At 37.6% G+C, this 107,749-nt stretch overlaps 1 protein-coding gene across 1 annotated transcript; it reads right to left on the bottom strand.

Annotated features, from left to right (window-relative positions):
* Positions 1-20,989: 20,989 nt before the first annotated feature.
* Positions 20,990-91,163, bottom strand: TMC1 (transmembrane channel like 1). The gene is made up of 20 exons (XM_074812586.1): positions 91,124-91,163; positions 83,512-83,577; positions 83,015-83,387; positions 77,499-77,639; positions 61,481-61,571; positions 60,127-60,208; positions 53,553-53,659; positions 52,178-52,276; positions 47,777-47,919; positions 44,906-45,050; positions 42,680-42,874; positions 35,459-35,638; positions 35,089-35,241; positions 33,556-33,684; positions 30,015-30,082; positions 26,923-27,162; positions 24,175-24,300; positions 22,441-22,519; positions 22,209-22,344; positions 20,990-21,258 (listed from the first exon to the last, which is right to left on the bottom strand). Exons 1-20 carry the CDS (start codon positions 91,161-91,163, stop codon positions 20,990-20,992), a joined length of 2,862 nt encoding a protein of 953 aa, XP_074668687.1.
* Between the last annotated feature and the right edge of the window lie 16,586 nt (positions 91,164-107,749).

The raw sequence follows: 107,749 nt of genomic DNA, 5'->3' as shown, positions 1-107,749 counted from the left end.
AATCTTTGCCAGTGCAGCTATCAGCACCCTTGAACAGCTGCTCACCATCATCAGCCACCAGATAAGCTCTGGGACAGTGATCTACAGACACCAAGTACAGTAATTACATAGCCTGCTACTGACAGGGTCATATTTTCTCTGGACTGAATCCAGACCCACAATTCATCTCTTGTTAGAGAGGGTCAGCCTTACATGCAACCTTACGTACAAACTCCACCCATCAGTACATAGCACACCACAAATTTTTAAGCAACAAATACAGAGAGTTTGCACAGTATTAAAAGGAAAGAGTTTTGCTCATTTGGATATGCTTGTCAAATTTTTTAATTTTTTTTTATAAGATGGTTACAACAAAACCTGGATCATAATTTTACCCTATGACTTTTCTCTGGATGCCTTTTTTTCATGAAGTTAAGAACTGGATGTAAGATGTATGGCACAAGTATAGCTCTCCACAGACCTCTACACAATCTGTTCTTGAAAGGTGTCAGTTCCAAATCCCATACCTATGACTCTGAAATCATTTCATTAGCCATAGTTGTCAAATAAACCCAATTCTGGCCCCACATCAAGAAACAAGTAACAAAATAATAGAATAAGGAAAAGAAGGAAGAGTAAATCAAAAGTAAAAATGTACTGTGGCAATAGCTAGCAGAGATTGTTCAGCAGAGGAAAGTGTACAAAAGAAAACATAGAAATTAAATTAAATGCCAAATTAAGGGAAAAGAAAAAAAAAACAAAAAACAAACAAACAAAAAAAAACAAACCAAGTTGCAGAGAAGGAAAGAATGGCAAAACACTTCAAAAGACTTTTAAAAGTGGTAATGAACATAGTATCAGAGAAAACCTGGATACAGTGAAAGATTAAATATTTAAAAAGAGATGAAAAGTGCTATGTAGAGCCAGTATGGGTCTTCATAAATCTCTACTGTCAAAATTCTGGTTTTGCTGAAGTCAATTGTAGAAGTGTTATAAGCCAAATGACAGCAAGTCTACATTTGCATTTTGGTTTGGAACAGGATTGCACTTCTGAAATTATATTCCTGATCATCCCCATTTACCTCCTTTGGTTCACGTGGAAGAGTGATACAGGGGAGAAAAACTGGGTGCCTTTTCAATGACACTAAGCCAGAAGACACAAACTCGGCCTGTGTCTGGTATGACCCAACCACTAATAACCATTCAGCTCTTAGAAGCAGACTGAGACTAGTCTGAAGCAACTCTCCTCTGAACGTGTACTATGTTGGTAGTTGGTTCTCATCTCTTCACAGTGTCCTTTGGCAACACAGGACTGCAAATCCATTCTTACCAGACTATGCTGCCTGCAACTACAAGCACAATAATTACTTTGAAATATAACCCAAGGAAAGGTAAAACTCAACATAAATAGAAGGGTATAGGAGAAAGATCAACTTGAACTTTGCACATGTATATGTATTCTTCTTTACAATGCCTAAAATATTTCAGTCCATTTAAATGTTTCACTGTGATCAAAATGTAGCATCCAGTAGAGACTTCAAGTTCTCATTTTTTTCAAAAACTTTGAGTGAGAGAAGTGTTTCCATGTGTATATTAGGCATGAGACAGAATGAGAGAGAGAGGCAGAAGAGCAAAAGAAGTCAAAGACTATCATTCAGCCAAGGTGAAACACCCAACTTTTTCATCAGAGCCAAGCATAGCTTTGGTTAATCTGATGACACACAGAAGTTGTTCCCAAGACATGCCAATGTAAAGAGATACACCTTTTGGCATCTACTAAGTTACGGAACTCAATATGTGTGTGTTTGCCTAAAGCACTTGAGATGTGTTTGAAGGAGGCAAAAAAGGGCTCAATAAATTGCATAGTATGGTTTACCTTGTAAGAATACATTAGTTCACAATGCACGGCAAAATGTCCAACCCAGAATAATCTTGGAATATGGTCCCATTTGTTCCTCAACTGCCCAGTTACTAACTCAGAGTCAAGGTCAGGAGTGGATTTCTCTCCACACTACACACACTATTAGTACTAATTCAATCTCTCTGTACAAGAAATATCCTTTCACAATTAAGAGTGTTTGTAACTGTGCACCTAATATTAAAGATTCCATCTGACAGTAAAATATCTTGGTCTTCGGATTATTTCTGCACATGGGTACAGTGGCTTGTGATCACCCAGTCTGGGCAGGAATAAAGGAGGACTTAAACTCTGCAAATATTACACAGGTAATTAAGAAGGCCCTTTCTTTCTGGGCTTGAATCACTATCGTGTTACTCCTCTTACATGCTAGAGCAACACCATTGAAATTTACTAGGATGAAACATGAGAAGAGAAATAGTTGACCTCTATGTAAGTATTATTTATAATGTTAGTGAAGTTGTAGTCAGCATTTCACAGAGAGTAAAAATTAACGAGAGAAGTGAACTTGCTGCACTTACTTTAAAAACCCCTGAAAACTGACTGCTATAGTCAGCAGAAATTATTAAACTTATATTTATGTTTGAATTGAAATGGTGGTATTTTTTATATAGTTCTCCAAAGTAGTGGGTGCCTGAGTAAATAATGTACAGCAAAGTCCACACAGATTTGAATGGGACTATTTCTTTTTTGAGAGAACTACCTTTCTATCCCCTTAACACTGTTGAATGCATACCTTTAACTGTCATGAAAGTATGACCAGGTCTATGCCTTTGCAGTCATCTTGGAAAGTTATCTGTTTCAGACGATTTTATACCATATAGGAAAACAAGTTCTAAAAACTTGAGGTCCTTAAAACCATTGTCTTGCCATCCCCTAGGCCGTTCCTGCACCCTCCCCTGTCCCTGACACACTACTTTTTTAAGAGGGGGAAAGCTGCTGAATGGCAACAGCAGGATAGAGGGACCCTCAGGCTATTTCAGTCAAAATAGTGAAGTTGTAAGGAATTCTCATCTGTCTCAAGAAAGAAAATTACTGATAATCCTTGACTGCCAGATATCCAGGTCTTAAGACAGACAAGAGAAGATATGGAAAAAATATTCAGAGCAAGAAAGGCATCTGGCTTGGATAAGGAGTGAAAATTCCCTGATGAAGTCGGTTTTAGGGAGGAATTTGAAAGATGTGAGATCTTGGCAGGCAAAAAAACTTGTGGGCTATTCCATGTGGGACACAAAAGATAAGTGCAGAAAAGACAAGTGCAAGAAAAAGTAGGAGAAAGGAAGGGGGCAATAGCAGAAATATAAGGAGTCTGATGAGGAATGAAAGCAAAGCTAAGGATCACCTTGAGATTCTGAAAGATCTCACTGTAAGATCTCATTATAATTCTGTAAGAGTTAACATGAAGGGCTTTAATAGATGAAGTGTCCTTCCCCAGTCCCTCCATCATCATATCTGCTGTCAGATTGTATTTGTCCTGACTGATCCTTCTGCTCTCCCTCTTCTCATTCAAGTCATGCTCCAGTTCTCTTGATGTTAATGTTGTCTTGCATCTATTCCCCTACTGAAAAGTGAGATTTAAACAAATCCTTACTAGGAAAAGTCCATTTTAAAATAAAGTAGCAAAAAAAGAGTCTCTGAAAATTTGAAAATAATAGTTCCCTGTGAATTTAGTGGCTGGCCCTAAGGACCTTTGCTATGCTGAGAGAAAAACAGTGGTTTGATGAATATACTGCTCTGGAAACAGAAGTTAAAGATCTGGAAGCACAACGTAAACTAACTCAGTCAAGTAAAATGATGCATAGTCCTGTAGGAAGGTCATAAATCACTTGTTGCATGAAAAATTGGACAGGCATAAAGATCCAATAAACAGAACTGATTATTGGGTGGTTTGACAGTTGAAAACCCAACTTGTGAAATAGTACTCAAAGGGCAGCCACAAAGAGGATTCATACACAGTATAATAAACTGGCCATGCAAGAGGAAGAGACCACAGCTGCTTTTACACATTACTATCAGGCATTGCAGAGAGCTCTGGGAGAAGTATTAACCAAAATACAGTACGGTTGGCCTCAATGGGATCAGAGTAGAAGTAGCTAATGTTTCCAAGAAAAATTATAAGTACTGAGGGTTATTCGGAATCAGGCAAGCTAGAAGAGGCAGCTTCAAGGAGAGGGTTTGTTTTATTATTTTAGTTTATGTCCTCATATTGCTTATAATTCTACATGGAGTATAAGATTTTGGCTAAATAATAACTTGACAATTACAAATGCTCAATACACCCCAATCCAAGACGGGTCTGGACATAAAGAGCAATTTGACAATCTGACAAGCATTTTAGGTTATTAAACAAACCACTGCAATTGGGTACCATCCTCTCACTCAGTACAGAAAAATCCCTTAGCCACCAGTACTTCTTTCATAGACTGTTAAGAAACTTTGAAAATATAGCATGAGCTATACAGCACAAATCCAGCTGTGGCAAACAATAATGCCTTTGTATCATCATACCTTGCCAAATGGTACAAGCTGTCAAAGCCTTACCTATAGGCTCCTTGCAGGTAGGTGACCCCATTAATATGGATTCTACATTCATTTTGAATATAGCTCCTTATTACACATAGTGACCATGCTTAGGACTGGGAACCACACAGTGTAGTGACACCAAGAATGACACTGGCAAAATTTGAGCAAGATTAGAGATTTACTGCCCTTGACAAAGAATGTCTGGTAGACATATAAGTGAACCAAGTGAGAACAAGCAACACTGTCCACAATTAACTTATTCAAGAATCAAGTAAAACTTTTTATGAGTGTGAAAGAACTGTGTCATGTGAACATTGTGGACTATAAATATGTCCCATGACCATCAACACATGTTTTAGAAGTCTTATTATGGACGAAGAATATGTATTGCTAAGTACAGTGCCTATCAGAGAGCTGAATCTTACTTAAGGAATCATTGACCCTGTTTACCCACTGTGTTGATGGCAAACTTTAAAATACTTAAGATTCTGTGGTCTTCTTCATTTCCAGAAATCCTCAAGGGAAAAAATCCATGCAAGTTATCAGTAATCAACAGAGCACTTATTTTCAGCCCAGTGCATGGGCCCTCATACAGCACATTGGTCAAGCTCAAACTACAGGGAAAAATGCCAATATGTACATTTAAACAATGAATGAACACAAGGAAATCATAATCTGACTACAGATATTTATCCAGTAGAGGAGTGTGACGAATATATACAGTTAACACTCATTGCAAATTACTTATTATAAATATAGTAATAAATTATTCAATATTCTTAACCTATTGTTTTCTCCTAATAGGGAATTTCCATTGAAAAACCAGTCTCCTTCTGTGTGTACTAAGTCGAAATTCTCTAAAATAAAATAAGTCTAAGTACTTATTTTTTAACATTCTGAACAATAAAGGGGTTCTGTTTGTTGAATATGGGAGACCTTGGGCACAGGTTAACTAAAGCTAGCAGAAAAAATCTGAAGCCACAGCTCCACATGTGTGAGGGAGGGAGATTCACTCTGAAGGAGGAAGGAAATACAAGTACTCACAATTAATGTTGTTGTGGCTATAGGAGTCTAAAGGCAAAACAACATGATTAGAAAGAGGTGAAAACTTTTACAAGACCAAGTTAAACAGCAGAACAACTAAGCTCTTGGGTGCAAAATGCCTTCTCCATGCCACCTGCTGGCTGCCTGTTCTCAGGTTTGATCACAAATGAGGGGGAACCGTCACAGCCAAATTAACAGTAAGTGTGGGTGTACATGCTGCTTTACTGAACTTTCTGCCCACACTGACAATGGAAAAGTACAACCAACACTTCAGTCAGAAGATTAACGATGTCTGAAAACAAGAAATAGTTACAAGAAAACCAGAAGAAAAGAATGTGCTCGTTAAGGAAGAAACTGATAAAGAAGGGACCTTTTGGAATTGCAAAATCAGGAACTTATCTACTGGCTGTGTGCGGGTAGCAGTGTTTGTGGAAAGTACCGAGGGGAGCTATTTTTAGAAATAAACGTGCACAACAGTGTATAAGGGCTTGCTGCTATTTTTAGAAGGCACAAGAGTATATAAGGGCTTGCTTGCTAATAAAGTTTGAGCTTGACTTCCAATCATATTGATTGTCTGTGGTCTTGTCTCCTGTGGCCTGAGCGGGAATCCGTCCCCACAAGTAAGGAGCTAGCTCCCATCTAACATATCCAAATTCTATCTCAGAAAAAAGAAACCAATATTGCTTCTTTGTTAGTCTCCCCTTATGGCATCTAATATGCAACGGGAAAAGCAGTAAGGTGTCTACTACTTCAGCCTCCTTCTCTTGATGCACATACTCCCTTATGCTCGGTGGCTACCTCTCTGTTAACACCTATATAAAGGAGTTGTTTAATATGAAATTAGCTTCCCATGTTGAATGCCATAATAAATAATTTCAATATGATTGAGAAAGACAATTGTGGAGTTATTTACATGGACAATTAATCATAGTATTGCAGAAATGGGTAAAAATCCCAGTCTTCTCTATAGACATAAAGAAAGTTCACAGCCTAATACAGAGCATGTTTTATACCTTTCATTTTGCCAATTTATTCATGGAAAGGTTAGGTTTCATTATGTTTCTCCCTAGACTTCAGCAAACAAAGAGAAACAAAATGGTGCCATTAACACTAAAGAGAGGTCACTCTCCATGAGAAAGTATCCTAGGAACCTAAACCTCAGCAAAGAAAGGTGCATGCTTCATTCACAAGGTGTTTCCTCAACCTGCATTGTGTCACTGTACTCTGCTTCAGAGAGGTCTTAATTAAAATTAACAAAAGGAAAAATATCCATGTATTACATTATTCACCAATACAAGACAGATCTTGTCTGACTACTGGTATGTCTGTCGCTATCTCAGGAATCACCTACTACTGTTTTCTCTTCCGTATGTGATATACTAACCACCACTAAACTAAGGTAGCCCTTGCAAAGCCTTCAGCACTTTATCCGTCACTTTTCCCTGCCTCCATGAATATGTAGGCTGAATAGTTAACCTTCACTGGCTTATTCATTGCTAGAAATTGGATCACTTAATTATGTGGCCTTATGGACACTGGAAGACACTTTTTAAACTTTATTTAGCCAGATGACTAATTTTTAATGAGATGTATTTGTTCTACATGTTTACTGCCTATTTGCTTCATTCTTATGTTTCTCTGTAAGTTCTTTGCTTACAAAAAGCTACAATTAACTACAACTACTAATTCTGTGCAACCAACATACAAATATGAGCTTATATGTAAGTTATTGTATTATGGAGTGTATTTATAAGAATAGAACATGGCAGAATTTTATTTCATTTTATTTCATTTTATTTCATTAAATACTTTGACATACTGGAAATGTAGGAGGAAAAATACTTATGCCTTCTCCTTTTCACATGAAACATACCTGTCCAGATCAAGGTCATAGCAGTTTCACTGTCTCTTTCTATGCCTACTTCCCTAGCACACAAGCAGCTGCCTGGGAGAAGAGTGGAGTGAGCTTGACTCAGATTTTTGTGTGGTTTTATGTCACTGTTGCAGCTGGAAAGAAGAGATTCACAGCTCGTTAGGCGTTCCTTCATATAGTATGAAGAGCTATATAGGAGAAGATGTGTATTAAAGTGATCGATTCCTAACAGACTGAAACTTTCCATAACCACCAAATCTAGCAGAGTCTGACATAATTTTTGACTGTTAAATCAAGCAATTAGCTCTGTCCACACTGGCACTGACTTATTGATAACAGAGGTCAGCCTGAACGCCCTATAGCCTATACAGAAATTTCAGTCTCATCCATGAGGAGAACTTTATAAACTGAAGATTTCTAGGGGTATCAGCTGTCACTAGCATTAATTTTGACAGCTCCAGATATCCATGTGATTCAGGTAAACATCTCCTGTGAGCATTGTTATGCTCTGAATAGAAGAACCACTTATTCATCGTGGTCTGGTGCTTCACTGCCTCAGGGTTGCTTGCGTGACGTTACTGCTTTAACTTCCAAAAGCATGTTTTATCTGAAAGATGCACTTTATTTCTTTAATTTTTAAACAAATGAAATGGATATCTTTAAAACTAGTGTTTCTCTTGAATGCTGCATAGAATAAATTATTTCGAAGGTGAGACTTCTAAAAACAACATTCAACCAGGGAAATGTATAACAAATGTGAGGACAGAAAGAAGAGCACACCAGCTGAGACAATCCAGAGACAAGTTAAATATTTAAAACTAAAATTTTCATTGTATAAATAAGACATTACATGATTAAACAGAAAATATCTGTTTACTTTTTAGTCGTTGTGCTCCTTGTGAGAAACCTTGCTGCTCTAAATTACTGATGTACAAATCTGTGAGTGTGCATGACAGTGGACTACAACCACCTAGCAAAATCCATAATGCCAAGGTTGAATCTTGTTCATAATAACCAGATGAAGGCAGAGGGACTCCAGTGAATAAGGTAGACAAGATTTTATCTCCCCATATGTTTATGGGCTTAAAAAATAAAGCTCGAAAAAAAAATCAGGAGCAAAGTTGTAAAGTAAATTAAGTATCCTTACTGAGAAGGGAGAAAATATATATGCCCACAGAAAGGATATGCTAGCAGAAAAGTCAACAAGCATTTGACGCAGAAGAACACACTGAACATTTTGCAGAGACAGAAAGAAAATATTTCATGTTATGAAATAACCTGGAAAATTTAAGGCAATTATGATATTTTAGCATTTGTAAGAATTAACTTTTGGTTACAACATTCGAAATTAAACATTCCACCTCATGACATTTTTGTATCATCTTCTAAAAAGTCCAACTCTTAAGCTTTATAGCTATTCTTTATATATTTCCTGAAGGAATACATATCCCAGAAGGCTAGAGATCAGCGTATATATGAAGAATTTGGAATTGAGGAAAAAAAACCACATAGAACAAGTTCAGCATAATGGACAGTTTCAGAGAATTCGTAGTTAAAATTAGCCTTAAAACAAATGTAAATGTATAAGGCAGAAAAGCTGTAACGTGGCGCACAGACATCAGTAATATTTACAGTGACACTGTAGTTAGCAAAGGAGAAGAAGGCATTTGAGAACCTATGTAGACAGGTTAGAGGAACTAAGTTATTTAATATAATTTATGTTTCAGCTTTTTATATTTTCTCTCATTAATATTTAAGACATAGCTGTATGAAAGAACAGAATCATCCTCAGATAACCTACTAATGCATAGGATGCCATTCAGCACAATCTTTGATGTAGTTATTAATGTGGATCTCAAGAACACTTTGAACAATGGCTTATATGTGAAATCTGATTCTACTGCTGTGACATTTGTGACAGATGGGTCTTGTTTTCACAGTAAATACATTTTTCCTTTGCCATAATGCAATACAAACACTTCCTCGACAAAAAAAATATATATATATGAAGAAAAATCATCTGTCAAAAGAATATGTGCAAAAGGATTTGTATAAAGAAATGTTCCTAGTTTCAAGGACGTGATGGTACAACATTACTTTAACTTGCCTCATCTGTCAATGAAATAAGAAACACATGAAAGAACAATGATATAGTTACTTCAGAACCAGGAAATATCCTATTTTAACCTAGAATTGAAATGGAGAAAATCATACTGTTTATGCCACAATCCCATATAAATTATGTGGAGAGCTACAGTAAAATTGAGTTTAAACATTTTAAAAAAAAAAAAAAATTTTTTTTTTTAAATTCCTGAAATCCCTAGAACACACCTGTGAACTACGAGGAGGTTGACAAAATAGCATAAAAGTTACACTGCTGGAAATAAGATCTTTCCCACATCTTAATACTGGCTTTGTGTTAGGGAACAGAAAGGTGTAGTCTGAGGTATTCTTGATGCTGTTCACACATGATGTGGAAAAGAAGGGATAGGTACCTGTAACCTCCTGTGACAGATGTCTCAGCTTTTGAAGCTGTGTTGTACTTACCTACATGGGCAGTTTGTGAGAGGCAGGACCATTTCTCCCTTTGCACAATTCTGTTATAGCTTATAAAGGCTGTGGCTTTCTCTTTAATCATATCCCTGCATGTGATCTCTCATTATTGAGGTGTTTGGGCTGTTACAGATGCTCCACAATATGGACTACTGCTGGATTCTTTTCAGAGCTGTTTGTTATCTGCACTGAGGGAATAACAATTTACATTTCGTCCAAACATCTTTGCATTGCAAAAACATTTCTCAAATTATTCTGGATAAGGCTATTCTGTCTGAATATTACCACATACCTGTGCATTTATCCAGCAAAACAAAAATCATTACTCAGTTAAACAAGACACATTAAGACAGAGAGTATTATTTTTCCTTCCCAAATAGACGCTCCTGAAATGAAAACTCACTTTGATGAGTTTGCAGTTTGCCTTTTCTATGTACTTATAAATAATGTTTACAGATGGCTTTTTAAACAAGCATTACATGTTGTCATGCTTGAAATGAGAGAATAGATGGACTATTCTGACCTGCAAAATACTTATGGGTCAGACTATATGATTCAGCAATGTTGCTTTCAAAAACAGAAACGAACAGACTTATTCCCAAGAAGCTGTACTGCCAACTATTATGTCTGAAAAACACAAAAATGTTGGAAAGATTTTTTGTCACTGAATTTTCCCATGCACTATTTCACATAGCCTATTAAATTTTTTGTTCCTTTTAGATAACCACAGCACAGCAACGTCACATCAGAAGACTTCTGGTGTTCTCACAAATTCCCAGCTGATCTGAAACTCTACTAGCAGCCTTAATTCTGTCAACTTTTATGGGATCAAATAGTAAAGATTTATCCTTTCCCAGTGCAGTTCCTCACATGGCTGCAGGGCAATATCTTATGTTGTTGTGACCTCTGCTGGAGAAAAGGCCGAGGCACACGTAATTATTTTTTTTTTAGGCAACTGGAAAGGAAAAAGGCACTTTTTACTTCACTGCAAGTTCTATGCATTAACGTAATAGATTAATTCATATTTGGTGACATATATCAATGTGAAAATCATGGTTAAGTACTCACACACCTAGATTTTCACTTTATTAGTAGCACTCAAAGATTCTAGTTGGATTTGGAGCAGCTCTGCAATCAGAGCCTCACAAACAGATAAAAAGGCTAAACTACCCCAAAGAGTTTACATATAGATTAGGCCATGATGCAGTCAGTAAGTTTGACAAAGAAAAAGAGGTGAAAATCAAGTGGCTAGGCAGAGGAAGGTAATAGCAATTTTTTATTTTCATGAGTTAACTTTAACAGCAGTTATTAAAATGAGTACACAAGGCATCCTTCTGCAGTCAGTGAACTATTTATTACATTCATACGTAAATACTGGATTATGATCTCTGTATCTATAGTGATAAAGTGAACACTAGAAGCTAAACTACAAGTGAGGTCCACAGTTAGCAAGGAGGAAAGGCAAAGAGCAGGATTTCAGGAGGGGGTTGAAGGTTGAGAGAAAGACACGGAAGAATCCAGGAACAGAATTTCATTAAGTTCAGACATTGACAGCAAAAATGTGACATATTTGTCTTTTTTCAGCTAAAGCTGATGAACTACTGAGATAAACTATGTCCTAGTTCAAACACTCTGGAATATAAAAATAAAAAAAGGATTTTATCAGCCTAATTTAATTTGGTTTAGGGGCACCTTCTAATAAAGAAACATGGGATTCAAAATGTTAATGACTGCCTTTTAGAAAACTTTAGAGTCATGTCAGAGATATCATATAATCTTTAAAGGTAAATCTATCCAGCCTGGTCTTGCTCAGGGAAAGGTCTAAATAACCCTATGTATAACCATTTCTAATGATATTCTGCAAAACTGCAGCATGAAAGTGAGTATGGGAAGTATAAGGCAGTGAGGTAAACACACAGTAAGTAAGCAAATATAATTTTAGCCTCTGACTCAATTAAATTCTGCTGTGAACTGTAGCATGAAACAGTAGAAAAAGAGCAAGAGTACTGGGGCTTCCCTCAGATGTTCATCAAAACAGGAATGAAATGCTGTATTCTTCCATGTAGCAATGACTTGGAGAAGATTGCAGGCAAAGAAACCACTATCTAGATGTGGGGGAAAAAAAAGAAAAAAGCAATTTCGAATTGTCAGGTTTTCTTCATCAAAATGCAGTCCAGAAGAAACTTTTGTTAATTAAATTATACACATTTCATACAAAAAAAAAGAGACCTGCATGAAATCATGTAACCAAGACACTGAGCCCTGAGAGCTGATTCCATGTGTAGAAGAAGGAGGATGTTAAACACAGGGCATCTCCCCTCCTGCCAGAGCCATGGCATGACCATTCCAGCATGGTTCCACTAGTGTAATATGCATGTCCTAACACGCAAGCATTGCCAGGCTCATGTTTCACAGACAGTAGATGGATATGTAACATGAACAGAGAGGAAACATGAATGTGCCTTCCCTATCCCAGGTATAGGGGTGAATCGTGGTATAAGGGAGTAGCAGCTGCAGGGTGGTCCCACAGTGCATGACCAGACTACCCTGTCCTTAGGGCAGTGGGACTACAGCCAGGGCTGTTGCTAGGGCTGCACTACCACAACGTTTCACAGAGAAGGGACAGCCAGTTACTCCCCTGTTCTTGTTAGTATCTGTTCGTTCTTAATTGTTCCTGCTTCATTCTTCCACTAAATTATCATTAAAAGCCTGGTGCAAAGCAAAACCAAATCAGAGACTAAACAAAGGTTAGAGGCAGCTCTGTACTAACAGTGATGCATTTGCATTTTCACTGAAATAATCTGTCAGGGCACAGCCCAGCAATAAACAAAAGATTATTCTTTATGACTTCCTGGTGTCTCCGTTTCTTTTAATTTACCTCATTCTTCCACTGATTAGTGAACAAATCAGGAGAGAGAGATATTTCCTATCCCTGTGCTCAGTTTGCTGGATCAGATCGGGCTCCCTCTCTGATTTAAGGCAATATTTACAAGACAGGGTCCTGGAAACTGATGACCAGGATTCCCAGTGCCATCTGCACCCTGATCTAGAGGGGATGGCTGGGGTAGAGGGCAGCTGCCTTTACAACCTGCCTTAATCACGGTGATTCAGAAAACCCCTGGGAGAAAATACTGAAGCAGAAGAGAAAAATCAGATGTTAGCATGTAATGTGCTTTGGTTAATTATTACAGCTGATGTCCCATTTCCTAAACTGTCACAGAACCTAGGACACAGATTGTTTATACGTAGGTAGATAGTTAGATATATCTATCTATATTACAATAGTTAGATAGATTTACTCCTAGTCTTGGCTGGTGATGAAAGTAACCTCATATTATACAGGCAGTCAGTGGACACTCAGTTTCTCTAAAAACTGCTATTAGTAATTTGCACCAAGTTCCCAGAGTATCTCACTTCCAATGCATGTTATGCCACTTTGTGTGTGGAAATGACAAAAAACTTGCTTTCCACTGTGCAGCAAAGTTCATTTGGTGAGATAATGCCAAGTTCCCAGGAGCTTAATTTAGCAGACAATATTAGTAGGAGCACAGTTCACAACCTGAGAATATCCATCTGCATGATGTTAATCCAGCACATGAGAGCAGCAGTAGCACAGACAGAGCTGTCAGTCTGTTTTTGCATGGTAGGTAGGACTGACATTGATTGGGATGAAAAGAAACTACTTATTAAAAAAAATGCACTTCCTTATTTTTAATCTAGTTGCAGCTGGAACATGAATAGATTTATGGTACCCCAGCATCGTTGCTATGTGTGGTCATCAGAGATACATGAAGGTACCAGGCTGGTGCTATACAATGGTGAAAAGAACGTGGGTTTAGAGTGGTATAAGAGATTTTAGAGGCTTTCAGCTTTAGTTGTTTGCAAGCAATGACAAGGCTTACAAGGTGTTTGGAAAAATGTCCTCAATTTTTTAAACATGATTCCTTTAAACAAATGTAGCTTGCAGACTTTCTAATAAGATCCTTTATGCAAGATATCTGGAGCAGTGCCTCTGTCTGCAGAGCAGTCATTGAGTGATTTAAAAAAAAAAAAAAAAAAAAAAGAAGGGAAAAAAAGGGAATTTTCATGACAAAAAACACTGAGAATACATTTGTTTCACCCTTCTAGCAGAAACAAAGAGAAAGAAAGGTAAAGGTTCTGAAATATCACATTTACCTTCAGCTAGCAAGAAACAAATCCCATGCTGATTACAAAGAAGTTGTGCTTCATACTGTTACACTAAAAGATCAAATTGTTACTTTATATAAAATATGTATTAGATTGATGTCAACTTACAGGTGGATATTGGTATTTTGCTGAAGATTTGGCTTTTGTACTTTGGAACCTCTGAAAGTATTTTAGATTTTTTTTTCCCTACAGTTATGACATAACACTTTTTCGCTTTCTTCTATTTATTTTTCCAGGTCTTAAAAAAGGTTTCATCTAGTGGAAAAAACAAGACTCATCTCTCATCAGAGATGCAAACTAATGATTTTAATAGTCTGTTAGCTTTTTGAGTCTTTTTGGGTTAGCTTGTTAAACAAAAGTAGCTTTTAGTTTGTAGAGTCAATCACTTGGGATAAGCACAGATACAGTTTTTCAGTCAGAAAGTTCAAAATTTTAAATTAATAGCTTTCAAGAGTAGAATTTATATTGATTGAAAACTATTTGCCCTAAGAATTATGCAATTTAAATGTCTCCAATATAACTATTTTGTTTCCTGCTCCAGTATTTTGAGATAATGGATTATAACTATTATTGACTACAGATTATATATTGGAAATTTTTTTTAATCTAATTCCAAGAAAGAGAGGGAAAATATGTTCTGGTTCTATTTTTTAGGAAGTTCTTCACAATGGATTAAAAGTTTGAAATATTAAAAGCTCTCCCCACAGCCATGGAGAGCTGGCAAGGACACCAACAAAGAGTCAAATGGTAAGTGATAAACAATTTACCACAAACCTCATTAGTTATTGTATGATAGCAATGCACACATGATAAGAATGGATTTAAGCAGAAAATCAACAACAAGTTTTGGAAATTCTTCTTTCTTGTGTAATTTCAAAATTAAATATTTTTCTGAATACAAATTATATTTGGAATTAAATTGAATATAAATATTAATCCAAATGTACGTAACTGTGACAGCTGCACAGATTGCAAATATGTGCAAAGACACAAAACATCTTCCAACAAAAAGTTAAGGACAAAAAAAAGCCTCAGATAAAGTGTGCAATACTCTTTATTTATTATTATTTTACTAACACTTCAGCAGATGTGTTTCACAGCTTTCTATTACTATTCACTGCAGCTGAGATGTTATGTCTCAAAGGAAAGAAAAAAATTCTGATTTGGTATACAAGCTCCTTTCTTGAGACCTTCATGATAAGCAGGATAAAAGAATCAGACCCCTGAAGCGCAGGTCAGTATATTCAGGTGTTCCCCAGACATGTAGGGAGACAATATTTATTGCTACCTTGAATTATTAATGCCAAACATATTTCAGCTCTTTACAGTAACCTAAAATTTTCTAATAGTGTAAATACAAGCAAATACTTCACTGAAAATGTTATACCCAAATATGATATTGGTGGTACATTTGGGTCCTAACGTTAGCAACATTTCTACTTGCAAGCTGTCAGTAGGATCTGTAATTTATGCCACAGTCTCCTACCACAGTGTTTAGGCAATAAGACAAAGACTTACTGTGATAAAAATATCTTGGTTCTGTGGCTTTTGTTAACACAGACATATGTGAATTCCCTGGGTAACCTTGCTGTTTAGGAAAATGACCACACATCATATACAGTATGTACACAGGAGCTGTACGTAGGTCTTGGTGGCTGCATGTGATGGAGTATGGCCATGGAGAGACAGCTTCTAGCTTGTGGTACTGAGTGAAAGAAGCTAAATTGAAAGGGTACAGGAAAAAGGTGGACAAGGCTGTGACTTGTTTCCTTTGTGGAGACCAAGGGAGAACAGCTGGCTCAGACCAAGATGTGGCAGCTCTTGTTCAGAGACCCTGTGCTCCCTTCCAAAGAAATTACTGCACAACGAAATCCCTGCAGTTTCACACAGCCCAGTTTCACCCAGGGAAATATTTCAGTGAGTATCTGACAAGAAACCATGCTGGCATTTGAATCTCACAAACCATTACCATGGCATCCTAGTGATTTTCCCTTGTGCTCAACCTTAGTGTCACTGCATGAATCAGCCATGTGTGACAGAGCTCATCTCCACACAGCTGTGCCCAAGGAGCTGAGTATCCAACCCCAGTGCTCCAGGGCAGCATCACTGAGCTGTCAGAGGAAGCTCTCTGAATCTCCTGCTATGGCTTGCAAAGCTCGCTGCACCATGCCCCTCTGGAACAAGTCTGGTGTTGAAATCACCCCCATGTTCTTGAGCCAGCAGGATGAGCCACAGCCAGACTATCTGGGAGTGTCACTCTTCCACCTTGATGCTTCCTCAGACACAACTCCCTGGAATCACCTTTATTTCCACCCACAAAATAGAGCAATAAAAAGTGAAAAAGTTTCTCCAGAGGTAGCTGATGCACTAAAGGGGTGTAGCAGTGTGTCTCAGTGGACTACCACAGCCTCCCTGTGCCAGGGCATGAGGACTGCAGACTCTACCCCACACTTACAAGATAGGCAGTGGTTGCTTATGTGTCTTGTCTCTCCAAACTCTGCTATAATTAAGTCCCATATCCATAATGTAACCACAGACCTCAATGGTGAATGCTGCTTCCCAATTATGGGGTTATAATTAGGCTCATGAATGCATTAGAGACACTAGCTGATCTGAAATAGATGGAAAAAACAGAGAACTCCCAGAAAGTATAGATTCCGTTACTAGCCTGACTTTAATAATTTGAAGCATAGCTACCAATGAGTATGCTTATAGCCTGGTAGGTAACATCAGTTACACAGCAGAATAACACACAGATGTTTTTATAGGCCAGTCTTTATAGACTGTAAAGTGTAGGCAAAGCAGAGTTTGTCACATCCATACAGAACTTTCTGTCACGACCCTCAGGTCAATCTTTAGTTTAGGCAGATGTTGTTCTTCATAACTTTTTTACGACAACAGGGCATGGGTGCTTTTCCGATCATAATGACCTTTTCTACAGGAGCTAGGGGAATATTGTTTTTGTCACCATATCATTAAACTGTTACTTTTTTTGTCCATTTGGTGATTTCAATGAATTAATATAGACTGGTTATGTGGTATGAACAGCATAAACCTCATAGTGAACTCATACAACTCATTTTTCAACAAAGCACAAACAGCAAATTTACCTGCTTCTGAAATTAATCTCTAGCCATAATGAGTTTAACAGCCTGTTTTTTCACAGAGGACTAGAAAATGAAGCAAAGGATTCAGCACAGCTGAAAACTGTACCTAATTTTCCAGTGAGCATTTTGTGGTGTTTTTTTTTAATTTTTGGGTAATAAAGTTATTCTTTGTATTTATACCTCTGTCAACTCTATAACAGCTCTAAATTTCTGCAGATCTCCATGGATATTATTTGCATGCATTATACTTGTTATTTTCAGTTCCCAGGTACCACAAATCTAGTGTTGAAAACAATATGTTATAAAGAGTCTTGTCTCTCACTTGCTGTGAATTCAGTCAAGTCTGGACTTTATTTTCATCCTTTTGCTTCCTGTTCATCTAAGAGCATTGCACAGTCCCAGGGTAGGACTTTGTAATTGAGTAAAAATATGTCATTCAACAGCAGAAAAGAGGAGTAGCGAAAGGGACATGTATTCCATAATCATCATTTTACAGTAATTATAATTTTCACAGATCAGTGAGAAATTAAATCTTTGGCAGGGACTTCAAAATATTTTGAGGGTCCCTCTGTACTGGTACACTCAAATAGTGAAGTGCACTTTTATTACCAGAAAATTACAGGAAATGCTCAGCCAAATGCTATGAAGACAGCATGTAAATTTTGCAAAGAAAGGTGTGGGACATGGTAAGATGCACTGAGTCCTGATTTCACTGCAAGTACTTGGATACTAGAGCTCTGAGGTATTCCTAACACAATTTGCAGGTCTAATAGCATAGAAGAAATAAAATAGCATATGTGTTACCAATGAATACAAAATATATTCTGTTTCTATAAGCAAGATCATTTGCCATGGTTTGAATTACAGTAGGTATTACTCCCACTGTCAAGAGTACTTGTTACCTGTTTAGCAGAGTACAAGACTCAAACAGAGGAGTAGCTCTGTGGGCAAATGCATGAAGGTTATTTGAGGTGCTTTTTCAAAAAAAAAACAGAGTTAAAAAATTTGAACTGAAAAACTCAAAGTATAGGAGGATTAGAGAAAGGTTGTACAGAAAGGAAATGTGACTTGAAATCTGATCATGCAAAATTACTGTAACAATCTCAAGATTACTTTTATAAAGTAAACACCATGTTTTCTTAAAGGTGGACTTAGTATAGAACATTGAAATGTATAATATAACATCCTGTCTGCTAAGTCAATGTTATGTTATCAGTAAGAAGGCAGGCAATTAAAAAGAACTAAGCTAGGAAGCATCAAAAGCACAGCTTCATGGCGCACAGTGTTAAAAGACCTTTACTTAGGAGTACCAATGAATAAGAATAAATATTTCATTTTCAGTCACAGCAGTCTGATGCTGACCATGGGGCATGAGCAACATCTAGTCTTGTTATTGTTATTCACATTGGCTATTACATGCTCATCACTGCATATACAGGTACATTCTGAGAATGTATTTATTGTTGAAAACTCAATACAGCATACAAATCTAACAGAAAGTTCCTCAGAATAATTTCAGATGGTGGATTCTTTGCTGTGTCTCTCCCATTCATGATTTAAAGCAATCCCCAGAATGAAATACTAAGCCTGCTAATATGAGAAAACCTTTATTAGCGACAGAATATTTTCACTCCTAACAGAGTAAGGAATCATTATTAAGTTCTGTGTATGTAGCATAAACCTCCCTCTACATTTCAGGGAACCAGACTGCATCAAAACCAGTTTACAACTCCAATTTATTCCAACAACCCTTGTAAAATTCAGACAGATCACGAAGCCATAAAGCATCTTTAAAATCAGTTTCTTCACTTGTTCTATAAAAAATCTTTCTTTTTCTAAGGAGCATCCAGTGTTTTCGTATTATGAAATGTTAACAAACAATAAGCTAAAACCACTATGCAAATCAGTGTCTCATGATGTATCAATCCCAGCTTGTAGGAAAAAGTTTGTCTTAAAAGCATAGAAACACTAGAGCACTGGGGCCCATGTTTAACTTCAGACTAGTGACAATCATACAAGTTTCTGGGCTAAAAATGTATGCAGTTTAAAAATTAATCACATTAGAAGAAGATTTCAACTTAATAGACAGTCTGAATTACTGTACTTTTTCCACGTCTGAAGACCATAGATTAGAAATCTTATCTGAGAAAGATGAAACAACTTACACTTCATTTAGCTGTACTTTCTCTAATCTAAAATACATTTGCTGTACCCTAGATGCAGACATGTCTTGGGATCCAGTCTAAACTTGTTTGTCCTCTTCCTTATTAACAACACATTCCCAGTCTGTTTGCTAGAAAAGACCCTCCCTTGTAGTTACTGCAATACACTTATCTCTTGTTTTGGTTATCAGTGCTTAGTGTTTACATGCAGAATATGAGCCATGCCGGTGCCCACTAATCTGATTGATCTAATATCTTATTTCCAGCTGATAGCAGATGCTTATGGGAGCAGCACAAGAGTCAGGTCAAGTATAAAGTGAACTTTCCCTTGGTTTATCCTCCCAGTTTCTGGCTTTAAAGACTGCTTGAGCTGGAAATTGCATCTGGATCATTGTGTTTTATGGTGCTACATAGTCTATTCTGGGGTTTTTTTGTAAAACTTTTTCAATAAGTGCCACAATTTAATTATATGGAGGTTGTTCCATGATATCATGGACTTATTTTATATTGAGATATAAAGTTTTTCTACTGTACAAAATTGACCTCTATTATACAGAAGGCCCCCAATGGAATTACATTTATTTTTCTAGAAGAAAGTCAGTTGCTTAATTTTGTTGTTACTAATCTTGTGAGTCTTAAAATAATTAACAAGGCCCAAATTCTGGACAAGGAAATATAATCAGAAAATAAAAAATAAAACTGTCTTGTTTGAATAAGTAACATCAGCTCACATATGGGCTTCCATCTATCCTGTGTTTCCGCAAGACCTAACAGACTAAGGACCTATTCCACCCTGGACTCTACAGCGATCAATACAAATACACAATGATAAATCCACAGAGCACATATGCAATAATAAATGTCTCTCTGCCATAACACAATCCTGGTGAGTATTTGAGGAAAATTACTGCATAACTTTCTTACCTCTATTCCTCAAATATGTTTCTGTGCAGGAGATATTTCCTCACCACTTTGCTTTTTTAAATTTATTTTTAGTCTTTCAGAATGTGATAAAACTAGTATTAGCTAAAAGTAGTACTATAATAGGAGTTAAATTTTCTTCATAGCAACAGACAGAATATTGGGGGTTTTTCACCTTTTTAATACTTTCCCAAAGATTTTAGAGGTAATCATCCAGCTTTTGAAAAGATCCTAGTTTTCCCATGTACAATCTGAAATCTCTGGGTAAGCATATCTGACCTGCAGAAGACAAGCTATGTGCAGTGTTTAAGTATAACTGACTCTCATTCTCTTTGTACAAAGCTGTTTTCAGTGAACTGTAGTTCTGAGAAAAAGGAAAAGATGTTAGGGATGCACTGTCAGGCTTTTAAGAAAATAAACAACTAAATACAAAATGTTTTTCAGTCTTCTAATAAACATCTTCCAATAAATATCCCCAAGTTTAGTAACCTACTGACACAAATAATGCAATTTTACAATGCCTTCAAATGCAAGAATACTTATGCAATGTTTTCTTCTGAAGCCTCCCATCCTGTGAAAACTGAAGCACATGGGTAACTTCTATGCACATGAAGATTTACAACAAGCAGAGAGGAGTTCTGTGCTTGCGTGAGTGTGTTTGGGTTTAGGACCACTCTTCTGTCCTTCAACACCCAGCATATCACAATGTGCTTGAGACTCCTTATCTGTAGTTGGGAGGGCCCCTAGGCATTCCTGGCTGGGCCCCCGGGAAGCGTGGGTTTCCAGGCGGATAGCCCGGCATTCCATACCCTCTGGGCCCTGGTGGCCTCGTCACAGCTATGGATGGAGGAGGAAGGTTTCCTCCTCTGGTTTGCAGGGGATAGTGGCCATTCAGGGCAGGGCCTGGATGCTGGAATGCCTGAGAGGAGCTGGCTTCTTGTGGCTGGTCTGTCTTCTTTGCTTCATTGTCACCCTGTCCTTTCTTGTTGTCTGAAACGTGTTTGGAGAACAGAATTAAAAAATGAACCTGCAAACTAGAAATTCCCTGAGAGAGAAATACTGCACCTTCCTGTCCACTTCAGAGTGTGGTGGGAAGTCCGGGACCTCCCCTGCCAACAGCCTGAAATCTGGGGTAATGTACCTTTATGGTCTTTGCACCGTATTTTCCCTCCAGTCCTTTCAGCAAGGCCCCAATGGGGAAAGTGGAGGCTTTCCCCGAGTAGCTAGATGCACTTAGATATCATCTATAACTGACAATGAAGGTAGCAATTTCAAAGTTAAGTGGTCAGGTTTTGAGGCTGCAGACATGCCTTGCATGTGGTTCTTCCAAAGACAGTCATCTCTAATCTGGGTTTCTCTGCTAGGTTTGAGCCTATACTGGCTGTATGCATGATGGTGAAAGTCTAGCAATGTCCAGGGGAAAGGAAACAGCCTACAAAATCCTTCAAGACAGACTGAAGACCTGCCTGACCAAGCTAGACTTTCTGATAAGGATTGATACCATACTGCGTTCTCGTTATACTTCCACTTAGTGAACCTGGCACAGAGGACAAATGTTGTTCTAAGCAGTCCTGGTTCAAAAAAATACAATAGGAGGTTGCAAGATTTAGATCTGACTGGTTTGTGGTAGGTAAGAGGGATCACTGACACTCAGACCAGGTTTTAAGTGAGTTTTTTTGCAGGGCTAGGATCTTGTGATTCTTCATAGCTCTATTATAGGTGGTTTTACTTTGGTGTTGCCTGGTGTAGAATAATGTTACAGTATTTCTTAAATGAGCCAAAGAAAGAAAAATGGACTGGAGATTAAGCTAATACTTGTGATTCAGTATTGTGAATATCTTTCAGGAGATTGTGGGAAAGGAAGCAGTCAAGGCAGTGAGGAAGACTGTGGTCTTGCATACATGAATTCCTCATCCCGAGGAGTTCAAAACAGTCATTACCTTGGTTTGGAGTGGATTCGTCTTGCTTGCCTCCTTTTTGCTTTGGCTGTGGTGGTTCTGTCTCAAATGGATTTTCCTCTTGTTCATTTGATTTTTGTGCCTTTTGTTTATTTCTTCTTTTATTTTCTTCTGCTTGCTAATGATGGGGAGAAAGAAAGGGCATCTTTCAGTGACCTGAATGGCTTCTCTAAAATTTAGTAAAACCAAAAATCAATAATTCTCTATTCCTTACACTTTGTAGCTTCTTTTTAAGTTCCAGGTTAGCTTCCTTGTAGGATTTGGATGTAGCATTGAGATAATAAATACTCAAGCTAAATTTAAAAAAAAATATTTTCTTGTTAGGTAATGATTTAAATATAGACTCTTGCAACATTCCTATAGCAGCAACTACAGTTGTGCTAATATAAAGCCTGCATCTTTTCCTCATTTATCGTGCCTAATCAGTAGTAGTATTTTGACAATGAACAATGTGCTTCCTTACAGTATTAAGAAGGGGCGGTTATTTCAGGGGGAAAAAAAGCTGAAAGAAATTGTTCTATTAATACTCTACATTCAATCTTACAGTAGTTAAGGAAGATGTTCCATAAAAGTATGCCTCACTATGAAGTGTGTTCTAAAGAATAACTTATAAAAGTTAATTAACTTGCATGACATACCTTAGAAATGAGTAAATTATATTTATAAAAGCTTTTGAACTAATACAATAGGTAGACTCAAGTGCTGCCAAGAAAACAGCCAAAACCATGGGTTTTAACTTTTGTTTTAAATTATGACCTCCTCCTTCTGCTAAACAAAACCATAACTGAATAATACAATTTTCATTTTTCAGTGTATTGTATTACTTCTGTGATAACTGTAAAATTAATGTTTTTCACCATTCTGATTTAGAGAAATTCTGATATGAAGTCTTTTATTGATGTAAGCAGTAAATAATTAATTTGCATATTTGCTGTTTTCTCTGTTTTGCCTGATTTTGCCTTGTATTTTCCTTCTTTTTTTTCCCTTTTCTTTATTTATTTTTAGTATCTTTGCCTTGGACCATTCCAAGAAAGGAATAGCACTCAAAATAAAATCAGTAAGAGTTGACCATGTATTTCAGGGGACAGTCTGGATTCTTTGCTTTTCTAGCCAAGGGTTAAAATAGAATATTATGCTAAGTGAACCTTGGCAAAATTTTACCTCAGTATATCATTTTGTTCATGCAAAATCCTTCTGTAAATTCTATTGTATTCTGTAATCTTCTCTATGTTTATTGACACTTCTATAATGCAGGGTTAAATCACAGCTCATCTCTACATAGAATTAACTTTCAGTTCAGTAGTATGCTAAATTATCTGACATATGTATACAGCAGTTTAAAATGTCTTTATAAAGCAGGACTCAAAACAGTCTCTGAGAAAGACTACACTGAGGTCAGTATTCTTTACCAGGTACTGACTTACAAAAATATCTACTAGCCCTACTTCATAGTCTCTAACATCCTGTCTCACACTCATGTCCCAAAAGCATAGAGTACATTGTTATCAAGGAAAGCCCAAGGTACTGAAGATCAGACTCACTGAAAGTTATTGAGAAGTAACTCTGCTTCATGGTGGTCATTTCTATTGAACTTGCTAAGGATTTATGATGTGCTGTTCTGCCTACTGGACAAGCTGATCGAAGTAATAGCACTTCAGATCTCCTGTAGGCTTTTGCATTTTAATAGCTTTGTCATCATTGTGGCAACAACACTTTTGAAAAGCAGTAACAAAACCAAAAAGAAAGCTAGTGATTTAAAAAATATATTACCCTTTGTGCAAAGGCACATTAATTATGATCAAATAAAAGGCTCATGAATTCTTCAAATCCCTCATCACAGGGCAATCAACACTGAATTAATTAGATATTCAGGCAATGAAGAGTTAGAGTGAAAGAAACTTAACAGACCTTAGATTAAGCAAGCTTTGAGTTAATATTCTATACGTACACCATCAGCAATATAAAAGGTAGGATGAGTCCAGGGTTAGAGGCATAACCAAATACCTTCCCAAACCAGGAAGGGAAGTCATGCTCCAGAGTTTCTGATATGACTTCAAACATTCTAGTTTTCCCACTATTAAACAGAAAAGTTGACAATACATCACATACAAATATTATGGCAATGTCAATGTAGTAGTATGGATATAGAGGTTAATCACATCACATCAAAACTGGGAAAAGGACAATAAGCTATACATTAACATTATTTAAAACTTGACACCCTGAAAGGAACACTATTTAAAATAGTATTTATTTATTTTAAGGGGTAAAATAGACACCAATATTTTTATTGTATGGTAATAGATTTTGCCTGCAGTTACTGCAAGATTATGGCTCAAAGAATCAGTGCACCAAGTTATGAAGTCCATACCACCCACCAAAGAGTGAAGTGCAATTTGTGTTCTATGAAGTCCTGGTGAAAAATTCAAATCCCATGTTTGTATGATTGATAAGCAAAAAATCATCTGCTTGCAACTGATTTCTGTTCAGTACCGTTCAGCCTAATTTTCCTCTCTCTTTGCTGTGTACCAATGCTATAGAAGTCAGTGGCTGGGTTTTAGGAGATTTTTGTTATTGTTACAGCAATCTAATAACCTTTATGCACAATTGTTCCATGATGATCTTATCTAGACAATATTTTCTCCCTAGACCATTAACATTAAGTTTTTCTTGCAGTAGCATTTTAATAGATATTCTAAAAGTCCCTTCCTGTTTATTCTGCTTTTGGCTCTGCCTCACAATATAGAGTTTGAAGTTTTTTACCTCAACAAGACCAGCAAAATGGGTCTTTATCTGTATTGATACTAACTGCTAGTTTTAGTTGGTTAAAGGAATTGTCACCAAATTGCCACCTGATATTCCAGTCATTAAGGTCTCCTGTCACATCTTTTCAGTTCTTGTAAAACATTTCTGACAACCAGGTCTTTTTGTTAACTCATTGTTCTCAACATTTATCCTCTTCCCAGTAATGTAAAAAGGTTGTAGGTAGAATTCTTCTTCAGATCAGTTCTTTCTCTCCACTTGCCCAGCCCACCCACGGTAAATGAGAAATTCCACTCTGGGCTCTCCTTATCTTTTCCCCAGAACACAGAGAGCTTCTTCTGTTGCAACTTTGTTAATTCTGTCCCGGCTTCCCTACTCCTGTCAGGTCTCAGCTGAATTGTATATGTTGCTTTTAGTGATGGATTAAAAAAAAACAAACCAAAACAAAAAAAAAATACCCAAAAGAATCAGAAGATTCATGATAGATGAGACACTGAGTTACCAATAGGAAAATATTTTCTTTTTTTAATATAGACCCATGCACTACCAGTACTTATCCACTGGTCGCTCAACAGTAGCATTACCTATACCCAGGTTGAATGAACCTTCATTGGTTTCAAGTCCTCCCCCATCAAAAGTTACATTAAAGATTTCACATTTTTTATGAAGGACAAAGTATCTGCATTTGACAGAGAAAAAGTTGCAGGCACTATTATCTTTCTCATTTTGTACAATAATCTTACCATTTCAGTAATATCTAATTGAATAACTGCAGCTACTCAGATCTGACTCCAGATGTCTCCCTCTGTACTTTCTTTGCTATGACTCAAATAAAAAAATCTTACTTTCTATCACTTGCTTTGTTATCATTGTTTCCATAAATTCAAGCAATTTTCCGTCTCATTAAAATTTTTGGCATGTCATTCAGTTCTCCCTCTTAGGTGACTGTGAATATTGCAGGTGGTTAGAAAAAAATCTCCCAGGTACTTGCCTTTGGCCAAAGTTAATGTGGCAAGACTTCTGCTCCTTTAGAGAGTGCACTGGGGATTATGCAGATATCATTTTATTCACAAGACTAATATATTATTCAAACCTTTTATTGGAATTAAGATATCTCTTTTACTATTCTCCTACTCTTGCTTTGCTAACACTTTGCTCAAAACCAAAGACTAAAGTCTTCTAAAAATTTTAATTTCATATATTGACTGCTGTTGTGTACTCATTATAGTTGTATGTCATGTTACCTGGCAAGTAAAGATGATGAAAATGGTCCTGGACTTTCCAGGTAGTGTGCACAGAAGCAGAAAGTGTGGCAACATCTAGTTTAGCTTCAATGCAAGGCACATGTTTGCACAGGCAAGGAAAGCCTAAATTTTTGGAAGGGGCTAATGAACGTGGAAGTCTTGAAGACTTCAGAAACAGAATCAGTTTCATATGGGTAATACGGATGCATGAAATACTGTATCAGTTTGAGAGAGTGACAGTAGTCTGACTGCACCACCATACATTAAACACACCACTATACATTCTGATAGGCACCTCCTACAGGGCATATGCAGACATTTCCTGAAAGCCATCACTCTCAAGACAGCAGACCAGAGATGCATAACAGGTCACTAATCTACTCCTTAAGAATAATTTCTGGCTTAATTACATTCAGCAGAAATGACAATTTTTTACATTACAACTAAGTAAAAGAAAAGATATTCTGTTCTACACTTCATGTAAATCGTTTTAAAGAATTACAGAGTTTTGTAGGATTCTAGCTTCAGGAATTATCCACAATGAGAAATGTGACAAAATTAAATACTCAGCCTATCAGGTGCCAACACTTATTATAGAAGTACTTTTTCATTACTGCATCATTCACTGTGATGTGATGAAGTGGTTCATTACATCATTAACAAAAGATGGATGCAAAATGCAAAAAAACCTGAAAGGACCACAGTCAAAAGATGGGGGGATGGAGACAATGGTGTACACAGCAGGCAGTGTGGAGAGAAAGAGGATGAAAAGCAGCATGGCCATGTAGAAGTTATTGGATCTGGAAGCCTTGAAGACCCTTTCTTGGGGGACATTGCAGCACATGACTGCCCAGCACTGTAAGTACATCGAAGTGTGCAGGCGGAACACATTGATCGCTGGGAGACATGGAGCATAAAAAGATCCCATCCTAGAAATGAAGGAAAGAAAAAAAAAAAAACACTTTGTTGAAGGACTTTAGTCTTCCTACATATGCCACCCATTCCCTATGTCAATGTGTTCTGCAGCTATACACACTCTGCACTCAGAAATCAAGTTAATGAAACTTAATCTTTATAGGTTTTTCACCAGTCTTGTCTCTTCAGTCTTGCCTTAAGGACAAGAGGTGTATGGAGAGAATTTTCCATATGAACTTTTTGTTTCAAAGTTACAAAGCCTTCTTTCTCTGTAAATTAAATGATCACCTGATGAAATGTTATCCACTCTTACTTTGTCCCTTTAGTTCAGGTAGCATCTCACTTGTGTGGTATAAAAAAGGATAGCCCTAAAACTAGGTATTACCAGAATAATCTAGTTTATTCTTTATTATTTTTCTTAATATAGTATCAACATTTTAGGAAGGATACCTTTGCTTAGTTGACATTTATTTTGCTTCTATCACCATGACTATTTAGTGCTTCATTCCAACAAACTATTGATTCTGATAAATAGTTTTTTCCTTATTATGTATGGTTGCATGGTTATGACACTGAAACAGTTGGGACCATTTTATTTTTAACACGCCTTGTCGCTTGTGCCATGCTGACTGAAGAGCAATTATTTTCATTTGCCTGGCCAAATGATACAGAATGTAAGAGATTAGGCATCTTCTTTTTCCTTAACCATTGTCCAGGTGACCAGGGCTGAGCTGCTTTGCCTCTGAGTGCCTCAATTTTTCTATTTAAAAAGTAAGAAATAGATCTACATCATTGGAAAGACCTTCTGAGTACAGAACTACTATTATAGACTCTATTAGATATTAATATCTCTTTCTCTTTTTATATTTCTTCCATGAAAAGATAAAGGGTTTGCTAGTTTACAGTTGAAGGGAGAGAACATCTCATGGCCCTGTTCCTTACCCTTATGAAAATCAGTTCCAAGATATTCAATTTCAACAAGCTCAGAATCTGGATGACTTATGGTCATTATTATAATATTTATTACACAGTAGACAAATTCTTACCAAAGCTTATTAATATGGAAAAGACTTGTAAATTATTTGCATCCTGCTTGCTTTGTGAAAACACAGGGAAAGAGAAGAGACTTTTCCTAAGTGCATGGTCTCTCTCTCATACACAAAAATAAATGCACATATACATGTCTCTTCTATCCTTTCTAGCTCTGTGATAGTGCCAGCTCACCAGCTGCACCTGAGCCTCTTTTTTATTCTGTTTCAGATGAGCACAAGCATGTGCAATAGAATTTGAAAGCTCAAATAAAATAAAAATCAATTTACCCTATGTATGTATTAATGATAAACATGGGTTTGGCAGTGTATGTTTATTATTATTCAGTCAATCTTTTTTTACTCATCTGGTGTATTTGGTTCAGTTTAAATCATCAGACACTATTTTGAAGAACACTACAGTTCTAGTACCTTACTTGGCCCTGCAAATCAGCATGTAAATGTGGTCCCAACCCTGCAATAAGCAATAAACCAAAGGATGCTGTATATCAATAACATCACAAAAGCACAAGCCACAGTTTCTGTGCCAGAACATGTATATTGGGGCATGGCAGCTTAGAAGTGCACAGAGTCTGTACATGTAATAAAGTATAAAAATGACAGGTATGTATAAAAGTTTTGTTAGAGAATAATCAGGAATCAACTCTCTCACCCAGTCCTCAACTTCTCTCAGGTAGAGCTTGATTTCCAACCTATTTTCCAAAGTGTTAATTACAGCAATAGAAAATATCGGTGCCATCAGTTGTGCATAAAATTTTAAGCAGAGTTTGTGCTGCAGCCTCATCATTTTGATGAACAGCAGCCTGAAAAATGTTTCCTGTCTGAAATTAGAATGCCAGTCCTAAGGCAAATAGCAAGATGCCAGTTACAAGGCTAAGCTGCTTTTCTAAGGTGCAGGACACACTGTAGGTGCCTCACATTCTGGGACTGGACTCCCTCCAGACACACTCTTATGGCATGCCATCACTACAAGGCCATAGGTGGTGCTGTGCTCATCCCCAGCAATATACCCTCCTTCTGATCAAGCTGCTGAGGTGCTGCTGTCAGGGCCCTCAGTACATCCCCCCAACAGGACTTGGTTGCAGGAGTTGCAAGATATTTGCAGCTTCCTTCTTTGCTGTATTTCTGCAGCATTTATTTGACATGCACACAACACATAACCTTTGGACTTTACAGAAGCGAGTGCTTTCACCAAGCAAAAAGTCTGATTAGCAAAGTCATATTAAAGGTGAAAAATTAGGCCATAGCAAGAATTAACTCTGAGAAGTCAACAGAGCTTGGGGAGGACAGTTCCTAAGGAAGACTAAGCATCTTGCATGAGGACTCTACATGCTAGTATTCTTCAACACTCATGTAAGTCGAAAAATGGGAGGACTAATACTGCAGCAGTAACACATTCACATGCCTGCACAGATAAGCATACATGCATTTGTTTTAACGCTTTTTTTCATAGGATACATGGGAAAACAGTGGTAAGGTATTCTGAAAGGCTGAAATTCAAAGCAAGACAGTACAGGCCAGATGCTTGCTCTCGCAAGCAGTCAGTCAACAAAAAGATAAGACGCATCTATGCAGCTTTTTACTGGTTGGTCTTACCAGCTCTTTGCAAAATTCTGATGCATCTAATCCCATAATCTTAGTCCAGAACTGGTTTTGAAGTGGTCCCACTGATTGTAGTGTACCAGAGTTTGATATATATTGTATTACACTTCCATCAAATTAGAGCAATGGGACAGGGTCAGCATTTCAGAAGAATCTTTCACAGATACAGTTAAATCCTGCAGTTCTGCAGATGCAACATGCTTTGCCACACCTACCAGATCATGCCTTGGTTAAAGATCAGTCCCAGCACATTTCCACTTATATCAAACTCAGAATACGATGGCTGAAAGAAATAATGCAGATGCTTTCATTAGTCTTGCACAAAGGGTTATAAGATGATTTACAGTAGACTAAAACTGCCACTTCCAACAGCAGCAGCATACTGGTGTTGTGTTGTAAGGTCTCTTGTTGCAGTTTATCAGTGAATCATGAAACAAATTAATACAACTCAAGGCCGTCAGACCTTAATACAGCTTGCAGTATTTTACTGAAAATCTTTTTGAGATTATTTCAGAGGAAGGTGTTAATGGACAATTAAAAATCATTCTGGGTACTGGGTAAATTTTAAAATAACAATTCATAAATTTTCCATTGGAGTGGTTAGTGGTGGTCATCTCCAACAGCGACTAGCCATGAGGCTGCTGTGATTTAATTCCCATTTGAACTATAACACTATCTTTCATATTTTGACAGTTTCACTATTGAAGAATTCTTTTTAAGCATTGATAAATGTTGCAGATCATTGTCTACCCTGCTTAATATGAACATCTTATTTCTAATTTGAGTGTGTTTGATTCTAATATTTACTGCAAGATTCAGCCATGGGGTCTCATTATCACTTTGTCTGCTGAAGAAAGCACTATATCATAAATGTTTGTTTCCAGAATAGACACATAACATAAATATGATAGACACATAATTATTTAGTCTTATATTTCTGAACTATACATCTGACCTTTTCATTCTCTTTTTCCAAATCTTTAATCATTTCCACATCTCTTCTTTTACGCTATTTATTAGCCTCTAATTCATTAACGCTTTCATCTACAAACACTGAACACTACATTTGAGTCACCATTGAAATACACACATACATATTAGTTTGTATTGTGGATGTAACAGAACAAAACTTTCTGGTAAGAAATTGTGGCTGTAAACTTTTGGTTTACACCTAAATATCTGATTCAAGCATGTTATTCATAGAGTTTTGCCTTGTCACAAGATTTTGTTTAATCAGTTTTCTCATAAAAGAGATTTTTCTACACCATAGTTGGTGACTTGCATGATCCACCATAGTGGGTGGGCAAAAAGATCATGTGTATCTTCCAGATATTCATTACAAGGATGACTGATAGAGGGAGGAAGGGGCATGAGATACAAAAATAACTATTCCCTTATGACTGAACCAAGACAAAGCTAAATTAAATTCACAATTTTGAATTGTACTGTTATATTATTGGAATATTTTGAGCCCCTACACTCTTTCGGTGTGGTTTTGTGTATATGTACAGATATATAAGTTTACAGCAAACTGCTATATTTATGTTGCATGTATTTATGAATCTGCTTCCATATGAGGAAAGATTAAATAGATTACTAGTATTCAACTTGGAAATCAGTTGACTAAGGAGAGCTGTATAGAGAGATAGAACATCATCACCATTTTACTGGACCTAAGGCCCATAATGGACCAGATAGTTATAGCCATTCTTATATACTGTCGAAGAAAAATGTCAATAATAAATTGGTTTCAGTATTCCCTATAAGAATTTGTGTTGTTGACACTTTGAGAACAATAATATATCATGACAATAAGTGTCCCCTCATTGCTGGATAAATATGCCACAGCTTCCATTAACAGTGTTGAAACCCTTGTGTGTGGGATGAGAGTCACTGTCATTCTTTATCACCTGTCTATGTTCCTTATTTTGTATGTAAAGGAATGTCTAGCAAGAAGGATTGTTTCTGTGCAGCTCTTTCATCCATACCCTTAATTAAAGCTCTTTTCTTTACAGGTTCTGTTCTATAGATTGCATTACTGTATTATATTCTATTAACATCCCTAATGGTAACAAAGAGCAAAAATTAAGTCTGAAGTGTTAATGGATGGACGGATGTGTCTTCACCTGACAACTGGCACTCCCAGTTCAAGCCAAGCTGTCCTACAGTTCACTGTGTGGCTCCCAACACCAGGAGACTGCAGGCATCTCACAAAAAAATACATCTAGTAGCCTCATCCAGCTGTTCTGAATACCCAAGGTCATCTCAAATAACACTAGGCACCTGTGGTTTGGCAGGTCACACAACAAAATGTCCCTGAATAAAAAGCAGCTTATTCAGAGTATATAGCAAGACAGAAGACGAAGCCCAAATGGAAGATGAATAATCCTAGGTAAAGTCTGTCCTACAGTCTTCAGAACGGCTTTCAGGCTTACATTATTCAGGCTCTTTCATTGATCATGGATATCCTGAGATGGAAAAGATTCAGGCTATCACTTCAGCATCTTTGGAAAATACTATGTCTGAGCTATTATTTCCTGTCAGATGTAGCACTGGCTATGATGATTCATGTATTCCCCACATCCAGCCTTAGCTATTGGGATGGCTGTGGAACATCTGAAAATGTGAGGAAGCTCCAGATGCAATTTAAGTATATTAAAATCTATGGTTCCACAAGCTGTGCTGTCTCTCTGCCCATGCTGTATTCAAATTCCTGCATTTTATTTTGATATTGCAAGGGTTATAGCTTGTTTGTCCACAACCTGATTGTCTGGTAGTCTTTGTGTCCAGCCCTACACCAGTCCTGTTTGAGATACCCTGAAATTAACAGGGAGAAACCTGAGTTTTGCTATAAAGGATGAAATTTCATGGGAGCCAGCCAGTAGCAATGAGATTGCTGTACCAGAATATTGATTTTTTTTATAGAAAACACCAAAACATTCTCATCCTCTGAAAAATTATCATTTCCTGAGAAACTACTGTTAGTAAACCAAGAAATTTGTACATTTATTAAGGTAATGTATGACAGAACAGCTATGACTGATAGCTGCTCATGCAGATATACCCAAGATAGCTTTAAATGACTTGTCTCTTTTCCATACCTCTCAGTAAGTACAGAAGAGTCGTCAGGAGCTTCACAAGTTTTGCCAGTACCCTGACTATTACTTAACAAGTGAAAAAGCAACATCAGACCTTACAGTGTAGGTATTTTAGCTAAGTTAATCTAGATCAGATCTGTGTAAACGAATGAAAAATCTCAGCTCACAAGTGTAGACCTCTACACCTGCTTATGTTATGGGACTTTCTAACTTCATTTCAGCTAAACTAATTCTAGCAAAAAATATATATAAGATTTCTAGAGCAAGTTCTTTCATATTTTTCTCCACAAACACTGTGTGCTAGAAGATCCTATCCAAAATTCTGTACAAATCAATGAGATTGTATTCTGTAGAACAGGGAATGAGTTTTCAGACTGGAAATGTGTGAAAATGTGCACCCAGTTTTCTTATCAATCAGATTTAAAAAACAAAACAAAACAAAATATTCCCTAAAGTTACCAAAGTGTAAAGAATAAGACAAATGTTAAGGCATAAGGAAATTCTGAGAAAAACTAACACAATGTTGTTCAGGGAATTTGAAGGTAATGTGTCTAGCCAACTGTTAACTCTATAGGATTGAAAGAAAAATGTAATTTACTACAAAAATCTGAAGTGATAATCTGACAAAGACATTTGAAATATCAAATCAGATACTTACAAATCCATACTCCAAGTCCCAGCACCAGCAGTAATTGAAAAACCTAACGAAGACAGCTCTCAAGAAATCACCAATTAGAATCGTGACATATGTTGTCATTGTGTCAGAGACTGTCAGCCGCACAAATTCCTGTTAGAGCAAATTTTACTTTAAGAGTATATTTAAACAACTAGTAATTACAATAATAATGAAATATTGGAGTAGATCCCTAACTGTAACTACCCTGCTTCAACTTGGAAAAGACTCTTCCCCTCCTCTACATTCACCAATTCTGAAAAATGCCAGGAGAAAAACTGCCCCTCGCTTGCTAGAAGTATTCTTTGCTCTAATTTGTGTTCATATTATCAGATGATACTTACAGGATATGATTAGACTGGGAAAGGCTTCCAGCCAAGCTTGCTGCTATAACAGAAACCTGAGCTGATATCTTAAACTGCTTTTGATCCCCTTGACTTTGGGAAGATTTAAAAAAAAAAAAAAAAAAAAGCGAATGGCTTGCTTTCTCAGGGACCACCAACTCCCAGTGATTATGGAGAGGAAAGAAGAAAATCTTAACAGAAATCCTCATTCCTCTACTTTTATTTTACTAAGTCCCACTAAATCCTACCGTAACAGGCTTTACTCCAATAGCCCAAAAGACTATTACTTTCCCTGATCTGAAATTAATGAGATAATTAGTGCAGTGACGAGCTCTTGGTGTTCTTAGCTTATTATTCAGCACCAGTGAAAAAAATAGAGGGGCTGTTTTTCCTGCCTGTCTGCTCCCTGCTGGTGATTTATTCAGTCAGGTGTGAGATTGTCAGAGTGATGGAGCAACAGCAAAAGTCTTGATTCAGTAGTGAATTCATTCTCATGCACAAAGCAACAGTGAGGTATGATCAAATACAGGAAAGGAGGATGTTAGAAGATTCTTTGGAAATGACATTTTATATTAATAGGTCAATAAGAATAAACGTTCAACTGAATCAAATAAAGTGACTGAGCAGATTTACCATTAAACCACTACTGCTCTTTTGCATTATGTTATTTGGCTAAAGATACAGATGCCTTCTCAAAAGCAAACTGCTGTAAAATCTGTCTTACTTGTATTTCCTTGATGAGCTCCTTCTTTTATCTTTTCTATAGGTCTGTTTTAGTCAGAAACTGGTATTGCCTGATCAAAATTCTAATCAGAATTACCACATTTATTAGTGGTTGTGACAAATCAAAGTTTTCAAAATTGTTAAACAGGTTTTACAAGACAAATATGGGATGAGAAAGGGGAAGGTAAATGAAGACAATAGTGAAAAGGAAGGGGTAAAAAAGAAACATTTTCTATGCTGTCAACTACCAGGAAAAATAATTCCCTACTAGACAGACTCCAAAGAAACTCAAATGATTTTTTTTTCAACTTTTTAGCTCTGTAAAAGGTCCCACATCTCTTTTTCTCACATTTTCCCAACTTAATCCCACTTATTAGTAGAGGGTTTAGATATCAGATCTTATAACAGTCTATGATCTATTTCAAATATGAGATCAAAGCAGTTACATTACCTGTCCTACCATTGTTTCCCAGCACGGTCCTCTGGGGACATCTGCAGGGTCCACCTCAATTGGAGGAGCAGTCGAATTTTCTGGAATAGTACCATTGTATAGACTGGCTTCCCATATTGACATGTTATACTTGACTATTTTTTCTTCTTCCAACTAAGTAAAGAAATAAATTGAGAAAAAAAACACAATATGAACTTGTTACCAACTCTCATCCTTTTCTACTCCAAGACTCCCATTACCAGCTCAGGCATGGACATGATTTACAGTGAAGAAAGAGAAGAACATCTTTCACTTTGTCTGTTACTGGCTGCAAATCCTCATCCTTGGCCAGCTACATGTTGAAAATAGTGAAGGTAAGTAAATAGCTTGCCTTGAGATTGATTTCATCCATTAGGGCGATAATGAAAGTGTAGAGATTGCCAAGAAAAAGAGCAAAGATTCGTCCCAGCTGCCATCTTAGAGCTATTCGAGGGTGGTAGTTTTCCAGAGAACTGATTACATCAAATAAAGTTGGACAGAACATTCCTAAAAGTGACATAACCATGTTCACCTGAGAGGGGGAAAAAGAAAAAAAAAAATAAAGAAGTTTGCAGTGAAATATTAGAGGCAAGTTCTTTTATTATTATTGATTTGGGTGGAGGGTGTATTTTCATTACTAGTTTTTATTTGGTTTTTGCTTTAATGAAAAACAAAATCCACTCTGGGAGTCAGAAGATGTTTTCACAAAGGAAGAAAGAGGTGAAGATTCAGTTACAATCTACTGCAGATGGATACATGAGAGCTTTTTTTTCATTTTACATTTCACTTAAACCTTAAAAATAATACAATGTTAGTTATTTTGACCAGAACCTACATTTTAACCAAAATTCTTCTATCAGAGAACTTAGCAAAACCTATTTCCAGTACTGTTTTCTGCAACATCTCTATCACATCTTCCAAACAGACACATAGATGTTCGATAAAAAGCATCCCTACAAAAATATTGCACTAAATTAAATTTTTCTGAATCTCAACCGAAGTTAATTCTGGATGTTACAGAATCATAGAATATCTCAGGTTGGAAGGCACTCATAAGGATCATCGAGTTCCACACCCTTCTCCTCACAGGACTACCTAAAACTAAACCATATGACTAAGAGTTTTTGTCCAGATGCTCCTTGAACTCTGACAGATTTGGTGCTGTGTCTGCTTTCCTGGGGAGTTTGATCCAGTCACTGACTACACTCCCAGTGAAGAACCTTTTCCTAATGTCCAGTCTGACCCCTGACTCAGCTTCATTCCATTTCCTTGTGTCCTATCACTGGTCACCAGAGAGAGGAGATCAGCACCTCCCCTTCTGCTGCCCACCTTGAGGAAGTTGTAGACTGTGATGAGGTCACCCCTCAGCCTTCTCTTCTCCAGGCTATACAAACCAAGTGATCTCAGCTGTTCTTCCTAAGTCTTGCCCTCAAGGCCTTTCACCATCTTTGTCATTCTCCTCTGGACACACTCTAATTGATCTCTGTCTTATATTGATATACTCAAAACTGCACACAGTACTTGAGGTGGGGCCACACCAGTGCAGTGTAGAATGGGACAATCACCTCCCTTGACTGGCTGGCTATGCTGTGCTTGCTGCTCCTCCAGGACATAGTTGGCCCTTTTGGGTGCCAGGGGACACTGTTGACTCTTATTCAACTTGTCATCAATCCAAACTCCCAGATCTCTTTCTTCAAGGTTGCTCTCCAGCCTCTAGTCCCCAGTTTGTATGTATAACCAGGCTTACCCCATCCCGGGTGGACAATCTGGCATTTTCCCTTGTTAAATTTCACACATTTGGTGATTGCCCAAGCTCTCTCGTCCATCTCAGATCTCATGTCTTCATTGCATAAGCAAATTCAAATCAACCCTGTTTCTTTCTGCCTAATTTTCTTAGAAACCTCTAATAAAATTAACTCATCACCTTAGCAGTATGGCAACAGAACAAGTTTACTGAAAACAAACTGAGAAAAACAGACAACTAGCTTTTATAGGGAGTTTGAAAGACAACATAGCTTCTAAATTCTACAGACAAGTGAGGCATTCTAGTAATGTAACATTCCTAAATGATTGCTGAAAAGTATTTCAAGTCTACTTGAGCCTTTTAGTTCTAATTCATTGTGTCAGCCAAAACTGAAAATAATTGAAAAACTTTAAGAGGGCAGTTATTCAATTTCAATTTAAAATAAAATTGCATTACAAAATGTGTGTCTTTAAGGGACTAAAAACAACAAACAAGAAACAGAAAATATTGTCTCAATCTATCACAAAAGTTGCTGGAAAACTAAAATGTGTGTTTGAGATGTATCATATTAAAACCATTAAGTAAAAATAATTGATTTCGTTACAAAAAAACATAATTGTTCACAGAACTCTAGTTTTCCAATTGCTCTGAAACTAGTATTTCTCAGACATGTTGAGATCCATTTTGCTAGAGCTATTATAAATTTTAATAAATTTCTAACTTCCTTCTACCAAGAGAGTTAGGACTGCTCTTGCTTCTCAGAAATAATATGACAGCAGAAAAGCACTCTATCAACAAATAAATTCACTCATCTACAAATATGTACATTCCCACTCTGAAAAAGTTTAATCCGTGATACTGGTGTTCTTTAAAAGAAATAAATGGTTTTCTTTTTGTGTTTTTCTATTCTTGGGTTTTAATGAGTTCTAGAGCTAATTACTGGATTTTTGCATTTGTAGGCAATCAGTAGTGCATTCTCTGCATGGCTTGTGGCACCCTGTAAGAAGTATGTAGATTTTTTTTTCATGATTACAGGAATTCACTGATTTTTCCTATGTATTTAGATAGTGTTATCTGTAACTGAGATTACCTTGTTAAAATAACAAGTCACTGTTACTTCATAACATCATAAAAGAAACAACTAACCAAAAGCTTGTAGCTGACATCTCTTGCAGCACTTGGGTTTATTACCAAAAAAGGTAGAAATTATATTTTAATCTCCTGCCACTTTTTACTTTATAATAACAGCTGTGTTGGCTTTCATATATTAATGCTTTGAATAAATTTCCTCTTATGAGAACTGTGAATATTCCTTTGTTTTGGTACTTCTAAAAGGTGATGAGATATCGATGATCAAAATATTGGTTATTTTTTATTCATAATGAACTGTGTAAACTTTTTTATCTTAAAGTCTTCAAAGTATCTAACATACTTTATAACACATTTTGTCTCAGTCACCATTAAACCAAAGACTTTATGCCAAATATGGCCCAAGATGGCAAAGCTGTAGGAGTCAACTACAGCCAACATGACCAATCATGAATTCTTAAAAGTCAGACTTAACTGTAAGAGGCTGTATATCCTGTTTATCAATAGAAATGTTCAGCCCTGTTGTGATACTGCTGAATCTCAAATCAGAATCCTCATTGACTCTGGTGTCTCATATCCTTCTGCAGCAACAAGTTCCAGGGGAAAATGTATGCATAAGAGATGTCCTGTGTCACACCAAATGTTGACCTGGCCCAATAGATGCCCAGAGATGAGCAAGAACAGCGCAAACATATACGAATAAGTCCTAGACTCCAACTATGTTCAGTTTGGGTACTTGTTCAGTCAGATCTTTATGTATTTATGTATTTAGTCTTATGTATTTAGTCTTTATGTATTTAGTAACCCCCAGAGGATTTCTCTTTCATGCATTAGATCAGTCTTCCTTCAGATGGATGTAAATTTTGGCATTCACAGCACTGGCACCCACCATCTACCATGCTTTCCCTTTTGTTTTTTTCTGAACCTGGCTTCTACTCAATTCATTTGATCTCCCTGAGTTCTCATACTTGAAGGCATAGTGAATATGTATTTTAGAAGAAAATGTATGTCCTTTGGGCAGTTTTAAAAATAGTATCTGCTAACTTTATTGAATGTTTCCTTGTGGTTGCATGGGAGAGGCAGGACAGAAGTCACTGCTTTTCTTTTTCTTGAACATTCAATGCTTTCTGTCTTTTTATTATGTTCTGCCTTTTTTACCACTTATCTGAAGCAAGCATATTCTTCCTCTTTTGTTTTCTATCTGCATTTTTCCATGCCTTGACTACTCATGCTCCCCATCTCAAAAGCATTTCTAATTCTGGAGAAAAGACATTATTAAGATAAGAGGTGAAATGTGGCACAGAAATTTGCAAAGCTGAAAAGTGAGAAATTATTACAATTAAAAATGCAAGGTTTTACTAAGACAAAATGTAGCACAGTGATTTTTCAAAATCAAAATATATGATGGGTTCTATATTTCAAAATCATAAACATTTGTTTTATAGTTTCATAAATATATTGTCATTATACTTTTTAGTTTCTTGTGAAAAGAGCAAAGAGCAAAGAAATCATCCGTTGAATCGACCATTGAATTTTAGCCACTTAATCTAGTTTGATTCCAGAAAGGAGTTGGTTTATGTTCTGGACTGCTTGTCAACTTGAAGCTCAGGTGCTCGAGCACCTGATTTTCTTCCCCTGCTTTTATCAGTGACAGTTTTGCTGCTCTGTGTGACTTAAAAATTGCAGAATGATATGCCGGAAGAGGGGCATGCCAGCATGCATCCATGGTAGATTTATGGTTGATGGACAATGTGGTCTTATACTCACTATCTGCTGAGTGAATCTCAAAAGCCCTCTCTGCCCTACTGAGATAGATTTTTCCCTAAGAAAGGAACAACAGCCAATAGGCATCCACTAATTATTAAAACTCTGGTTCAAAACACAGTTTTTTATCTTTCTGTGTCATTAACTACTCCAGATACCAAGTCCCTGCATTACACTCTGAAAGCTAGAAAATTACTGCTTACACAAGCTTTTCCAGCTGCTATGACTCTGGTAAAAAATCACATCTAAACAGTAGTCCTCCTGGCATATTAAACTGTGTACACACAACATTAAATATTGAACACTGACTGCTTGTTGGTCAAATAATAAGTTCATTAAGAGCAAGTATTCTAGCTAAAATAAATCATATCTTCCACTAACAATGATTGCAGTAGTCATAGATTTGTCTAGCATCTGCTGCAGAAAGTACTAATAAAGACCTATTTTTCTAGTAAATACAGTTTCATTTTCTAACAACAAATTAAATTGAAATTATATTTCATACTAATAAAAGCTGCCTGATGATTTCTAGAATTAAACAGAGCATTGACAACATGGCTTAATAACTTCAATATAAACATACTCCATATCCACTACTGGGAACATTAAAGTAAATAGCAGGTTATTTGTTGCAAAAGATCTATGGGGTTGTTTCAGCTTGCAAGACCTGAAGTGTTAAAACCATACATTTTTGTTGCTGGAAAAAAAAAAAAATGAAGTGTAAAACTTATCTCCGCTTTGCCAAAATGTTAACAATTCTGATTCACAGAAACTAGTCTGTCTCCTCATAAGTTTTCTCTGCTTTTAAGTAGCTTTAATTTTAAAGAGTACAGGAATATATTTGAGAAAACAGGGTACCTCAGTATCAGAAAGATGCTCATACTACCTTCTGGCTCTGCAAACTTCCATCAAATAAGAAAAGTCAATTTTGTTCACCAATTTCATCCAATTTCAGGACACTATACTAAGGGAATCACTGGCATTATTCTCATTTTTACCAAATTTCCACAGTCATGGGGAAATTGTCACATGGTGCAGAATCATCATTCATCCTTGACCAACCACCAGGCCACAGTCATGCTATGACATGCAATGTAAAGGCTGATGAAATCCCTTAAGAGTCCCGGTCTATCTGTTTCCACTAATTTCCTGCTCTCCATGACACACTAGACAATTTTATCTGAACTATGATCTGACAGAATTAGGTAATGCCTATATAGAGAGGGAGTTTAAAAATTTACGACATTATGACAGAGGATAGTCAGAACCACTAGTGGCACTTTATCAGGCTGTGAGCTTCAGGTACAGATGATACAAAATGTATTCACCCTGGATTGCTCCAAGGACACCATAATTACACCTAAGTGTTTTTTAGTCCCTTAATACATCCAGTGTGATGAAAACAAATTTCTTACAAAAGGAGCTTAATATTTTTATGAAGAATGTCAATTTTTACATATTGTTGCTTAAATTGTATGTAAGAATTGCACTTCCATTTGCTCTAAGTAGCACATTAAGTGTTTATGGAGGTTTTTTCCTGATCAAAATCTCACTTCATTTATTAATGATACAAACATAAGAGAGCTTGATCTAGAAAATAAAAAAAATGTTTAAGTGGCTGTCACATAGAAGCCAAATATATTTATGTAAAGAAATATTGGTATCAAATCAAGGGCAATAGTTTGTACGTCACAAATATGTACATTACCTGTCACTAAGAAAAATTCTCTAGCCAAATAATGGCAGTGTTGCCTTATCCACTCTCTTTTAGAGACACACCTGCTCCAGATCTTAGTTCTGTGACAGAGTCTTAGCAGTATTTTTTTTGTAAAGCAAACAAAAGTAAAACAATGAATGTAAACATTCATATGTTTAACTACTTTCCAGATTGCGGCATAAACTAACATAACAGCTTTTGGTAGCACAGTTCATGTTAGTACAAATCTGTTACCACATCCTTCAACTGAGAGAAAACTGAATTCCTCTTGAACTGTCTTCATCTGCTAGTCTGTTGTCACACTCAGAGCTTGTGTTGCTTTAAGCTAAAATTTTGTAGATTACTTTTCTTACTCATTGTATCAAAATGTATTAACTTTTATCAAGTAACTTGACCCAAACACAATCTCAACAGCCCCACTTCTCTGGATTCCAGAGGTGGATTGCTAGAGTTTTTTATGTTAGCTTTGCAGTCAGGTTTTGGTGTTGAAAATTAAGAATTGACTCTCCTCATTCCATCATCACCCATCCCAGCATCTTTGTGAGGCTAGCATCTTTTTGCCTTACCTTATTTCAGGTATCTACACTCCAGCTCAGAAGATGAGCTTTAAGTAGCAAACAGCTACTTTTACAACATACACACCAGTGTCTTTGCTAAGAAATTAAAACCTGCCCAGGTTTTCATATAGCAACACTGACTTCAGGTGCTTACTGCACACTGTTATAGAAACACTATCACTATACACTTCTATCAGGCAGGGCTGCATCTGCTCTAGAAGAAAGCAGATTAAGCACAGAAAAAGTGGTATTGAACTCTTGGGCTGGGCAGCTGGAATTGGAAAGCATGAGTTTCATTCTGTTGCTACACTGCAGAGTTGTATACATGAAGCCCCAGATAACTTTGGATATGTCCACACACCAGTCACTTTGCTTGGGCCAGTCTCAGGAGGAAAGCAACAGGATAGTGGGCTCCTTGAAGAGGTCTTGTGTGTCCATAGAAGGGCTGGAAAACAATCTTAAGACCACAGAGGAGGAAAGGTAAAAACTTCAAAAGAAAACTAAATACAAAGGGACATTTGAAAGAACCAACCAAGGAATAATTTTAATGAAGCAGGAAGCAGAAAGACAAGAACAATTATTTTGTTAGACATTTACCACCCACACTCAGAGTATTTAAATTCTCAGGAAAAAAAGGCAACATGCAGAGTAGAGGAACACAGTTTCAAACCACATCTATTTTAGAAATGTGCTAGCACGAACTTCATTTCTTTCCCACCACCCGTAGTTCTCCAGACCTTCCAGGGCAAATTTCTGAGATCTTCTGACAACAAAAAAGATGAGGTAGCCACTCCCAGCAAGCGTGCATAGGGCCAAGAAGTTAGCAAGAACCCTCAGGAATCGAGTCAAGTGAATATTTTCCTCTTTTCGGCTCTCCTGCTCTTCTACAATAGCTTCCTGCAGTTGTTAGGAAGAAAAGAATATTATGACTATTTTAATGTTCAAGACCCCACATTGTTTCCCCAGTTCTTAGAAGTCAGTTGAATAAATTACAGAGATGAGAATGAACACTTAGGCATCATGTTTTGGGATGAGCTTATATCGTCTCATAAAATCTGGTTTGGACTCTGGCAGACCCTGGGGTTTTGGCTCCCCAGAGTTCACTTTGCTTCTGTCGAGTGTGTTCCCACTGCACATGCACTCGTGTGACAAAAAACTCAGCATGTTCTGTCAGCTTGTGAGGTGCTACGAGGCTGAGTGACCCAGCAGGATAAATGTGTGATTAGCTGCCAGAACTGTCACACTTTAAAAGTGTCCATTTGTGAGAAAAGATCAAAAGTTTTATTCTGAAAGTAATCAATTCAAAAGGAACGAAAAGACAGTTTAGATGTAGGAATCCCAAAAAAAGGCAAGCAGTGCACAATTCAGACTGCAGAATAAAGTGTTTGCCCCACATTTACCCTAGGCCAGGACTGACACTTATGAAGACTCTGGTGCAACCACAATCTCCAGTTCCTGCTTTTGCCAGCAGAAAGAGGTTTTACTCTGAAGCATCCTCGTGAAAAGGGAGTTTGGTTTCAGCTTCTTACTTTGGTATAGAGATCAGTTGCCCAGAGGGGAAGCTGAACTCCTGCATTGTAATAATTACACTGCATGGCTCTGCTTTTCTTATGACTTGTGTTTATTACACAAATAAAATGAGACTGTAGCAGCTCTTGAGCAAAACTCCCATGACCTCACCCAAGCCAAGACTTCATCTTTTCTCTCTATGGTACTTTGCTTGTTTGCAAAGATCACAGTAAAGCCTCATGAGTTTGTTTCTCAAAATTAAGACTCTGTCTCAACTGATTTGTATTCTTTTCCAAATAGGTTTCAGCAACTGACCTTAGTAGCAGTCAGGGAAATCTCACATAGCTTCAGTGCTTTCAGTTAGTACTACTTCAATATTTGTTTTCCTGGGACATTTTCTTTCTACTGACTTTGAGTGCTCTTATGTTTGCAGTTGGGAGAGTGGGCAGGGTGAGATGGTATATTGGCTATATCACTACTGCAGAAAGGAAGCGTGTTGTGTGTGACTGGATAGTGCAGCTAGTGATTGGTCCTCCAGCTCCCATGTTGTATGTTGTCACTGTGACTGCAAGTCTAGCATCTTTTTCATTACCTGGCAACACCTTTCCAGTATATTCCCTATACATTATTACATTGAAAATTAAATTTTCCTTTAAATGATGTGTTGGTGTGTGCCAGTGACCCCAGTGTAGAAACACATTCTTTAACATTCAACAGATGGAATATATTCCCTTTACTGTTTTCACAGCAGTGCACGTCGCATCCTGCCCCAGATTCCTCACACAATGACACTTGAAATCAACATAAGCTATAAACTGAAAAAAGACCTAAGCACACCTTGTATTGCCTTGGAAACTGGGCTATAGTTCATAATTAATTTGAAAATAAAAACTTCATATTTTGCAAAGGAAGTGATCTTTTTTTCATGTTGAAAAGCCAGTATACACTCAAAATTCTGAGGCCAATTCTTCTGACATAACGAATAGCCCTTTGTAGATGATCCTGTTGCTTTATCTTATGGTATCTCTTCAGTGTAGTAAGAGAAGATGATAATGTGAGGTTGGCAAAATTTCAGCAGCATTTAAAAAAAAAATTTCAGGCATTCACCATAGAAACTGGAAGACATCAGACATCAGATAAAGGACAATATTATTTTTACAGCAGAATAATTTTTCTAAAACTAGTACTGCAGTCACAGAGGACACAAAAATGCCATTAATGCTTTTTTTTTCTGCAGTCAAAAGGAAAACATTAAGACGGCCAGGCACAAAGACCCAGACTCAGAAGGGTATGGAGATGTGAATTCTAGTTTAAGCTTCTAGGACCCAGGCACAGATAATATTTGACCTTAGCTCCATCTGATTCACATCAGTGCGAAAGACAAATCAGGTTACTTCTCCTTAGTGAGCTCTATTTTACCTTAAAGCTTGTTGTGATGGAGGCAAACTTATTATCTGCGGTCTCAGGATTGCCAATCAGGTAGTCCCAGCTTGTGAACATTTTCCAGCTGAAATTAAAACTGGTATCATCCCCACCACCATCGTCATTTGCATTCTTTGCCATTCTACAAAAGCCAGAAAGACAAGACCTTGTTAGAACTAGTTCTGCTATGTGAGTATGATTTTTTAATTGTTCCTAAATTGTATCATTGTTTTGAAAAAAAAACTATATTATTATTGCAGTCAGTCATGTTATAATAAATCTGGAAAGTTCACCACGAAACAAGAGAGAAGGATGAAGATTTTCATATTTAGACAATTCATGAGTCCACAACACATGTTTTGGTGAGAAAGAATTTATTTATTTCATTAACACCTCAGACAAACTGATAGATAAAGAACTCAATAGGAAAACAATATCAAGGAGATCTCTCAAATAGAAAGCTGCAGAGCATCCTGAACTGCAATAGATTTTACCAGAGACTTCACAGAGAGAAAAAAATAATTCTAAAATAACAAGCCAGAACAAAACCTGGTTATAACATGCAAAAGTATCACTATTACAGTTGTCTATGTTCCCTTTCATCTCATATGCACTTATCAACAAGATTTATAAGACAGAAACATCAAATTATTTCTTCAGTGATTTGACTGAATCTTGACTATTAACTTCTCTATTTCAAAGTGGTGTCATTCATGTAATAATAGTGTTCTTGTTTCTGCATACTTTATCTCGTAATTCAAACCATTAAGCACAAGGATGGAGTATACTAGTTGGGTACAAACCGTTTAGCCTTCAGTATTGTATTGATTTCTTGGTCAGGAAAAGGCAAAGCCTATTTTAAAGCTCACTAATGCAGCAGAGTTATGTTATTAATATCAATACGTTCTACATACCACATTTTTAACAGTCCAGTAAAATACATGCTCTCAAATCTAGAAAGAGCATAGTAGTAAATAGTGCAGAAAATCCTTCTGAGCTGTCATAAACCAATACCAGGGTTGGGTTTTTGTTTTACTGTTCATGTACAGAAGGAACAAAGATCATGAAAGTTTTTTGATAGCATCTGCCCTGCTGCTGGTTTCTGGAGAAAGATAATTATTTCTCAAGAGTTCCTAATGAAATAGTGAACAGTCTTGTCGTTGGAATATAATTTCTTTGAGTCCAGAAATATTTCCATTTTATGTTATGCACTGGAAGAGTTGTGGAGAGGGAGAGGAGTCCTAAATCTAAATATTTCCCCTAAATAGAATAATAGTGTTTGTAATCCTTGCAACCTCTTTCACACAGACATTCCCTTTCCCAGATCTCAGTCAATAGCAGAAAAATGGCAGCACCTCCTGTTACACTACTTTTAGTTTCTGTGCCCACTGTGTTGCTTTCTGGGGAAACAGCAAAGAGCAGAAGGACTGCAAGAACTGTTCATAGTATTACCTAAATATTGATCAGCATTAGTGTTGCATGGCCAGATAGGAAGTTAGCAAGTACAATATATTTTATTCTCAAGGATATTCCCTTGTTTGGGCCACAGGGGTTTTCCGCTAGAAGGATTTTTTTTTTTTTTTTTTGATCTGGATGAAATACATTTGTCTGAGACTAAGACTTTTCTAACTTTCGCAGCGGCATTATCCTGAATTATTTTTAAATATATGTTTGAACTAAACCAATTACTTCTTATTGTAGTAGCTTGTTTCTCCTCCAGAAACACATATATGTAACTGAAGATTCTTTTTTTTTTTTTCTTCTGAAATGCTTCTTGCCCTATGCAGGAAACCATATAATGTTTGAAAAGAAGAACATTAATTGTTCTAGTGCTCATGCAAGTGAAAAATATTGACTTCCCCACAAAACAATGGAAGTAATTAACTACAGTTTTTCCTATATTCAAAAGTGGTTTTGAATCTTGACCTGCAATGCTGATTTTTTTCCACTGTAAGCATCTTTTAAAGCCACCACCATAGCTAACTGTATTATTTTGGTAGGCGGTCACCTTGCTTGAATCAAGAGTATTAAAGATTATATTCATTGGCAGCCTATCTGCTTAGAAACTATCAGAATTAGCAGTTTGTTTCAATAATGAATTTGGCTATAAAATAATAATTTTACTTCATTTAAATTCTGATCCTAAGACAAAATCCAAGTCCAAAATTTGAGAGCCAAAGACTAATATATCACCAGTTGTACTGCCTAGGCCCTGTTACACTTACCTCTATGCTTCCTACTGTTTTAACATTATGTTCTTAATATTATATTAAGCATAGTTTTCACACTGCTAGGTATTATTTTGTGTTCCACAGAACATTAAACCCTTACTATATCCAGTAGCATTAATTCTTCTATACTACTGTGCAAATGTGACCTATTACAGTCTTGCTGAGAATCATTTACTGCTGACTGTGAGTTACACACAGAATTATTTGCCATATGTTTCTTTCTTGTCTTCTTCCTTTGTAAAAGAATTTAACTCACATAAGGTATCATTAAAGGTAGAACAATTGAATTTACTGGATGTTAGCTGACATTCTGCTAGATGCAGAGTATTCTGAAAAGATGGGCTGACAGGTCTGTTCTTTATGCATTCTTTTTTCACTTTGAAGTTGCAGGAGGGAAGTGTTATGCTATTTCAGTAAAGATTTTTTCCCACTTCCACAACACTGCAGCACAGCTGCTGGTGCAGAAAAATAGATAAATACAGGGTTAAGGAATCTTACATGACTTTGACCTTGCACTTGATCTTGCATTGTCCTGCCCTTACAATTATCATATTTTTAAAAACATAGTCTCAGTGGTCAACAGTGGAATTATCTGCCTTTTTGAATGTACTTTATTCCAGAGCCAAGGAGAACTTACGTTCGAATGACAATCATAAAGCTGTAGCCAATAGTTCCAACACCAACAAGGAAATATGAAAGAGGCATCCTGAACTTGAGCCATCCAATTGTCCTCTGGTTATTGTAATAGCCATAAAAGAGTACAGAATACTGTGCAAAGCCCTGAAAAGTCAGAAAAAATTATAATGTCACATCTGATAAATATGCACGTAATCAGAAATTATTATCAATATCAATGTACTGAAATATTCCTTTCAATGCATTTAAAACAGTTGTAAGTATCACTGTAATAAATCTCACAGGATGGAAAATCTCTCCTTGCATTTAGAAAAACTTATCATATTTCATGTCAACTTTCAAATCTTTTATCTTTAAAACTCTTCATGGGCACTCCATCTACAATTTAATGAGACAAAACTTTTTCATCCACATACTTTTTGTGGTAAAGACAAAAACATTTCCGTTTACAAACTTTGTTTTACAAATCACAGAAAAAATGACAGATTTTTAACTTAATTTTCACATTTCTAAAATTTATCTGCATAGCTTATTTGATATTAGATTCTCATATGCCTTCTCTGTCTAGCAATGTTTTCTGCTGTTCATTGGGTGATCATTCAGTATACATTAACCAATAGTCAGTTGCATTTTATAGATTATTATTCAGAATGAAGGGTTTTTTGACACTTAGATTCCAAGGCTGTAACAAGTGCAATTGTAAGTTTACCTTCTCTTGCAGCAATTCAAGGTGTATCTCTTTTTCTGAAAATCTTAATGAGAATTATCCTCTCTTCTATGGGTTGGATTGCTGATTTTTCAAAATAATTTACTAGTACCTTATTAACTGTAAGCAATTGCTGGTATATAAAATGTTCCAAATAGCTAAAGCTTCCTGATAATCTTCAGGCTAGAGCAAGAAGTCGCCTCCTAGAGAACACTGTATTCAGAGCCTTTACAAAGGCAGCTCAGCACATGTACAGCAGTGGCAGACCTCCAGCTAGATATAATGATTTCAAGTCAAATACAGAGTATTTGACCATGTAATTCGTGGATAGACCATGCATTACTTTGACACTAATACAGTAAGATGAGTGTTTTGTGAATTAAAAAAGCCATTTACATCCCTTCTGCTTTTCAATTGTTCATTTTACTTTAAATAAATAACACCTTTCTCTTATATATTATTGCAAAACATGCATCTAATTTATTGTAGCTCTTTCTATATATGAAATGAGTCACAGTGTTACCTGGAAAACCTAATTTGCAATTCTAAGCTGAAAATGAAATATTAACATGATAAGCAGAAATATTATTCAAAATGTCTTGATTTGGTAATCAACATATCTCACTTTTCTTCATGTCAGAGTAGCTTTGAGAGATGTTGCCTACTCAGAACAGATAATAATATGTTCTTCTCTGATAAGGGAAATATTATTATAGAATACATTTATTACTAATTACCTGTAAAACATCTATACCATTCAGGACACATTCAAATTCAACAGTATATCTTTTGCATCATTTTGCTTATTAAAGCATCGTATTATTCCATTTTAGCCCAGGTTTCAACACAGTCTATCACAGCTCTAGAGAGCCTTTTGGATCCCTCAGATTATTAAAATGCTTTTTAAATTGCTGTGTTCTGCAAAGTCAGATAACTCCTCCACTGCGTGTCATTCAGTATGTTGTCACATGGGCTTTGCCTACTGCCTTTCACCATGAGACTTGAATTATCTTTAGCTGTGTAAAGGTAGGCACGTGTGGAAGATCTCTTTCACTCCTTTCTGAGCCTAACCTAAAAAAGAGGTGACATCAGAATATCGGTCAAATGCTTTATTGTAATGAGCCTTGAGAGTCTGATTTTTTTAGGTTTGGATTGTTATCTGAACTGTAAAATATACAATGTTAAAACTGAATTCCAAGTAAAATATATCAAAATCCAAAACTGTTTCTGTTTGCTTTGTCAGTAAAATGAGTACAATTTCAAGTGAAAAAAAAAAAAACAAAAGATATGTTGAGCTCATCTTTTCTTTACTGTCTTAAAGATTGGTGGGGTTTTCAGGTTTTTATAAGATCAAATAATGTTTGCTGATGTGGATTCATTTATTTGTAACTTACTTGGTAACATACAGGAACTGCTAACAGATGAAAGGTATTATTTCCTGTACTGACTAATTAAAAATGTCATTGTCTTCAGGGAAATTTGTTAATCTGACATGCCTCAGGAATTATTTTTTTCCCATCAATATTTCAGAGGATCTATTTCTTTCACTACCCTATTCTATGTTTACCACCTTTACATTTGCTCCTTGCATTAACCGCTACTAAGTTGTTTACTATACTTTCTTATTTGGAGCTGTCAGATCCTGTTTCTGACAGTTACTATAAACTTCCCTTCTATTTCTGCCATTTGTCTTTCTTTGTCTTTTCTCAAATACATTTTTTTTAGAAACTTTGTTCCTATTTGCTGTATAAAGGTCTTCTAGTCTTTATTGTCTTTACAAAATCTCCAAGTTATTACAATTCCTTTTCCTCCAGTATTTCGCTGTTTTAGTTTCTCATTTTCTAATGTTGTCATCATTATCTAACTTCCCAGCTACATGTCTAGATGTATTCTTCCTGCCACTCAAATATACAACACCTGATGAACCAGATGCAATGTCGTTTTACGCAGCAGCCATTGCAAATTGTTACATACATGGCTTTTTAGAAAGATCTTTCTGTCCTTTTATATTCAAGGAGGGTCCATCACTTTATGTGGCAAAATAAAGCTGAAGTAATTTGTTCACTTTACATATCTTTATAGTCAAAGGACATTTGAGTAATTTCTACTTATATTATTTTCTTTAAATTCAGATGTCTAAAGTTAATAAGCCTGTAAGATTTGCTTGTAGATGAGAAAATGGATATATCCAGTCAAGTTTTTCTGATGTTCTGTCATCTTACAATCTGATCCTTCCTCCACTGATAACTGAAGAATTAAAATAGAGCCAAGGAAGCTAAATAAAGGACCAAAATCTGGCATCATCTGAGTCTCCACAGGAAGGTATTGAGCCACAAGCCAAGGGTTAATGTTTGAGATCGTCATGCCCCAAGATTAGGGATCTCTCCACACCTTAACCATACTAAAAAATGGCAATATTAATGAGAAGCATAGACACCATACTCTTTTTATGTTTTTTCATGAGAGATAGAGCTGGCATCCTGTCAGAAAGGGGACAGGTATGAAAATTTGCCTGTTCCCCTCCTGAGATTACCTGTGTTGAGCTCGATACCTGCACAGTTCTCCCCACCAGTGTGGGTGAAATGGGACCTCACATGGGCCAAACCTATATGCAGAGGCCACTTTTAGATGAGTCGTTCTGCAGAAAGCTGGATAGGCTGAGCTGTAAACTGAGGAACCTCTGCCTGAGTTTATTTTTCCAAGAATTGGGTCTGATTCCAACATCATATTAATGCTTGCTGTTGCTAAAACAATTCAAGTGCTAAAAGATATGTATATGCATAACTCTTTAAACATCTTGGTACTTCTTACAGAAGCAAAAGAGTGCAGCAGATTAAGGGAGAAATCACACTTAGTTCAATGATTGCTGCTTCCATTAATCTGAATGCAAATCTTAACTAGATGGTTGCAACCTTTCACAGGTGAAGAGTATTTTTGATGACATTGACTGCATGCCATAGAGAAACCTAGCAGCCTGAGCAACATATTGTAATACCAAATTTTTCATCAGCTGGCCTTATGTAAAGTTGTATCATCTTTATATAAAGAGGCCGACTACAGAGACATGCCACATGCAAAATTAGATAAAACTGTTGTTTTCCAGAAGAAAAAACAGTATGGCATGTTTAGGAATATAGCATTAGCTTGTCAGTACGGGAGGTATAGATCCACAGGCTAGACTGGGCATCACATCAACAGTAAAGGATTAAGTGATGCTTCTTAATTCAGCTAAAATATCTGCATAATCTATAAAACTGAGACAAACTAAAAATTGCACTCTTTGTTTTGGAAAAAGCCTACAGAGCACATTAATGGAATTTCGATGCATTTTTCTAATTCACACTGCATCCTCAAATTTGGAACCTTAATCATATAAAAACAGAGGACCAAATTCACCCATAAGGAATTGAAAGTCAGTACCCAGGGATGTGAATCCAGCTTTGAGACTTTTTCCTATGTTTCTTTGGATTGCTACATACACTGAAGTGTGCACGTGGACATTGAACTCTGTTATATGTTTTGTCTGAAGGAAACATCTATACTCAGATCTTGAGGGGGAAAAAAAAGTAAATTAATTCTATTGCCATTTTCTGCTGAAATATTTCATATTAAATCTCTTCATTAAATGATGAAGTAAAAGACTATGATATTCAAAGGGGTATGTGAATATACAGTATTGCAAGTTTATGCACTTACACTAAAATCCCAGAGAGTAGCAAAGTTCATAGCAGTTGCTTCTTCAGCTCTTGGGACAGTTTTTCTAGGTAAAGAGCCATATGGCTTCCCCATCAAAGCCTGGAACCAAAAAATGAGAGCAATTTACATTTTAAAGCAAAATACCAACAAAGAGAAGGGACAGTGATGTGTCATTTCCTAAAAAGACTTGTCTTATGCTTCTAAACTCCTTAGTGAGAATGACCTACTTCTACAATTCTTTTCATTGTTCCTTACATTATTGATTAATACAATGCTTAAAGTATCCATTAATGGTGTTTTCTAAATTTAAAGTGATGTTCTGCTAGTCTCAGTGGATTATCAAACTGTGCCTCTTACATTCAAAGGCAACACTGAAGTCCATATTCCTCTGATGAGTGGTGTATGTCTTGCAGACAAGACCAGAGATTAATTTTTCTTGCATTATGGATTTTATTGGTTTTTAACTGAAATGTATGGGAAGATACGATACTAGGGATTCAGTTTTTGGATTCTGAGAGTCCCACTGTTCCTGGTGAGATGCTTGCACAGCCACTGCATATGTCCTCACAGGGTCCTTTCCAGACTTTACCCTGAAAACTATTGGGCATTTTCTCTGGTTTAGCTTCCGTGGAAAATGGGTCATGCTATTGAAATGCTGTACTAGGAAACTGTTGGAAATTCCTACCTGACTCTTTCCCATCTGCTTACTAGAACATAAGTAAGAGGATGTGGAATAGTGAAATCTGAGAGAGGCATGATACTTTTAATTCCATGTTAGCCCTCTTTTTACGAAGACAATATGGTGCCTCAAAGGAACTAGAAAAATACTACATTTCACAAGCAATTTCTGCCTGAATTACATCTGCTCTGAGTAGCACTGTTACCAGTGTTGCTGCACACAGCACAAAAAATATGGGGTCTCTCTTATGACTTTGCAGCCCTGCTGGGCCTCATCAGCATGTGAGTATTTAGGCAACTGAAAAGGATCCATGGTGCCTTGGAGGACTGGAATATATCTTTCTATCACAATGCACATTTTAGTCAAGCTACTCCCCTTGGCTGCTTCTTAGTCTCAGTTTCTCTCCTTAATTCTCCATAGGAAAAAAAAAAAAAAAAAAGTTTAACACCATCACAGACTATGGGAAAACACTTTCACCCTATATATTTTTTTCTGTCGGGTCTATTTCAAGACATTCCTCTGTAGAGACAATTGTCCACAAAGAAAGTACATCTTTATAACCTTAGTACACCTTAATACTTTTAAATAGAGCATAAAGAGATTAAAAATTTATTTAAAGGTCCAGTCCTATTAAATCTCACTGAAAAGACAGAAATTCACATAACAATTCTCAATGATAATTTAAAAGATTCCCACCTCAGGCACCATTACAAGTCCAAAGGTCAGTCCAAAGAGAATCATATTTATTCCATACATCCAGCGCAAGAATATGAAGTAAGATGCCACTGATGAGCCAAAGTGACCTATGAAAACATGAGATGTGAAAAAGGGCAGATACGTTAGTCCTCTTATGTTATATTACCTTAAGATGCTTAAAATTGATTTGAAATAAATAAATTCAGGGGAGGCTTTTTATTTTCTTTATCACCATATTTCTCATAACTTTTTTACAGATTTCATACTAGCATTCACTGGCTGGGCAGAGAAAAGAGAAACAAAAAATATAAAAGTATTATTTATACAGAGTATTTGGGATCATGTAAAACCTGTGATATTTACTAATATCTAATATTTACTAACTAGCGGGAGGATTCAAAGCAAATCACAGGGATTTTTTTCCTTTTTTTTCTGTCTGATGTGGATTGTAAGCATTCTTGACACGTTAAGCCAGCACCAGTCCAGTTTTAATAAGAAGCAGTGCAGAATTAGCCAGCGGGGATAGTCTTTCCAAGGGCACAAAATACTTGTAAGTGCTGTTACTGGAGTGTTCACCAGAGCTGTTCACCATGGAAGAATAAAAATGTTTGTACTCTTTCTTTTACTTTGCTATTTATGTGTTCCACCTTCACCCAGGTGTGGAGGCAGTTCCATCACCAGGTGCACAGATGAGGCTTTGCACTCCATCCACTCTAGAACCCTGACCCAGACCTGTGCAAAGAAGAAGAGGCTGCAGGGGAAGCAGGCAGTGAGCACTAAGGGCCTGGTTTGACCAACACTCTGCAAGTCAGGCCAAATAGCAATAACAGTTCAAATTCAAACACTATTTGTTGCAGCACAGCTCTGCTGAATATAGAAAAGCTGGCAGCCATGCTCATCTGTCTGTCAGAGTTAGCAAAATACCAGATTTCAGTTCCGTTACCAGTCATTCACAGGAATAAAAGCAACCTTTTAACAGGTTTTTCACAAAAAATGTAGTTGAGGAGCCTGATACACTCTGATGGCAAATAAGAATAAGAAAATCTCTCTGTTCAGAGGAGTTTACATTGGTATTTCCACAGTTTTGCAAGCCTTGTAATGATTCTTCCATTCTGTAAAATTAGGTTAACATGGCTGGTGCTATTTGGGGCATATATATGCACATTATACTATTACAACAAAATCGGTAGAAAATTTAATACACTTAAACTTGTGTAACCCCAGAGGATAAACAGAGACTGACTGGTAAGAAGCATTTATCAGGGCTGTGCAAAGGGAGGAACAAGACATTCTGTCAAGGATTTCAGCATGGCAAAATCTGCTTTATTCACACTTTTGAATGAAACCACAATTTTGAAATTTTGCATGAAGAAGTAGCCAATATTAGCAGTGGCCTACATAGTGGGAAGTTTGGATAGAGGCATAAAGCAAGAGACTTTGAGTTAGTCAGTCTGGCTGTGATATGCTTATTACCCAATTACAACCCAGCTATGTCCTTTGAGGATACTATGAACTCAAAAAAAAATGAAGTGCAGGAAATTAGAAGGATTTCTATTTCAAGACACTTTTGATACTGTAGACCTCTCCATGACTCATTAGTTCTTTTGCTCAAATCCTAATATCCCCATTCTTTTGGGAATGGCTTCTTTTCATGCATTGAGTTACAGTTCTTATATCAGTTATCCTGATGAAATCACTACCATGCATCCGTCTGGAACATCTGCATTAAGGCACTGCATTGGAATTACATACATCAGCAAAGTTACTGCAAGTCATAATGCACAGACTGCACATGGGCTTTATTCTTTTTCACCAATGAGGTAAGAACAGCAACTTCTGGCAAGTGAAAATCTTAGCTGGGGATGAGGATAAATAAGCTATGGATGCCCTTAACTACATTTCCAAAGTGGGCAGGTCCAAACAGGGCAACAAGGAACATGGAAAATGGTACAAACAGCCTGCACCAGCTATAAAAAAAAACAGTCCAAGTTTCACTAGTGTTTTGAATCCACTCTGTGGTGCAACATGTTCCAGGTATGAATAAAAGACTAACACTTTAAAGTGGACTTTAGCCACCTTTTCCACATCCACAGCCTCACCATACTATGCACTGGCATGCAGATTGGCATGCATAGTATAAATTTCAGCCATGGAATGGAGAGGCTCACCCTGTCCCAACACAGCAATGCATCTTTCCCATAAAGTCCTGTTGCACAGATATTATTGAATGTCTATTCTGTAAGGAAGTGTCTCTATTCTAAATACAAATACTTCACATATTTATCAACTTCTGTCTTTCTCAAACATCAGAAGTCCAGCAGCAGATTCACCTATTTCCAACACAAGGATGCAGCACAAAAGGGCTTGATGCCTGTTATTCTGAAGCTGGGCTCCCTGTGCCAGAAAGGACTCTCATATTGGAGCAGGTAGCATACCTGAGATAGCCCAGCACTTCATGCTGATACCTGGTCTTTCTAGATAGCTGGTGCCCTGGAAGAGTCAGACCCAGCTGAAGAGGGCTGCGGTAAGCATCCTATTTGTTATGGTGGGGAGCATTATGAAACTAAGCAGAGGTTAAAGATGAGTTTTCTTGCTAGGGCTTAAAAGTAGTTGTTACTTTCCTTTTTTTCTTCTTCTTTTTATTACTCCCTTTATTTCTTTATTCTTTTATTTATTATTATTAAATTACATTGTTGATTATAATTATCACACAATGAAAAACTCTTTCAAGAATTTTAGTATCTAAACATGCAATCCCCCTGCTGCCATAGGTCCACCAGAAACAATCCCTGTGTAAAGTTTAAATGTGTGGTTGATGCAAGTTTAAGACACAGTATTAAAAGTTTAAAACAGGGGTGTGCCTTCTCATGACAATATTAATAAAGATGACTAGTGAATAACGTTTAGTTATTTTTCCTATACTCTTCTGTGGTACATTTAAGACACAGCAGTGTGACTGTTGACTTGCAGTCAGGGTGGTTCTTGGATATCTACAAGTAGCCTTGAAATAAAATCAGAATTATTTCCTCAAAGAAGACTAGAGCACTTAGATTTACCTATAACACTAACTGGTGTCCTTCTTAGATTAGTCTGACTTATCCTAAAGGAGTCTTTTGTTCATCAAAAGTATCTTCTTGAAGTCTGTTTAAATTTTCTCATCAAGCTATGGTAACAAGAAAAGCTTGATAAAAATTGTCTTACACCTTGGGAGTTCCCAGGCATACCAGCACAAGTCCAGATACAGAGTTTGTTCAGTATAAAGTGTTTTCTTCCCAGGCCTTTCTAGTGTATATGTAATGGCCCAGGGAACTTTTCAGTTCAGTAGCACTGCCAGACACATATTTGCCACTTGCCCCAGTCCAACACATTCTTTATTTGACTTCTTTTTTCCTAAAGCTATACTATTTCTATTGGCTTTATGTGAATTTAGCAGTTCTTTTGTTCTCATAAAGTCTGTTTATCTCAACATTGCTTTTCCCATTAAGTTTTCTGCATCATTTGGCGGTGGTAGGGCAGCACAGCTACCTAGCCTATTCAGTGTGCATGAGAGAAAACTTTCCATGTCATCTAACATTGTTTTACCAGTTCAGTATTTCTTTTTAAGTCAAAGAAATCTTCCCTAGTAGTACCTAACTGATCTTTTGCCACTACACAGAACCTTAATTCACTTTTTATTTGCAATCTGTCTACAACCCTGGTTACTTTCGAGAATGGACCAACACCCAACAACACTACAGTATAATACTTACTTGTGTGTCTACATGTATTCTAGTGGAAAAATTATCACAAAAGAAACATTAGTTTAAAAATGTTAAACGGTGTAGTGACATGGAAAGCAGTTGTACAGATGCAAGTCTGTGGTATAGAAGTGAGCCAGTGCATTTTGCATTATCAGATTTCCAACAGTGGACCAAGCAGCCTGCTTTACCTCTCGAAGTCTGATGTTATTTGCTGCTTGTTTCACTGTATTGTCTACTGCAAAAATGAGCTGTCCTGTAGACAGTGCTCCCTCTGATTTCTTTTATGCAACCATATTTTGCCACATGAGATTGCAGCCATGGGAACTGACAGGACTAAGGACTCACCACAAACAATGCTGTCCAACAACAGTATCTTTTTAAACATTGATCCTGGTGTCCAAGCCTAGTGTTCAGCCATTTTCTTCAACCACTCCTCAGTATTTTGGGTGGACTAAAGGATCCAGTGGTTACATGCCAGGTGTTGACTGTGCCAAAAAGATTCTCTAAGGTGTTCAATGTGCTGCATTTAGCAAGTCTTATGTAAAGTCTTAAGCAACCAAAGATATTTTTCTGCCAAATTCTTTATGAGCAGCATCAGGCACATTCTGTTCATTGTCTGACGTCATGTGTTTAAACCAGTAGTGTTATTGTCATTTTACAAAGGACTGAACTGAGCCCCAAAAGACAAAACCATTGGTGCTTCAAGTCAAAGGGGAATCAGATCCTTGCTCAGTTTGGAGCCATCTGGAAACAAGCTTCCCCTTGCGGAGTTGCTTCTTCTGGTTCCTTAACACAACTATATATCCAAAGACAGCAAATGTTAAGAACATTTCATTCCCTGGAGTTCATGCATACAAACTTGAAGCTGACTCTGTTGAAAAGTTGGCTGCTCCTCCAAAATCTTCTGTATTTGATGTCTGAGCAAATCTGGAGATTTTCATCAGAGCTTGATATAAAAAATGATTTTACAAATTATCTCATACAGTCTCTGCTAACCTGAAATTTGGAGAATGCAGGGTAGTCCTTGACTCAGCACCAACAGTTTGTGAAATGCTAAGAAATAGATAACTCTTTCTCTTTTACTAAACTTGATACAATATGACCGTTGTAGTACACATCCAACCTACATATAAATTCAGATGACAATTACATTTCTAGAAAAAGCTGAAACAGCAGGGTTTTTTTCTCTGTGACTCAATGTAACTTAATCTATACTCTTCCCTTATACACAGACTAGCTTTTTTCCATTTCACTTCCCTCACTTCTAATAATCTAAACCCCCTTCTTTTTCTGGGACTTGGCAGCTTTATCAGCATCATCATTAAGATGACCTTGATCTTAGTACTACAAATTTGCTAACATGAGGCACACACTGAGAACTACTACTTGGATTAACCTGAATGAAATAAATTGTGACTTAAAATTCTTTTTCTCAGCAATAGTTCAGAGCTGTTCTCTTGAAATCAAGGCCTATTCTAGACCATAGAGTTTTAGACCAAACTGTGGTTTAACTGTACTTCTTAAATTACTAATATTCAGACAGAGGATTGTTTCTGCAAGTAAAAGCAGTTGCAGCTTGCCTTAGCAATATGCTGAACAGAACAAAAATTAATAGAAAAGGAGTAAATTTCACAATGTTACCCCCTGAGATTATGAAAAGGTACTATCCCACTGTGATTTTGGGACCTTCCAGATGACAGCAAAAATTGTTACTCAATTTAAATGAAAAATTAAATAAAACCTGTTCTATTTTTGCATTCTGATTTTACAAGGAAAGAAATATGTCTGTTGGAAGTTATTACTAGCAGAACATCTTGTGCCAGTACTACTCCTTTACAGAAACTTGTAAAAATGTCGTTCTTACAGATCCTTAAGGTGTCTATTATGTGTCCAGACCAGAAAGAGACCACATACATCTTGCTGCTGAGTTTGATTTTAACTACACATATGCAGCAGCTTCTTTCTAAACTCCACCTCAAGTAAGTAGATAATTTGTTCTGCAGTCTGTAGACAATATGTCTAAGGACATTATACAAATTCTCTTCAAGGGTTATTTTGTAGTCCAAAACTCCACAGATTTCACAATTTATCATTTTCCTGTTCTTCTGCTGTTCTGGTTATTGCCTTTTTGATGCAACCGATAGCTTCTTCCAAAGACAACTTCTCTAAAATCTGTTTCCATTGTACTTTCATCTGCTTTTCATCAGTGGCAAAGCCTCACTCAGGTACCCATGCAGTTTCCTTCAAAAAGAGGGTTGCAGTTTAAATTCATCACTGGAACTGAAACACAAAACTGACTAGTGTCAAAACACTACTTTCAAACATAGCTGTAGTACTAACTACACTGTTCTGTTTGTATTTATGCCTAATATATGGGGACATCCAAACCCACTATCATTTTCTCTGTGTTGTACTATATGGTGGAAAATGAGAGAAATAATGCCAAAATACCTCTTATGTAAGGCTCAAGATGATGAAAAAACACTGCAGAAATAGTTATAGTATAACTACAGACAAAATAAAGTGAAGGTAGGCAATAGCTATATCTCAATTCCTCTCTTCTAGGATTAACTTTGACACTCGTTCCTGAACTGCTAGCTTTATATTGAGGATTTTTATCTGTAAGGTGACTAACACTTTCTCAAGGAAATTTTTAACTAGCTACAATATCAAGTTCAACAAATATTAATGAAAAATAAATACTCATTGATTTTATACTACACATTGAATACAGACATGTATTTCTTAATTATCGAAAAGTAATTTACCATTTTAGCACACATCAGGAATATGATACTAGATACTATTCTTTATTACCTTTCATAAGTACTTACTTTCAATCTCCTTAATTTTCATTTCCCAGGGTATGCAGGCTGTCTTAAAATTCTCAAAATCTCTTTGAAATTTCATCCATTTCTGAAAGGGTCACAGATAAAAAAAGCCACCATCATCTCAGTGTCCAGATGCTTAGTTTCCCCTTGAACTAATGTAACCCCTTAATCATCCACAGTATCCTCTGACAAAGCCCACTGCAATAGAAGCACTAGCTTATGAAGAACCATCTCCTTTTGTTTGTTCTGAATATGTCTCCTACTAGCTTTGTGTGAAGTACATATTTCTTCCACAGGAAGAATGATTAAATAATCCCTTCCCTTCATGCCATTCATTTTTTTTAGAATTGTTTCTGAGAATTCAATTTGTTATTTGCTCTGCTATTCAAAATTCAGATCTGGAGCTCAGGCTGTGTCATTTAATTATAATTACTCTACCCAGTAGTTTATCTATTGGATAAGTATAGCTTCTGTAATTGAGCTTCCTGTGCTCATCTGAGTTTGAAAGCCTAATTATTTTTTGTGAACAATAATGCTTATGAGATGTGATTACACAGTTGCTTGCAGAAAATCCAGTCTAATTAAGGGTAAACCTGGCCATAGTAATTAGTCCTGTGAAATACTTTTAACATCATTCTGCATCAGCATTTTAGTTTAGGGCAAAAGTGTGCTTTTGAAGTGAATCTCCCAAACCACCCTAATTTACCACACTTACATTTGCACTGTAAAGCAGTGTCAGAGCATAAAACTAAGTTAAAAGGTGTACTTGAGGAGCGTGCTTGAGGAGCGTGCTAGTCCACATCCACTGCTACTGGGTATTTAGTCTTTGGGACCACACAGGAATTAGCCCAAAGAAAGACCTGCTAGAACTCATGCTGTGTGGACACTGGGTCCTCAGCAACTACTCTTTGACCTTTCAGTCACAATCCTATGGAGCCATATTGTTTCCTAGGATATACGCAGCCCTAGAGCCTTGGCTCGGTGGAGATGCCTACAATATTTTTGCTGTGGAACTAAAAGACACTTTTTGATCCTTCACAGAGGGTTGTCTTAAGGGGAAGACTGAGGCTTGGATTCAGTCCACAGAAAAATCCAACCTACACCAAGGGAAATTACCTTTCACAAGATATTAAACTCTTGGAAACTCTTACAAAACAGTTGATTTTTGTTTTGATGAGAAGTCTAAATCAAACTGTGAGCTCGCATTAGAAATCTTTTCATGTGAGAGCAGTGGAAATAAAATTGTTAAAATGCAAAGACAGACAAGGAACTCTTTTGGAAGATGGGTACATATGGCAATAATCTGAAAAAGGTTCCTCCTTTGCATTACATTAAGTTAGTGGAATAACAATTTTACCTTGGTCATCATCACTTTGTATGCATAGAATTTTTTTCCTTTTCCTTTTCCAAGAGCACCTTCAAACTTTTCAACAAAAAGCTGGGCTTCCCTGGAAAATGAGGGCAAAAGAGAGACATAGATGATGCTACGGTAAATCTGATATTGTTTCTACTATAACAACATAATTTTGTATGTGTTTTATGAGTTATGAGTTTTGAATAATCTTGTTCTTTAGTAATGCTTAGAAAGAAAAGCTCTGAGATAATGTATTTTATAGAAGACTAATCGTATGTAGCGCAAACAGAACAAGCAACATCAGTCATCTGCTCTAACCCAGATACATTTGGACTCTGATATCTGCCTATGTCCAGATAATGTTATCAAATATTTCCAGTCGCAGTGACTTTCTTTTGGTGTTTAGCTGCTGCCCATTTGTGCCATTCCTTCTGGTTCCACCTAATATAAATTGTTGCCCAGCTACCTAAGGGAAATTTATTTTCATTTTTTATTTCGGAGATATGTATACACTAGAGCCTTGGTTCCCCTGTGTCTACCCTTCTCAAGACTAGATTTAATCCAGCTCTTCAGAATTTCTGCACATCTCTAACTGTACCATTCTTGGAATCATTTTTTAGCAGTGTAGTTTCAGTGGTCCCCAAAAGACTAAAATTTTGATTAAAAAGATATGGAAGTTAAATAATAACCTGGTGATACAAATATGAAAGGAAGATTTTAAAATTGTTTTAAAAAGGCATAGTGTCAATGCATTAAAACAATAAACAGATGAGATCAAGAGCATACTAAAATTTCCTCCATTTCGTCTAATTTTCATTTATAAGTATGACTTTCATGGGTGTCTTTATTGAGAAAATGTGTCCTAAAGGCTAAATGTCCTGATCTAAAACACTGGAAAATAGAGTAAGACTTCTTAGCTGTCAGTGTATGCACAAGACTATAACTATTTTGTCATCACACTAGATGAGTACAAAGCACTGTATATTATATTAGATATTACACTAAGTACTTGGGAAGAGGTAGACTATTGGGAAAATGTTAATTGTGATGCACATCCCTTCAGAAGCGCTACAGATAAGTTCACTGAGTGAAATTAATTATCACGCTTATATCTTCTGCTCACATATTTTATGTAAGCAAGCAAAAAGATTGTGTTAAACTGAAAATCTGACAATGGCATTGGCAGAATAGTGGTGTATCTGTGATAAAGGAGAATTAAAATTATGTGTAAAGAAGGCTGTTAGCCATGTCATCATTTCTCTTCTCATGGTTAAAAATCTCAACATCTTTAAAAATAATCTGTATTTTTAGTAACTGCAAATGGTTAGGGTGATTTTCATACTATCATTTGAAGACTTATCAAAACATTTCCCCACTAGACACCCACTATGCCAGTCTCTTTAACTCACAGTACCAAGGCTCTGTACAGCTTTTTGTTTCTACGCTTCCTAAGATGGTGCAAAATTGAACTACTGAATTTAGCTTTCACTCTTTGAGAGCTTCCCTTCTTTGAGAATCTTCTAAGCACTGTCACATTTCAAGTGCTCACACCTAAACCCAGTTGCTGAGGCATCAGGACCACTGCCAGTTCACCTGATCTTCACGGGAGTTCAGCATGTCTTTTCCCACCACCTGAGATCCTGTTTGGTCCTTCAGAGATGCATGCTAGCAGAAGCAAAAAGCTATACACAATGACATGAATCCAAATCCAATCACTTTTTTTTTTTCTTTTCCCTGTGGCACAAGGCATGCACAGATTTGGATAAAAAACAATAAAATACCCAGCCACCACCCCAGCCACATATCCCACCCATTCACCACTTTGAAGTGTTTCTCAGGGATTGAGTCAGTATCTTTTTAAGGCTCTAGATCCCTTATTATCAATTCTGTACCTCTGGATCACATTTGTATTCTGGATTTTGGAATCTGATCTTTCTGTACATTAGCTAACTTTGACTCTGATTGAGCCTTCATTACTTTTCAAGCCACTTTGAGACCTTCAGAGATTTTTTTGCTCAACATTCTTTCATTTTGATTATCAGAAAATTCTGCTCTTAAATTTCAGTGATCTCATAAGTCAGAGAAAACAGACTCTTTCAGCTTCAGAAAACTAGTGTCCAAGACTCCCTTTTAAATCCATGTCCTCAGGTTTTAAAATTGTTTCACTGTCAGGAGATGTAAGGCAGTCCTAACACCAGATGGCAGCTTCCTCTTAAACTCTGTCCTGGTTTAGCCAGGATAGGGTTAAGTTTCCCCAGCAGTGGGGGGGAAGCTCTAGCCGGGTTATTCATATATCATCACATCCTGGCGCAAGCACAGGAAGAATCAGTGATCGCGTGGGTTGGCACAGCCGGTTCTCTCACTGCTGTATCAGTATATACTTTGCTCTGTACATTGTTATCACTATTACTGTTATTGTTATTGTTGTTGGTTGTTGTGTTGCTGTTGCACTGCTGTATTAAACTTCTCCTTATCTCAGCCCCGGGGCTTTGTATTTCACTCCCTTTGTGGGGGAGGGGCAGCAGCCGCGTGGTCTCAGACCCCGGCAGGGGCTAAACCATCACAAACTCAGCAGTCAACAGTGGACCAGTACCATAAAAGCAGCCAGAATAATAAATAATAATTTATTATTATATCCAATAAACTGGACATGTACCAATCTCCCATATCAGAGTATCATATTCTGGATTTAAGAGAAAAATCTTCTACCACTTCTGTCACTAGGTAATTCAAGTATTGGAGCTTGTTCATGAAAAATTACTGAAATTAAAACCTACAGAGTTGTAAAAAACCTGTGCTTTCAGTCACTAACTCCGTGCAGTTATGCGCAGAATATTAAGATTTCAAGTTGTAGGTTGGTTTTTTTATAGTGAAACAATAAGTTAGAAATTTAAGGGATAACATGAAAACAACCACTAACACATAAAGAAACCCCTCATAGCAGATATGAACACATTTTGCATCTGTAGCTCAACACAGAACTTTTTCATAAACATGTTCTGCTATAAAATTAAGCTAAGGCAAAACATGAAGGATCTTTCAACAATGAAAGCCATAAAAAGATTTATTTTAAACTCTTAATCTGTGGCTTCTTTCTCACATTAATCCATTCCTTCTGTACACTTGTTGAAATGTCTCTTTTCAAGGTTTCCTAGAAAAAAAAAAAAAAGTATTTCTTATCCCTCTCTGCCTCCTGGACTCTCCATCAGCAATCTTTCAAGAATGTTAGCAGTATTTAAGCTTTTTATCCAGGAAAAATCAAAACATTGCTTTTTGAAGGTCTGGATCTCCAGGTTTAATGCTGCTGACTCTCCTGATTTCTTCCCTGGGTTTTACTTTGCCAGTGACTGAGGATTTCTTTCCCCTGCATCCCTTCTTCCCCAAAACTGCACTGCTCCAGTGTGTGCTGCTTACAGAACCATTATAACCCACCCTAAATGTTACTGCTTTATAATCTGCTTTTTTCAGATTTTCACTCCACTGGCCTACATTGGACAAGGTTCATCATTGCAGCAGAAACAAACCAGATGATGATCTGATACTAGTTACTGGGTGATTATACATGCAGTCAACTGAGTTACCCATGCAAGACTGGAGCACAGAAACAGTTAGATCCATGCATGCACAATATTTGCAAAGCTACTTTCATGTTTCATGAAAGAAATATGAAGCAATTCCTTTCCTTCTGTTATATATTGCTTTTCTGTACTTATAAATTTGTTGTACAAATCTTGAAAAAAAATCAACTAAGTCTAAATGGTGGACTTACAGTACTATTTTAGTTGTCCATTTACATTTGCATTCTAGTCTAGTCATGATACACTGTTTTTTGGAATTAATAGGACTTTTGTTATTAATGCATATTTCACATTGACCATGACATGATGTTTCAAACATGCGTTAAAAATTGTGGCTATTAATATTTCCCATTCTTGTGAAGTAATAGACAAATCATCACCTATTTACTAATTGTTACACAGTTAATAAAAAAGAAGCACATGTTGTGTGGCCCAAAAAGTTGTGGTGAATGGAGTTAAATCCAGTTGGTGGGCAGTCGCAAGTGGTATTCCCCAGGGGACTGGCACTGGGGCCAGTCCTGTTTAACAGTTTTATCAATGATCTGGACAAGGGGATCAAGTGCACCCTCAGTAAGTTTGCAGACAACACCAAGTTGAGCGGGAGTGTTGATCTGCTCGAGGGTAGGAAGGCTCCACAGAAGGATCTGGACAGGCTGGATTGATGGGCTAAGGCCAGTTGTATGAGGTTCAACAAGGCTAAGTGCCGGGTCCTGCACTTGTGTCACAACAACCCCACACGTTAGAGGCTTGGGGAAGAGTGGCTGGAAAGCTGCCCAGCGGAAAAGGACCTGGGGGTATTGGTTGACAGTCAGCAGAACATGAGCCGGCAGAGTGCCCAGGTGGCCAAGAAGGCCAATAGCATCCTGGCTTGTATCAGAAATAGTGTGGCCAGCAGGGCTACAGAAGTTATCATCTCCCTGTACTCAGCAAGGCCACATGTCGAATACTGTGTTCACTTTTGGGTACCTCACTACAAGAAAGACCTTGAGGCACTGGAACACATACAAAGAAGAGCAATGAAAGTGGTGAAGAGTCTAGAGCACAAGTCTTATGTGGAGCAGTGAGGGAACTGGGATTGTTTAACCTGGAGAAAAGGAGGCTCGGGGAGACCTTATTGCTCTCTACAACTGTGTGGAGGGAGGTTGTAGCAAGGTGGGTGTCAGTCTTTTCTCCAAGTAACAAACAATAGGACAAGAGGAAATAGCCTCAAGTTGTGCTAGGGGAGGTTTAAACTCGATATCGGGAAAAATTTCCTCACCAAAAGGGTTGACAAGCATTGGAACAGGCTGCCCAGGGAAGTGGTTGAGTCACCATCCCTGGAGGTATTAAAAGATGTGTAGATGTGCACTTAGGGACATGGTTTAGTGGTGGACTTGGCAGTGTTAAATTAACAGTTGGGCTCGATGATCTTAAGGGTCCTTTCCAACCTAAATTATTCTATGACTTTATGATGATTATGCAGTTGAAAGAAATGAAATTTTTTTTAAAAAAAAAAATTATTTTGTTAAAGAAAAGAGTGAAAGTCTTTTTCTACTCTTGGAATAAATGAAATCAAGTTACCTTTGATGTTCTACAAGCATGTCTTTACCTTTTGGTGTGTGGTGGATTTCACCAATAACATTCTAAATAACATTTCCATACCCCCTCATTTAGAGACTAAGTCTTACAAGGGAACCCCACCACATGCAAATGTACAGAGGAGTTATTAAGTGCCCCACAGCAGCCTATCTGTTAGCTGCATCCATTAATATTTGCATGACTTAAAGATCTTAATTGGTAGTTAAATGCAAATCTCAATAACAATTTGATTCTGTGAAAAATTCCCACCACAGTTTTAATGAAATATCTGAAAAGCAAATTCAGTGCAGAGGCACAGTTTGAAAGGGGCCTACGGGTAATGAGGCAGAAACATGTGAGCAGTAATATGCAAGGAAGTAATACAGAAACCATAACTACCAGATGATGCTGGAGCCATCAGACAGAATATATTCTCCTTCTCCTCCTCAGCTTTTCTTCCCTCACCAGCTCTGCAGCAGATTAGCCCCAACATGTTACTCATGACCTCTGTGATTAGTTTGTTAGGGAGACCTTTTCCTGACTTCTACTTAAGCTTCCTGGCTTTAAAAGTTCAGCAATGACTTGGCACCATTCAGTCAAGGAACAGGCTTGCAACATCCTTTCCATGTCCGTGACACATACTCTTTTTTGTTAAATATAGTCCAATATGTTATTTAAGTTTCTACTACACTGATATCTAAACTGTCTCACCAAAAGACCTCTATTTGTACATCCCTGCAGACTTTAGCCACACTTTGTCCTTTTCTGCATTTCTTTTGTGCTAAAAATAAAATGTGAGGACAGGAATTAAGCAATAAAAAGTAGTCCAAAAGCCATAGAACTGTTTTAGAAACCACAACAACCAAACCCACATACATATATATGCACGCCTACTTGGAAGTAATGTAACTTCACTAACATGAGGACGTGTCAAAAACAACGCAGAGCGACAAAACTGAGCTTTGTAATCACTGGTATCATGTGTTATAGGTAAATTACCTATATCACAAGATAGGCCAAAGTGTGCCCTGTTATCTAACTGTGAATTTAAAGAAGCTTCAGTGAAACCTTATTAATTGAATTACAGACACAAGGAACTAATAAATGTTGCATCAGGCCAGGCATTATTGTCCCAGAGAAGCCTGAGTTAATTATTAATACTAGGTGTGGAGTTACAGCTTCCAAAGTGCTAGGTGTACAGTACTTGGGGCACTTCAGTGTTGCAGAAAGAGGATGAATTACAGCTCTCAGAGGTTGTTGCTAATGAATAGGATTCAAGTGGATTTCTCACATTTTTCAGTAATGGTTCAGAAAGGTTTCAATCTCCAAGATCGAAAAACTCATCAAAAAGAAATGTCATATTAATATTGATCACTGAGGACCTCTCTGAGTCCTAAAAAGACTGGTTAAAAACTGACTGCAAAACAATGGTTGTCAGGCACAGCTCACTTGAAAAGCAGTTCAGTAGTAATAATGGGCAAATTATAGTGTTATTTAATACCCAGCTGGCCTCCAGGATATCCAGGCTGGCCTCCAGGACTGCCAGTATGTCCACAGTAAGAGAGACGAAATACTGATTCATTGGACTACAGAGAGCACATAGAAAGATGAGAAATTTCTACCATCCCACACATGCACCTTACACATCTTGGAGTTTTGTATGGTTATAAAATATTCTGTTTCCAATTCATCTGTGTTGATGGGTAATCTCAGTCCTGTAATAAAATAAATCATGCTAAAAAAATACTGAAAAATCGCCACATTATATTCTGTCCCTGGCAGACAAAGAGAAGACTGCTCTGCTCTGCTCTGCTCTGTTTTTCTTAGAAGAAACAAAAAGTTGTCATGGATCTCTTTATGTTCTGTATTTAACTGGAAGTCCTTTAAAAAGCCTCAGCTTGACTTTTGACTGTCTTTTTTTTTTTTAATATATTGTCATTTCACTTGTTTTGTAAACCACTGTTGGCACATTTCTGGATTCTCATGCTCAATTCTCTTATTATATGGTACCACAATAGGTTTTGCTGGTGGATATAAACTACATAGTTGTTAATAGTCTTTTGCTATTTTATAGCCCAAAACTTTGGCTATCTAAAGTGTTATGTGCACTAACAAGAGGAGTAAAATTGGTATACCAGAGCCAAACACAGTAGCACAGCTTTTAAAACTTCCCCTTTCCTTCATATCTGTGCAAAACCCAACCAGGAGAATGCAGTCCCCAAAATCAGACCCTCAGAAAATAAATTGGGAAACCCTGGAGGTTTTCCAATTTGCAATAGCTGAAGCTGTGGCCCATGAGGTTGGGGGTTTTTTGTATGTTTTTCTAATACAAAAACCTTTTCAGTAGTTCAACCTGCACTCTAAATCTCAGTCTTGCAGGCAATGATTGGTGGTCATTATCATCTGATGGCTCTTCTTGTGCTGGCCTGTCAAAAGGAAATTTTGTGCAGGCAGTGTCAAGAGGAAAAGTGTACAAATTATCATCTCCCATAGAAAAACCACATAAACCTGTGGAAGGAAAATGAAAATAATAACAAGGAGAATATTTGTCTTGGAAACAAGAAAAAGTCTGGACTCCAGCCACACTCATGCTCTCAACAGCATGGACCACTATGTCCCCAGCCTGCAGCCTAACATGTCTATTACAAAGGTCCTGGGAGAGTGGTGATGCTGTTTCCTGCATAACATCTTTTCATTTTTCTCTGTGGATTCTTCCTCAATTTTTTCACATCTCCAGACCTGTAAAGAAGTGACCATGATGTCAGGTGGGGTTAGAGTCTGACAGGGCTGAAGAGCAACTTCAAGCCACAGAGAGACACTCTGCAGCACAGTAGTATCCTTAGTTACAGTTCTTCAGATAATAATCAGAGGCTGTTTGAAATGCATCTTTCTAGACACAGGGATGTAAATTAGAAATTAGAGCTGATCTAATTTACCATTGCAGCTCTATTAAGAACGTCATTTCAGCAATGAGTGTCTCAGTCAGGTTTTGACAGAGGCATTTTCTACCGAGCAGCTAGTTCTGCATCTGTGTTCTAAAATTATTGTTTATTCCTGCATTTTCAGAACAAAAGAATGAAGGAAACATTAACTATTTTACAAAGTAGTCACTAGAGCTAACTAGAAATCATCTTTCGCACCTTATATTTTTTAAGCTATGAAAAAACCCTCCCACCAGAGAAACTGGTTTTGAATCATCAAAGTGAGGGGGTTGTCCAGTTTTGAAAATGCTTTAGCAAAATGTTTCAACAATTTAAGTGTTCTTATCACTTTTTTTAAAAGACAGAATTTAGTGGAAATTAAATCTTTCCCAAAAAGTAGTTTGTTCTGCCAAATTAACACTTCTTTCAAAAATGATTATATTTAGAATGAAAAGTCCTAATTAACCCTAATATTCACTTTTCAAGATAATACAAAAAAAGTATATTTTTTGGTTTTATTTTGTCACAAATATGTAACAAATCCTTGAGCATTCCTGGGGAGCATTTTTTTTCATTCTTGGAAAAAAAATAGGTGCTAATAAAGAACAAACAGGAAACTGGAGTTTGGTACACAGTAAAGAACATTTCTGATAATGCTGAGAAGAAATATTCAATGAAGTATCTCTCTGTTGTGGAAGCTGGAAGACAAAGAATAGGGAAATTTCTTCTTTTACATCTATGAAGATAGGCTGCTTCTTTTTTTTTCCCTGCACATCCCATAATATTTTGAAACCTGCACAGGTGAAGAAGCAGATGACAGGGAAATACTCACAAATAATAATTGTTGACCTAAAGTTTCAACAGCAGGAGATGACAATATAAGAGTATTCAAAAGTCACATTATTGATTTATGAGTTTAAGGCACTTAAAGCCAGTGTGTGTCCATTTTCCACATGTACAAGAATAATATCAATATACCAGACTGAAGTTTCTGGTATAAATCTTAAATAACTTGTTAAAATACAAAACTAATACATAGATACCCTAAAATGTGCTGATATAGGAACTCCTCTATTGTTATAACTACAATCATAATAGAGTGTCCATTGATAATATATTATTTCTTATTTTAAGCAGCACCTCAGTTAACTTAGGCTCCAAAGAACAAATTACATAAACAGGACTCTAGAAAACTTAGTCTATGACTGTATTTTGGTATGTAAATGATTGGGTTTTATTTTTTCAAAGGGACTGAGTACTTCCAAATTCCATAATTTTCATCTAAGATGCTAAACACAGAATTAAATGCCTATTTCTCAGCACATAAATTTTAAAACATGACCAAATATTAGTTTTTAGCTTTTATTTTTTTGTTTTAGCTGTTTGTTGGATTTATGTGTTTTGTCTGCTAAGATATGCATGACTCCCTACAGAACAATCTGGGATTGCCTGGAATGAAAAGTGACGATTTCTGGAATCATATTTGACAGAGAAATACAGTAATAAAAGTTAATTCCTCAGTTAATAAAAGTAGACTCAAAATAAATAAGCTAATCTGAAGAACAATCATCTGCTCTTGGAATACACATTTTTCTAGGGTAAATTAGCTGACAATATGCTTCCAAGCTTACCTCAGAGAGGACTGTAGCAAAGCATAGAAAAAAAATCTCATTGTCACAAACTGGCATAAGAGCACATTGATGCATTTTTTTTTTGCTAAAATAAACCTTCTGATATCAGCAAATAAAATTGAATGCATGTCTAGTCTCCCAGTCTAGGTTGTTGATTAATGTTGAAAGTTGATAAATGAATGGACTTTTAGGTAGAATTGCTTCCCATGATGAATGTACAAGGACCACTTCACCCTGAATGTTAATAAGGAAATTGTTAAGGTAAAAAGGCAGATAACCAGGGTGGGATTTTGAAAACTCACTATTGGCTTAATTGAGAAAGCCCACCTGCCATGGCTTGAGCTCATCTCCTTACCCCCCAGCGCTGGGAAAGAGGGAAGCAAAGGACCCAGAAGACTGAGATAAGGACAGAGAGGGATGACCAAATCCTTTAAGGCACTGGCAAAAAATGGACTTGTTGGGGGAAGTTAAAAAGAAGATGAATTTAATACAGACACTAACAACAACAGACAGAGTAGGACCATGGGAAGCATTACCACATTCTTAAAACACCTTCCCCCATCCCTCCCTTCTTCCCGGGCTCAGCTTTTCTCCCCATATCTCTACCTCCTCCCCACCAGCAGCACAGAGGGCAGGGAATGGGGGGTGCGGTCAGTCCTGCTGCTTCTTCCACCTCAGGGGAGGGAATCTCCTGGCATTCCTCCCCTGTTCAAGCGCAGTCCACCTCTCACAGGAGACAGTCCTCCACAAACCAACTCCAACATGAGTCACTCCCACGGGCGTGTGGGTCACCCCCACGTGTTGCAATCCTCCCAGCACTGAACTACAACAGCAGGGGCTTCTTCCCACAGGGTCCCGGCCTTCTCCAGGAGTAGTCACCTGCTCCAGTGTGGGGCCCCCCACAGGCCCTAAATCAGCATCTGCTCCACCATAGACCCCCATGGGTGGCAGGGGGGAGGCCCTGCCATCTCACCACGGGATACAGGGGAGTGTCTGCTCTGGCGCACCTCCCCCCCTTCTCCTCTCTTCTTCCACTGACCTTGGTGTTCACACAGATGTTCTCCTCACAACTCCTCCTCACAAGTCCTTCCAGGTTCCCCTACTTAAATATGTTACTGCACAAGGGCAGCTAATTGGCCCAGCCTTGGTGCAAAGACAAGTCCAACTTGGAGCCAGGGGAGCTTTGAGAAGCTTCTCACAGGGGCCACCACGGTAGCCCTCTCCCCTGCTACCAAAAAACCCCACCACTCACTCAAACCAGGACACCCCCTCAGAGAATAAAAACAGCACAATAATTTAGCATTCACTGAGGATGACTAGAAGAACTCATCCAATTACAAACATTTCATGGTAACTTATGTTTTTAAGGCTGGAAAGGACTGATATTTCCACTCCCTCTGACCCAAAAAGGATGATAACAGGCTGCAGACATTCATTGAGGGGCTTCTGATTCAAACCCATAACTAGTGGCTGAGCTAAAATATATCATGTGAAAAGCTGCACATCTGATTTAGAAGCTTCTACCTGTAGTTAATCGCCATTTACCCTCACTACAAATATGTTTCCTAGTTGTCATCAAAAACATCTTTTTTACAGTGTCATATAAGCAGACTGAGAGAACCAGCTGATGTTAATCATAGAATCACAGAATGGTTTGGGTTGGAAGGGATCTTTAAAGGTCATCTAGTCCAACCCCCCTGCAAGAAGCAGAGAAATCTTCAACTAGATTAGGTTGCTGACAGCTCCATCCAACCTGACCTTGAATGTTTCCAGGGATGACGTATCTACGACCTCTCTGGGCAGCCTGTTTCAGTGTTTCAGCACCCTCATTTTAAAAAATTTCTTCCTTATACCAAGTCTGAATATACCTTCTTTTAGTTTAAAACCACTACCCCTTGTCTTATCACTATAGGTCCTACTAAAAAGTTTGTCCCCATCTTTCTTATAAGCCCCCTTTAAGCATTGAAAGGCTGCAATAAGGTCTCCCTGGAGCCTTCTCTTCTCCAGGCTAAACAACCTCAACTCTCTCAGCTTTTCCTTATAGGAGAAGTGTTCCAGCCCTCTGATCATTTTTGTGGCCCTCTTCTGGACTTGCTCGAGCAGGTCCATGTCTTTCTTGTACTGAGGACTCCAGAGCTGGACACAGTACTCCAGGTGGGGTCTCTCAAGAGTGGAGTAGAGGGAGGGAATCACCTCCCTCGACCTCTTGGCCACACTTCTTTTGATGCATCCCAGGATGCGGTTGGCTTTCCATGCCGCAAGTGCACATTGACAGCTCATGTCCAGTTTTTCATCCACCAGTATCCCCAAGTCCTTCTCTACAGGGCTATCCTAAATCCCTTCATCCCACAGCCTGCATTGATTCTGGGGGTTGCCTCTACCCAGATGCAGTGCCTTGCACTTGGCCTTGCTAAACCTTATGCAGTTCATATGGATCCACTATTTGAGCTCGTCCAGATCCCTCTGAATGGCATCCCATCTCTCAAGCATGTCAACTACACCACTCAGCTTGGTTTCATCTGCAAATTTGCTGAAGGTGCACTTGATCCCATGCTCTGTGTCACTGATGAAGATATTAAACAGCATTGGTCCCAATACAGACCCCTGAAGGACACCACTCATCACTGATCTCCATACAGACATTGAGCCATTGACCACTAACTCTCTGGATGCAACCATCCTGTCAATTGTTTATCCACCAAACAGCCCATCCGTGAAATCCATATCTCTCCAATTTAGAGAGAAGGATGTTACGGGGGACCATGTCAAAGACTTTACAGAAGTCCAGATAGATGACATCCATAGTTATTCCCTCGTCTGCTGATGTAGACACTCCATCACAGAAGGCCACTAAGTTGGTCAGGCAAGACTTGCCCTTGGTGAAGTCATGCTGGCTGTCTTGAATCACTTCCATGTGCCTTAACATAGCCTCTAGAAGGATCTGTTCCATGATCTTCCCAGGCACAGAGGCAAGGCTGAAAGGTTAATAGTTCCAGGGTCTTCCTTTCTACCCTTTTTGAAAATAGGTGCCATGTTTCCCTTCTTCCAGTCACTGTGGACTTCACCTGACTGCCATGACTTTTCAAATATCACAGACAGTGGCTTGGCAGCTACATCAGCCAGTTCCCTCAGGAGTTGGGATGCATCTCATCAGGTTCCATACATTTATGTATGTTCAGGTTCCTCAAGTGGTATCAAACGTGATCTTCTCTTGCAGTGGGAGGAACTTTGCTTCTCCAGTCCCTGTCTTGAGGTTCATCCATTCAAGAGGTGTGGGAAAAGAGGTTGCTAAAGAGGCAAAAAAGTTGTTGAGTACCTCAGCCTTTTCTCCATCTGTTGTTACCAGTTTGCCAGTCAAGCTCATTGAGGGCATAGACTTTCTCTGATCTTCTTTTTCTGGTTGACATACTTATAGAAGCCCTTATTATTCTTCACATCATTTGCCAAGTTCAGCTCCAGCTGGCCTTGGCCTTCCTGACCCCATCTCTATACAACCAGGCAATGTCCCTATACTCTTCCCAGGATACCTGTCCCTGCTTCCACTGCCTGTCCATCTCCTTCTTGTTCTTTAGTTTGACCAGCAGATCTTGACTCATCCATGCCTGTCTCTTGCAGTCCTTCCCTGATTTCTTACACATGGGGATTGAGAGCCCTGGTGCTCTACACAAAACATCCTTAAAGATCTGCCAGCTCTGTTCTGCTCCTTTGACCCTGAGGGCTGTTTCCCAGGGAATCCCATTGGCTAACTCCTTGAACAGCTGGATGTTTGCTTTCCTAAGATTCAGGGTCCTCACTTCACTCTTTGCCTTTCCCATATCCCTCAGGACTATAAACACCAGTCGCATATCCCTCAGGACTACAAACTCCACCAGTACATCATCACTGCAGCCCAGGCTGCCTCCAGTCTTGACGCCTCTTATGAGCTCACTTGCATTGGTGACCAACAGGTCCAGTATTGCATCCCCTCTGAGAGGACTGTCTATTACCTGGCCTAAGAAGTTATCCTCAGTGCACTCCAGGAGTCTCCTGAATTTCCTACAGCTCTCCATGCTGCTTTTCCCACAGATGTCAGGGTGGTTGGAGTCCCCCAGCAGGATGAGAACCTGCAAGCGCAATGCCTTCTGCAGCTGGAGTAAGAAGGCTTTGTCAATAGGCTCCCCTTGATTGGGCAGCCCGTAGTAAATGCCTACCACAAGGTTCCCTTTGTTGACTTGGTCTCTAATTCTTACCCATAAACTTTCAACCTGCTCATGGCCATTCTTCAGAGACAGTTCTTCACAATCTATCCTTGACACAGAGGGCAACCTCCTCAACTCTCCTTCCTCACCTGTGTCTTCTGAACAGCTTGTAGCCATTGATCGCAGCACTGGAATTCATCCCACTAAGTGTCAGTAATTGAAGCTTTCAGCTTTCTAGCAGCACAATGGTCTCCAACTCCTCCTGTTTTTGCCATGCTGTGTGCACTGGTGTAGAGGCACCTCAGCAGGGCTGTTGGCCGTGTTAGAGGAACAACAGGTTCCTCCTTTTTAGAGGAACACACCTTAATTCCTTTGAAGTATTTCCCCTGTGTTTCGCCTATTGGATCCTATTACCTCAGGAGCCTCTGGCTTCTCTCTGTAAGACTTCAAGTGTGGTCCAGTGTACCCAGCACATCAGGCTGAGGGCCTTCACCAGCACCCTGTCTCTCAAACTTTGGTGCATCTTCCCAGGGCTTGTCATGGGAGACCCTACTTTTATCCCCTTCCTCCTTCAAGTCTAGTTTAAAGCTCTGTCAGGCAGGCCCACTAGCTCATGAGCAAAGACCCTGTTCCTCATTTGAGAGAATAAAATCTCATCCAACACCAGCAGGCCTGGTACAATGTAAATCATCCTGTTATTAAAAAATTCAAAACTCTGTTGGTGACACCAGCCACAAAGCCATGTATTAATAGACCAGAGCCATGAATAATAGACTGGGTCCATCTGTTTCTTCCAGTGTCACTGCCTGCAACTCAAAGGATAGAGGGAAAAATTACCTCTGCTCTGGCTTTCCTTACTAGCCATCCCAAGTCCGGAAGTCTCTTTTGATTGCCCTTGGACAACATTTGCAGCTTCATCACCACCCACATGGAAGAGCAATAACAAGTAATGGTCTAACTGCCACACCAGGTTAAGAAGTTTCCTAGGAGCAAGGAATTGCTAGGAATGCTGGGATAGAAGAGTGGCTATAAAAATATAAACTCCATTCATAGTAAGAATACAAAAAATTTTAACTTTATGTACATGGGAATTCTTCAATTATAGCCTATGCAAAATAAAATAATTTCTATCTGATTATCAAATTTGCTCATCTTTTTTTGCTGAATTTCTCTCACAATGCTTCCACTCTGCATCTCCTAGGTACTTTGTTCTCTTTTACCCCCTTCCATGTCACCTACTTTCACAACATACCTTGCATTTCCTCTTTGCAACTGTATCCTTCCCAAAATGACCTTACCTTCTAGAAGGAAAAATCTGTAGACCTTCCACACCATATTTCATATGCTGTCTCCTACCATTATGTCTGTGTTTTCTATCCATATCAAAAACTATCTGCAGGAGAGACTATCTTTTCTCTGTTAGATGTGTCTAATGAAACATGACTATACATTTGTTCGTATTTGGGCAGTACTGCCATGAATGACTTATTCAAAACAGAGAAGCATAGCAGTTTTGGCAAAGGAATAACGTTCTCTGTGTTTACCCAGTTTCCTGTGCTTGGTGGAAATTTAACTGTAAATGAAAACTTAATTTTTAGTCTTAATGAAGATGTAGTGATAGGTTTGCTAGGGCAAAATACAGTTTTATATGTGGCATATCTAAAAATGCAGGAAAATATGAGCTCAGTTTCCAATCAGTTTGCTTTTTAGTAAGTTAAAAAAAAAAAAAAGTTTTACTTTCCAAAAAGTTAGAATAGAAAGATAAATCTTGTCTTTCCACCCCAGTAATCTTGAGGTATTCCTGAAATGGCATCATTTTTCTTGAATGAGATATTAAACTTACCAATGGAAGGTTTTACCAGCATGAACTTAACTGAAGAAAATGAAAGATTTTTCAGGGGGGGTGTAATGGAAACTTAAAAAAGAAAAAGATCTGAGTTTTTCATATTTGATTTCAGGTCTACAGAGACAAGAAAGCACTGATGTGCAATGTCATTTACCTCCACTTTCTGTGAAAGCACATCCTGGGAAATACAGATTAGAGATGGTTTGAAATTAATTGTGTCAGTAGGTCTAGAAATAAAGTGAAAGTTCAGAAAAACAGTGCAAAGTGCAAGGAAGGATGGCAGATATTAATCACATAAATCAAACCATACTTCAGGACAGACAACTTCTTTTTCATCTTCCATGGCTTGTTTCGTAGTGTGGCGATTAGTTTCTTTTTTTCTTCTACCTCTTCTTTCAGTTTGGCCAATTCCTCCTCTGTAATTGGCTCCTCCTCAGAGTCAGAATCAGACCTTCAAACAAAAGCAGAAAAAAAAACTATCACCAAAACTCAGAAAGGACAGAAATTTTCACTGAAGCACATACTCAGTGTTAATTCTTGTTAACTCTGAGACCTACATAAATGCCTTCACTGTTGTACAGAAGAGAGGACACAGTTCACTTGGACTTATTACTAATTCTAGTATGAAAGGCAAAGCCTGCACATGAAGTGCTGAGCCGCAGCTGAACCAGCACTACACCCAGAGGATCCCATGGAGACTGGGCATCGTTCTCGGGGAAGTATCTGACAAACGCAGATTGTTCCTGTAGGAGTAACCAACCTCCTAAGAGTCCAACTCAAAGTCACAATGGGTAAGTGAGGATGCTACAACTGCAGCCATGCAAATTAACTTGTTCACCCCATTTCAGTGTGCCACAGCAAAAATGAGACACCACAGCCACAGCAAAGACAAATTTAAACACCAGATGACAGCCCGTCCAATGCTCAAGGCAGTAATATTTCAGAGATGGGAAAGATTCAAAGCCACATTGCAGCAAGGCTGTGATGTGTTCTAGCACTTGGAGTAAGCAGATGCAATAGTAATGGCATCTCCAGATGCGTTGTGTTTGTAATCTAAACTTCTTATCCATGCACTGGTTTGTAGTATCTTTGGAAAGTATTGCTGATTAAGGCAATGTCCACTTTCCTAAAACCTGCATAGATATCCTCTTCTGTGAGCAAACTTACATCTCACAGAATGGCATATTGCAGTTCATTAGGAAGAGGTGTTTCCTCTTCTTATGTAAGCAAAGAGGAAAATGATAGAAAGCAAATTATTAGATTGTGACTTCCTGCCCTAAAAAGCTGACAGTGATGACTACCAGTAAGTGAGAACTTAGTAAAAGCAGCTGAATGCATTTCTCGTTGTGCTTTCTTTTGCCTTTTTTTTCTTCTGTTTTGAATGTTTGAAAATGTACTGCAGGGTTTCTTTAAATATTTTTCTAGCTTGTTTTGGGAACAGTACATTCAGACTTTATCAAGCAAGCAGTTTTCAGACTGTTTTGCTTATGATTCACCTTTCTGAGAGTTTGATATTCAAAATCTGATGTCAGAGCTCAATGCTTCACTACCTAAGTCATCTAATTGTATAATTTCTATCCTCTGGATAACTAAAGAATTATAATTTTTTTCCTCTACCAAAACAGATAATAGAACTGTAGTTAAAGATTTGTGTGACATAAAGAAAAAAAATGGTTTATCAGCAAAAACATATATGAGTTTCAAAACAAACAAATACAATAAAAGCAAAATTCTTTTTGCTACACAACAAAATACAAATTTCTCACTGGTCATCTACCTTTAGTTTTCATGAAACACACATCATTATATCAAAAGCTACAGAGGATCAGTTTAAAAATTTCAGACACAGAGGAGTAATTTAACAAAGGAAAGAAAGAGACTCTCATACTTCTCAGATGTTCTTCTATCAAAGACTCAAATGCTATTTATTGAAAAGACAGTCACATTAGAAAGTTGAACCCATCAGTCATGAAATTTCAGACTTCATGTGATAAAAAGCAGTGCCAAAGAAAACATAAATCTACAGAAAGTGCTACTGAACACCAGACATATTTATTGTTATTCCAGTATTGCCACAAGCAAGTGAAGAACTGTATGAAAACTTAAGTCAAATGCATGAAGGTCAATAAAAAGATTTATGCATATAATTTTGAGGCATTATAATGTAAAAAGAGGAACAGAAGGATTAAAGGAGTCTAGTTTTGAGAGAGCTTTAAATGTGTAGTTAAAATCAGCTACTTTGCATTTTACAAAGCAGACAGCAACATGCCCAATACTGAGGATTTCCTGTGACAGAAGATTGTTGGGCTTTGCAAAAATAGAAACATGAAGTTTTATGACACTGCAGTGAGAGTGGTAGGAAATATGAGTGGCAGGTGCTAGTGCAATGAACTTACTGAGGAAAGGAAGCTGTGCAGAGCACAAGAGGTGAAGTAGGGATAATATTGGCTCTTGTGCCCATTGCCCACCACTGTTATATTTGCCTTTGCAAACATGTTTCATATTTCATTTTTCTCTTTCCTTTGGAACCAGAAAAATAATAAAAATTTCAAATTTCTAAGCACTGTTAAGAAATCAGTATTTTGAAGAGTGTTTACACTACACAGTCAAATTTTAGGCAGTTACAGCACCTTTTTCTTTTAACGAGTGGTTGTACTCTATGAGATTCAAGCTAAGAAATCAGAATTCTCTCTTCTGCAACTGAAAGTCTTAGCCTTTCATGAAAGGTTATGATGATTCATACATCTGAAGGCCAGATGGGTTCACTCTCTAAATAATTTCACATCAAGCCCCCATCTTCCTTGGCTCCAATTCAAGGCACACAGTGCATCTTTTCCTAAGTCAGTAGAGCTCTTGAAATTAATCGTGCTTCCTTAAATCACACACATAAGGAACCTGCTCATACTATTCATCTGTGTTTTGGTTTTACACCCATATTATACATCTGTGTTTTGGTTTTAGTTTCATCTCCTCTTTATAGATGTAATCTACTTTTCTCATGATTTTTGTAAAAGCCATTTTATAGCTGTAAAGATTAAGATGAAAATGTTTTCTTGGAGTTTGGATGTTTTCAGGAAAAATACTGGTAGGACTTTTAGAGGCTAGAGTGACAAGTGAATAAATTTGACTACATTTCTTCCTAGGTTTTTTGTGAAAATTCTATTGTTTATTGATAATCCCCACAACATCCTATGACAGTTAGTGCTCCTCAGCAGTCTTCCTGCTAGCAAAAAGTTGCAGTGCCTGTGCTGCCTTAATCTTCCATGTACATCTGGACTTTTGCATAAGCTTTATATTCTTGAGTAGTCCTACTAAAAATCAGTTGATTTGCTCACATAAAGAGCTATGCAGTAAAAACAGAAATTGCACAATCTAGGCAGAATATAAAATTCCTTCCCTGAGGATTTGTAGCTCAAGTGACTGTATAAGGTTTCTAAGACCAATCAGTCACAATTAGACAAGCCTGTAAAGAACAACATATCTTTTCAACCTAGGAACATCATAGATCTTCACAGTGAGAAAATAAGGAGAAATTTATCATGAATATTTTTGGGATGATGAATATGAACAGAACAGAGCAGGCCCTCCTGACACCCTCATTAACAGGTAACAATCAACAGCCACATCAACAACCAATAGCATCTAAAAGCAGAAGATTTAAAACTCACCCAGGAATCACTCCTTTCACCATAGAATCACCCTGTGAAACTCACTCCAAAAATTAACAGAGATCAAAATAATCAGGTTAAAAAAAATTTAAAAATCAACAGAGTTCATCTAAGATTCTCTTATGTCCTTTATGTAGAACAATTAGGGCATAAAGAGGTTTTCCTGATTTAGGTGAAAAGTAGGGAGGAGGAAGAGGGTAACAGCAGCAGATTCTACTCATGTAGTCAAAAAGGGCAGTGTTTGAAGAGTTTAGGAAAATATGCAATGCCACCAGCAAATACAATATTAACTCCCTGTGGAATAATATCACACTAAATTTTACTTTTCGACTCAGGGATTTTTTTTGTTTTTAATTTCTCAACTTCTTATTTTACCCTTATCATGCTTTTTCAAGGTGAAATGTCTTGGCAATTAAAAAACTACATAAGCAAGATATACGTTTAAACAGTACATAGCATTTATTGTGATAGGTCCTCATGGACTTGGTAGACAGGCTATATTTCTATGCTGCCATCCTTCTCTTCTGTCTTGAAGATTTGTAAATCCTTTATCTGAATCACAGCCAAAGTGATGACCAGGCTATTTTCCTTTGGTTTTACATTAATTTTGTTTTTCTTTTAAAAATATTACTATATTTATTACTCTGTAATCTTGTCAACTGGTCCCTTAAAAATCTAAAAATATAAGGTTCTTGGGGTATCTTCCACAGCATCCTCAGTTTTTCCTCAGATGTTATGCTTACTACTTCAAGAAAAACGTCTTGATCCAGGCAGCAATTTCTAATTATTTCACCCAAACATATGTATTTTAATGTTAAGTACTTTGGAAGACAATGACAAACATTGTGCCCTCATTCAGTTTTATGTTTTCAGTGGTCTTTTTTTAGTTATCACTCAGTAAATGTTTACAATGGAAGACAATAATAAGCAAAGAACATGGATTGACACATTCAGGACTGTTGTTATATGAGTAAAGGAAATTACACAGAGGAGTATAATTTGCACCACAGTTAAAAGCCAGCACAAAGAAAGATTTTAGGCATTTTTGTAGGGAAAGGAAATGAAGTAGAAGTATATTGAAATGGGATGATGGGCAAATTAATGCAACAGCGTGTCTCACTATTTTTTTCTTTCCTTTGACTCCTGTTGTACTCTCAAGTGATGCCTTTGGGAACACAAACAGCTGTAGAAAGTGCTGAATGGGGGAAGGGGAAACTCTCTCCCTCTCTACTGAGATAAGCATGTCTAGCTCCATTTGCTCCATTATACAACATTCCCAGGGGGTGTTTCCTTTTAATAGCACAAGAAGGGACAGGGAGGAAGAGAATGCCAGGATGGCAGAAAAAAAAAATAGAAAATCATTTTCTGAAATGCTTCATGTCAGTGGGGTCTTCCAAAGACCCCAGGTTGCATTAAATGCTTTGGAAAAGTGAATGGTAATATTTCAGGGGGAGTGAGTGGGAGACTGACAGAAAAATCCCATCTCAGCCCTTGGTTCTGCATTATTGAAATTTTAGCACTGATCTTTTATAAAAGATCAAACCTGGCTCAAACCTGGCTGGGAAACAAGAACTTGATCTTGTGAAAAGTGTCAAAATTTTAGTTCTGCACTGGAAATAAAACTAGACCTTGGGTTTTTGGAGGGTTATCAGCTTGGTATTTGGGGGATTTTAGTTTTGGGGAAAGGAAAAAGCAGGATAGATCTCACTTGTTATCAACTCTCTGTGTCATTTGCTCCCCTCCTGTGTCAATTTCACTCCCTTTCTCCAGAGAATGGCTCATAAACCTAGGATATTTAACTACAGTAACGGTAACCCTGGCTTGAGTTCCTGTTCTGCCTGACCAGATTTGACCTAATCCTCACAGTATCGGTAGTCCCAGAAGGACCTGGCTGGACGTTTCCCAAGGTCCCACCCTGGACCTGTGACAAACCCCTGACTTTGTTCCACTGAAGTGGATATGACTCTGTGGAATGGTTCCATTTCACTCAGCCAGCATTTCCTCACTGCAGAAAAAAAAGTATTTGTGCAGCTCTAATTGGGCTGCAATGAGTAAGGGAGTGATAATGACTCTCAGTATTTTACAGCTATAAATGAAAGCAGGTTTTATGTAAGATAACTATGGTTTTATATTTTAAAAAATTATTTTACTGAATTACCCAGATCCTGATTTCTTTTTGTCTTTTTTCTTCTTGTTGGCCTTCTCTTTTTTTCCTTTCTTATCAGACTTTTTGTCCTGTTTCTTCTCATTTTTGCCTTTCCCACTTTTACCCCCTTTCTCATCTTCTTCTTCTTCACCATCTTCCTTGGATTTCTGATTTGCCTGGTTCTTCCTGGTTTTTGCAGGGTCCCCATCAGAATCACTGCCCTCATTTCCAGCTCCTCGTCCCCGTCCTCTACGGTTTCTGTGCCTGCGATGCCCAGCTCTCCTTGTCCCATCTTCATCATCCTCATCCTCCTCACAACCACGCCTGGCTCTCCCTCTGGCATGTCCCCTTCTGGTTCTTGGTGTTGCTCTCTTCCCCCCTTTATCTGTCATGGAGGGAAAAAAAATACATAAGAGAAGGCAGTATGTCAGAGGGAGACCTTTCCTCCTCTTTTAATCATACAGATAATCAGAAAACATCTGAGTGTGGCCTTAATCTACACTACTGACCTGTTCCTTTGACATTTTCTTCATTCTCAGTTGCACTGCCTTCTTCATTGTCAACATCACTGCCATCTGTGGAATGAAAACAAAGGCCAGCGCATGTGAAGTGTGGGTCAGTCATTAGGAATGCATGGGTTTTAAGAAATTCTTGGCAATTACTGCACTGTACTCCCTTACACACTTTCACAAACACAGTTTTTTGGAACATGGTAAATAGTTTTCAAGAAATAAGATGAAGACAGAAAAAATAGTTACACTTTCCTTCAGCACTCAAATAAGTAAGGCCCAAAGTGATGCCATAAAGAACTCCCTCTCATGGAAGAAATATGGAGGACAGGAGGACCCTCAAAAAGAAACACAATAGCAATATCCTACAATTTGGGGAAAAGAACAAGGAAGATTAAAATGTTCCTCAGGCAACTCTCAAAGATTTTCTTAAACATATGAAAGGTAATCACTGGCTGAGATTAAAGAAAATTAAAAGAATCATTTTCTGATTGACTGACTGGAGGACATGAAGCTTCTTAGCTGCAGCATGACTGAAGACCACAGTCCCAGAAGAAAGAGGAGACTTACTCTCAGTTACAGCAAACAAATCTTTAAGCATAGTGACCAAAATTGATCCAGCTCGCTCATATGCTGTACCACAGTCATACAACTCAGGAGATGATAAAAACATTGGAGACTCTAGAGAGAGAGAGCTTATTTACAGAAGCAAGCAGTATTTCTGCTCAGAAATATCTTTGGGTTTGGGTGGATCTCTTGCTTAAATTTTTCAGTCTCAGTAAGTTCAATAAGAAATGCTGTCTCTACTGCCTATCAATAACCAGGAAAGTATCCAATTCATTTGCCTGGTACACTTTGAAACTGGGATCACACATATAGAGAGAAGAAAGAAAAACACTTCTCTCTTTCATGTGCATTATATCCATCATAATATTTAATCAATATGCTCTCTGCAAATATTGGTATGAACATATTACTTAATGGGTCACTCCTGAAACTGCTAGTGGTATTCACCAGCAATGCTTCTCGAGAAGAAGTCCAACTAATACTTGAGAACCCAGGAGCTAATAGGCTCTCTTGAGGTATCTTTGAGTTTGCACATGTGCGACAGCACTTGAGACACATCAGCAGAATATAGAGAAATACGTGGTAGTAGGAGATTAATGAGAAAACTAAGAAATATTACCATGAATAGAAATAGGCAGCTGCAATTTCATTCCTGTATGTTTCATGTATGTTCCAGATGTACGCTGTCTAATTTTCCCTCTTACAGACAGGACAGGTGACATGTCATGATCCCTATAGTTGCATTTTTCAGGCAAGAAGAAATTACAGTTACCTTCCTTCTTTGCTATCTGTAATACTTTTGAATTTTTCTTTATATTCTGTCTTTCTCCACCCATTCCCTAGTTTCCTAGTTCCTTTTATAAATTTTATTAAGCCATTAGTGATTCATCAAAAATCTATACAAAGATTGATTTATCTAGGGACTTCTGTAGCTAACTATCAAGCACAACTTCTTAGCTTTACTGAGTATCAAAGAAGAGCAAACTGCAAGACAAGAAGGAATCTTGTCTTGTTTCACTGTGTGCAATAATGGGCAAAGGGTTATTATTCAGAATTTGACAGGCATTTCAAAACTGCAATATATCTAGGGAGTCTAACTTCCCTTCACAAAACATTTCATTGTAATTATATTTTCTATGATTTCCACAGTAACTGCACAATAAGTTTTTAGGACTACACAAAAATATTATCATTCAATATCATCAGTGGAATGTGAAAATAAGTGCTTCTTTGTTCTGTCTGGACATATGCCTTCTGCTGCTGACAGTAACAGGATCTCCATTTGACAAAGATCATTAAGTTGCTATTGAAAGCTTGCAAAGATGAAGACAGACACTTCTAAAGAGATACTTTGCATGCAACAATAGGGCATAGTCTTTTATTGCAACTAATGCTTTTGCTGATCTCCTACAGTCAAACAGAAATTCCCAGGGAAACATTTTAATGGTTCAAGATTGGCCTCACTGCAGATTCTGATGAGCCCATAAAACAAGCAAACAATGTATACTGAAACATGCATTAGCAGTGAAAGTGTATCATGCTTGAGTTGACATCATATTGACATAATAGTGAAAGTGACAATGGACTATGCAACACAGAGGCTTAAGCAGGGCAGAAGCTAGCCGCTGGCATTTAATTCTAATAGCATAAGGGTAAGAAATGCACTAGTCTGAATCCAACATTTCAGGAAAATAAAGTGTTAAACTAATCAATAGATTTCAGGATGCTTGAGGAAAGTACTGGGAACACTACTAGACATGAGTGTATCTGATAGTGACTCCTGTGTGTTTATGTCTTTTTCTCATCTAAATGCTCAGGCACATGAGTGATAAAGAAGAAGTTTTTAAAGAAATAAAGAGAAAGCTTAAAACTGAACAGAAGCCTATATTGTCACAAAACAAGCCTAGAAAACATGACCAGTGATTACATGGAATCACGCAACTAGAAGAGTAGTGGATACTACAGACATACCCAACAATCACAAGTGCACCTTCAAAAGTTATTTCTGCAAAAATTTAAAATTATAGCTCCAAATTGAACTTCAGAACATTCCTGCCTCCACAGCCCCACGCTCATATAGAGATGAAACATATTGATATGAAGAATGTTAGAGGTTTGTACTTCTCATTCTGGTGTATCCACAGAATAAGATATCTCTCCCAGGTCTTGGGGTATGATGCAGAAAGTGGTGTACTAGAATTCATTTTTAAAAGAAGCTGGAAGCCAAGGACAACTCTTCAATCCTCCAGTTTCCTTGTACTCTATGTCATGAGCTGTGTAACTAGCATAAAAGCTGATCCTCAGGGTAGAACTAAAAGTTACTCACTTGTGTCAGCTGTGATAGCAGTTGGTGCTGTTTAGAAGGAACAAAATCACTGAGGACAGGGGATGAAGGAGCTTTAACACCCCTGAAGTCTGTCCTGAACAGCATATATGCATGCATTCATGTACATAAACACCCCACACTGCACTCACATTACAGCTATCTCTAGAGACTTGTAATTCAGACAAGCTGAATTAATAATTGTCTTTTTGTGTTTGGGGGTTTTGCACATATCATTAAAAGACCAATGTTGCTAGTTGGTTGGGTATTTGAGCAATAAGAGAGATAAGTAATGTGCTTAACATTATTATTATTAAAAAGCTAAATCAGGTCACTAACTCTGTAATACTTTTCAAAGAGGAAATTAAAAGGCTAGGCAGCTCATAACTCAGCACTTCAGGTGCCATGTCTTACTGAATTATTGGAAAAGTATTTCAACAATACACAAATTACATTTCATGGTGACACTAAATCTAAACACAGTTTAGCACTAAATTTAAATGTTCTTCTATAAACTAAAACATGGAGAAACAGTAGAGTGCATTCCTCAGGCACTGTATTATCATCTTATGGAAAAAAAGAAGAGCATTTTGTTAAAATAAAACCATGGTCTGTTAAAATAAAAATGTATAGTCTTTGATGCAGGAACAAAATCATCACTATGTGTAATCCTTTCAGGTCAATATACTTGTCTTCTGCTTTTTTAAACAGATCTTCATGTGATCCTACTTATGAAAAGTTCAGTGAATCCTCCACTAAAATCAATTAAGTCTCACTAAAGCACTGTCTAGAATTACTCATTGTTCCAGAAAATGGTTGATAGGACCTCATTTCTTCATAGTATTAATATTCATAGGGCTAATATCAGGTTATTAGACTTTGAGTCAGCTAACTTGAGTTTTATGTGACCCAGAGCAAACTATTGCTCAGCTGTTACATCTTCTAGGATACAGCATCCTGCCTTAATGATACATATATCATTAGGTATATTTGGAGCTATAGTCCATAACTCCTTATGCTCTAGGAAATCCAATCACTTTCTGATTTTTTTTTTTTCCACAGTAGTTTAAGGGAAACTTTCTCATCTTTCTAGACTAAGGGCAGGGAAAGTGTAATCTGAGCAAGCTATCATTTTACCTGAAGTCTTCTTTATGTTTTAGACTATAGGCACAAATGAGCCAAGACTAAAGGGGGGTGTCCTGAATATGGGCTCAGGCTTAGCTGCAAGTCAGAGACTGCAATGAAGAAAGAACATCAGACAGCTCAGGAGAGAGCTCAAAATGTTGACATGTTGGTTGGTGAGGAAATTAAGGACAGAAAAAAAAATTATAAAACCATCAGAGTCTTTTTTATATGAGGTGGCCATTTAGCAGATTGTTGGGACTGTTGTAACCTTACCTTATTTTCCCAAGTTGCTTGTACACAACTTATCAGAGGGTACTACTCAGATTCCATTTTGGATTTTTTTTAAACTTGTTTTATACTGACATAGTTTCCTTGATTTTTCACTGTGAAAGGGATAATGAATCTTGGAACTACCCTGTAAAATATGGCCCACTGTTGTAATATTACTGCTCACATTACTATTATGTAAAACTGACTGCTGCTAAGCAATTCTGTGTGCTGGTGCCAGAAAAAAAAAAAAAAAATCAGTGGTATGCAAAGAAATCTGTAATTCAAAAAATGCTATCAGACCTTTTGTGTATGTTATAATATAAAATTCTACTTTATTAATTAATTGTCAAGCTGATTAAATGGATCACATACAGATAAAGCCTCGCAAGCAATTATTGTGTCTTCCTCTGGACTGGATCATGTGGACTTTTTTCAGTATCAGAAATACATCAGCCTAAATAGCTAATAAACTGCATGCCTGACATGTAGAAATGTCAGCAATGAAAGATCATATTAAACAAAAAATACATGTGAACTACTAGTAAAAAAGAATAGGAAGTGTTATATAATATTAAATTCTAGATATTTACATACATTTCCATAATATTCTTTCTGATCATGTAAATATGGGAGTGTCTCACAACAATTCTGTGAGGATAAATATCACTAGAAGTAACAGCTGTGAAACACACTAGAAATTATGTATCAAGATCTCACAGAAAGTCTGTAGCAAGAGTGAATTGGTGCAGACTTCAACATCCAAGATTTGAGACCTTAACACAATAGACTCCAACCCTGAAGGAGGAAGATAGTTCAGTGATAAACCCCTCGGTATTTCACCCCCCTCAGGAAAGCATGGATAAAAGTTTCCAGGCCACTGTGTCTTACACCATCTCTGTGGATACAGACCACATTTCTCTACCTATGCCAGACAAAGACCTAACCATGTAGTCCTACCCAATACTAGGGATCTGACAAACTTGCAGGACCCTCTGGTTACTGCAGTAAAACAACAAGAAGCCACATTTGCATTGTGTCTTCATCGCACAGTTGGCTTGATAGTGGGCAATTTTTCATTTTTCTTGCAGTCTTTACTGCAAGAATTAGGATCAGAATATTAAGTGTCCAGTGTATTCTTGGAAGTGTGAGGCTGCAGTAAATTATATCAGTCTGACCTTTTCAGATTCTGAAATGTGATTTACTTAGCTCACTGTCATTCATTCATAGTACTGTTAACATGGGTAGAACACATGTTAATATGGAGAAAACAGTTTATGTTCAAGTTACAAATATAACATTCTTACTGGTTCTGAAGTCATCTGTATTTTCAACCACCTCATGAGAAGACAGCTGTTTTAAGGTTGATACCTACAGCTGACCAGCTCACCACATATTCTCTTTATTATTTTTAGAGGATAATAGACACTTTCCATCTGATCACTTAAACATCCATGCTGAAGATTTGTGCCCTAAGTGTTCTTTTCCTGTATGAGAAGCCTAGAACAATGAATTCACATTAATGAACTTAGCCTAATGAACCATATGTCTTCTACTATCACAGATTTTGCAGAAGACATGCTATGAAACAAGAAGAATGGCCAAACCAGGGCTTCACTAGAGTTAAAGATATCAAAAGGCAAAAATGTATGACCCTAGACTGCATTTCTGAACTGTTGGGGTGGTCCATTTTTCACAAGAATATTTCTCAGGACTGTCAGCAATGACGAATTCTCATGTAAAGAAATTGCAGCTAGATTAGTGCCTGAGCTCTGTGCTGACTAACTCCAGCCCTTGGAACATTTTTAAGTCAAAAGTGAACTGAGAACCATATTCTGAAAATGTCTCATAGTTACTTATAGTGGAGCTCCAGATTATTTCTTAAATCAAGACAGAGTTTGAAATTACTGACACAATCTCATCTCCAAATATTCTCATAACTGTCATTAAGGCAGATAGATTTTATTATAAATTATGTACAGGATAAATTTTCAAGCAAAATGTGTCAAAGAGTGATTATGATTCTGCAAGCTAAAAATCTCAACCTTCTTCAGTTAAAAGATGTGTGGTTTTTGTTCACTGTGGGAATGCTAACCTCTGTACTTTGAATTAATAATAAAGTCACTGAATCAGAAGGTAAGTCAATTCAGTCAGATATCTGCAAGTAGAAGTCATATGTTTACGGTAAACTTAGAACCTTGATATTCTAAGAATCTGTTCATTAGCAAAACTTATAAAATGTGTATGTTCTATAGTCATGTTCATTTTGTTTCTTATTCAGATAAAAAGTCTGCTGAAGCTGGTGAGTATTGTGCTTATGCTACATTAAACTCTGTGCTTCTCTCATGTTAAAATGAGCTCCATTAACATGTACTGCTTGAAAATTAAATTGGTCAGTAAAGAGACTTACCAAAAAAAATGGGGGGGGGGGGGGGGGGGGGAGCGGAAATGAAGGTGCTCAGCCAACAAAAGGAAAGAAAATAGGATGGAGTCTTAAAAAGAACTACTTGTTATATTCTGCCAAAATGTTAAGCAGTCACTTCTGATATTTTCTATGGAAGCAGAACCCATTTTATTATTATTGCACATTATAAGTGTAAATTAAGAATATAGAAAGCACTCTTTAGTAACACCAGCACTGGTATTTAGCAAGGCCTAAAGAATTCATTCAGAAACCAGTCTAGAATAAGGTCCCTGGCAATTTTATTCTATGCTGAAGATAAGAAATCTCATGCCTGTTCCATACAAAAAAGATCCATATTTTGGAAAAAGTTTTACTGCCCTTGAGAACTGAAAGCACTTCCCGTATCAAAGAGTTGCCTTGCACTTTACCAGAACAAGCCATTAGGCATTATCATCCTACAAAAACATTTCTTCCATCCAGAACAGTGCAGTATCAGTATACAAGTACTGTTAATCTTAATATGAAGAATGTTTGACATTTCATAACAAATACTGAAAGCAATAAGAAAAGGAGGCAATGCCTTTGTGCAGCTTACAGTAGCCACAAAATGCCTTTGTTTTCTTAATCTTCCCTATAAACCATATATAAACATAAGACAAGTAACAGGGATGCAGTTTCATTCTTTTGATTTACTAACCAGTGTAAAGCCACACTTCCATGCTACAACTAGTCAATCTACATAGCAAAGCTACTTTCAAAAGCCAAGTAAACTACATTTCAGAACAGAACACAATGAATTGTGACAAAGGAGATTTAGAAAGAACAAGAAGAAAACAAGAAGAAAACAAAACTTGCACACTGTTGAGCTACATGCAGAAAATGAATATGTACTTAAGATGCATAATTGTAATTGTAATTTTAATTACCATTTCTTTCAATGGCGGTTGGCTTTTCATGTTTAGGCATCATTGACTATTTCACAGGGCTGCTCCAGCTGCTACCTATATAAGAGATTATCTGAACGTTGTGTGGTTCAAGACAAAGCATACCACATCAACATCGTCCTGTCTGACACTGAACGGATGGCGCTGGTGAAGTTTCACTGACTGAAATATAAGAAGATACTAATTTCCTAAGTGATTAATCTTTCATGAATGTTTAGTTTACTATTTAGGGTTGCCATGCTAGGGTCAAAAGAATGGAAGAAATTGTTCACCTTATTTATTATTATTACTGAAAAAAGAAAAACTCTCCTGGAATGTACTCACACTTGTGACTAACACTAATGTTTAAATGCTTAAGTGACTTACTGAGCATGAATGTTGTGCATTGTCCATACAGGCACACTCTGATGCTGTGTTTTCTCATGAAAGACAACTTTTAACTTAGACATATTTAAATTGTATAGCTTTAACAGCTTGACACTGATTTAAAATATCTTAACAAAAGGAGATGGTTGCTGATATATCTGCTGGTGTATATTTGCATCTCCTTGCAGTTCTGTTAAGACTCCTTACTTCTGCCTTTATGCAAATGTTACATCCTAACTTTACCAGTTTTACCCTGATTCACCTTATATCTACAACACCAGACAAACTTAATGGTGAAACAAAGCAAAAATTTAATTAACAAGAGAGGTGAGGCTTAGAAGTAAAAAATTTGAAACAACTTGTTACAAATAAAACACGTTATAAAAAAAAACAGCATAAAATGTAATTCTTGATCTGTATTTAACTAGATAATTCCTTCATAGCTTCCTCAGTATTCCTCATCTGGAATTCTTTCAGTGTGACCCAGCTTGAAAAAAGGGGTAAGCATCTGCAGAATACGTTACATTCTCAGACACTCCTGAGTGGTTTCTGGATCCTCTTACTCACATGACTATAGAAGCCATTTGTTTTTCTTTGGAGCTGTCATTCAGATGTCTGAAGGAAGATTATCTGGAAGTTTATCCAGTGATGCTGGCTACCTTACCTTTTCAATTTCTGTCAGAACATTAACATCTTATATTTCAAATATTCCCAAAGAGATTAAGTCCACATATACAATTATAAGAGTCCCTGTGCCTTTGACTATAAAACATGTTTTCTGAACTATTATTTCCTTTACTGCATTCTTTTATTAGTCATTATATAATATCCTCACTCTTGTGCATTTATATACTTGAGAAAGACTTCTAGCGCAAAAAAAGAAATGCAAGAGAACATTCAAATAATCTCTGAAAATCCATAGTTAGACCATGTCTAGTAAAATATGGGTTTAAGAAGTCAGAAAAAATAATAATCATATTCTGAAAATTCAGTTGGTATACTTCTGTACTTCTTTAATAATGGAAAAAAGAACATCTTGGGAGGAATGATGAGTATGGCATGGTATTCAAGTTAATGATTCTACAAGTACTTGCAAAAAGATGCAGGGAAAGATTTGTAATGAGATGCTTCACAGTTGTAGTCAAATCAGGACCATACCCTTTATGGAACTGTGTAAGTCTCCATCCAAAATTTAAGTTAATACCTCACTTTCATTTATTAGCCATATTTGACATATTTGACTGGATATATGAAAAGGAAAGGGACATACATTGAGGGTTGATTTATTAATCTTACCAACAAAAATGACATTTGTCACAAACTGTTCGTAAACAAGAAACATTGTAAAGAGGATGTCTCAAACAACTCGAGTGGGATGCCCTGTGGGGGAGAAGCAGAGTGAGATCTGTGGAGGTGGGGCGGTGGGGCATTTCTCTCCCCCTCCCTCCTGTTGTTGCCCAGAGACAGAACTTGCCTAACTGCACAGGTACAAGTCAGAGAAAGTGAGAACCTTCTGGAACAACCTACTGCACATGCATGAGAAAGACTACATCAAGGCAACACCCCACATATGTCTTTGTCCAGCCACCATCTATTGACCAAGCTGGGTACTCTGGTACAATGCGGGGTCCAAGGGTGGTGACTTCTCCTTTTCCTATCCCCTCCTCCTCTCTTTTCTCTTTCTGCTCTCTCTTTCTTATATATATTCATGTGTATAAGTTTTGTAGGAGTTGAATTGCAATAGGTTATTAGGAGAATAGTCTTATGGCAAAGTGCCTTTATTCATTCCCCAGACAGTTATCAGTTGATTGTTGCCAGATTGTCTCCATTCATTCACTAAAGTGGTCAGTTAATAAAGTCACCAGCACAATTGTTCCTCAGAGTCATTGTGGTGACCTGGCCTGCCCTGCGGCTCTGCTGAGCAGAGATCGGCTCTTCCACCTGTATGCAGGCTCTCAGGAAATTCAAAAGATTCACCCTCCTCATAACCCATCATGTGAGATGAGACAACATTACATGAATATCAAAGATGCAAAGGCAGTATTCAAAAATACAGAGAAATAAAAACATTAATGTCATATACAGAGTCTGAGTGTGATCTCTGGGTGAACATTTGCTATGATATAGGTGAATTGTACACTCCCTTTTATTTGTTTCTCAGGGTCTTCTGACTCAGACAGTGATCAGATTTAGTTAAATACTTTTACCACAGTGTAACTTTTTAGTGTAGACAAGCCAGACCCAGTCTGGTTTGTGATTACCTTTTGTGGCTGTAGGAGTTAACTCTCTCCAAGAGTTTACTACTTGCTGCCCTTGTTGGTGTACCACTAAAACTCTTCATGGGGATGCCCTGTAAACTGGGTCACTAATCAAAGCAAATAATCATTTTCTGAAGTCAGCTTAGTGCAGTGATCCCATCCACAGCACAGTCCCACAAACAATTGTATTAGCACAGAAGGGGAAGTCAAATTGTGACATGATGTGGGAAAGGGCAGCCAGGATCTGAAGGCATATAGAGGGTGCAAACCTCTGAAGACAAACTTGCCACTGGATTTAACATAGCACAGAGCTGCATCTTATATTTCTGTTTACCCTGGGAGACCAAATATTAAGCAGAGATTAAGGTCAAACTACCGATTTAACTTCATAGCACCCTACTGCTTCTCTAGCACAAATATAAATTACTTCATAGAGAGCATGGACGGTTTTCATTTACACAAGGTTCTCTTTACAGCACACAGGTCTTGCAGAGAAAAGGCCTTTAATTTAATTTAGCTCTATTTAGTAGCGATAAAATCAGAACAATACAGAGTAGTTTTAATATATAATAAATGATGAAAATGGCCTCAGTGCAGTCAGGTTCAGAGAACTGGGCTCATTCCTAAATGAGCTTGTTAAACACTGCAAAAGCTTCTGTTGTTAGCAAACATGACACATTTTTGTTTCTTTCTTCAAATCTGTACCTCTCTGTCAGAGACACTTACTATATATTCACAGTGCTGAAGCATGCATGTGTGGTGGTGCAATTCTCACCCCTCCCTGCCCCTCCTTGTTGGGCTGCTTGGTGCTAGGTGTGATTCCACCCACATCCCCGAGCTATACACCACTCTGTGGAGATAAGGACTGATAACGTTCAGGCGCCCCCTTAACAAGTCTGGCTCCTGCCCCTCCCGATTGCTCGGAAATGTTAAAACCGCCCATCATCTCCTAATGGCCTGGCCCACCTGTGCCTGGGATGTGGTCAAATGGGAACAATAACAGAGTTGCACATTCATCAAGTTCTTGTGCAACTGCTGGAAGGCACCAGAAGGTATCTGACAAAAGTCAGTTATCTTGGACCCTATAAATGGCGACCACCAGGGAGACCCTTTGAGCTCTCCTGGATTGCAGCGGGCCTGTGACCAGCACCTCCCCTGAGCTGGGACGCCTCTCAGGTACCAAACCCTTAAGGTGTCATCTGCTCCAGATGGAAGGCCAGGGCGAAGTCCACCTGCTCGAGTCTCAATTATCGCCCGTTGAGGAATGCCAAGGCATTGTGAGTATTTGCTCTAAACTCGAGAGGGAAATTTTTCTTTGAGCTAGTTTCTCTTTCACCCGTTCTTCCTCTGCTTATTGGTGTGTGGGTACGTACTTCATTCTACTGGATCCAGATACTTTCATTTCTGTGTGTGTGTTTGTACATTTTGTGTATGCGCATGTATACAAGTATAAATTAAGGTACCGTTAAGTAAGTTAGTGTGAATCTTGTCATTTTAGAATCTGTGAATAAGTCACTTTTCTTTCTTTCAACATTTCTGAATTATTTTGTAATGATAAATTGCTGTTAGTTATTAATAAATCTAGATTTCCCTCTAAACCATCACCGTGTTAATACTTTCATCTGCAACAGCATGGCACATAAAAGATGAGCATGGAAATACACAATTATCCCTTTACCACAGCTGAAATTCATGGGAAAACCTGTAATGAAGGAGAAATAGGAAGTATTGGTCTGCACACCCTTCCTCATACTGTTAAATTGGTAACCCATTTGATAGACATCTGCCAACAAGATACATCTATCCAAAAGAAATAAAGATCACCTCAAAGAATGATGACATAACTATGTTTGGTACAAACCTTAGTGCCTCAGTAAATTTACAAGCATCAATTTTGCTTGTAGTCAACACTTAAGTTACAGTGCCACAACATATTCACAAAAAAATAACCACTGTCATTTCTTTCCTGCCACTTCTGCACATATAGCTGTGAACCCTTTCTACCACAAACAAATGCCCTGAATGTTGATTTTTCCCTGTTTCAAGGTGCATTTTCCATCAGTTTCTAAACATACTGCAAAACTTAGGGCAATAAATTATTTTCTGCCATACTTTTTTGCTAAAGGTGAATCTTTTCAGGATGGGATTGTAAAATGCCATTTTGTTTTGAGGCACAGAAAAGATATATTCTGCCTTGTTGAAGGACATGTTAAAATCAGACAGTTCTGGAAGTAGATACCAAAACAAGCTGAAATCATGACACTGTAGCTATGCCAGTAAAAATGCCTTTTTACTACTAAGGTCAATCTTTCCCTAACATGCTGCATTCAAATGAGTCAGATGAGCCTGAACTGTGTTAAATGGTAAGTCTGTGTCTATCATCCTCATTATCTCATATCTTTTCATAGCTGAGTGGATGATTATGCCAATCATGACTGGGAGAGGCAGGACACTACACCAGGAAGTGGCCGAGGTGGGACGGGGGTCAACACGTCCCCAAGGGGCACCATCCCACAGCAGTGCAAGCACAGCAGGGTGGTGACACTGGTACTGGGGGGACACTGGTGAGGGTGGGAAGGCACAGTCAGATAACACATCAGATTGATTAATTTCATGCAAGAAACTCTCAAAATCTGGCTCGCATCCTTTTCGAATATTAACTCCCAGGTCAACATGTACATCTCTTGAACGCCGTGTAACAGAAACATGAGTAATCTTGTTCTGATGCTGCACTGGTATTCACAGAGAAAACATCATCAGCTCAAATCTACTTGCAGAAAAAACCTTATTTGGGTAGAGGTTTCTAAGCAGCTCATGAAAAGAAATTCTAACAGCTAAGTCGAAACTACACAAAATTCCAACAGACTTCTGCAATTACTGTTTATGAAGACATATGTAGCTTTTCTGACATTTCTGAAATAATGCAGATCAAGTTTCTCTGAAAAAATGGAAGTTAAGCTAAAAGTACAGTGGGATATATTTTTCATTATATTTAGGTACTTTACACTCTCCTGGTATACAGAATCATGAAGTTCGGAGGTAAAATATCAGAAGTCTCATAAAGAAGACATTTTTAAAATTTTTCTAAACAATTAATGTGGATCACAAGAAATTAGGGTGATATATATGATTTAGAGGAATTTACCCAAATTGCTCTTGATCACTGAATCTATCCTCCATTATTAAACAGAATGTTTTATTAAAAGTTCAAAACTGGCTTTAAATTCCTAAACATTCATTAAAATTTTACTAAATCCATTTTTTATTAGAAAGGGAAATATTTAGCAGAGTTTCTGCACAACCATATGTTCTGTTCTTTAGACCATTTCTGAACATTTGTAGCCACAAGCATTTGGGAAGTTCATCTGAAGACACATGTATACCTATTTCCTCTAATGATAATGTTACTTAGAATTAGGTAATTCTACTTAGAATCACATTCTTGTCTTCATCCTAGCCAAAACGAATGGCTGACTGAATGGTTGTTAATACAGTTCCTTTCTTTAGTAACATCCAATATCACACACTGACAGCTATGTCTGACTACTCTCAGCATCTGCTATGCTGACGAATGGTCACACTGCTCAGATAATTGCATTTGCTGTGGCTGCACTCAATGGAGGGACTCCAGATTTACTTCTTGGCGCAACCCTTTTTTGCTTATTTGTTCTAAAATGTGATTTTAAAAAAACACACTAGTTGTTACATCTCTTGAAGTACTTATTTGTAGAGTAAGTGTAGCTGGAGTAGCCAAAAAGGAGTGAACAGAAGTCTTAGCCTGCACAGGCTGGTTGAGGAAGGATGTATTAAACTCTTGCGACTTTATGACTCCACAGCTATTGATGCCCCACGTAAATCACAGATCAGGTCCTCCTAAATACCATACCCACTCTACTACACCAGATAACACTTGCACAAGACATTACCACTCAGAGGACGTAATGTTCAACAGTGACTACTTTTCACTCTAAGGTTTCATTGCATTTTTCAGGCAGCCTGTTTGCAAAGGACTTAGCAGGCACAGGTGGCACAGCTCAAAACTCTCCTCACAACTGCACATGTCAGAGGAAGTTCAAAGGCTGTAATCATCTTCAGGGACTCCTCTCTTTGGACTTTGACCATTGCATGTTCTTGGAGCAGACCTGTCTATATCTCATGAAGGCACTAAGATCATAACAATCTCCGCATATTCCCTAGCTAGCATCTGTACCCTACTTTGGTTGCTCTGCTGTCATGGCAAGTGGCAAATTCTGTAAAACCAACAATGATACCTCTTTTTTTTTTTTTTTTTTTCAAGGGAGATCATAGAGAAAAGAGCATCAGAAGCATGTTCCATCACAGTCAGGAGTTAGAAAGCAAAATCCCAAATGTGACACTTCAGCAAAATAACAAAACCCTGAGGTAAAAGAGCAAATTCTGCAAAATGACCAAGGGCATGATGCCTTTAACCAGAGGAACCAGTCTATTCATACCTCTCTGTTTCATATTGCCTGTAAAATCAAGTGAATAGAATACAAATGAACGGCGGGAGTCCATGGAAGAACAATGCAACAAGCAACTGATTCAGTGACAAGTTCTTCAGCCACTGAATGAAAGATTATTAATAATACTTCCTATAATCCTCCTATATATCCCGTTAGTGTCTGCTCCTAGGAGCTAATAAGTATCCTCAGAAGACAAGGTCAAACAAGCTAAGCACACCAGAAGTCTTTATTGTAATACTGGGAAAAGCCTAGTACTAGAAGAATAAAAAGAAAATTATTTTCATGAAGGGAAAAAAAAAAAAAAACCAAAACCATACTATTTAGAGTCCTTTCAACTATTCATATGGCAAACTTCTCATAAAACCCATTTGCCTCAGGGTTGTTATGAGAATATGAGTGAAAAGTTATTTTTTAACTTCCATACACATTCAGCCTTAGTTTTGTGAGCTGATGTGCCAGAATGGATGCCAGTCAGTGTCAGTGATATCAGTCTTTGATACACAGGCATCCCTTCATTAGGAAAGATTTTGAAACTATGAATTCATTCTTTACTGACCTCTTGAACAGCTGCTGAACAGCGATAACTTTTATAATTTGGCAATCCCAGGCAAACGCATAAAATAGGTTGAAGTTTTAACAAGTTAACTGCAGGCTAAGGGTTTCCTAGACTATTACTGATCTTTTGAGATACAAATCCAGCAGTTCAGCTGATGAGGGCAATAAATATGCTTGTATCAAGAGAAGACAGAATAAACCAAGTAAAACATAAAATGTTTTGAAAAAAAACCATGAAGGCCTGCAAAAATACACACATACATACAAGCCAACAATGACTGGAAAAATACTAGTATGCTCCAACCCTGGACACACAAACTGAGGCTTGAAATATATGTTTGAAACCATAAAATCAAATTCTCATTAAAACCAAAGCTATAAAGTTAAACACCCTCGAATGAATGATTTGCAACGTCTAAGATCCTTTGAAAAAACATCAGTAAGTGTAGCAGAGACTAAAGCTTGCTTAAAATTACTATGATCTAGGCAAAATGCAGATCATCAGCTACTGAAAAAATTACAGAAAACTACACCATTATGACCTGCAAATGAGCTTTTCTTCACATAAGCTTTGGTAGTTGCTGAAAGACAAAGGAAATTTTGCAAGAGCTTTTTCAGACTACCCTTGTCCTTGTTCCTGAACACAGCACTGTTGTGTCATCATTTATCAAAGGAAGATCCTTGGAAAAAACACAGCCTTGCATTCCTGAGCAGAGACAACTCCAGCATTGCTGTGATAAGATGCCACAATCAAAGGTTTTATATTAGTGATGTTCCTGGTGCCTCAAACCCTGGGCCAGCCTTCTAGCCATCCCCAAGAGGAGGCAAGGTTGCTGAGCACAAGGCATGAAAAGAGCTTTCTTTTCTTTGCCTCTTAATGTTTCTTAATGCCTCGTAGGTTTCAGTATCCACTGAATGTGCCTAACATGCTGTGTCACACAGTCCTGGCCAAGGCCACTGGGGCAAATTCTGGGGAAGAATATGACAGTTTTACTAGCATGTACTTGTTTTTATTATGTGATGCAACACTCAGCCATTAATTTCAGCTTTCCACGTACATGTATATCCATCAAATTATATTAATTGACTTAATACTCCTAACTTCTTCAGAAGTAGAGAAAGATAATTAGTTTATTATTTCTGTCATTCTCTATCACAATGAAAAGTGTTGGGAAAGAGCTTTTGTATATCTTCAAAACCTATCCCTGTAAAACTATGAAAAGCTAGAAGCATAGGCAGTGTTGATGAATGATATATCTCTAGCTGATTAGATAGATAGATAGATAGATGTTTTGTTAATCTATTTGGATTATGATTTGATGTAAGAAGCTCCAGGCCTTGAAGACCTCTCCTGAGAAGCTGCAGTTTCAGCTGCTATCAGCAGATGGCAATGCATGTGAGTCAGTCGCACCTTAATGCAAGGGCTCCATTCACAACAAAACCAGCAAAGAAAAGTTACAGTCTCATTACTTAAGAAATCAGAGGACCACCCAACAGAGGTTTTGCTTAGAAGCAGCAAGAGAGAGAGCACGAAATTAAACAACATTAATCTTGCACCATGTCAGTTATGTCCCTGCTTTCCATGACTTGTTAGATTTAAATTGATCAACCATTTGGATGGCAGAGATAAAATACGATTCTTGGTCAATTTGGCAGTGACATAAACAATGTTCTCTTCTGTTTCAGGGTGTTTGTATGGCTCAAGCAAAACAACTTCAGAATGACACCCAAACTGCAGCTAACTACAGGAGATAAAGGCTCTGAAGACAGTCCACTTCTGGCGTTACATGCAAACCTCAATTCTTTGGCTATTGTTTCTAAGAATAAATGGATGCTGACATGCACAAAATGCACTACTTGATGATGCAAACCAGAAAAAAGAGCAAAAACATATATATATTTTATACTATCTCTTCTTCCAACTGGCAGGAAAAGTGGGTTTAGAAACATAACTCTATCTCCATGTATTCAGAAGGCACATGAATAAAAATCCTAAATGTGGCTGTAATACTTAAACATCTACAAATAGTTTTGTGAACCTGTCCTTACAGGAACAATATATACCAACAAACTGATACAGAGAAGACAGACATAAATACAGAGACAAGCAGGTGAACAGGTGTAAATAAGTATTTTCAAATATACTGACCTTGCCATTCACCTGTCCTCTCTTCTTAAATAAAGTCCAGTTTTCCTCTAATAACCAGTCACATAAATTTATTTACCTGTAACATCCCTCTAAATCTATGACTATTACTCCCATCCTCACCATAACATATTCAAGCATATAAAAATATGTAAGGAACAAGCAAGAGGAGCTAGAAGCTTTGGCCCAGTCACAGAGCCACATCACTGGCATAAGCGAATCTGTCCCAATATACCTTCAAAAGCAGCAGAAAGGATAAGGAGAGGGAAGAACCATTACAAGTGAAGAACTAGGGTGCCAAGATATATATTGTGTTCGCCTGTGGACCAGTTTGGGTGCAGATGTGTGGGGGTCTGGGTCCTAGATGCAGCAGGAGATACAAAGGTCCTGTTTGGGATGCATAGTGAAGAACTTACCCTACAGTCCTGGACAAAGTATTGCCACCACCAAAGCTCACAGTGAAAGCTATTATGAAGGAGCTAATATGAATATGCTTGTAAGAAAAGTGTGACTGTATATATGACGTAGGGAAAGTGCCAGTAGGTGGCACTCAAGAATATATAGCACTCTGCCTGGAATTGTCAAAGAGAGATAAAACCTGCTATTGTACATGCCTACAGGTTTCTCTGCACTGCTTTTTACACGCAGAGGGAAATCTGAATCTCTTAGGGATGTTGCAAAAGCAGGTGCAGGTACAAGACATCTCCATACCAGCCCATACAAGTCTGTTCCTGGAGGCCTTCATGGTCCCCAAGCTGCTGGAGGGTCCTTGCGGCCTCTACGCTGAATCACCAAAGTTTCACTGCTCCACTGAGCAAGGTGCAAAAGTCAGTTAAACAAAGTCAACGTGCAAATCAGAGTAGGTGTTAACAGAGGAAAGTGTTTTAGAAAAAATAACCAACAGAGAATAGCTGTGCTTTGAATGCACAGATCCTTCTTGTCTTCTGACAGGATGCAGCTTTTTGTAGTGCTTCTTTAAAGGGTTTTCTTTTACCAACAACAAATTCAAAATTACAGTTGACCATGTTTTTTTCTCCCTTGGGGCAGCAGTGGTCTGGCTGTACCAAAATAGCTCAATGAGTAGAAGCGATGTACTGAAGATGCAGCCTGCAGTGCCTAGCCACACACCTACCTGGAGGTGGAGAGGTAGCACTGAAGCAGCCCCAGGCTTCACCGAATCCTTCCAATGAGCTCTGACAACTTCAGTGAAGAAAGTGACACTAAAATGTTCATAAAATCCAGTATTTCTTTAATTTTGTGCTTCATGTAGCAGCTAATTAAAAAAATGGGGGAGGGGATCAGTTAGTCTGTCAAGTATGTTTCTTCCATAAGGTCCTTTACAAAACATTTCATGTCTTGTCCTTTTTATTACTTTTTTTTTTTTAATAATGAGGTCTTGCTGAAGTCTTGAATTTCCTTTAAATTTTCATCTTGTTCTAATTATGAAGAATATTTTTCAATGTCTTCATGTAAACAAAATACATGAATTTAAGATGGAGAAGCTGAGCAGTGGTATGGAGACAAAGCTTTTTTCTGGAGCTTTCTGGAAAGGTTCTGCAAGTAAAGCAGACTTAAATTGTCCTTCTAACACAGAGTAGAATGTAAGTCATTTAAATGAGTCTGTGTTTGAAACAGGGTAGAAATCTTTCATACTTTCAAGGTATTAGATCTAGGAAACTTAATTTCATTTTCACTGGTGTAAACCCTACATACCCTAAAGAACATACTCTAGTAAACTGTGCAAATGAGATCAGACTTATGTCATAAGAAGGAAAGACATGAAGTTAATTACCACACTGGAGCCTCACTAAAATTTTTATAATGTTTGGGTTCAGGATTTTCATTTAAGTCTGCCTGGGGGATGTGCATGTATATTTATGGGTCATGTTCTGCTCTCTGCAGTATCACCCATATACAAAGCAGTCTTCAATTTCAATACTGTCAACAAAAGCACATTTAACCCAGATGACACTCACAGATCCTTTAATGTAAACACTAACACCAACCAGTAACCACAAAATGCAGCTGATTCAAGTCAGTCTGTCAAACACCACCTTTTTCACAGCCATCTTCAACAGCCATGGTCAGTTGTAGGCCCTTCCAACTCACTTATCAATTATTATTTAAGGAAATTCTCCTCGTAAATCACAAAGAACCTTTTCATTGTGGAATTTCAGCACATTTCTGTTTCTAACAAATCATGGACTAGTTCTTTAAAAGTTGTTTTGAAAATTTAAAAAGACACAGGTTTCACTTGTCCTTTTTGCATAACAGAACTGCAGACTGAAGGGAGATGGCAAAAAGACTCTGCCTTGCTGACCTTAAAACCACAGAGGCAACCTCTTTCACATGTTCACTTGTGGAAAGAGTTTGTTCCCCAGCAGACAGAGGTTGGCCTGTCACTGGAGTGTACAGAGTAATGGCTTTAAATGAAAACATCAATGTCTACGCAAAATTTCAGTCATGTTTTATGATGTCCCAATGTCTTTCCCTTGTTATACGTTAATTGACACAGTAAATGGGGCTACATGTTCCCCGTTACACACAAACCTAAAGACCTGTAACACTGTGAAAAAGTGCAATTATCAGAAAATACGCATTTTTCCTACAGAATTAATGTGTCACACCTATCCCTCTCTATGGTGGAAGTCACTTGTACAACTGATGTAGAAAAAGGGATCATTTTCTCAAGTACAGCTCCGGGGAACAGTTGTCTTTCAGACTGTACATCCTTCATATTATAAGTTGACATAGTATCTGTAAATTTTTAAGTCACTTTGGTTCACTATTCAAACTCAACAGTAATATGAAGGACAAAAGTCCTGAACTGGTGCCTTTTTTTTACTAAACAAACCCCTTGCATCAGCAAAGAAACCTTAGATGTTACAAGAACAGATAAATTTATAAGATCGCCAAATCTTCAAGCCAGGCCAGAGAAATTGTGGACTCACTTTTACTATATTAGCTTTTCTTTATCCTGATCAGGCAAAATCAGGAATACAAATAAAATGCAAATAAAAGACATATATGTTTGATTCAGTTTTGGCATAGACACAAATTATTTTGTATTTTATTCCTCTTCTTTCTTCCATCCCTACTTTTTAACTAGTAGCAAACAATAACATTGCTACACTGGCAACTTATTTTGAAGTTTCACAATATTCAGTATTTCTTCTAAAAATCGTCAGTCTTCAGTCATCTGAACATAGCCTCTCTTTCAAAAACATAGCCCTCATAATAAGTCTACAAATATGTTCTGAAAACTTCAAGTGCTAGAAGGTATACGTAAACATTTTAGATGTTGCTACTTAGACTCTTGATTTCAGAACAGTTGTGGCTGGCACGCATTAATAAGATGATGATGCTTATTTTTAATTGAGAGTGCATCAGATTCTGAGCTTCACAGAATTCTAGATGTGTCTAAGTTATCACTTCCGCTTTTTTTTTAACTTCTTACCATTTGCCACTTCTTTTTCTCATCCAGACAGAAATTCTGCTAGATTATCTATTTGTGTATACAGATCCCTGAATGTATTTGAGAGTAACTCTGGCCTGCTGCATGGAGAAAGGACTGCTACTGTTTGGGAGACTTGGATCTAATATGAAAATGCTTGGCAGAACATCTCTCCTCTCAGTGGTCTTGCTTCCTCATTTGCTACAAGGGGATATCACTACCTTTAGACCTAATGATACAAAACTGCATCTGTAGAAGCTAGGTTGTAATTCACAAGCTACAGCCAGCATTCCTTCTCCGGTGAATTTGCATCCTGGCTACACTGGTGCAGGGTGAGTAGGAGAATACTGCAATACTTTTGTGTCTTTTATTTCTACTTCTGCATCTTCTAGTATTATTTCACAGTGATTTTTAGGAATTAACCAAACCATAACGTAATGTAATTTTTTCTTCTGAGACTCTGCAAGAAGGAAATGAAACCTTCAGAAAGTGTAGCCACCTTCTCATGGTCTACAAAGAGCCACTGTTGACCAGGTCCAGCAGACTGCAGTAGAAGTTGCTCAGATGACTAGTGGAGACCCTGGGTCAGGTGAACACCAAAGCACATGCTTACTTTGAAGCATGTGAGCAGTCTCATCCAGGAAACAATTAGCCATTAGCCAATTAGCCAATCTTACTCCTACTTACCAAACGGCATAAGCATGAGCTGTTTGTTTCTCAGCAAAGCCAATGGCAAACCCTGCACAAAGAACAGACCATGTCAAGATCAGTGACTAGAGATCAACCCAACCGCATGCTCCAAAGAGTGCCCAAATCAGACTGTGGAGGTCTGTGGGAGTCTTCCTACAGATGGCAGGGCACTGTTGCAATTCATTATTTCATTATTCTGGTTTTGGGCATGCACTACATTGAAAACCGGTTTTGAATCTATAAAAGTGATGTATATAATCCAGAAGTGAGCAAATATAAAATCTTTTGTGGGAATTATTTTTCCTTATCTTAATGTTTTACTTGGTTAGAATTAATGATGAACTTAATATAAATTTCTCTCTTACTTTCTTTTCAGCTTATTCTCTTACAAGAGAGTAGTCTCTCCTTTGCTCCTTTTGTTTTCACTCCTTTTTCTTGCCCTCTGTCCTGGTTCAGCCAGGATAGGGTTAAGTTTCCCCAGCAGTGGGGGAAAGCTCCAGCCGGGTTATTCCATACCATGCTGACGTCACCTCCTGGCGCCCAAGCGCAGGAGCGCGGGAGAGTCGGTGAACGCGTGTGTTATGCCATCTCTCTGCTCTCACTGCTGTATCGGTACATATCTTGCTCTGTTCATTGTTATTACTGTTATTGTTATTGTTGTTGTTTGTTGTGTTGCTGTCGCACTGTTGATTAAACCTCTCCTTATCTCAGCCCTGGGGCTTTGTATTTCACTTCCTTTGTGGGGGAGGGGCAGCGGCCACGTGGTCTCGGACCCCGGCAGGGACTAAACCACCACACCTTCATAATTTAATTTTAAAAAATACTACATGGATCACATATTTTCAACCAAAAGGATTCATTTTTGGTAAGATGAAATATCATCAGATTTTGTTATTGAAAGATCTGAAGAAGTTGCACAGTAGACCCTCCTCAACCATAAAATGCACCAGGTGAATCTTGCAAATTTGTAGTGCTGTGTTTCATGTATAAGGCCTACTGGATTTACTCAGGCAGGACAATGGACATGGGCAGACAAATAATCAAAAAAGAATATCAGATGACTTTCACAACTAGAATTTTAAACTGAGCCAAACTAATACAAAAGTTACTTTTGTACTAATAGGTTACTTTTTCATTGGATTTCATTTTTAAAGTCAAAAGTTCATTGACAAATTATATAATGCAGAACAGAAAAAAAAGTCATATAAAATCCCATTTTCATGGATGTCATGGTTTAACTCCAGCACGCAACTAAGCCCCACACAGCGGCTTGCTCACTCCTTTCTGCTCCCAGTAGGATGGGGAGGAAAATGGGGAAAAAAAAGTAAAATTCACAGGTTGAGATAAGAACAGTTTAATAAATAAAATAAAATTAGTAGTAGTAGTAGTAATAATAATAATAATAATAATAATAATGAAAAGGAATATAACAAGGAGAGAAATAAAACCTAAGAAAAGACAAGTGATGTACATTGCAATTGCTCACCACCCACTGACTGATGCCCAAGCAGCAATCTGCCCCAATCAGACAACTCCCCCTAGTTTATCTACTGAGCATGATGTCCCATGGTATGGAATACCGCATTGGCTAGTTCGGGTCAGCTGTCCTGGCCATGCTCCCTTCCAGTTTCTTGTGCACCTGCTCACTGGTAGAGCACAGGAAACTGAAAAATCCCTAAATTAGTATAAGGGCTACTTAGCAACTACTAAGATGTCAGTGTGTTATACCATTTACATCATGCCCAGGTCCCACACTTTCCAGTACATCGTAATTAATCACCACCATCTTTCCTCTTTCTTAATATCTACGCACAGAGAAATCATTCCCACAGTCCAGAAGGCCATCCCTATAAAATGTATGTTGAGTTCATTCAGTCCATGATTTTGGGCTCCATCTGTCATAACAATCTCTCTGGGCAGGAGGGATGGTGCAAAATCCGCTCAGTTATCAGAGCAGGATTGGGCTTTAGTGCAGTGTGGCAGGTGCAGCAGAAGGATGGTGTGTAGTGTTGGAGTGTTACACTAGTGTTCTAGTTTCATCACTACTTTGCTCGGTTTTATCAAAGTTCATTCTTGGTTAATCTAAGTGATTCTTACTGTAATACTTTGATATAGCATATAAAAATTATAGTAATGATTACCTACAGTGGCAGGGTTAAATAGCAATTATCATTATACAATTTAATTTATTTGTAATTCTCACCTAAAAACAAAATCAAATACTTGAAGTACACGTCAGACTTCCCCATCCTTCTGCATCACCCACCAAGTGCACACAGGTCCTTGAGCTACAGCAATCCCATGACTGGGTTTGCCTTTGCCTGAGGGAGAAATCACCCAGACTGTTCCCTAGCATATTTTTTTACGTGTACCACAGGAAATTTATCTGCTCCTACAGTACATAAGAATTCTGATTGGGCAGAGCCAGCTCAATTGACAGATCCTCTAGTTCTGACTAACCAGGTGGCCTTTGCTAAATGTGTATCCCAATGTTTGAAGGTGCCCCTACCCATTGCTCTCAATGTAGTCTTTAACAGTCCATTGTATCATTCAATTTTCCTGAAGGCTGCTGCATGATGCTGGATGTGATATACCCACTCAATGACATGCTCTTTGGCCCAAGTTACTATGAGTTTGTTTCAGAAATTAGTATCA

This window comes from Strix aluco, chromosome Z (assembly GCF_031877795.1).
Source record: "Strix aluco isolate bStrAlu1 chromosome Z, bStrAlu1.hap1, whole genome shotgun sequence".
Lineage (NCBI taxonomy): Eukaryota > Metazoa > Chordata > Aves > Strigiformes > Strigidae > Strix > Strix aluco.
The sequence above is the reverse complement of the archived record's forward strand: the minus strand, read 5'-3'. Positions and strand labels throughout refer to the sequence as shown.

Coding starts and splice junctions, on each gene's coding strand:
- TMC1 (XM_074812586.1), bottom strand. CDS start 91,163: ATGCCTAAACATGAAAAGCCAACCGCCATTGAAAGAAATG. Junction 83,578..91,123: donor AACCGCCATTGAAAGAAATG/GTAATTAAAATT, acceptor TTCATTCCACAG/ATGGCAGTGATGTTGACAAT. Junction 35,639..42,679: donor GGTGGTGGGAAAGAAATGAA/GTTCGTGCTAGC, acceptor TCCCCCTCTCAG/GTGAACATGGTTATGTCACT.